Source organism: Neopelma chrysocephalum, unplaced genomic scaffold (genome assembly GCF_003984885.1).
Source record: "Neopelma chrysocephalum unplaced genomic scaffold, ASM398488v2 Primary Assembly neopelma1_24, whole genome shotgun sequence".
Classification (NCBI taxonomy): Eukaryota; Metazoa; Chordata; class Aves; order Passeriformes; family Pipridae; genus Neopelma; species Neopelma chrysocephalum.
The window spans coordinates 16,599,779-16,702,205 of record NW_020897693.1 but is presented as its reverse complement, the minus strand read 5'-3'; the positions used below and the strand labels follow the sequence as shown (position 1 = coordinate 16,702,205).

At 36.7% G+C, this 102,427-nt stretch overlaps 2 protein-coding genes across 2 annotated transcripts; both read right to left on the bottom strand.

The window, feature by feature from the left end:
* Nucleotides 1–213: 213 nt before the first annotated feature.
* On the bottom strand, nt 214–62,435 carry MYBPC3 (myosin binding protein C, cardiac). Its single transcript, XM_027704936.1, has 35 exons — nt 62,286–62,435; nt 53,610–53,876; nt 51,138–51,233; nt 50,819–50,905; nt 50,523–50,671; nt 49,444–49,561; nt 47,997–48,045; nt 46,772–46,816; nt 44,324–44,380; nt 43,906–43,908; nt 39,516–39,539; nt 38,786–38,952; nt 37,821–37,953; nt 37,585–37,587; nt 37,048–37,172; nt 36,340–36,445; nt 32,211–32,377; nt 31,662–31,827; nt 30,623–30,729; nt 30,274–30,303; nt 29,968–30,104; nt 28,361–28,438; nt 26,943–27,102; nt 24,769–24,873; nt 21,455–21,643; nt 19,290–19,424; nt 17,908–18,075; nt 16,549–16,637; nt 11,412–11,607; nt 6,823–6,962; nt 5,899–6,058; nt 5,196–5,332; nt 2,506–2,700; nt 1,534–1,576; nt 214–1,039 (listed from the first exon to the last, which is right to left on the bottom strand). Exons 1-35 carry the CDS (start codon nt 62,308–62,310, stop codon nt 930–932), a joined length of 3,966 nt encoding a protein of 1,321 aa, XP_027560737.1. The 5' UTR covers nt 62,311–62,435; the 3' UTR covers nt 214–929.
* Nucleotides 62,436–70,892: 8,457 nt separating this feature from the next.
* SPI1 (Spi-1 proto-oncogene) lies at nt 70,893–92,946 on the bottom strand. The gene is made up of 5 exons (XM_027704923.1): nt 92,593–92,946; nt 86,335–86,428; nt 78,832–79,019; nt 74,565–74,721; nt 70,893–73,908 (listed from the first exon to the last, which is right to left on the bottom strand). The coding sequence occupies exons 1-5, from the start codon at nt 92,635–92,637 to the stop codon at nt 73,592–73,594; spliced, it is 801 nt and encodes a 266-aa protein (XP_027560724.1). The 5' UTR covers nt 92,638–92,946; the 3' UTR covers nt 70,893–73,591.
* Between the last annotated feature and the right edge of the window lie 9,481 nt (nt 92,947–102,427).

Sequence of the window (102,427 nt, the reverse complement as noted above, 5' to 3'; positions counted from 1 at the left end):
CCAGAAACTATCAACTACCACAGGTCTGAAAAAACCCCCATCCCAAATACTATTCAGACTAGTAGGTGAGAAGCTAGAAATGCTATTGTGTCATTTAATTAGACAGAATCATCTGCAAAAATGCATACATACCACTCATAGACTTTAAAAAACCTTCAGTAAGATTTGATAACAGTAAGTTTATTACTTTCGCCACAAGATTTTGCTTTAAAATTTTTTATTTGTGTGCAGATAATCTTTCTCACTAGAGCTTTCACTGTTTCATCTGATGTGCAAAATTATCTCTATAGATAAGTATGATGTCTGTGATTGGTTGCAAAAACATCTAATAACTGGAATTCTATGCTGGTGTCTTTTTCAAAAGCTAGAAAACAAGTAGTGAGTAATTATCAAAAAAATTATTTTCTATATAAAGCAGAACAATAGCTATAGCCAGAGGTTCCCAAATGGTGTGTTTTTGACACAGTTCTGCAAAGATCTGCTCAAGAGCACAGCAGTGGATGTTTCAAGCACTCACGGACAGTAAAAGCAGTAGGAATGAAAGTTACAATCTATTGTACAGACATGAGTATAATGAAAGGTGATTAAATATTACAATTAGTTTCTTACTGTTTCATTATTCTGAGCTACTTGTTTCTTATGAAGAATATCATAGTTCTTCAAAGAGAAAATGGAGTGAACTGTAGAACTGGGGAATTTACATTTGTTTCAGACATTAGGAAAGGACGGGGGGTATTTTTACACAATTGTAATATAGCAGGCTTTTTTGTATGTCTTACCTATGTAAGGGGAGGAAAGTTTTATCTTGATTTCTCTCAATTACTTCATGTGGAGACAATGGCAATGTAACTTAAACAGATGTATGAAAAAAGGAAATAGGGTCTGAAAATATGCTGGGTAAGCAAAACATTACAAGACACTGCTGCCTCCTAATTCACATATATTAAATGACTTTGAAGATGAACAAGACTCCTAAATGAACTGAAATTATCCTTCATTAATTTCTTCAGTTTTCTTCTTTTCAAATTCCATTCTAATGCTGAGACAGAGAATGGGGAGAAGGATTTATTGACAAATACATTACCTGATTGCTATCATAGCTATTCCATGTTTTTAAAGTCTGAAGTGTACATTACAGTTCTAGATGTATTTTAACTATGCTTTTGTTGTTTAGATTATTGATATTAGTTAGTCTTATTTTAATAAATAACTGTCTCTTAGAGGAAGTGCTTGTGGTCAGTTAAGAAAAAATGTCAACAAAATATTCTGTTATTTTTATATATTTCTACACTGGCACAGCCTATTAAAGGTGGAGACCCACTTTAAAATAAATGAAATAAATTACTTTGCAGGAGTGTGATCTTAGTATGATTATTGAAAAAACAAACAGAAATCGAAAAAAGCATATGTCCTCCCACCAATATTATAAACATTCTATAAAGTCTCTACCATGAATATCTAACTACTGTTTAATCATATATCTAACCAAACAGCCATTGCCCCTTTATCCAGCTGAATTATTTTGACTCTTACCTTGACTTGCAGATGAATTACAATTCAGAGTTTTACTGAGGTGCTGGAGAATGAAAAAAAAATTAAGATATCAGACATTAAAGGATGATAATTTTAAATTGAGACTTGGTGCTGAAACTGAAATATGGAAGCTTTATAGTAGTTGCTTTAATCTGATAATTCTAAGAAGATTTAATGTTCCTAAATCAAGCTTCAGATGATGACAATATTAAGCTTTGAGCCATGTCTAACCTGTAATTTATAGTACTGAACAGAAATACTTGAGAATTTTGGCTCCCAGCACTGCAAGGTGAACTGCATACAGATTCCAGACTTAGTGCTGAGTCAAATATTCAACTCTGTGCTGTGTAGAAACACTTTCAGGCTTGCTGTGCTGAAGATGGATTTCCATCAATCTCTGCTGTGTGGGTCACTTTCATAGCATTTAAACTGGTGCTATATACATTTGTATTGACAAATAGATACATTACTGGTTGCCTTACCAAAAATATTTAGACAATATTTCTTACTGTGTTATAAACATGTGACTTTTGTTCCTGATTCTTTTGACAAACAAAATAAATGTTTAAAAAATGTTTGTGATGTAACATGCACTACCTTTTACGTAAGTTTAATTGCTAATGACTTAATTTAAAACTTTCAATTACAGAGTAGGCACAAAGGATAATAAAACTATCCTCGATAGTTTGTAGGTAGACCTCCATTGCAGTGCTAAGTATCTTCTTTAGAAATATTAAGTCAGAAGTGTAATAATTGCCCATCTTCAGGCTTGTATTACCTAGCAATCAACCTAATTATATCAAAACACTTTAGAATGAAAAAAACAATCTTGCTGGTGCAAGTAATTAACAAACTTTTTTATATACCACCCAAGAAGTCAGGATTAGATAAAGAAAAACTATGATTTTATTTTCTTTTAGCTACCCATTACTCTATCATCATTACAGTGTTAATGTTATCCATAAGATTCGCCTGATTACCTCTGACATCCAGTCTGCACTCTATTTCAGCTTCACCACACTCATTAACAGCTTTACAGGTGTAAATGCCACCATCAAAGGGAGTGGGTTTCCGGATCTCCAGGGTCAACACGCCCTGCTTACTGAACATGCGGTATTTGGCATCCCCAGATAGATCCATTTTGTTTTTGTACCAGGATATCTTTGGCTGAAGAACACAGAAGAAGAATTTTAAAATCGAAGGTAGAAAATGGAATATTTACACCAGATCTTGCAGCTTTAATTTAGCCGTCAAAGGCTAAATAGCATTATGAGGACTATTAACACAACAGTGTTAATAATTTTTCAAGGAACAACTCGTTCAGTACAAACTTGTGAAACCAATAATTCTGAAGTTTAATATTTCCTTTAACTATCAAGTAACATGTAGAAAATGTAGGTCTGTATCCTATTTTATTGCTGTTTAAAAAAAAAACAGCCCTACAAACTGGCTACAAATTCATCCATTCATTCAGGGGTTATTTAATTGTGCTTGTTAAAATATATTTGAATGCTACAAGTATGTTACAGAAGTGTCACGAAGTTCCACATATGTTAAGTGGCCAAATTGAGATGCCAAGGTTTGGCCTGGAAAAGGATTTTCTAAAGCCTTTAGCATATCTTTAGAAACTTCAGGAATTTCAAAATAAAGTTCCTGTTGTCTTCAGCTGAGGAATAAAGTGGTTAGTTCTGTATCAGTTCAAGTCTTTGTGTTTTGTTTCCAGTACCTGAAACTGTGCCTTTAATTTCTATAAATGAAATTTTGAAAATGAAAGTCCAATAGAAAACAAACTGCTTTTGTTTATTTCAAGCCCATCAATACGTACAGTGAAGAAACAGTCTTTAAAGAGTAGAAAACAAGGCTTTGTATTTATCCGTTTTTCTTTCAAAATTAATGTCATCTGTTTCTTCATCCATAAAAACTAAAACTACTGCACTGTTTTATACAGTGCCTTCAAATCTACTGAATCACTTTTGTCTTTGACCTGTGGTATATCAATCCAGTGCATCCCAGTTGCCATACTTACTTTTCTTGAAAGATATCAGCTGGAATTTTTCCTGCCTTAATATTTTTTCCTTCTTTTTCTATAGCCTCTTTATCTTTCCGGGAATATGTCTTTTATTGTACTTCACTACTAGCAGGGCATGAGTATTGTCTCTGCTTGAAGTGGTAACTTTTCCATCCCATACAGATCATACCTGAGGTGTGCTTGAGAATCTATAGTTATTCAGAATTGGAAAGCTCCATCAACATAAGCTACTCTCTATGAAAAAGACCTTTTTCAGAGTACTGTAGTAGGTAGAGAAACATTTTGTTAAGGTTATTTTGGGCAATGCAAGTACAGAAATGTATTTGGAAAAGCTGCTTTAAGACTATTAGGTGTGCTGAAGGTTGAGAACTATTTGGATCCGTCAGGCTAATGTGTAAGGATGAGCTAGCATGCTTGTATTCCAAAGCCTGCAACTACTGTATTTAACAGCTGTAAAATTAAGGAAGGTTTTTAAGAATCTTCTTAAAACTGAAGGAAGTAGATGGAGATGCACAAAAATGTCAGTTAACCAAGTGGGAGTTTCATCAGTAATACTGTAATTTCTAAGCTGAGGCAGCTACTGGAGGATGGATTTTGCCTGCAGTTGCTGGTGTTTCTTCTATAACGTTTGTGTTCTTCTGCAACTATTTACATGGATATGCTTCCTTTTTTATCTGAGTTTTGTCTGGAGCTCCTTCTTCATCAAAAGAACTGCAGAAAATGATTACATAAAGACTTTTTTTTTTTGAGTAAATTTGGACTCTGAGCAATTGTGATACATGTTTTGCTGTGTAGCGATCAGATCCTTGCACAGGCATGAGGAATTGAAAGGAGCTGGGAATAAGCAGGCAGAAGGTGAAGGAAGAAGAGTTTTGCATTTTATGTGATTGTACTAATTTAAATTTCTGACAAGATTATGTCATAATATGGTAAATTCCTTCCCTGCAGACAAAGAAGCCTATTTCCCTTTTTTGAGAAACCTAAATTTAGCTCTTGGATGATACAGTTTTTACAGCTTGTTCCTGACTAACAAAATAGTACATCTTTTTGTATTCTTTGAAGAGGCTGACATTCCTGTGAGTTTAAAAAACCAAACCAACAAAACCCCTTCAAAAAAACTTCACACATGAGAGAAGGCCTTATTCTCGTTAATTTTGCAAAATAACTCAGACTCTGTAAAACTTATGTGAACGTATCAATGTAACAGAAAAACTCCTGTTCCTATATATCATTTAGGTTAATGGAGAAGTATATTACATTAGCTGTTTTCTTGAAAGTCTGAAGAGAACAAAGGATAGATTGTGAGAAGATACATTTTATTGTTGTTTACCTTCTTCAGTAAGTAGGTTTTATGCACACATGGTACATTTTCAATGGCATGGTGTTACCACAAGCAGTGACTGTTCTTCCCTCTGTCTCCTTTACTGTATTGCCCCACTGGGGGCACAAACGCCCAAACACTTGCACCTTGCACTCTGTCTAAGCATCAACTATGACTGAGGTGGGAGATGACTGGGTGATCTATTTTTAATTAATACAGCCATGTTACATTCCAGACACACTGAACTGATGTGGATTCTAAGGCAGCATCTTGGGTTGATGCAACAATAAAAATGACAGCTGTGATCTGTACCTTGGGGATTCCTCTTACAGCACAGCTGAGTGTGGTGTTGTATCCTGCAATCACAGAACGGTTTACTAAAGGGTGAGTGAATTTAGGAGGTTCAGAGAAGTCATGTTCTTTGTAACTAGGTGGCTTATAAGTAGTGCCTGCAATACAAAGAAACAAAATAGTAAGAACTGTGTTTTCAATTCTGCTGACGTTTACAGTCTATCTGTCACTCATTTTACCTGCATGATTTAGAGAAGCTTCAAAGTTTTTGGCATTTGTGATATAACAAATCTTTAAATACACTTCACTCTAAAACATATCTCATGTTTCATGTGTTAGTTAAAGTAAAAGGTCTTGGCAACTGTGGGTTTTCTTATTCTGGTAAAAATACAATAGCCATATGTCTGCAGGGAAAGTCTTCACCACAGATATCTTAAACTTTTAACCCCAGAATACAAATATAATCCCCCAGTTGTATTATTTTCTTAAAATGATATAGTTTAGGAAGACTCTGTGATGAAATATTTTTAACAGATATTTGTATTAGTACAGGAGGTCTGCCTAGATAATGATTCTTCATGCTAAAATTCTTTATAAGTGCTAGTTACTAAGTAATGAAAATATCTTTAGTGGTGCATTTAGCAAGATTGTATTTTTCATTTGCCAAAGTATTACTTCTGGTACTTAGTGGCTTTTGTGATCTTTGTTTTGAAGAATATGTTACCTGTTTTTTGGATATGGGCAGGATTTTTGGTGGTTGCAGCAGTTTCACTCAATCCACACAAATTTTCACTGAAGATTCGAAAAAAATACTCATTTCCCATAATCAGGTCTGACACTATACAGTTTGTGCGACGATAGTGATCAAAAACAGTGTACCATTCCTGTAACAAGACTATACTGTTTAGAAAGATGTTATGAGAGGTCAGACATGGTGCTAGTTTTAGTACGGAGAGATTCTTTTTGCTACAACAAAAAGACAGGTAGACAGGTAATTAACACTAATCTGTGAAATGAATATTATGTTGCTTCTTGTGAAGATTAGCTGATCTATTTTCTTACTTTTATATTCTGGCGGGTATGATAGATGTATGCATACTTGCATTTTCAGAAGGAAAATCCCACAACTCTCTACATTTTAGCCTTACTCATATCTGGGGATTCTGGTGCAAGATGGGTACTCAGAATGTGATTACTTGATGAGGACTTCTGTGGGAAAGATGTTTTCCAGCCTGACTGGCACCCATACCTCTCCCAGTATATACCTACTATACCCAGCATCTGAGTTTGAGTCTAACTCTTCCTCTCCCCACTTCATTTTTTTCCTGTATTTATGATAAATATAATTCCAAATAAAGAGTGTAATTCCACCTTCTAAGCAGAGCTATCTGTGCAGTCATGACCAGAGACGGCACACTCTTGGTCTCTCTTACATTTTCTACTGAGCATTTTATGCAGTTCTATACTTCACATTGGGGAGTTTTTAATTCTGTTTTTCAATGTTAAACTGCTTCTGATATGCCATAGGATACCTTGGACACACAAATGAGAGTCATGAATTCAGTAGTTTCCCTCAAGTCTCTATGTTTCCAGAGCAGGCAGTAGTTTAAATTCCATACAAAGTCATAGGCTGAGAGCAAGTTCTTACCATTGTCTTTTTGTCAGCTTTCTGGACCGTGTAGCCCAAGATCTGTGCATTGCCATCATCTTGGGGAGGTGTCCACTCCAGGGCTGCATTAAATCCCCAAACATCTACAAGCTTTACATTCTGAGGAGGACCAGGCTTATCTGCAGAGGAGACATGAAAAAAACCCTTAGCTTTTAGTTCAGAATCCAAGACTTTTGCCATTTCCTTCCACGCAGGGAAAAAAATAGAACTTGATAGCAATATGTAACGTTCCATAGCAACACACTTTGAAGTTGAAACTGTAAACAAGAAAGTTGGGAAAATTTCAAATACCCTCTTAATGGTCTTCTGAGAGGCCTGAAAGCTACTGAGAAATAGACAACATATTAGAATTAGTAACATAGGAACCAGAAAAACTCTTCTTTAAAATGGAATAAGAAGTTTGTGTTGATGGATGGATGGGATTAACTCTTTAAACTGTAATTTTATTACTTACTTTGTTACCTCAGTGCAATTTCTCAGCCATTTAGCTACATTGATATAACAACCATGGCAATAGGGTACAAATGCCTTCCAGCTGAGGTTAGGGAGTATTTCCCATTTGGGAATATACCTTACTTTTTCCTGTTGGTTCAGTGCTTGTTAGCTTGTTCACTAGTGACATTTTTCTGTAATAACTAGAAAAAGAACAAATTCTCAAAGAGATACAGACCTCTATGTCTGTTTTAAGATACCTGGAAACATATAGAAAAATATATAATATGAAATTATAATTATTTTCTTTTCTCCTTTTTAATGATAATTCATATTTATACTGATATTGTTTAGTCTAATACTGTAACATTTAAATTAGATTGATTAAATAATATTCCTGTCTGTTTTAATTTGAAGGCACTGATTCACCTTTTTGATATGTTGGTTTGTTGCACACAGTTATGGGGCCTGTTGGGGAGGACTGGGTAGTTGATCTTGTGACTGAGTGAAAAATAGTTTAAGATAATTCTAGATAGTTGAATGGAAACTGTCTGCCCTTTCTGTAGCTAAGCTGGAAAAATTAAGGAAATGATGGATGTAGTCTCATCTCTATCATTTGAGATGACCAAAGCACAAGGGAATGTAATTTTAGATTGCTCATAATTTAATTCCTTAAAAAAGGATATGCAAACCAGTAATAAATCAGCCTTTGTTATTAGGGGAACTGTGACTTTCTGTATCAAAGCATAATGTGTTAATTCTCTTTTCACTGTCATACTTTGGAATTGAAGACTGCTTTATAATTAGGTTTGGCTCCTTCTGTCCTGCTTCAAAGTGGCACCAACTAGAACACTGCATGAAGTGTGATAAGGAATATGGAATGCATCGCTCTCATTCTATTTATCATCCTCTTTCTTCCTATTTGACACTAACATTTCAGAGAAAAACCTGCCATCTTCTGTGTCTCAACAGCTACCAAACAGCCTTCTTTCATTTTCGTCCCTGTTTCTGAAGTAGGGAATGGCAATGTGTTGACAAATGAACATTGCTTATGGAGATGTGGAAACGTTGTTACCTTGAATCACAACTTAAGAGAAAAAAATTTAGTTATGTTTCTGGATGTGTGTCTTCATTACACAGAAATCAATCTATTCTGATTTGAAGAGAAGAATTTTTCGTGCTATGTACCTTTGTGCATATTTATGAAGGACAATCTTAAAAAAAATAGAGAGAGATAAATTTGCTAAATGGATTTTTATATTCTTGATCTTTGTGGTTTGAGGGATAATGAAATCTGCAAGAATATTTATTCAAAATTCCTTTGTAGAATATTCCTTTCTAAGTACTAAACAGTTCATCTCTAGCTTGTGAACAAAGGATGGGAAAAGTTAAACCTAGTGATGCTTCTGCACCAAATTATTTTCCTCTATGCGAAAAGTGTTAAAGTGAGGATTTGTGTTCTGAGGAAGTATTCTGTGTTACCCTCAGCACAAATTCAACTGAGGAGTTTTGCAAACTAATAAAATTTATAGAGTGGGAAGAAGACATAAAATGTGAATTATCTTTTGAAAATAAATTATAATTTATATTTTCAAATAATACATAATGAGAAAAACTATTAATTCCATTTTAAAAAAATTGCACTGAAGTTTGCTTTAGTCAATAGAAGACGTAATTCAAGACAAAATTTATTGTTTTGTTTAGAAGGGGAAAAAAGTTGAGGGAATCATATTGGAGATATTTTCATTATCTAAGAGCTTTCTAAAAGTATTTAAAATATACTGTATTCTCATAGTAAAAGTGCATATTTTGTAGGTCTCTAGAGTAAATGGCAGCAACTGTTTTGGCAACAGGGAAAAGTGATGGCAGTGACAGAAGTGTTTCCTCTTCTTTGGAACTGATATGTGACTCATCATAGCAGCAGAGCTGCTTGCCTTATTCCAAGAAAAGATAGAGGCTGAAGCCACAAACATTACTTCTTCATCAAGTAGACATTTGTCAAGGGAAGTTAGCTGATCAAAAGACACCTCAGAAGATCACTGATTGACTTGCTGTATCTCTGAAAGCTGGATTGGCTTTTCAGCATGCCATTCTACAGTACCTAAGGCATCACTTGTAGTAGAGAAAGAGTGCCTGAATCACCCATATTTCTGTCCTGCCAAAACAATATAAAATCTGGAGAGCAAACATTGCAGTTGACAGAATTGAAAAGAGCTAGTTCTGATGACAGAATGACAAAATCAAGAATCAGAGTAGATGCCTTGACTGTAGAAGTATCTGCAAATGTTACAAGCCCTTTCTCTTCTTAGTCATGAATCACATGAAATACACTTATCCCCTTTCAGCTGAGTAAGCTGTTCAAGAATTAAAAAAGTTTCATGCCTGTCCTCCAATTCTGACATGTATTAATCTGTGTGATAAAATTAGTTGCTTTTTTTCGGCTATTCATTTTCTATTTGAAATAGCTCTTTCACAATGGTGCACAGATGTGTTTTTGTGACTCTCTACAGTATCAAACAATGGGTGCAGGATACTTGATACCATGCTCTAAGAGCAGTGGCTAGAATCAAGAATCACTAACCAGTTTTAGAAAGGTATTTTGGTGTATAGAGTGCACTACTCCCCTTTAGCTGAGTCACAGAGTCATAGAATGATTTGGATTGGAAGGGACCTTAAAGATCGTCTAGTTCCAAGCCCCCTTTCATGGACAGGGGCACATTCCAGTAGACCAGGTTGCTCAGAGTTCCATCCAGCCTGGCCTTGAACTCTTCCATGGACGAGGCATCCACAGCTTCTCTGGGCAACCTTGGGATTATTTTGTTTTAGCTGCCATTTACTTATTTTGCTCATGCCAAACTGCAGCCATCCTCTTGAGCAGAAGCAACTGCTGGTATTAAGACATATTTGCTCCAATTCGTTATGCCTTTCTTGTTTGCTGTTGGCACCATTGCATACCCATTCTGCCAACATTAATTTATAGAACTTTAAGCAGAGCACAGTCAGCATCTTTAATTCCAAAATATGAAGGATTATGTTTAAATACTCTTTTTGTGCCAAAATACACATTCTAAAAATGTATTGATACATTGGAGGAAATTTGGGATGACAGTGTGAAAGTGTGGGGAAAGAGAAATAAAAGCAGTTATTAAGAATATTATATGGAGTGGTAATGAGGAGAAATAGAAGAACTCTGGCTGAACACTAATGAAATCTGAGTAGGCAAGATCTCAGAATATATCTCACAAAATCCCAAGGGAAGATATAGAAACTTTGACAATGCATTCCTTTGAAATGACACTAGAAAAGAGACTGGAAATTGTATAATAGAGAATAAGCCTCAGGCTACCTAGACACTTTTAACAGAGTCAGGCATTAAATGTGAATTTTCCCAATTCACAGGACTGTGCCTTGTAATTTCTAATTTCTGGAACAGTAGAGGTATATTATTGCAATGATTTTATCTTTACTGTCCTTATCTAATGAAAAAAACAAATAAGAGTACATGCAGTCCAAGATTTGTATTTCCTTCCTTAAGGACAATATGATATTCCTAAGAACACTAGAAGTCTCAAATTCTTTCTATCCCTCTCAACCTGGTAGAAGGAGGATTGATAAGGATGATCAAAGATATGGAAAGATGTCTTTTTGAAAATAATCAAATAAAGAGTCTAAAACTTGAGAAAGTTAACTGAGGAGTGTGTGACTAAAGGATACAAATGGAAAAGGTGAATGATTATTCATGTTTTTTGTGATTCAAAACTGTATGGACATCAAAACAAATAAGTACATGCACTTAAGCTAAAATCTCTTACCAAAGGATGTTTGGATTCTCAAACTAGACCTGGATTAAAACAGACTGGATAAAATCATGCCAGAAAAGAAATCCATGAAGAGCTATGAACACACAGAAAATCCCTCATCCTCTGAAAGTCTCTAGGACACAGATAATTTCAAGCTGGGAAAATATCGTAGGAAAATAAAGTGACAGAGCCCTGCTCTGAGCTTTGTCCTAGTCATCTGCAATCAACCACTAAGAGAGAACGGATTCTGTGGTAATTGGATCTTTGGCTTGCCTCAGTCTGGCCACTATTTTGTTTTGAATGATCTGCTTAGTTTTGATGTTGTCAGGTTCTTACCTATGATTTGTATTGTTATTGCAACTTTATCAGTCATGTTTTCTATCTGAAGAGTAACTTCATATGCTCCTGAGTGATGAAGCTCTGCCTTTCTGATGAAGAGGATTGTGTCCGTGTTGCTGTTCCGAATTCCCACATCTTTGGAGTCTAGGCTTTGACCATCTTTCAGCCAAGTGATTTTGGGCCTTGGTTTACCCTGAAGAGAAAAAAAATTGGATTTTTTTCGGGGGGGGCTGTAATAAATTTACATTTTTTTGTTAGTGATCTATAAATCTAGAAAGCCTAATGTAATATGCAGAGTTGAGATAGTAAGCTCTCTAAATACTTTACAATTTCTGTTTTCTTGCAGACGAATATTTGCTCTCATCTGTGTGGTTTAGTGGCACCATGCTATGAGGATGCCATTCAGTTAGAGGCTGAAATTATATTGAGAATAAATCCAGAAACAATATACTTGTGCTCGTCTAGTACTCTTTCCCAGGCATCAATAAAGCCAACAGGTGATGTGGCTTGTTCTGATTGGTATTAAGCAGAACTCGTGTAGATCTGAGTTTATTAGCTCTGCCCCCTTTCTCCTCCCTTTCTTAAAACATTTGGTTCTCTGTCCCCAGGCATTTTTAAGATATTTTGAAAAATTATTATCATCTTGAAATCTCGGTATGTGAAACTTACTGTACAATTCTTTCTGCATTGCAAAGTTTTTTTGGTGACTGTCAAACACAGTCAGTGTTGCTACACCCATGGAAGATGGCACTGTGGAATCAGTGAGATATCATTAGCTTACATCACTGTCACTCAGCTGTTTCCAGGAAAAATGGTAGATAATATTTAGTTCTTCTTAGTTGTTGGAGTGCCACTTCCACAGTACAGCTCCAAACCAAGAATCCCAAGAAAACAGGAAATGACCATATCATATTTATTAGGTGTATTAATAATCAATCCAACAAAAAATAACTTAGTGGAGTTTTTTAAGTTTCTGCCAGATTACCATGGTGAAACAGTGCAGCACAGGCCTGGAGCAGTTCAAATGGGTGGGGAGGGAAAGTGAGACCTTCCAAGACAGCAGTGAGCTCTGCTTAGGCTGCCCTGGATCTGAAGTCTAAGGCACTGAAGTTAGGACACTCTGCCTTCAGTAAAGAGCAGAGAAAGCAGCTCCAGAAGGCTCCTCAATCCACTGGGTGTCTGGAACATACTCTGAAAGACTGTATCTCTTTCTTTAGCCTACAAAGGGAGATTAAGATACCTAGATTGGTGCCTAAAGGCAGGATAATAATGAATGTTTGTGCATTGCTATACCTTTATTTCAAGTTTCTATGGTATTTGTTCAGAAAGTGTGTGCTGTATAATTTCTTTTTCAGTGGTACTAAAAAACCCACTCCATCTTTTCTAAGATTCAGGCCAAGATCTGTTCAAAATTATAGCTAAAGGACTTCTAAAACTCCTAGAAATTGCTATTCGTTCATAGATGTTCTTTTCTCTGATATCTAACTCATCAGATATATTGTAGTTTACATCAGGGCTGATAATAAACCTTGAATGAGCAATGCTTTTGGATCTTCTCTTTCACCTATCTGGTAAATAATTTTCTTACAGCTTTCTGCCAAGGAACATAGGAGCACCTCAGGCCTGTAGCTCTGAAATAATAGATACAAAATAATTTTGTCCAATTCCAGTGTACTTTTACCCTGGTCTCATTTCATAGAACCCTTACAAAAGCCTATTACAGCTATTAAAACCTTTTGGAGGAAGAAATGGTTTCCGTTCTTTACCTAGAAGATCTAGTGGAAATTCTTGAACAAGTAAAAGGGTTTGGGTTGTTCTGTGTTTTATTTTCCATATCCATGTCTTATTATTGGTGAAGTTGACAAGAATTGTCTCTATACGTGTATATTTTAAAATTATATGAGGATTCTGCTTGAAAAATTTGGCTAGGGAAATGCTTTCAAAATAAAAATAATCTGCTTAAAATGGTGTATTTATATGGGCATTTTATTTAAATTTCTAATTTGTCAAGACAAATACTTGACAGGTTTTCAAGCTGATTACAAGATTGTTGCTGCTGGTGTTCTAGTGTGGTTGATCAGATATATTCAGTCACAACACCTCCTTTTTTGATATGCTATGAGTGCCAGTGAAAGATTGCAAGCGTTGAAAGTGTTGGTTTTCATATACTCTTATATTTATAGACTGTGAAAAGCACAAACAGATAGAAAGCATGTTCCTAATACATATGTCAGAGGATTGGATTTCTGCAATGTGTAATAGGTAATCTGAGAGAGAACAGTGAGTGACAGAGTGGCTAAATAGCAGACCAGAGAAACTTTAGGGAGTTCACAGCCAGGGAAGAATGAATTTAAATGCCTTAGATGTTGATTCACACATATATGATGAGTAAGAGGGCTGCTCAGTAATACTGTGAACTTTATCCATTAGTAGCACATAATATCCCTTCAATCATGGGCTCATGTAGTTAATTTTGAAGGAAGAGTATGTTGATTCCCTTCCTTTCAGCAGAATGTCCCACCTGCTTACTGCACTCAACAGAAAAATGCTTAGTAACAATGTTGCCCTTTCTTTTCTGTATGTTTTGATCTAAAGATTTGAATAAATTTGCAAGTAGCATTAAGCCCAGGATACCTTGACACATAATTTCACAGTAGTGACCACAGAGGTCACTGGTACGGTTGTGCAGAAACTGTAAATAGTAGAAGACACTGACTTCCAATTTCGTTAGATAATAGATAATTGTATCTAGTTGAAGTCTTTTTCTTTAATAGAAATGGTCAGTGACTTAAAATTTTTTAAAATGTAAAGGGTAAGGGTTTTTTTATTTGCTTTTTTTTGAAAGATCATCAGTTTTACATGTTCTAATTAGCTATAGCCACAATTCTTAGTACTGCAAAAGCTGCAATTCAATACTATGACAAATTGAAATCTCTCAAAAAATACCTCTTGAATTAAAGTCCTCTAGCTTTTTTTTTTCAGAGTAAAATCTGGTGTTGGTGGGTACTTAACATTTTTTGTTAGCCTTATCTTTTAGGAGACTAGAGTTTATACCAGCACATGATTTTTCAGTCAGCTACTCAAATAACTTTTGAACGAGCTTGGTTCAATTCGGCCAAATTTGACAGAGCACTAGAAATCTCTTAGCTTGGTACATTTCTGTGAAAAACTGGCCGGGTGAAATACCAAAACAGCAGTTAGTGTCCCCACTTAGGAAAATTCAGGGAAGGTGTGGTCTTAATATCCATTTTGTTTGGCAACAGTTGAATGATCAGACAGCATTAAAGAACCGCTGGATTAGTTGCTACATGTACTTTCTCTGGCCAGGGAGCTGAGGACATATCAGTTAGGACTACCTAGGGAAGTAGGGCAAAGAACTGGCAAATCTCTGGGAATATTACAGTGAGGCTACTCTAAGCAGAGGAGGTGGCTTAGTGTGCTGGGAAGGTGGTGATATGGGGGTGTCGTTTTTTTAACTCCAGACAGCAACTAAGCACCCCACTTGCTGGCAGAGTCTTGTGGGAAGCAGAAAAGGCCTTGACTCTGTGCATGCACTGCTCTCAGCAATAACTGAAACACCCCTTAATTATCAATGCTGTTTCCATCACAAATTCAAAACGCAACCCCATACTAGTTACTATGAAGAAAATTAACTCTACCTGGGCCAAAACCAGCACAAGGAGACATAAAACACAAATCTCTCAAATGCTAAACTTTATCAGTTCCTCTGCTTATGGGACAGCTTGACAAATTTATGGATTTTTTTCTTCAAGGTGGACATCAAAGCAGCAAACATATCTGTTTATTTAATTTAGGGATTTTTTAAGGATTACATTACTCAGAAGTAGCAGATGTACAAATATTGAATTTTGCATTTGGCTAGACCCTAGTAAGAGAGCCATTTTAGCAATTTTTGGAGATAAATGTGAAAAAAAAAAAGCTTATGATTACACTCTAATAATGCAAGTATGCAATTCAAGACAGTTACTTCATATATGGGTTTGCAATTGTGTACTGATTAGATATATCTGTGTGAAAAAGCAACTTTTCCTGTAACCCAGTAACCACAGGGCAAAATGACATGTACATTTAAGTTTACATTGATTTTTTCCTAATAGATTTTTTTCATGTTGGTACTGCTCAAACAAAAGAATATAGGTGATGTGTGAGTATATGTCTCCCTTACTGAAGAAACGTTTTGTGTATCTCCAGTGTCTTTTATATAAGAATTTCAAAGCTCTTCAACTAAACTATTATATTTTCATAAATGTCAGCCCTAGACAGTAGAGAAATTTTAGTGTCTTGAAATTTTAAATGAGGACTTGATTAAATGATATATTACTGAGGATATCTCTGTCAGAGCCAGAATCTGTAACATACAATTTCTTTTGCTATATTTCACTGAGAAAACCTTTTCTTTACACACACCAATTCTTCCACTGTATTGATTATTAGAATCTTGCATCTGTGGTGTTTTTTGAATAGGCAGGTAGTTGCCAAGACAGGGTAATTGGTTAGGTCAGTCTTTGTGTACATTTCAGCAATTTTGTGCATGCCATAGTGACATGTGTAGTTACATACATGCATCCTGGATAATCCTCATGCTGTATTTTTTACACCTTCAGCTCATGTAAAGTAATGCCCAAGCTGTTCTTTGTATACACACAGACTACATAGGGCCAATTGTGATCTTCTGTTTATGTGCAAACTCCAGTTTTTGTAGTCAACCTTTCAGAAATTAACATACACACTTTTGGCAAAGAAGTTACCTAGTAGCATCATGTACCTTGGTCCCAGAAGAGTAGGTAGTTGAATTCATACATTTTTGTCTACTTCTCTGTAAGATGCATCCTGTGGTCAATAAGCAAGAATGGGCTTGCACTTACCTACACCACTTACTTTTTCTTCTTCCCCAAAAGGAGGGATTAAGGAAGAAACTCTGACTGTAAAAAAATTATGACTGAAAAAAGAGTGATTCCCTACCCCTTCCCAAATGTTTGAGAGGGTTTCCTGAATCATCAGCTCTACTTATGTAATACTACTTAAGCAGTGAAGCAATGGGAACTTGCATAAGGGAAACCACTTTTGGTAAGTAATGATAAATAACCATGATAAAATAGAAGCTGATACATACCTGAAAAGGGATCACAATATTGATTGTCTCACCCACTTTCTTCACCAGAGTCTGTCTGAGATGCCGTGGCAGCCAGAATTTGGGACGCTCTGAAGTTAAGCATTAATACATTAAATACAAAGCTTTTGATAATTTGCAACATTACTTATAGCACAAATAAGGCAAAACGCTGAAGAGACTTGGATAACTGTATGCATAAGAAAATTGTGGAAACACTGTTAATACTTTTAGGGAGTAGCTCCTTCTCAAAGTAGTTTCAAATGTATTTGTCTGGATAAAAATTTAGTATCAAGTCTCAGTTGTGTATTTAAAATTGAACATGTTTCAGTGACAGCTGGATTTGTGAAACTGCATCACATCTGAAATACCAAATTAGGGTGACTTCTGTTGGATGTGAGCCTTCTATGTGGACTTCGTTTCTTTGGAGAACTTTTTCAGTTCAGTAGAAAGGGTGGGACAAAGGGTGTATTGGAGTAAAAGAGTGATTATAAATTGTGATTTATCTATTGCTATATTGATACTGCAGCTCCTTGTAAATTGCCTTTTGGAGATATGTAAACAGAGCAACCAATGGATTTCCTTTATCTTTCTACAGTTGTTCAGTTACAGTTCCTTCTTTAAGATAGTGGAGTCTCATTGTAGCTTACTTTTTTCACTAAGAAAGGAAGTACCTTACTGTATGTTTTTTCATCTAGTCTCTGCTTTCCTCTACCTCACTGGAAAGCTTTCTGCCTTCTCCATGTGATACTTATTTATTTCCCTGTCATTTACAGAAAGAATTTCTTAAGATACAGTTGGAGTGTCTGTCTTCATGACCATTTGGTATTGAGATGCATTACAACTTCATTTCATTTACAGTGGCTCATTTTACTGTTAGTGAGACTCTGACAGACACTTTGTGTGAGCCAAGCTTGGGGAATCCACTATTAGCAGCTCTTGATGTCTTTGGGACTCCAGTCAAATGAATTATAATCTACTGCTGTTGGGTGATACACAGGTGTTAATTAATAATCTAGGATAATGAAGTAAATAGATCGCTTGCATTTTGCAAGTAATTTTGCAGTAATATAACAGCTTTTCAAGCAGAGAGCTAAATATTAAAAAATATGTTTCTTCAGTGGTGACAGTGCCATTGCAAGAGGTGAAATGTGAGTATTTTGAAAGTAAGAAGAAGGATTTTATTTTAAAAGCTATGCTTTAGAAAGATAAGACCTGTGCATTATAGTGATGTTCTCAGAGTCAGAAGATGTTGGGCACCTAGTCAAAGTGAAAGAACTGTTTGTGTATTATTCTTAGATGAAGGCAGAATTTTAACCAGAGGAAATAAATGAATAAGATTTATTCAGTATAGATACTCACGCAGAATCTCTTGAACAGTAACGGGCTCTTTTATTATTGCTGCTCCACTCTCACCAGCCAAGTTTATGGCCTTTATACGGAAATAAAGTTTGTCCCCTGTGACCAGGTCTTTAATCAGTGCAGATGTGCGCTCAGTTAGGCCAGGAAGCGCAGGGATCCATTCTGTAGCTGCAAGTACAGTATTTGCATATTGTAACACTACATTGTTTTTCCATACTGATGCCTTGATTGCAGTTGAAAATAAATTTATGTTAAGGTAAAATGAATTTAAATTGCAACACCACACTTCAAAGGGAATAAAATAAAGTTAGAAAAAGAACTCTGGATCGCATAGATGTGTATACGCATGGAGTTAAGGAATTTCTACACTTTGTTATTCAAAACAGTTAAGAATGAGGGAATCATCTTTTGGTAGTTCCTTTGGCATTCTGTTTTATGAGCATAGAGCTGTGGGGCTTCTTGGCATTTATTTTCATTATAAAGGAGGAGGGAGAATTTTGGAAGTAGTTTTAGCAAGAAAGTGCAGCCTTAATTTAATTTTTTTCTTGGAATAAATATGTCTCCTGTGGCTGTCCAAACAGATTGATGAAAGCCACATATGCTGAAAACAATAATAGAGCACATAACTGTTGGAATTTATTATTTACTTCTCAACTGACACTGTAGAACAGAATTCTTAGTGCTTCCTTAGTTACTCTAATGCACAGAAATATGACTGAAAAATCATTCTTCTATGACAATGACATAGACGTTCTGGTAATTCCATAATGATGTCTCATTGAAGACTATAAATTATTTCTGGATAGTTTATACCCTGTAAACCCCCTAGTTTAGATTATATGGCAATCAAACCTGGTGTCAGGGAAAATTTCATTATGAAAGTGATTATAAATTTGTTGTTTGACTTTTATGACATAAATATTATGTTGTAGCATCACAGTACATTGAGTATTGTACATATGGTGCTGTTACACTATTATCAGCACAAGTATTAAGTGAGGCAAGGTAACAGTTACTTTAAAGTTTGACTGATGTTATCACAGTCATGTCATTGTATTGGTTTTAAGGAATATGCAATTCATGAATGATACAAAAGTGCAATAGTGACTATAGAACAACAAGATATTTTTGTATTACTTATCTGTATTAAAGTTTATGATGATTGTGAAGATGACATTATGGTTGATGTGACTTTCAAGGTTTTACAGTCACACCGTAATAAGTATGGTGATGGTTGTCAAGGATGTTAGACATAGATTTGAGTTCAAATTTAATAATACTGGATTAAATGGTTAGGTTACTGGTATATTGCAGTGAAATTATTGCAATTGCAGTATTTTCAAAATGGTCAGTTGCTGCTGCCTGGTACCTATCTTACTTACATCCATCCTTGCAGTATTCCACAATATAACCATCTAATCCTCCAGCTCCAATCCGCTCAGGAGGTCTCCACTTCAAGGCAACAGTGCTGTCAGAAACATCTTCCACTGTAAAGTGGGTTGGTTCACTTGGAGGAGCTGTAAGGAAATATGTAGAAGTAGATTCTGAGAAATAGCAATATAACTATGAGAATTGAAAGGCTATACATAGAGTGATTATCAGCAGATTTATATACCACTATCTATTTTAATAAAATAAATCTAGCTGAAGCTCAGTTGTAAAGTGTAACACCTAATACTTCATTTAATAGAAGCACATCATGGGATTCCTATAATAGGAAGGGGAACAAGAGGTTAATATAGTAGCTCCTATTCACAGATGCTCCCTTATGAGAAAAGCCACTGAAAAAAGACTTGTAGAAGGGAGTCAAATTGTCATCAGAAGTCTGCAGAAAAGTTTAGAAATAAAATTACATACAATTTGTATTCTGTATTTACACCCTGACTGTAATTGGACAAAATTCACATAGTCAGAGGACCAAATTCATCGGTGTTAAATTTGACTTTACTCATTTTCCTTAACAGTGGAAAAAATGACAAAAAGTTACAATTACATGTTTACAGAAGCACTAGTTTTGATTTGTGCATTTGCAACAGATACACACTTGAGAAAAATATTTTGGGGCTGAAGAATTTTGATTTGATTTAGATATAGCTTTTTCACATCTCTTCAGAATGGATGTATCGTGGCTCTTTATAAAGCCATAGTTCAGAAAGACCACTAGCTAAACTCAGTCGTCTTCAGCATGACTATCGTCTACTAATTGAAAAAACAATCAAGAAAAACCCTAACTTGAAAATCCAAAATGCACGGAAGTGCTACTGTGAAATAATTGATTCCAAAAAGCAAACAGAAAGATAATTTTTTCAAAATAACATTTAGATTGCAGGACTATAAAACTTAGTATACATGGCATAAGAGCAATCATGTTAAAGAAAGGTATATTTGGCATAAACTGAATATCTTTTGAATATGCATAATAGGTTTTACAAAGTAAGTTATATAAAGGTTTATAAATTGTGAAACTGATTGAAACTGATCTTAGTTCCCAAAGTTATCGTAAAAAAAAAAAAAGAAAACCCACCAAAAAACCAATCTCCAAAAATACCACCCAGTTTCATTTCTGTAACTGTGTCAAAAATTATCATATTCACATGGTAGCAAGGACAGCACACAGGAGGCAAATGCAGTTGGGAGCATACACAACCACACAGTACACGATCAAAACCCCAGACCTCTTCTCTGAAGCAGTAAGTGTGAACTTTATCCTTAAGCAAGTAAAACTCTGCCTATCCCATGAAAACTTTGGACCTTTTTTTCCAGTAGCTCCACTTGATGGTTCTTGTTTGACCTCTTTTGTTGCAGACCAGCCGTTGTGTGTCTGAAATCCAGAATTATGAGACCCTTCTTGCAGTTCAGCCTTTCCTTCTGACTCCTTCACTGCATCATCTGCTTTTACATTGTCTCCTTCAGCAGGCTGTCTCCCTTCACTGATATTTGTAGATTTAGCAACTCTAGTCATTTTAATCTCCTGTTGTTTGTGTTTTTGTGGGTCTTCTCCCTAAAGGTCTTAGCAGGCAGGTTTCCTGAGGACTCCTCTAGTTTGCTCCTTGCTCAGGGACTGCAGGAGACACTGCACTGCTGTGTTGGGAAGAATTATTTATAGAAAATCATTCCTCAAATATTTTCTTAATCAGCTATCCTTTTAGCTGTGGAGAGGGCTGGGATTAAGGGAGTACTGGGTGGGATACTGTGATATTTGCATCCATAAGGGAACGAGAGAAGCTGAGAGGGACAGGGAAATTTCTGTCAATTAGTTCTCCTCCTTTCCAGATCCAGCTTGACTGTCACACTTCTAATTATAACAACTAAAAATTCATCAGCAATTTCATGAAACTGGAACCTCTGTGCTCTTCAGGAAGAGGAATGAGAGACAGAGAAGAGGAAGATTACAAAGGAAAAGGTTGATTAAATATAGAATATAGAGGTGGTTGATAGCCTCTTTCCTAACACATTCTTTTTAGCTATAAGAGCAGTTGAAGAGAAGAGGTGAAAATTATCCTGTCTTGGTTTTGTCCTAGAAATAACCTGGAGTTGCAAAACTCACCAATTGGCATGAAGGGTTTTGAGGCAGGGCTTGGCCGGGACATGCCAATAGAATTCACAGCGTAAATCCGCATCTCGTAAACTACTCCTTCAATCATTCGCTTGGCTTCATAGGTTAGCTCTTTTAAAAGGTCAAAGTTCAGTCTCATCCATCGATAGCTCTTCTTCTTCTTTCTTTCTAAAATATAGCCTGGAAAGGATAGATGTTATGGTGTAAAAGAACTGCATATTGTTATCTCATGCAGGAAAAAAGAAAATCCTTTTAAGCGAATGAGAAATTGCCTGGAAAAGTATAAGATGAAGTATAGAGTTAAAAGTTAATTTTTTTTCTTGTATTCTGCTGCAATTCACTAATCTTGACTAACAGCACAAATCCCAAACAAAAGATAAGTTAGAAAAACAGTTTGACAATTCCTTTTTTTTTTTTTATGTTTTTTCAATCAACTGATGCTAGATCTTTGTGTTCATTGCTAGATGGTGGAATTGCAGAGTGCAGAATGCTTCCCAGTCTGTGCAGATCCCAACTTGCTTCAGCCCTACAGTGGAGTGAGACGTGGCCACTCACTATTTTTCTTGCTCTGATTTCCTTGGGAAGGAAAGTGAGCCTGTATGACAGCAGAGAACCAAGAGAGATGGCTGCACTGCAGAACAAAGCTGTAGGACAGCTTGGATGTAGTCCGTATGCCCGGAATCCAGGTCTTAGTACATCTCACTCACACACTCAACATCCTTTCCCACATTACCATGCTGTTTTTCAGAATGACTAAGGCTGGATTAAGAGTTTAAAAGATAAACTTCTCATTTTCCAAAACTGACAATGGAATCTGTGATTCCTGATGCTTAATATGGAGGATGGTTGTATATCACGTTGGAAACAAACGTATAAGATATTTTCCAGTTGACCTGCTACAAAGGACTGATCAACTGTTTCTTTCCATCTAGCTATATTAAATTTCTGCTGCTTCTCTGTGTTGTAGATAATGTGACTGGATGTGACCCATGTAGGCTTCTTTTAAGCAAACTTTGCTTTGAAAGCTCTTCATCTTTTAACTACAGAATGAATAATCAGGGCATACTCTGAATAGTCATTTACACATGCCATTCACACATGTTTATTGTGTATGTCTGTTTCTACCCATAGACTGCAGAGATCTGTATAGATGTCTGTAATTGCAGTCAGCTACCGCAGTATGAGTCTAAAGCAAGGACATGAATTGAGCTGTGTAGGGGAGTGATTCAATCCCTACTCACCGAGGTCATGGCTATCAACCTTGCAAAAGTCCTTTTGGTATACCTGGGAAGTATGATTCACACTTAAGGTGTCTAAAGGGAGGTGGCACATTTGCTGACATGCTCTAGGCACAGACACCGTACATCAGCAGCCTTTTCTGTCTATGTTGAAATACAAGAAGAGCATGGGAGTCTACATAATGTTTTGGGAAATGAGTGGTGAAAGTACCTTTAAGCTGACAGGTTGTATTATCGCTTCTAATGCATAAAGTTACTCCTGGCATGCTTGTTTTCAGTAGCTTTTAAGCAGAGTTAAAAACTGTAAGCAAAGAACTTGTGGTTCCTTTGATATGTTCCTGTTTTTTTCTCTCTTCACCAGGGTCTGTGAGACTGAGAGAAGTTTCATCAACTCAGTCTCTGTTTTTCTACCATTTTAGATAAACAGTTTCCTGTAAGAATGGAGACATTTCTTCACTATGGCATACCAGAACTGCAATTAAAAAAAAAGGCAGAAAGGAGGTAAAATTACAATACTGGTAGTATTGCTGACACTTGGTAAAGCAGATTATTTCCCCAAATGCACAGAATGTGTGAGAGATAAAGATACTGTTTTAGTAATATAAAAATCACACAAAACCCCATGAAAGGTGAAGATGGGGTGTGAATTTCTTTTTTATGTCTGTTCTGCCTACAATGCCATCTGTATCAATATGAAGACAGATAAGAATGCATATGCCTTTTCCCCCCCCCCGCCTTTTTAACTTGCTTTTAAAGCTATGTTTGAATGGATAGTGCTGCATCTTGAGTTTTCCTCTCCCCCCTGCTGCAGGAGTTTTATTGTAGCTCTATTAGTAGTGCAGTCCTGTACTGACTGAAGAAACGCCCTCACGTAGTGCAAAGGGTCATTATTTGAACAATAACAAAATCATTCCTTTGACAGTGGAAACGAAACAAAGAACTTTCTAAAATATGTGCTCTGAAAACTCTACAAAACAAAATTATGGGCTTTGCATAGTCAGTGAGGTGGGGTTGGCTGTGGTGATGGGACAGCTATTGGTATGTATCTTTGCACACAATAGTTTAAATTGCTAACTTCTTGCTTGCTTCTGCTCAGAACAGATGAAACCACAAAGGACTGGACTGGCCGAGCAGTACCTTGTTTATTCCTGCACAGATAAATTCTGTTGAATTAAATGAGACTGATCTTGTGGAAATTAATGAAGTACAAACATCCAAAAGCAAATACAAACTCCTCTCTTCCAGATAATATGCAGGGGATATTTTAGAGCATTTCTAGCCCTGACATCTCCATGGAAGTGCATATAGCTTTCAGTGCATTTTTTTTTAAAGAAACTCAGACATCTTTATTAAACAAATTGCTAGATATGGACTACACCGGAATTTTTTTCCCTAAAATTGTTCAAGACCCTACATTGTTTTATTTTTCTTCTGAGGATCACAGAGTGTTTTATCTAAAACCCTCCATGCTCTGAGCAGAACTTAAAATAGTGTCAGTAATATTCTTTATTGTGCCTGCTCATTTCCTGCATCGCATGATAACTTTGCACTCTAGTTTTTAGTACAGATTTTAAGGTCCTTAAAATGATTGAAAAGTGTTTAATGATGCATTGCTTTGTATGAAATAGAATTATGAAGTAGTTTTCCACTAAAAAACATGTATTGCGTGCTTTGAGATTGCAGATGTCTGGAGTTGATGACTGAGTTGGCCAGAGATCTGTTTGATGTTTGATAGGTAAGTACAAAGGCCTGTATACTGGCCTAAAATTTCGGTCTTGAATGAGAATGTTTAGCTTTAACTATTTTTGATATCACCTTCTTTTTCTGTGGTAACTTATTCGCTGAAATACTTCTCTGATTCAAACAGCACAGGTAGGGGGCACTGTCTCCTCAAAATTGAAGAGCCAGAACCTAAGCTTTGAAGGTTCGACATATCTCAGTAGTTAGTGTCTGAGGGTCAGCCTTCCTAGAGTGAGTAAACATAGAGAATCCTTCTGTGCCACTTTAAAGAAACAGCAAAAAATATAGGCAAAGCTGCAGGGGACTTTATATTTTAGGACTTCTTACCAAGTACTGGTTGCCCACCATCATATTTAGGGGGTTGCCACTGCACAGTACAGTAATCTTCTCCAATGTTGCTGATTGTGGGAGCTTCTGGAGGGTCAGGGACATCTGAAGAAAGTATGAGAATGAATGAGAGTTGTTATTGTTTCGATTTCTTTGTACAAGTAAATTAAATATTTTTCTTTAACACTTATTTTTTCCTGTATGACATTGATCCAGTCACTAATGGTATCCCCCAGGAGTCAGAGTTGGGCCCAGTCCTGTTTAATATCCTTAATGATGATCTGAATGAGGGGATTAAATCTATCATTAGCAAATTTGTGGATGACATCAGGTTGGGAGGGGTGTCGATCTGCTGGAGGGTAGGAAGGCCCTGCAGAGAGGCCAGGACAGACTGGATTGATGGGCTGAGACCGACAGCATGAGGTTCAGCAAGACCAAGTCCCAGCTCCTATATTTTGGCCACCAGAACCCCATGCAGCATTACAGGCTCAGGGGAATAGTGTTTGGAAAGTGGACAAGTGTAAAAGGACCTGTAGGTGCTGATTGACAGCAGCTGAACTTGAGCTAGCGGTGTGCCCAGGTAGCCAAGAAGGCCAATGGCATCCTGGCCTGTATCAGGAATAGTGTGGCCAACAGGACCAGGGAAGTGATTCTGCCCCTGTACTCAGCACTGGTGAGGCTGCACCTTGAATCCTGTGTCCAGTTCTGGGCCCCTCAACTCAGGAAGGATATTGAGGTGCTGGAGTGGGTCCAGAGAAGGGCAACGAAGCTGGAGAAGGGTCTGGAGCCCAAGTCCTATGAGGAACAGCTGAGGGATCTGGGGGTGTTCAGCCTGGAAAAAAGAGGCTCAGGGGAGACCTTATCACTCTCTACAACTACCTGAAAGGAGATTGTAGCCAGATGGGGATCAGTCTCTTCTCCCAGGCAACTAGTGACAGGACAAGAGGATATAGTCTAAGGCTGCTCCAAGGAAGGTTTAGGGTCGACAATCAGAAGAAATTCTTCTCAGAAAGGGTGATTAGATTTTGGAATGGGCTGACCAGGGAGGTGTCGGAGTTACCATTCTCGAAGGTATTTAAGGAAAGACTGGATGTGGTACTTAGTGCCATGATCTAGTTGACAAGGTGGTGTTGGGTCATAGGTTGGACTCGATGATCATAGGTTGGACTCGAGGTCTTTTCCAACCTAATTAATTCTGTGATTCCGCGATACAGCATTGTCAGACAGCAACAGTAGGTACAACTGAGAGTGTATCAACTTAGTCTAAAGCGAATCCTGCTCTTTCATGCTTCTGTGTTCGGTTGGTTTCCTTTAAACACCAGTGATTATTCAGCTCCCTTTTTTTTCCCAGATATAATAAACTTTTTGCAAAAATATAAGGTAATGAGATAATTCTGCTCTGTAAGATGAGGCTTGCTCCAGGGTTTCTTATTTTCTCTAGAATAAACATTATACAATACAATGACTGCATGTCTCACATATTTTGTCACTGTGGAGATATTCTTAGTAAATATCCTGACTTAGTATTAATAAAATAAGGAAGGAGACTTAGTATTCACCAAGCAATTCTAAATTTTAATACTGTAGGTGCAAGTAATTTTCTTTTATCATTTCTAATGGGCTTATAACCCAGCCTTTTGTTATGTGTGCCAGGGTATCAGCAAATTAAATATTATGAAAAATTTTTAGAAATTACTGACTCAAAATCGTATTCCTCCCAGCTCTTCTGTGACTCATTGATGTGTCTGTCAATCTACTTATCTTCTATCAGATACATAATGTTTCTTTATTCAATTAACCATTTGCTGCTTATAGAATGAAGTAATCTTTGCTTAAAAACATAAACCACAACAAAATGACTAGAAGTTTTTCTTATCTCAGACAAGCATGAAGCATGTACTTTAGAACAGAATGTCATCCATAAAATGATAAGATCACCTGAAACAGGAAATACATGGATTACTATTGGGAGTTGCTCTCTTAACTTTTCACACAGAAGGCAACTACCTCTGAAAAAATACTTCTGCCTGATTTATGATCAATAATGTTCCTCTCTTTAAGATCCTTTTCAGTTTTTCTAAACCTAAGGTCAGAACTTGGCTCAGTTTTAGAGAAGGATGTTTCAATGAATTGAATATGCTTTCATGCTCTGTTTGCTTCTTTCCTTCACTTACCAATAACTTTGACTGTGATATCAGCCTTATCTTCTCCCACTGGATTCTTAAGTATAACTCTGTATACTCCCTCATCTTCCTTTTCTGCTCCTTCAATGATGAAGACACAATGGTCTTCATGTATCTCCACACGAACTCTGCCTTCAGATTCAAACAGAAGCTGTGGGCAGTGAAAGTAACAGATACAATCATTTTAAGTTTTTCCTGGGACAGCCTGATGACTCTGTATGTAAGCTGGTGAAAATCTACAAATCATTGAATATTATAAAAATTATTGAAAAGCTATAATGTTTTTCAAGTTCTATTTGCATGTAGAAGAGAGAAAATATAGACTGGTTGGCTCACATAAATAACATTAATAAAATTGGTTCTGAAAGTCTGCAGATTGTTAAGATTCCCACAAACCCTTTCAAAGGGTTATTAAAGGGTTTTCAAAGAAGTTATTAAGTACTTCCACAAATTCCTACTTGGGATAGTTGCTAGCATCACTGTAAAGAGTTTCATGGATAACAATTGGGTACCATGTAAATTAAAGAAATTTAAAAAAAAAATTCAAATGGTTGAGCAAACATTCCTGATCAACAGTATCTATATTTGGCACCAGATAATATAGATTTGACCAATTTCTCTCTAAAAAAAATTATCATGTTTCTTGTAACTATTAATGGCATCAGTGTGATTTCTGTGACTCAGTAATGGCATATGGGGAAACTTTCTACTCCTTGCAAAAGTCTAAACATAATGATCACAACTTTGTTGTAGGTATGTAACATGCTCCTTTCTTCTTAATGTACATGTGTATTTTTAGTCTTAGAACAGGAACCATTAGAAAGAATATGTGTCCAAATAGTGACTAGTACAGCAGAATCCTAACCCTGAGAATGGTTTAATTGCTGTATAATAAATGTAAAATATTTTTGACTCTATCAAAAGAGAAGTTACTCAGCACAACAATGAAAGTTGTTGAAAAGTGAGTCCTCTATCACTGCATTATAGTCCACTCTCTTGACATTGTCATCTTTCCATGTGTCCTGTAAGCTTTTGTCCTAGTTATTTTTCCTCTAGCTATTACTGAAGCTTACAGATTAGTGGGAAGAAAAAAAGATAAACACTCACAAATAAATTTAAAATAGTTTTCAAATTACTGCTTTGATTCCTTGTAACCCAGCCATCATGCGATGATGATTAGAAAGATTTCCTTAATCAGCACCTTACTCTAAAATTACTCACCAAATCCCATGTGTCCAGTCAAGTCTTTAGCAGTTACCATTGTGAGGCAGGATGTTGGGTCTGATATGCTATTTGATTCACCAGTTTTAATATCTACTGACCTTAATTTTGTTTCCTTTTGAATATGGCCTTTTATCTGGAAAATGCTAAACACATTTGTGCATCTGCATAAATAATAAGGAACTTACCTTATTATCAGTATTTAAATCACTGCCGTTTTCTGAGGGAGTCATGGAATCATCATTGATTCGAACTAGATCACTTTTCTAGATAAGGAAAGAAACCACAGAAAGTCAGCTAAGTCTGAGCAGAATGGTAAAGCTGTTTCTGCAGACAGAGAAGAGTCCATAGGTTTGTTAGGGGGATTGAATCTGGAGGTGTGAGAAAAGCGAAGAGCAAAGTGAGGCAGCAAGCAGACCTGTGTAGGAAATCTGCCAATACAAAAGTAAAAAGCAGAAATGGAGAAAGTTGTATCAGAATGCAGTGAATTAAGGAAAGTGTAAGTCATCAAATCCAAATTTACAGCTTTACAAAGAAAGATGCATGACATTCCTTCAGTAGAGTTGTAAATGGTTGTGAATCTACCTGTGTTCTCTGGTACTCATTACTCATCTTGAGTAACTACACAAGTAAGGATTACTCCTCTCTGTAAAATTGGTATAGTAATTTGATGTAAATGTTGTAACACTCATAAGTATAGTCAGGTCTGTAACACACATCAAACCGCATCTTCTGAAGCTGTGCTACTGTTTGTTTAGAATTTCATTAGTAAGTATATGCTACATATCCTTCAATCAAGACTGGCTGCTTTTACTCCTATGTTGAGACCTCGCACTTTAGAAATTACACTGGATAGGGGTTGTCTGATACCCAATCATCATTTTATTACAGAAACTTCTGTATAGAAGAGTCAGTTCCTTGGCTTTTTTTGTTTGTTTCCATACTAATTCTGCATTGCAGAAAAAAAGTCCTAAATGTTATTAAATTTGCTAACCTGAACAAAGAATGTGGTACAATAATGAAGAGATAAGATTGGAAAAATTAACATAATTGGCAATATTATTTTCTTTTATATGTATGCCTATGGAAGTATAATGATGCTATAGAATATTTTATAAAGTATTTCTGGTTTGTGCTAGTTATAGCTCGAGAGCCCATAGATGGTGAGGAGCAGGGGTATTCTGAGATAGCCAGAAAGGATGCTCACTCAATGTTTTGAGTCTAGCTTCTAAATTCTTTCTCTAATGTTTTGTACTTGCTTTGATAAGGTAAATAACAAGTGTCCTCTCTTTTCATTATACCAAATTCAGTTTTATGCCAGTAGTCTGCTAAGACGACATTCTCTTCACAGACTGCAGGATTCTTGAGAAAGATTAAAAAAAGAAGCTGCCATCTCCAGAACATATCTATTCTATCAGGTGAAGGTGATGGGGATGACTCATCATTTATTTATTTTTCTCTGAGGTAAGAAGAGAATAAATGTATGTGGTATCCTACTGTCTGCATGGTACATATGTCTAGTCATATATAATCAGACCCTTTTTTTGGACTAAAAAAACAGGGAACAGTTCAGAAAAAGAACAGTTCAGGATGAATCATAAAACCAGCTAAATCTCAAAAAGCTGCAGTGCAGATATTTAATTTTTTTCTTTAAAAAATTTAAAAAAATAAAATTGGAAGGAAGATGAAAATACTTGTAAATAAGAATTGTAAATCAAAGTAAGATTTGAGAAGGAAAAATGGATTTCCGGTTGAGATTTCCTTGCCTCAGACATTGTGTCAGGTTACACATTACCTTGTTTACTTTCTGCCAGATGACAGTGGGTGTTGGATCTCCTGATACGGGAACATCCAATCTCAATTTGTTCCCAGCCACTACGACAATAGTGTCAGGGGATTGGCCCAGACAGTCAAGGTGGATTTTGGGGGGTTCTGTAGCAAAGGCAGAGAAAATAAGTTTTGAATACAGTTTGAGTATTCTGTATGAAATATTACACCCCAGAATATTAATTATTAATTAATTAATTAATAATAAAAATAGTGCTTATTTTGCTATTGAAGACATTCTTACTTGCATATAATTAATGGCTGCTTTTCTTACCTTCTCTTGGTACAAAATCTATCTTGACCTCTGGGGGAAAGAAAAAGAGGGAAGGAGTGAGGAGAAATAGATCAGAAAACAGAATTTACATAGCATTTGCACCCAGAAAGTAATTTTAAAACTGATTAAAACCTCATAAGGCATATTCATCAGCAGATTTGTGCAATAAACTGGAAAACAGGCTCTGTAAAACAATGTGATAATGATAACACAAAATAACAAGGAAAAGCAATATGCCTATATTGAGGTATCAGGAAAGAGACTTGCATACTCTTTCCTGGTATAATAATAATTGATGTCCTCATTTTATCCCTCCAGAATTCCCATTACATATTGTGAGATAACTTACCCAAAAACTGAAGCTTGGCAGAAAGGTTGTAAGCAAATCCTTGAGGAATAAAAGAATAATCAGCTTCGTCCTCTGGTGTTACATCCTCAATAGTTAGTTTATGGATTCTGGAAACATGAACAAATGTATTCCATTCCCTTACCTTACCTCTCCAGGAGAAACAGGGCTATGTCAAGAGATAAGGTGCAAGCTATAGGATTTTCACAGACATTATTATTTCTTCTTCCTTTGCCCTGACATCAAGTCAACAACCACTAGGGCTGTAGACTGCTCTGTTTTCAGTATTAAATCAAATCCATGTCAGCATGTTGTATATAAATGGATTTTTCTTGCCAAGGTAGATGCATAGATGAGTCTGAAGAGAGGAAGCGGTTTCCCTGCTTTAGTCCAGTCCTTTAATATTACAAGGGCAGTTGTAGCACTGCTGACTGGTTTCATTTGATCAGATCATGACAACAATAAACTCTGAATAAACAAACTAAAAAGTGATGCTCCATCCCTGTATTATTTTAATTTCAAAATAGAATACAGAAAAGAGTACCAAGGAAGATTTCACCTAGCATTTAATGCTTGTGTATCTTCTGAATCCTCTTGGTCTCCATTTCCAGTAGTAGTTAGACTGGTAGGAAACTTGAGCACAGAATTGCACAACTGTATATGCTAATATAAACACTAGTTTTTCTGTAGGGCTTACACACATGTACTGTCTTAATCTGCCTGCTAAACGCTACTGCTAGTTTTAAAATTATTAACCATTTGTTTTCTGGATTGTTTGAATACCAAAAACCATGAAAACCTAATGCAAACTAAGATTTACTTCTGCTGATATGCCACTGATGCCACACACCAACTCAGAAAGGCTACAGCACACATGCCAAAGCAAGTCTGTCACTAAATGTTGGTTGCATATGAAACTTTTTTCCTTTTAGCTGGAGCCAGGACAAAGTCTCATTTTATATTCCTACCCCCTGAGATAATAGCTCCTATGGATTGCAATGCAATACCTAAGCCTGTACCTGATTTCTGAAACGAGACTAACCTGCCAATATGGGAGATCTTTATCCTTTCATCTGGGACCACCTCCTTTCCATTTTTCAACCAGATTCCTTTCACGTTTTCATCAGAAACTTCACACTTGAAGACTGCCTGGTCACGCGCCTTCACTGTCAGGTCCGCAATGCTCTGATAAACTTCCAGCTTTTTCTCTGATATTGTGAGAATAATCGATACACACATAAAAAGTCAGAATAGCACAAAAGTAGATAGTGTGGATTTACTAAGTAGAAAAGGCAAGGGCTGAGCAAACTGTTTGTGGAAGAGGGAAATATGAAGGGAAATAAGCAGCATGCAAGGCTTTAACAGGACAGATAGCTTAGCACCTGTTATTATCAGAGTGTCTGTTACATCCGGCACACAAGTCTGAGTTCTCCTTGAGACTTTTATGCCTCAAACCCTACGCCCCTTATTACGTCTTCTTTTTCCCTGGCAGGAGGATTATGCTATCTCTATGCACTATCCTGGAGAAGGTTACCTTTTACCCATTTTAGATTTTCAGCTTCTCTGGTTCCATGATATTCCCTGTGCCTACCTTGCACAATTAGTTCAGCGACTGATACCCCACCATTGGTCTTCACGGTGTAGTGTCCACTATCCTCCTTGGTTGACTCATTAATAATTAGATACTGTTTTTTTCCATCTTTCTTGAATCGGTATTTGAATGTTTCTTCTCGTGTCAGTTCAACTCCATCCTTTTCCCTGCAATGCCAAATAGTGCTGAGTCATTTTTTCTATGGTTTAAAGAGGAGAGTAAGGGTCAGCTCAATGTTACTAGAGATTGGAAGACATAAGGTAAAACCAATCTTTGTAGCATTTCAAGTTAGCAAAAAAAGAGTCTAATGGAACCAGAATGACAGTAGCTTGACCATCAATTTTCACTAGGTATTTGACTTCTGGTTCGAGAGTTCGCCACAACGTATTACTTGATTGTTACCATTTATATCCTATAGATAAACATGAAAGTATGTTAAATGCTTTAGAAGATACAGGGATGAAGACACACTTCACCAGCAGGGACTTTACTATCTTAAAAGCTGCTATAAGCTAAATGGGTGTTGCTGGGGAAATTACCTAAAAGTCTTAATTTTCCTGAAGTGAATTATAATTTTTATAAATTCATGGTTTGTGGGCATCAGTAAAAGTAGAAAATTTTAAGATGGATTTAAATGAATGCATATTTTGAATTTTGTTGTTCTTTCCATTCAAAGATGCCACAGTATATTTAAGACTTTACTAAATTAAGCTTTGCCATCCAGCCCAGGAGGAAATTTAATTATTGTAATTTCCAATCCTCATGAAGGGAAGTGCACAGGGAATATTCATGCTGTTTAGTCAAGGTCATACAAAAATACATAAGATGTTTTAAGGGTTTCCTGTTCCTAATCCTAAATAACATAAACAGGTTACAAGAAAATAACTTGTAATTTCTTCAGCTTACTAATTTCATAGAATTTTATAATTTTCATTATTATCTGAATTTATTTCTATGATGTTGCTTGAATATTGCTGCAGTTTGTAAATGAAAAAGGTTTTCTCTTTGATACTTAGTCACATGGAAAAATAAATAGAAAAGATGTATTTTTTTAATAAAGTAAGAATGTTCCTTCTATATTGTGACATTTCCCTTATTCTTTACCAGTGACTATTCAGCCCAACAAATGAGCTTACAGTATAGGAAATTGAAATGCTACTCAGGGACTCATTAAAACACTATAGCTCTAATTTTTAGATAGATGTATGCAAGAAAATCTACCTCTGTTAGTCTGCTAAAGTAGATCACATGATCAAAACTTTAAGCAGAGACAAGAATACTACAACTTGTGACTTGGATGTACCTGCTGCAACTGCATTTCCAAATACCTACAGGTTGCTCTCTCCATGCTGTTCATTATAACTCAGCTTATTGGAACTTATGGTTGCTTTAGGAAAAGACTGGTCTCCCTTCCAGGTCACAGAACAGCACTAGGAAGGGAGGAAACAGAGGATGCCTTTAACAACCACTTGAAATGCAGAATAATCTTTTCTCTTTGTTCCTCTTCGCACAAGAGTCTGAGGCCACATTTGACATGCTCTCTTAAGGCTCATATCGTGATTCATGCAGAATACTTCTGAAACAAGTGCAACAATGCAATGTATAAACCTTTGCTGAACTGCTGAGAATGGACTGTGATCTCAAAGTTCAGAATGCTGCTGTGGCAAAACCAGGCACGTGCACTGTGGCTAGTGTTCCAGAGCTGAACTTTTAAATTTATTTCTTGGGGGTCTATTTTGATATGTGGGTCATAAAAGACATCTGAATGTTCTATTCAGCCTTTAGTAAGAAAGAGTTCTATTGAAATATTCTCTAAATAATGAAAATAGACTGTTTGTAATGATTAGTGTCTTAAATACCTGGGAAGGGAATAGTATACTTACCTTCTGTTTGTTTTACTAATGACCAGGACATTGCTGATGCTGTATATGAGTAGAATGTTTGCAGAGGTGTGTAGTGACCAATAGAGGAGTGATAAAACTGTAAAATCTCAAAAAAGAACTCCCAGATATCACTTGGCTTAAAATAAATACACTGCTGCAGTGAAAAGTGGATATTACCTTAAGCGTAATATTATCTCTTTAAGGTAATACTACAGGCCTTCCTTTGGCAACTGGAGCAATGAAGCATAAGAATCTGTTTATATTTAATTGTAAATGGAGGATTATATAGAATCATAGAAGTGTTGGTTTAAAGACCACCATAGGCAATCCGGTCCAGCCTCACATTTGAAGCAGAACAAGTGCAATAATAGGTAGATCAGGCATGGTTTAATCTATCCAAGTCCTAAACATCTGCAAGATCAGATATCTGTTCTCAACTTTACAACTCAATGCCTCTTTGTCTGGAAATGCTTTCCTATTTCCTCTTTGGATTCTAAGGATTAATGGGTTAATGTCTTCTGAGGTATCACTGATGTGGGTACTATGTGATAATTGGGACACTCAGATTTATTGTTATAAATATACATCACTAAGGTTTGTAGCTGAGAAGATGATAAGATGATATATATCCAGCATTCAGAGATAGAAAAATCAGGTCAAAACTATGTATTTTATTACATCTTTTTCTTCAGGAATTACATAATTTCCAAGACCATCTGAAGTTCAGAAAAAACTGTTCCATAGTACCTCATAAGAGATGTAATAATATGAAACCTTTCTGGGTGATCAAGAGAGCATTCTTTCCTGATTACTATGAAGAGATCCACATAAGAAATTCTCCAAGCCTTAGTCTGATGGCCGTGCCCGGCCCTTATTTCTGTCTTGTGCAAGTCACATAATTGCCTTTGTTCATGTGCTTGCGATTTCATATTCCAGGTTTAAAGGGTGCAAGAGCTCTAACAGGTGCTCTGAGTTAGTGCCTGTACTTGGCTTAAGCTATTGAGCATTTCCCTAAGGTGCCATAAAATTGGAACTCTTACCTCCACACTGTCTTGTTTTCCCTGGATACTTCGCTGTATAAAATACTCCCTTTTGTTGCCAAAAAGCATTGACTGAGTCTCACATAACAAAACCAGTAAAATACAGTGTAAATATCTGACTTCTCAGTTTTCTGTTGACATGATTTGATGAGTTTTTCTGACCACTTGCTGTATTTCAGGCTGAGACAGCTGGTGTTTTGCCCATGTCACACCAAATACCTATCCCACAGATATCAGCTCTGCAAGATGTATGGGAGTTGTTCAAAGGCACAAGATCAAAGTGTGGCAGCTGCACTGTGCTCTGAGAGGAACTGATCTGGCTGTCCCCATCTCTTGTGACCAGGCATGTGCAAGCAGTTCCTGAACAATAGCATGTGGGTGCCTGTGCATGAGGCTTTAATAGTGCAATGCATATGCTGTACTAGCTCTTGGGATCTATTTAAATTCTCAGTTCCTTCCTTTTGGAGAGCAGATTACTAGTTGACACTTTCCAGGAATGTAATGGGCATTGTGGGAATGCTTGATAACCATGTGCCTGAAGCTGTTAACAAGCACAAGAGAATTTCATCTGGTAGAGAAATGAAGTGAGAACAGTGTGCATAAGACATGGCATGTGAGCCCTGCTTGCCATGCCTGCCCAAGCAGCTTGAACCTTCCAGCTTCTGCTCAGTTGGAATGCCCAAGAAAAAATGCAGTCCGTGGTCTAAATGCTTGTCATCTTAATCCATCTCACTGCATATGCATAATGACTGGTTTTGCAGGATTGCCACAACAGATACGTTCCCTCTCTGTCTCAAGAGACACTAACTTTTTATCTAAGAAAAAATACTTAAAAAACCCAAACACCTCAATGCAGTGGAGAAGACCAGAAGATTCCATAAAGCACAGCAAACTCAACACAACACAGATCTGCTTAGTCTAGGCAATAGTTAGACATTACTGAAGTGTAAACACTGAACAAGAAATTATAGAGACACTATAAAATACCTATGCTTAATTTGGTTTTTGTGTCATATTTTTGCCTCAGTTCCTTCTCAATGTTTGACATACAAGAGGAGGACCAATCTTGTCCTTTTTTCCTTAAAATAATTGTGTAGGATCCCTTTTTGTTCCACAAGTCTAGTCCACAAACACTGATCTTGGAATGTCCCATGGAGGGATAAGGTTTCATGTTGTTTTGGTTTTTTTTTTCTTCTACTCCCTTACCATTTCACAGTAGCTCCTTCCTCAGACACTTCACACTCAAACTCCACTCTCTCTCCAACCATCACCATCTGGTCCTCCAGTGGGTGAGTGATCAAGATTGGAGGTTCTGGAAATAAAGACAATTTTATTAAAACAGTATTCTGAAAGGCTGGAGACCAGAGGTAGATTTCACCACTCTGTACTCCACAGAAAGAGCCCCTAGCCAAATACATGGTGATGCTCTCTGTGTTGGAACTTAAAAATTTACTATGCCAGATCACATTATCAGAATTTTCAAATGACCTTCTGGTTTTTGCTTCATGAGTCAGAATAAAAACATAGGATTAATCAGTTTTTGTATATATTCCAAAATTATAAACCGGAGGTATTATTTTCTGTACTATTTGATCGACTTATAGAACTTGAGGTGCCTGCTTATCTTGAGCAGAACCAAATATTTGAAATAAGTTTCTAGCACTATTGTTGAGAAGATGTAAATCACTTTCCAAATGAGAATTAATGGTAATTGTCACTGTGCCTTTCCAGGGAAAATTTTCCTTCATTTAACTGTGAGAAAAATATCTCCTTCAGTAAATCTCAGAATTTGTTGATTTTTTTAATGTTTGAAAATTTCCTTTCCTACGAGATTAATCTGAGACTAGAGAAGGTGACAGTAGTTCAATGCTAAATGTTAGGGGAGATCTCTTTTCTTTTACTTCCATTGCTCACCTTTTACAAATAGTTCTGTGAAACTCTTCTCATCCCCTACCACACATTCATATGCTGCATCATCGGCCAGAGAACAATGGTTTATGGTCAGTATTCTCTTATTTCCGACAGCCTCAAAAATATATCTGAAAAGAGAATATAAATGTAATTATCAGAAAAAAACCCTCTTGAACTCAGTCAATGTCTTCTCCTGCCTGGCAAAGAAAAAGATTCCTACTATTTTTCTGACATCAGTGGCAAGGTGCCTTAGGACTTGAGCCCTTATATCCCTGTCCTGGTGCAGTGGACAGCAGTAGTGTTTGACAAACTAGCATAGGAAATTTTGGAGAATACAAGTGTGAGAAATACAAATTCCTTTGAATGATGCTGAATGGTCTTCTAAGACCTAGCCTGCCTGCCATTAAAAATAGCTTCAGCAAAAATAATTGAAAATTGGTTTTGCAAACAAGTTACACTGAAGTATATCCTGTATCACGAGAAAGTACTTTTGAACTCTGGATATACACAGAAAAATCAGAATATAATCTCAGTACTTACTTGCTAAGTACGTAGATGTAAGCATCCGGTTCCACGTGCAGATAAATAGAGCAGAGGGAAGAAAAAGAAAAAGTCATGAGAACAGCAAACTGCCTCTGAGCCATAGCACCATACAGATTCTTTCTCAGCTCCTATTTCTCCCTATTTTATTCCTTTCTTTCTAAGAAAAACTAGTTTTTCCACTTTGTCCAAGATGTAGCTCATTCCTTTTTGGATTTCTCGTATTTCTAATTTACCTGCCGCTCACTTGGATTTCCTGTCCATTCTTCAACCATTTCACATCAGCATCTGGATTGGCAACTTCCACCATTAATTTAATCTTTTGCCCTTTGTCTACTTGGTAAGCTGGATCCAGTTTCTTGAGGAATGCTATGATGAAGAATGATTAAAAAAAGCATCTTAATAATTTTTATACTTAAATTTTTTTCTCATTCTGTGTCACGAAATAAATCTTTATTCCTTTTCCTGTTGTTTACCATCATCTTAAACCTTCCTCACTTTCTGCATCACTGTTTGAATTTTTACCATTTCTGTCTGTTCTTCATCCTGTACTGTTTTCTGTTTTTTCCCTTAACACAGGATGAAGAGCATGTGTTATAAACTAAAATAAGCAAAGTAGAATATTCTAAATGAGATGTGAATATGTACTTCAACACATCCTAAATAGAGTTGCAGCTACGTCTGCCCACGTAGGAAAATGATACTTAATCTCAGTACTGACAAATGGCAGTTTACCTTCTCTGTTTCAGACTTTTAAAACTAATTAATTACAAAAAGACAATTAATACTTCACAGGACTAGAAAAGGCTCAAGAATTCCAGATATATCATACCAATAAAAATTAAATTCTTTGTATTTATCACTGATACCTGACATACTGACCAGTTTTGGTGGGTGGAGGCAAGTAGTGGATGTTGTTGTTTTATGTTCAGGGAAATATAAGGGGCCAAGCTGAAGAAACTAGTGAAATGATCACATACAGTATATCCAGAGTTTCAGAGCAAGGTACCTCAGAACTTTGGGTTTAGCTTCAATCTTTGGTAATCAGCATTTCATATAAAGACTGTGTGACAACTGGAACAGGAAACTCCTATTTCTCATGCTCTTGTATCTGGCTGCTGTCCAGCTGATGTTAACATTTGGAAAACTCCCAAAAAGGAAGACATGAACTCTATATTTAGAATAAATACATCTCACCAACCTGTGCTTTTTTTCTCTTCCTTCTTTATGCGTTTGAGGCGCTTCAGCATCCCACGCAAATCTGTGATACCATACTGAAAAGCAATTTTCTCATATTCAGTAGGAGGAGCTTTCCTCAGGATGTCCCAGACATCAACGTCAGACTGTGATTCAGATTTTGCTTCACCTCTGCAGAAAAGGATTAGTGTCTCTGAGTGCCACTATTAAGAGTATTTAAAAACAGCTCTAGGCTCAGCAGCTACGTTTTGGCTTGATGAAGCCATTTCTTCTTAAAAAAAAATTAGCAATCTAACTTTTTACTATATTATTACCTGAAATAATGAAATAAAATTAGTGACTAGTTTTACTTACGTTTATATATACAGTGATTAAAATTCAATTGCTGTCCTGAAGTGTTTATTTCTAACAACCAAAACTAATAAATTTTAACTTCCCTTTAAACCCACTAGAAAGAATCACAGATTATTAAAACATTTATCACTTGTTGTAAAGACAGTTGTTGGGTATAGTAAACTATAAAAAGACTGGTAAGTAGTGGCAACAGTATTTACAATGGACTTCTTATTTTATAGTTTAATCAAAGAACTAGTGATTCTGGAAGAATTAAAGTTTGGTTTAGTAAAACCAAGGAAAAATTTGGTTATCTGGCTTTGGGAAAGGCATTCTTTTTCTGCTATTGTATTTTTTATTTAAAAGATTGTAAATAGAAAAAGAAATTGGCATAACCTTACCGATTTACGGAGCGCAAGAAGCTGCTGTACTCCAGAATGATGCAGAGAACCATTCGGAAAAACACGCAGCATCCCCGTGGGCAAGAAAGAGGGCATCATATGTTAATATAAAAGAGCCATGAATGTCATCTTCACCCTTAGCAGAACATGCCTGTCCTTCGGTAGCAGGGCGATGAAGGAGTTCATGCAAATGCTATGAAATAGGCCTAAGGAAAATGCTGATCCGTATTGACACCAAACTCACTCCCACACTTTGTATGGTTCCACTGTAAGATTTAAATTGTAAGTGCAATAGGCACTTCTGTTTTTTCCTAATTATGACTGATTGCCTTCCAGGGAAACATATCCAATCATCATAGAGTTTTTGCCTGTCATAGTTTGCTTTTTGGTAAATGGAGAAATGATGGAAAAAATAACAGTTTGTTAAAAATTTCTTGAGGAAAAGGAACTTCCCATGGCTGTATTTTCTGATATAACTAGGATCAAACAGATTCCAGTCCAGCAGAACACAGCCTTATAATGAAGCCATATTCAGTGGTAAACTTCACCAAGGAGACAAATTATGCAACAGGTAATGCAGAGAAAAGTGGAATGTTATTGGATGTATTTCCATTTTTTTCAGGAAAAGAACAGTCCAATTAGTCTATGAGAAATATTGCTTCTTAACAGTACTACTATGGTCAGTCCAGACAGCAGGTATAACCAAACATTTCTGGTACTCCTTTTACTTCCTGAAAAAGGTTGGCTTGTAATGAGAGCGCTATGTTTATTAAAATACTACAGTCCAGGCTTGGGATTTCCAGCACCCTTGTTGCTCTTGAACAGAAAGGAAGCAAGAGAAGTGGATTTCAGCTCAGTGAGTTTGAGCTGAAATATGGTATGCAATATCTTATATCTTTGAAGTGGTTTAGCACTCACTAAGCATTAAATCCTCTCTATCACTCATTGAATTGATAGGAGTAGCTGAAGTTTGGAGTGCTTGCGATAAGCGTGCTGGGTATTTGCTTTGCCATAACAGTGCATCTGTATCACCCACAAATTTAATCAGGATTCCTTTTCTCCATACACTTATCATTTAGTTTGAGGCAGCTACAAATGATTTGTAGTTTTGCCTAGCAGAAGGTAGGTAAATTGAACTGATTTGCCACATAGACCAAGATTTTTTTCAACATAGACAGTTCTTGGGTTAATTGCCCTGGTCATACCAATGAGTAACTTTAAAATATTTCTAAATACATGTAAGTTAAAATAGATATATAAGTACATAAAACTAAGGGCATAAAATATTTCAAATATGTGTTTAACTATTTCTACTAGTAAAATTAAAATTCTGTGGAGAAACTGTATCTTGAAGTATAAAATCATAGAAAATAATAAACACTTAACAGATTCAAATGTTATCTTCCCTAAGATATTATATAAATATTGGTGGTCTCTCAGTCCATCTGCATACTTATAGGCTTGTCTGTACATATCCCCTATTTATCTGAAAATTTACAGATAGGAGTATTCATGGAGTTTTCAAAATTTTTTTGTGTGAGTTATTTTTAAGTACATAGTGAGAAAAATCTTCCAATTTGGAAGAAATTCCATAGTCTAATATCTCTCACTATTGAGAAGACTTGCTTAACTTTTCCTTTAACTTTAGCTTTTGCATCACTCTGTTGCATCCCATTGTTTTTTCTGGCAATAATATTTTGGCGTATACAGTACAAGAAATTTGAACATAAGAAAGAATATCGTCTCTTTCTTGGAAATACTAATATTTTCTGATTTCAGTAAAAAGCTTGTGAGTTGTATGTAAAATGATACTAAAAGCTAAAGGTTGCTATTTCTACACTGTTTAACTGAATTCTGAAAAAGAAAAAAAAAAGTCTTTGAGCAAAGTTTTCCCCATCCCAGTACTCCTTTTCACTATTTTGCATTCTCTTTGATCCCATAAAGACACAGAGTTTGCACAGGGACGCTGTACTCTTCCACTACCTACAGGAACTAAGCAGTGTACGAAAACTAACAGAGCGCTTGGACTCCTGAAGTTTCTCCCACACTTATGTTACTGTCCCTGATGTTGGTGGTCCTTATTCAGAGTGATCACCTCATAGGTTAACTATGGACTTGGGGGCATTATGATGCAGCTTAGTGAACCTGCTGTAAATGGAATATGCAGCTGATATGTTTCAAACATATGTGGAGGGGTTAAAAATAGTTTTGTACATCCCAGAAATGGTTCCTTCCTATCCTGTTACTGTCAACTGATTGGACCCTGTCAGCTGTCACCTCCTTCAAGGTCTCTGCTCGCTATCCCATTTAATAGCTCCGTGACAGCTGTTCCGTTCTTCTTCCCAATGACCTCTCCTTGGCCCATGACATCTGTATGTCAACACCAGTTAATTAAATTACAGTGATAGGAGATATAGTATTAAATGAAGCTCTTTATTGTAGTGGGAATGATCATTACCTCTGGATTGAGGGACACTTGTAAATTAGGTGCGACAAAGCAGAAGTGGTAAATGAATAATCCTCATTCTATTTGAATCTACATAGCTCTTGAGAGATCCTCAGCATGAGGTACCTTTTCCCATGCTCTTTTAATGAAAAATTCTTCCGTTCTGTGATGAGGTTTTATACCTATTTATCATCATTAATATAAGAGTGGTCTTCAACTTGAGGTGTGCAAAGCCTGAAGGATCCACAAATTACTTCTGAAGTGGTTGTGAAAACAACTAGAAACAGTGAATTTATATGCTTAAATTCACTAAGCAGAGATTTATAAGTCAAGAAATGTCAAAAACACTGATAAAATGCAGTGAAATTGATGAGATTCTTTTAATTAATTGTATTTCTAGTCTAACAAATAATGAATACTTAAATCCACAAATTGAATATTTCTGTAAGTACTGGAGATTTTTACTCCCTTTTAGAGTTTGATCACTGCTCAAAACCAATTATGAGAGCAAAAGGGAAAGGTGCTAGGAGGCGGATTCATAGTATTCAGCATCTCATTTCAGATGGAGACTCTGTATGAAATTATGCAAATATTTTCATGTTGGCGTCCCTTTATTTAAATTTTTTTTTAAAAGACTAGCAATTCTTTTTTGGTTTACATTTTCTATAGAAATTAGAGTGTGTGTACAACAATTTGGGTCATGCTGAAACAAGGAACTTTGATATAAATGTCAGTTATAGGAAGTTTGATAAGTGTCCTTCCTGTCTTGTTTATCTGGCCCCCTCAAGTGTTCTGGTTGCGGTGTTACTGCAAAGCCAGAATTCGCCTATAGTTGGGTGCATTGCATATTGCATAGCACAGGGCTTTGTATACCTCTGTGACCTTGCTTGTCCCACTGAAATTTGGGTGAGTTAACCTGGGTGAAATAGTGAGACTATTGTGTATTTATTGCCTCTGTAACCAAGCTCCTTCATATTTCTACATGATCCTGTGCTGTTTGTGAGGATAAAACACTTTTTATAAATAGTGATACCAATACCTGAGCAGAAACTGAACACAGATTCACGACAACAACCAAGGAGCTGATTGCAATCAGCTTAAACTTAAACTAAATTGAGATTTGCAAAACATGAATCTAGTAACAAGTGTTTATAGTCACTTCAGGTGCTGAAAAGATAGAGTGAATGGCTAGGGTCAGTGAACAGAAAGAAGCAAACAAAACTTAATCGGCTGTTTGACAGGCACCAGCAATAATATTATGGAAATGAGTTTTCTGATTCTAATTACTATGACAACAGGAATTTAAAGCAGTGGGTTATTGAGAAAATCTGGAAAGTCAGGGAAAATTCAAAACTGCTTGTGAAAAAAAGAGATGGTGAAAACCAAAGGACATTCAGAGAAATACATTGATTGTATTGAATGGCCCACCCTTAACTTCTACTAATTGTTTAAAAACGTTTCTGTCTCAAAAATTAACAGTTGATAATTTTCTTTCATACTGTGCAATTTTTGTCATGCTTTGTATGTAAAGAAGACGAAGATGCATGCATTATTTCAAACTAAATGGTTCTTATATTCAGTCTGACCCATGCATTTATAATAAAATGAAATAGAAATCTTACTCTCTGTTGGCAACAGTGGAATCCAAAACACCCAGATTAAGAGTTTGGTAAAAAGAGAAAAACATAAGTAGATAGGTTATGAAAACAGATATGTCAAGGAAGGATGAGAATTGGAGAAAAAATTCAAAAAATAAAGTAAAAGCAAGAAATAAGAATTAAGAGTATTAAGAGAGAATGGAAGAGTGAAAAATATTTATATAATATTTATGCAACATAGGATATATTTCATATATACAATAAACAGCCATGTAAGATTTAATATATAGTTTTACAGTGTAATAGTAACATTTAGATATCTAATAAAAAGGCTTGTCCTCCCAACTCTCTGATGCAAAGAATTGTGAAAAGGTAGGACAGAAAATTCTGTAAAAGGCAGCATTATAGATAGATATTGTACGTTGTTGTGTTTGGTTTTCTTTTGTTTTGTTTTTAATGAAAGGCCTTCTGGAAACATGTAATTACCTGAGTCCAGGCCTTTTCTGTCTTGGGAAAGACAATTTTTTCTCTTTTTTTTTTTTTTTCTCCAGTATAAACCTAGCAGAAATGCATCAAATGTTGTGTATTTTGGGAAGTTGCCATAACTACCTGTCATTCTTTTTCCATTTAGAGCTGCTTTAGGAAAATGACAGGGATTCTGAATTTATGAAACTTTGACTTATTCCAGTTTTATTGTTTTCAGAGTAGTTCAACAGAATCCAGTTACTTTATAGATATGGGTTACTCTATGGATTTTTACTCACCTTTTTTTCAGTAGGGAACTAAAATCAAACTCCGCCCCTTCATCGTGTCCCTCAGCACTGTATAGTAATAGAAAATCATAAGTAGTTTCAGAAGGAGATGGGAATAGCTTGTGAGACTATAATATTATGTAGATGACATTTTTTTCCAGGTGGGTAGTAGATGTGTTTATATGACTTAGAATGTGCCTTGACATGGAAGGTGACTTAATTAGGCTCTATGTCCATATTCGTCTTCATATAGGTATAAGAAATATATGTAATGAACTTGTATTTTTCTACACTCATTGTGCATAAAGTTGTACAGGGTATTAATTTGATGGTGGTATTGATCTGGAATGTATTTGTTACCATAAAGGTATTGCAGAAGCTTTCCTCTTTCCTCTAGTTTCCAGGAGTGTAGATTTTTTTTATGATGTAGGGCAGCATTAATCAAGCTTTTTGTGGAACTTCTTGCAACCTAAAATCACTTTTCCCCCCCCTAGTATTATCCCAACTGTAATTGTTTCTTAAGGATCTTTGTGATTCTAGAATTCATTACACTGAAAAAAGTGTCACATCATTGGTGCTTGGGAGAGTTGAAGGAGGAGTTCTGTGATCCTGAGATGAGGTTCAATATGCTGTTGTTCAACAAGCATCATGACAAGCAACGTTGTGATGAATTGACTTGTGAGAACAAGAAGCATCAAGCAGAAGTTTTTTGATGTGTAGTTCTGCCCGTTACATATGATGAACTGGGATGGAATGCACAATGTTATATTTGGTGTTCTGAATCAAATGTGTTTTAGCTGTGCTTCTGAACATTTGAAGCACTGGCCTACTCTGAAATCTTAGTATAAAGTCACTACAATCACTTTTTGGATTCAATTCCTAAAATATCACTTCAGGGATTTGATATGAAAAGTATTGGGAGTTACAGTGGATTCCATGACTATTGATTATTCCACTTAGGAAAAAAAAAAGTCTTTTTTGCATTTTTCTTTGCATTCAAACAGGTTTTAGAAAGTCAAAATGTATTTTTTTCATCTCAACTATTAATGTTCATCTGCCTCTTAACATCTCTGTTTTCTTGAGTACAAGAATCTGATGATGCCATCTCACAGCATTCATATTCTTCCTGCAGCAACACTTTATATCTAATTACTGTTTCATAAGCAGAATTTTTTTTTCAGTTGTACTGGTGGCAGTTGTAGCTCATAATGCTGCCTTTATTGATACACAGTACTAGTTGCTTCAATAAAAATCAGTCTGTCTGTAGAAGTATAAATCGGAATGTCAGGAAAAAACAATACTGCAGGAAAAAATAAAAGTAAGAAATCAGTCTCAGCAGATAAATGATGGGCATTTTAACAGTACTGTTAAAAAAATAGAACAGAAACAAGTGCCAAACTTCTTGTGCTGCTTGAGAATGTAAGGTTAAATAACAATTTTAAATCTGTGTAATTTTGAATATGTTGTAAGAAGACATCTTTTCATTAAGAAAGTATTGCTTTTACTTCTGTGATTACTTGCAGGATAGTATAGCACTGGAAAAGGTAATTTCCTGGGTATAAGGCTCAAAGAGAAAAAGTGTATTTTTGGCCACTTTGTTCCCTACTTTCAGGAAATTTTCCATGTTTGCAGGCAAAATGTATATAAAATGTATATAGAAATCATTAGTATAATCCTAAATTTGAAAAGGTTTTCTTGTGATCAAATATTCAGGAAATCAAAATCTACAGCTGGGAGAATAACTAATCATGTTATTGTTCACAAGTGGTAATTAAATCAAATTTTCAGGAAGGCCCAGCAATCAAGGTTTAGCTTTTCTGAAGAATAAGACCCTAATAATTGCTTTAACATGCATAGAGTTAAATTTAATCTCAGAGTTCCTGTTTGTGATATAGCAGAAGACATTAGGACCAAAAGGCATAAAGTGAAAATTTTAATGATACTATATGATAAGGAGTGTGCCAGGAAACAACAGATTTTCATATACATGTGTGTTGGTACATTTCTGTGAGCAGCGGCAATTTTAGTCAGAATGTGCTCAGTAGAGAGGAGAACATGTACAACAGAGGGGGCAGACATGCATATAATTTGAAGTTACTTTTTTTCTTGTAACAGTGGTAAGGAGATGCCACTTGCCAAACACATGCATTTTCTGTAGATGAATCTGCCTCTCACTGAACTATCACACTTGTCTTTCTTTTATTTATCTTTTTATTTATCTTTTTATGTTTTAATCTTTTTGTATTTTTATATTTTATCTTTTTTATTTATCCTTATTTATCTTACATTACTACTTACTCATGTGTCTTAATCTCATAAAAATACTACATATTATAAACAATGATTTATTTGGAATTCAAGTTGCGTCTTAGTTTTGTGGATTTTTTTTTCTTTTCCTAAGCAGAGAGAGACAGTTCATTGTTAGACTTAAGTTTTTCAGCTAACACAGACAGTGACTACCTGAGAAAGGCTGAAGTCATCCGTCTCCCCCCTCCTGCTAGGCTCCTGAGTGAGGGTATCAAAGACAAAGCTTCAGATTTAAACAGATAAGTTCAAAATTTGGCTCCATTCTTAAAGAAGAAATTGACAATCTGAACAGCCTGAAGCTGCTCACACTGCACTCACTTTGAACTTATTCTAAATTATTTTAATTGTACAAGCCTGCTTTCACTGCAGTGACATAACATAATGCAGCTGTGCACTGAGCATCCTCTATTTAGCAGCCATCACAGCAAGGCTGGTTAGCTACCCTTAGATAGATCTCTGGAGATGAATTCTGCAAGCCCTTTTTAGTTCTTTGGGATAAATGTTAAAAAAAAAATCTTATATAAAAGTAGCAGAGCGTAGCCACAGATGATTTGTGCCCTATAATGGAGAAATAGATGTCTGTGGGAAGATTCTTGGTCTAGTAATTTTGCAAAAATATGTAAAAACTAAAATGGAAACTGAATTGCACGAAGGGAGAAGAAATTCACAACAGTGAAAAATAATGTCATCTAAAATAGAAATACCTAACCAATTTTTTGAATCATACTAATAGGAGGGAACATTATTCCATTAAGCTATACATCAATTTAGAGGATATTAAAGATGGGGGGAGAATGTCCTTTTCAATAGCAGGTTTTAATATCTAAGACCACATACAAAGGAGTTTTCACATGGACACTTGCAATGCCACTGTCTTCATTCAATTAATATAGGTATAGAACAAGAAAACAAATACAGTCAAAATGCTTACATGAATATTTTCAGAGATCTGCTCCTTATAGAGCTCATTTCAAACTCCACTTCCTTGTTTAGCAAATGTTTATACTAAGGTACATGCCAGATCAAATCAAGACTAGATAGCACAGAGAATCTTTTCCATCTCTATTGGTCTATGTCTGGAGGGCACTTTACAGATCTGGAAAAAAAGTGCTGAAGTTCTTGTTAGAATTATACACATTATCAATTGCCCAATTGAAGACAAGCGTGATTATTATGCTAGTACAAAGTCCGAAATCTCTTAGGTGATTTCTAGGATTTCTATAATATTTTAATTGTAGAAATATTTCTTAGTAGACATTCATATATTTGTACTTGTTTGTACAACAGCTTGGCCTTTAGTTAGCTTTATCTAGGAAAGTATGGAATTCTGCATGGATGTATGATCTGATCTACGTAGGTTTCTGCTGTGCATACTCACGCGCGTCGGAAGGCAGCTCGAATATCCAAGTCTCCGGTTACAGGTGCTTCTGATGTGACAAAAAGTGATGAAGAACAGTGGGAGAGCAAATCAAAATAATGCAAAAATGCAGTGCTATTTCTACAGCTTTTCACCTGCAGAAATTCTTTTTCTAAATTCTTATACTGTAGAGTGTGATTAATTGCATATTGAGAGCTTGAAACATCATCTTTTAACATGTAGCCTTCACTAACAAGCTTTCAAAATCCAATGTTTTGTGTATAACTTATTTCTGTTTCATGTTGCATCATAATCTGGACCTTGATGAACTGTCTTATCTCTTGTTTGCCAATTCTCATGCTGCTAAATTTTAGTTTCAATGGTGTCTTCACAGGGTATTTAAGTCCTAATAAGAATACAACGGGATATTGGCTGAATACTATTATTAATAATAAATTATAACCTATCCTCTGAAAGAAAGATAAATTCTTGGAAATACGTAGAGATGTACGGGAACTTCACTGAGGATGTTGCACAGACAGAACTTTATTACTCTATCGGTATGAATTGGTGTACTACTACTACTGGGAGAAGAACTGTTCTCAGTTGCTGCTCCTAAGTCTTATGAGTCCGACAGCCAGCTAGTGAAACTTCAAAAATTAACATTGTTGAATGAGTAACTTCAATAAACTTTTGTATTTGCAGTAGGTTCACTGGTAGCTGGACACAAGTTAATACTGAAGTCCCTTCAACAGAATCCCTGAAACAGAAAATGGTCCAAACACTCAACTCTTTCAGGCCATCCATCCATGCTTATCCTGTTTGACCTAAATTCTTCCACACTAGGGGCAAACTGATGTTAATATGTATTTCCTTTTCAATTTTTATAAGCTTTTTAGTATAGCAGTTGTGAGGGTGGCACCCATATAGTATGTAAAATGAGACATCCAATCTTAAAGCAATTTTATCTCACAAGGTGCTTCTGCATCACTTGAATTTATGAGGAAGAGAAGAAAAAGGAATTGACAATAGTGTCACATCTAAATCTTTTTTTCTCCCCCTCCCCCCCTTTTTTTCTTCAAGTATCCATTTTCAGTACTGAACTTTTGCCAAAGTAAGAATGACCATATCTTCTATTCTAGTCAAATTAAATATAATGAAAGAATGGATCTGAAATCAGAATAAAGCCAGAGAAAAGGTGGGATGATTCTGCATGCCTTCTTTAAGAGCATCACAGTTCTGATTTGAGTGACAACTAAGTGGTATTTCCAAAGATCTGTATCTCTGCCAACCCATCCAATCCTCATCTGTGAGCCTCTCTAGGTGTACCTTTAGCTCTTCAGATCTATACTTCAGATCTGTGCTTGTCTGACAGCCACTATCTACCAGAAGGAATTGTTGGTGGGCAGGAAGAAAAACAAAATAGGGGGCAGGAAGAAAAAAAATAGGTGTCAGGAGTTCACCTTACCATTGACTGTCAGGTTGAAACTAGAGCTATCAAACTTGTCCTTGGTAGACACCTCACATCTGTACCCTCCTGCAAAAGTCATGTTTGCTTCTATGATTTCCAGTTCAAAGGTGTACACCTAGAACAGACACCAATGATAGAATTCATAAAGTAGAAAATGAAATGATGAAACAGAGGGAAAGGGAATACATGGAGAGAAATAGACAAGGGATGAACTATGCATTTGTGTCCTTTTAAAATTAAGAATGTCCTGATTGTTCAACTCATTACTGTAATAAAAAATTACCTATAGCTCCCAATTCAGGAACAGCTAAAGAGTACTATCAGTACAGGTATGCCTGAGGATAGCAAACTATGCTGGTGTACTGGTGTGTGCAGTCACCACATACACTAATTGCACGTACATTGGAAACAGGAGTAAAGCTTTCATTAAACACTTACAACTTCTACCCAGAATGTATACAGTACATGTCAAAATTCAGCAAAAGGAGTGGCTAATGTGAGCAAGGCTGTTTAATTCCATCCAGGAGAGGGTAGTAGTGTTTCATATACTACACAGGATGAGAAGTCAGTACAAGGTTACAGACTCTTGTATTCTTGTTTGTGTATCTTTGAACACATTTGTGGTAAAAAATGGATCTTACTCAACTATTTAAAATAGTTTAGACAATACAAGAATAAAATGAATTCCAACACTAATGACGGAATGCTTGATCTACTAAGATCAAGATAGACCATACTTAAATATCTGTCTGACTTATTGTTTTCTCTAAAAAATATCAGGTATCTATTACTTGAGAGGAAGACGGAGGGAATCCTGCAGTAGATAGTGCAAAACTGTCTTCCTAGTTGTCCAGACATTTTCTCATTTCACTGTAGATAAAAGTACGCAAGAGTCTGCATGTAGAGCTTGTCTCTTGTCTGTGTAGTCAAAACATAGACTTACTTCTGCATGTTAGTATATCATTGTGTGTCACTTTAGATACCTTAATATCAAAACATTCCTATATTAGCTTCTATTTTCCCCAAATTAAAGGTTATCACCCAGAAGACTGAGAACCCTAATCTGCCAGTTGTACCTTGGTATTTCGATCATAATTGTCATGTAGCTGGAGATGTTTCCCCACTTTGCTTCCCAGGTCCATCCACTTTCCTTTGAACCATTTCACTGATGGCTTCTTCAGTAGGCTCTCACCTGCTACTTTGGCAGTGAATGTGATGTTTCCACCTCGTAAGGGAAGTAGGTTAAAATAAGATTATGAATAGTGTTTAATTTATCTGTTATATCTCTGCTGTCACCCTGTATGTGGAGAGCTAAATAGTCAAGCAACAGGTGCAGTTTACAAATATCACTTGACTGACATTTTGTACTTACCAACAGTAACTTCTGCATCCTGTGGTCGTGTCACAAAGAGCCCAATGGGGTCCAAAGGTTCTTCTGCTTGAGTGTCAGCAGATGCAACTGAAATAAGCATCATAATTACCAGTTAGAACTTTTTGCATCAGCCTATATAGTGCATTAGTTAATTAATTTTAAAATATCTCAGTAGATTTCTTTTGTCTCTGAGATACCATATTCTTTATGGTCTGCCTTCATCTACTGTCTCTACCTCACTTACTCTAAGGAGTCCCTCTGCATCTTCTTTCCTTCTGCTAATAAACCAGACTTGATGACAGCATTAGTTCTCTATTACCTTCTGTGTTTTGGCTGCTCTCTACTGGTGGAGCAGGTGATTCTGAGGCAGTTGGGGCTGGTGCATCTCCAGCAGGAGGGACTGTCTCACTCTTTTCTGGAAATGAATGTCAGCCAAGATTAGAGAAAGTCATGTTTCTACTTCCTTTCTGAAAAAAATTTTGCAAAAGAACAGATTTTGATTTATGTTAGAAAATGCAGAGAAGTTAGGTGTGGTTTCCTAGAACCTAAAGCATGTGCTGGAAGCAGAAGGGGCCTACTGAAGCTGTATGATGAGGCTCGCTCTTTGGCTGAGCTTGGAAAAAACTGATGCCTGGATTTTTAAATTCCATAGTCTTGATGTGTAGAAACTTGACAGCTGATGAATAATGCTATTATTGGATGCTAACATTAATGGTCTAAACAGAAAAGGTAATGCAAAATGATGTAATTATCATTTTTGTAAATAGTTTGCCTATTCATGAGGTTTTGTTTACAACACTGTTGGAATACGTTACAAATGCTATTGCTGTGTGCTGCTTGGCAAAAGCTGCAGACACTGCTAGTAATCAGCATGGATAAAGTATTTTAAAAATCTATCTGTCATTTCTTCTGGCTTACAGAAGTTTGTGTCCTGACAATTAAACCATGACCTCACAGAAAAATTAAGGCAAATGAATTTTGCACAATAGAGAAGACAGAATTGTATGAAAATGGAGTAGGAGTGAGCAACTGGAACAGATGGCAGGAGGTAGAATTTCTTGAAACAGATCAGTTGCAGCAAGATATTTTTTCCCCTAGGTAGTGGAGGCTCTTCCAAATAATAATGGGTAATTCAGTGACTCTATAACAATGTCATCTTAGTAAGATCTGAAAAACAAGACAGTATCTGTGAACATATCAATGTGCGTCAACTCTGCTCTCATAAAATGTATGTCTTTTATTCTTTATGCCTTTACTGTCTTTATTTGTGTCTTGAAAGAAAACAGTGTGATTTTATTTTTATTATTTTAATAGTTAAGTATCAAATACCAAGACTTTTATTGTTAGAAGATATCCCTTTAGACCTTGTCCAAATAAATTTTAATTAAATTTTTACTGGAAAGAATTAAATGTTATTCTAACTGATGTAGTGTAGATGCTTCCAGAACTTGGATCATCTAATACAGTGTAAATAGTGTAGCTATTTAAAAAAAGCTTATTTGGAGGCATTAATATATAATGTACACAGGAAGATTATCTCTCATTTGGCACCCTGATATCTCCATCACCAGTGGGTGCTTGTCAGAGGTGTATTGCTTTTAGGTAATGACTGCACTCCCAAATTCAGTAACTCCATTATTTGCAGGTTATCTGCCCATAGCAGGCTCCACCTGGAACTAACCTGAAAGACAATGATGAAGATATAACTAGTTCAATATGGACCTGTTTGCTTTTGGTATGAGATAGTCAGCAGGATTACACTTCTATATGCTCTGACAGCTGTCAAATTGTCCTAATCCATACTAGGATTTCCCCTTATTCATAACCCATCATGCACTGTCTTTTAATCTGGAACAGGATATCTTGAATCCTGTTAAACACTCGCAAGTGTCTTTTCAGCTCACCAGAAGATCTCACAAGGAGTCCTCACGTTGCTAAACTGAACAGTGATAGCAAAGGAGAGGAGGTGGTATAAACAACCTAAGTTTAAGGCTTTTCACCAAAATAAAAAGCAAAAATTAAAATAACAGAATTGGTAAATGGGAACCATATCAAGGGGAAAAGGGGAACAGGAAGGTAAAAATATTTCAAAATTCATTTAATCTATTTTAAGTGTTTTCAGACATTTTTCATGAGAAAATTCCAGGGAATTCATCTCTCTGTATTTTTTCCCAGGAAAAACCTGGTCAAGTTCTTTCAATTTCCCCTCTAACTGGTCCTTTAATGCATACAGAGGTAGTAATGATAGGTGATATACAAATAATATAAAGGTTATTCTTCACATTTAAGTCCACCTTGAAATATGTATTTTTGTTAGCAGGTGATTTTGAAACAGTTTTGGGTAACATATGAGCTCCTAGAAACATTACAGCATAACTTGTAAATCTTTTGTCAGTTGTTACAATTTCATATTTAAATTAAATAATTAAAAGAAAATACTAGGTCTAAGATGCAGGCATCTTAGTTTAGGTCCTATTAGGTTATATTGGCTTTGCTTTGCTTCTCAATAGTTAAGTGTAAAAGCTTGACAGAGAATTCTAAAGATGAATGTTGAGATTTCTTTTGTGATCTCCACTTTGTGGACTTCTGACATCTGGAAATGGGTGTCTTAGCCACAGCAAATGTATTCCTCAGTTTAATATTAATTAATAGCTTCAAATAATTGGGCATACTGCTGGTAGAGAAATCTTATAGTGTTAAGATAGGCTAACTTCCATGGACCTCATTCATGAAAGTTGTAGGTGGGACTGGAAATACTGATGAAATCGGAATTGCTTAGGAAATGCAGTACCTGGTTCCTTGACCTTGAGTTCAAATTTGACTTTGGAACTTCCAGCTATTACAGCATATGTCACATCATCTTCTTTTCCTACATTATTGATTGTCAGTGAATGCTTGTTTCCTTCTGTCTTGATGACGTATTTCTCACTCTCAGTAATTTCTGTGCCAGCTCGCTGCCATTTCACCTTGATGCCAGATTTTTCTGTCTCTGCTTCAAACACAGCTGTGCTTCCGGCTGTCACCTCTGTTGTCTTTGGCTTCTTGGTAAATGCAGAAACTAAAAAAAGAGAGATGGCTCACTAAAATCTGTTTTGCAATTGTGGCATATCTGGTGTAGTCAGCTGTTGTGGCTGCAGCAGCTGTCTCCTTTCTCTTCCATCTGCCCATGCAAGATATAAATTACAACACTTTCCACAGAGAAGTTGTGGAATTGTCTTTGAGTTTACCGAGTTTGGTCTCTGACTGAGATGCCATGTCTTCTCCACATTGTCATGAAATAAAGTGGAATGGATAGCAAACTCACCTCATTGTCTGTCTTTATCTTTCCCCCCATAATGAGCTCTGATTTTTCATAAGTGAATGTTTTGATCTGTGACAAGAGGGCATGGTATGTAGTCTCATATATATCGAGCTCTCTACATTAATTTGCCATGCAGTTTTATTTAGAAATAATAATTTTGTCCTAATGCACACTTAGTACCACTTTTAAAGAGGATAAGGATCTGTTCCTCAACAACACTGTAGTTTGTGCATGAACCTGTGTCCTACTATACCACAATAAATTAATGGTTCATCTTTAGTCCTTCTGTTTTGACTGATCAAGGCTTTAGTGGAAAGGGATTCACATTCCTATGATGACCCCTGTAATTTAATCCCAACTAAAGTAATATCAATTGTTGTTTGCATTCAAAAGTTCACTTCAGCATTAAAAGTTGAAGTACTTGCCTATGTGGCACTCTACAACAACTAGTTTTCTAATTTATTTACAAGATGGATTAAAATAGTTACTCAGTGCATCAAGAAACACTTATGATAAGAATTAATGAAGTTATTAATATATGGGGTGAACAAGCATAAACCAAATGATGTTTTAGTTTTGATATAATCAAAGTAGCAGAGCAGACAGAAAAATGTAAAGGAAACAATGCATTATGATTTTGATCCATGAGCACTCCAATCCTTCTCAAGATTAGAATTTTAGTAAGGTAACTTATTATACTAATTTCTTTACCTTTATTTATTTATTTATTTAGTTATATTTCTCAATCTTTATTTTTAATCAGTTTTGCGTTTTTTGCTCAAGTCTTTTTGCTCATTACCGTAAGCTATGTTCATGTGTAAAAAATGCCAGTAATTAATATTCTGATTCATAGAGTATTTTTTGTGCATCACTGTCATCTTTTTATTCACTCACCCCTATATAACAGTGCTTTTATAAAATATTAATAATTTCATCACATATAATTTTATCTGTAGCCACTGTGCAAATCGTCTATAGCTCTCCTACTCTGGCAGCAACAAGAATCCTTCCAAAGGCCACAACAATGGTTATAATTAGCTTTGGACTTTTGATTCTGCTTTATAAAAATGAAAGGAACATGACATGAAAATATTTTAAATGACAAAGTTTATGTTCATGTTCAAACAGGTGCTTTAGTTCATAAAATGGTATATTACTGATAATACCATCTATTCATTGCACAAAATCTCTATTCCTCTAGCATGTCCTCAGACTGCATAAATTAGTTGATCTTAGCAGAGTTACATCTGCAGAGTTTTCATCTAATGTCTTTTGGTCTTTAGTCATAATACAGTTCATGTTTCTTGACTTAAACATCAGCTAAAGCGTCAATTACAAACACTTTCATAAAGTAGTATATTTTAAATTTTGCTTTTCTTTGCTATATAAAAAACCTAAATTACATTTTTCTATTTCTTTTTTTCCTTTCCCCCCACGCCATTTTATATATTTGATGCGAAAAAAAGTAGTTTGCACTGAGCCTATAAAAACCTTAACTGAGCTCCTGTTGTATCCTTTGGCATGCTTTCCTTCCACATTAAGTTATAAGTGTGTAAAATTTCCCCTGGGAGTGCAATGTTCCTCCAATGAGGAACTCCAATGAGGAACTCCAATGAGTTTTTTTCTAACCTGTGCAATAGTTCTTAAACAAAATTGTACTTTGTAGAGTATAGGACTACATGCTATAGTGTGCTATAGTGTACTATAGTGTCCTGCCTATTATCAGTTTCACACCTTTTGATATAGTATTGCACTTCAGTAAATAACACAGTAGGGTATACATTGATGCAGTGTATAGTGAATAATTGCAGGAGAGTTACTGCAGACAGCAGGTTTGACATGTAGAATTCAAGAGACATATAAAGGTGGCCAGGCCACTGCACAGTGGAGAGATAGGTCAGTTCTGGAACCCACCCCTGAAACACTGACTATCTGGCTTCTTTCTCTGTGATTCTACAGACAAAGAAGCAAAAAGGCATGGTGTTTCACAGGTAAAGAAGACTCAGTTTTTCATTGAGTCTTTTTCCTGCCCTTAAGATTCAGGGACAGTGGGGGGCAGTGTCCAAAGAAGCGTCTCTCTATCCAGGTGTATTCTTTTTCATCTTCTACTGTTCATATTTGCAAAGGAAAACTAGAGATGTAGGGCTGGAGATTCAACAGGAAAATACTTTGTTGCAGAAGAGAGATTGCTGAACAAGTACATGAAGAGAATACCAAAATTTTTCCTTCTGGGGGAAAAAACAGACTGCTTAACAAAATAAAGAGATCAGTTACTCCCACCCCTTCATTGGAGCTGCTACTTCAACTAAGTTCGTCAGAAGTTTTCTTTTCCTCATGCAGTTATACCAGTCTAATTCAGCTATCTCCTCATTAGGAATGTTCCTAACCATCACTATTCAAAACTGGTTTGTCCTGAGAACTGCACTTCTGCCTGCTTTTACCAGAAACACATTGCCCATTTGGCACTCTCGCTTCAATGTGTGGCTTCTACCCAGAGTAGATATATGTCTCTGAGTTCCATATATCTATTCCATACTCTAAACACTCTTCTATATGACCACCACTATCAGGCTGTGAAAAACTCAAGGACTGTGACACCTCTTGTGTGATGTTGTGGAATGACTTGCAGCTCTTGTGCCTGTCAGGCACTGACAGATCTCAGGCACTGTGACATGTTTATCCAGACTCCAGTTCAACATGCACTTAGGAGCCATAGGGCTGGGACACCTGATGACCAAGTAGCCTGTGTCCTCTGCCACCCATTTTGTTAGGTCTCTGGTTCCTGATTTAGTCTAACCCAGCCTGCACAAAGGAGAAAAAAATTACATTAGTACTAACATATTACAGCAATTCTAGAGAGAGAGCAGAGATGCACATGAGTTAACAGTAGAAGACAGGATTTATTGAAGGGAAGGAGAGTGATAGATGCTCTGTGTGTGTGTGTGTTTAGTGGGGAAGGAATTGGAATTACTGTGTGGAGTTAACGCGGGGAGAGAAGAGGAACATGAAGCTAATAAAAGAAAATGAGGTTAGGGCCACTTTGTTCTGAACTATTTTTCAACACTTCGCTTATATCTCAGGCCTTCCTAATAACTTCTAGCTTCCATAATGCAAACATCCTCACATAACTTCTGAGTAATGTAAACCAGCAAATTTTTACCCCAGGAGGAAGAGGAAGCAGATTGCATGTGGTCTGCAGTTATCTTACCAAAACATTTCAAGGGCTAATACTACATCTACCAGAACTCGCATCCTCTAAAAGTCTTGTAACACCTGAAGACATACACATCAGCCATACAACTATGTATGTTATGTGAGTTACAGTTTCACTGGATAGTAATAAAAACCTCTATTTGAATGTCTATGCTCAGATTATATTTTCAAATTCTATTAATACGTCTTTCAATCAGGAGGATGAAAAAATGAAAAATATATTTGCTTTTGGCCAAATTAAACTAGAAATAATTTAAGTTCCAAACCTAATTTTCTTTAATTTACACCTAAATGCCTTTATGCTGCTGCCATTTATTAAATCTTCATACTAACAGGTTCGTGCTTTCTCCCTTACTTTTTGACCAGCTTTGAAGCAATCTCCTTCTAACATCCACTGTCAAACTAGTTTACTATTCTGCTTCAAATCTTTTTCATGCTCTCCTATGCAAAAACCTAGAAATGGCTAAGCTACTATCCAGTTTGCTGTCTATTGTACTAATAATTATTTCCTTTACACTCTTGTTGAACTATCTATCTATTTACTTGGCTTTGTCTTGCAAGTGTTTTGAGACAGAGAATGTTTTCTGTTGTCTTTGTACTGCATCAAATCATTAGTAAGTAGCTACTAAGTACTGTTTTGTTTCTAATTAATTTTAGAAGCTAGAAGAACAATTATTTCATTATTGTCAGAAAAAGCGGAGATAAGTTGTATATTAAAATAATATTTAAATAACTGGAATTATTTAATTTCCTAGCCACATCATCTAAATAATTTGTCTTGTTGAGGATCACAAGCATTAGCTGAAAATTTTTTCCTAAAATAATGGAATTTCAAAGTATGTGTGAAGTATCTGAAATGAAAGCGAGGAAGAAGTGTGGATTCCACATAAGTGTTTTTAACTAGACAGAGTGATAGAGGATAGTCATTCTTCTGTGGGTTTTGTTGTTGTAGTTTTTAGTTTGTTTGGTTTTTTTTAATATCGTCCTCGTTTTCAGAATTGTGGCTCTGACTTCAGTTCTTCATCAATCATTATTTGTGATACTTACATGGAGGAAAGGGAAATAAAAACTTCAGTAGAATGTGTGTTAGATAAGATTTTCAAATGATATTTCTGCCTTTCTGAAATAAAAACTGTCAATGGCATAAGTGCTTGAGGAGAATCTAAGGTATCTGGTTGAATGCAGATCCTACGAACTCCAGCAGAAATTTGTGATGAATGAAATTAGACAAAATAGTCACAGGTTTCTCCCAAAAGCTGAGTTATCTTACTGCACGTTCTGTGTATTTGGTGGTAAAATATGTATTGATCAATATATCTAATTAATATTAAGTAATATTAGCTTTAATATTAGCTTTAATTTGTTAAGGCTTCAGGTTGGAAATTGGTCTTTGCTTACACTTGGAATCTAGTTTTCCTTCTATACCATTTGCTCTTCCATTGAGTTAAAAGCCAAACTGAGCATAAGCAGACTTCAGTAATGGAGCTTGTAAATTCCTTTCTGAGTAACTATATAAAGATGCTGCTCATTCCTCACTCAGAACCTAAGTGGCTTCTTGCAATTACAAGCTTAATCATCCTGTGATCCAAAAGCTATTGAACAACTCAATCTTATCATTCCTTGCCTACTTCAACAGCTGAGATTGCAAATTCCTGCAACATGAGCAACAGGCAAGGAATAGTTTCACTAATCAGTCACCTCTCTCTCTATGCATACATCATACTTTCTGCAAAATGGGGATAATAATGTTCAGCTTGGTTTGAATCTTAACTTACAAAAGAGGAAAATAGGTCTATATGAATTTAGGTTTTTTTCTACATTCCTATGGTGCATAGAAGTTCATTATAATGGAGCAGTACTTTGCTGTGCTAGGTGCTTGCAAATGTAAAAGAATGATCTTGTATTCAAAGTAAATTTCTACAGTTTGCTTTTCATTATGCAACACTGATTATTATGAAAACCTCTGTGTACTTACAAGCCAGGGTATTTATAAATACTTTATGAAATTTCCTAATCTGAACTGCAAAATCTAGACTCCTCATTCTATAAAATATGTGAATAAAAGTTGCCTGATTTTCAAAGAAGGTGAGTAATACAGACTTCTTCTTTTCCAGATATAGTAACACACACATTTCCCATTAAGTCCCATTTATCTACTAAATTTGGTACTTAAAAAGTCAGCTGTTTCCTCTTAATGTCATAAATTATTGTTAGGGAAATGGTTGGGGCTTTTTTTAACCTTTCTGAATTTTCACTACAAAAAAAAAGAACAAAATTTTCCAAAAAGTGAGCCTTATAACAAAAATTAACCATGAAATCTTTAAATCAAAGGAGAAGAACATAAAATTTCAGCAACAGAATTCTGCAAAAAGTGAAGTTTTTCAAAGTTTGATTGACTGGTCTGACATTAAGCTGTTACAGGTCTTCTAAATCCTGTTGCTCTTGGGGATTGTATAGATTTTCTGGAATGCTAGGACAGTTCTTTTGTCATTCTGTAAATAAATAGGGCAGTGCCTTATCCTGAAGTATTTTAGTTGGACAGTTTAAAGTGAAAGAAGGCCTGTTGGAAAATCTATTCCACCATTTTAAGTTTAATAGTTTAATGATTTATTCATTGTTGGTTTTGTTTTTTTTTAATGTTAAAAGTTCTGCCAAAAAACAGATATAGGTAGAACATCTCTGATCATTCTGTGATGTGCAGAATTTTCCTTTGCCTGTACACCAGTGCCCAAATTTTGGTAATACAGACTAGGGACTTCTTTGGGCTCTTCAGTGTTCTAACTGCACAATGTGCGAAAGGCAAGAATCATGGTTTCTCCAAGTATGAAATGCCCAATGGTTATTCGGCCCTCCTGAGATACTGCTCAACATTATCTCATCTTGAAATGGCTTGAACTATATAAAAAACATGAAATAGAAAAACAGAGGGATTAGTGTCGCCTGGGAGACTGAGAAGATCCTCTGTAGAAGTTACAGGGCATGTTACTGGTTCTGTCTCAGTCAGAGTGGGTAACAAGAGCTTTTCCTCCCCCTGCTGTGATAATCCCAGTGTTTGGTCTGGTTTGTTCCTAAGAACTGTGTAGGACTAGTGATGTTAGACACCTGTTAGATTTCTATGGAGAAATAAGTTGGAATAGAATTTCTCTTCACCGTTAGCCAGCAAAGGTGGGCATCCTCACGACAGAGACATTGCTCCTCATGCACAGAGAATGAAAATGTTAATTTAATGGCAGTTAAACAACTAGAAATCAGAAGTCACAGTGCCTAGGTGATCACCTAGTCAAATTTTGCCTACTCTTTGCCTGCATTCACAATCATTAAACTAATTTCAATAAATATTAAAAATCATATGACTTTCAAATCAGAACATAATATGAATGTCTAATTTTTGGGGTAATTACCTAACCTTTACAGCTTATATTTTCAAGGTTTTGTCTACAATTTCAAAATCTAGTACATATTTCTTTTTTTATATATACAAATCTACTTCCATCTGATTTTAGAAATTGCAGCCTTATGAATATGAAATGGTGTTATAGTTGTACTGAAATTGGTGACACCACTGTTGCTTCAGGATTATCATATAAAGGGAACATAGAAAATCTGGTTGGAGTTAATCATGCTTTAGTGCTTTGTAGTCTGTAATGGCAGAGATGGGCTGTCTCTGGCAGTGGCTGATAACAAACACTTTGGTCAAATGAAGGTTTTCCTTAAGTTCTTCTTTCATTGTGGTGACCAGAGAGGATTTTCTCACTGACCAACCTAAGAGGAGACTGATGCCTTCTCAGGCCTTTGCAAAGCACAAAGGTCTTTATTAGTAAGTCTCTACAGCTGATATTGGCTAACTCTGGAAACTGCACATTATTAAAAACATTTGCATCTTGTACTGTACATTCAGGTAGTGGTGATTCTGGGTATGCGCTGGCATCAGTGAAGTGAGAGCTCTAAAGTGAAGAATCCCAGATTTGTACAGTTTTCTCCAGCTCTCTATGTTGAATATGTGCACACTTTACAATCAATCATAACTTCAGCTTTTGACAACTTTTTTCCCCAACTTACTTGTGGACACAAAGTGTTCCTGAGGCATCTTCCTCTGCAGGTGTCCTGAAGCTAAAATCTCCCTACCTTTGCTTCCCAGGCTCTCTTTGTTCTTCTCAAAAAACCAGATTCATTGCACCTTACATCCTATCTTAGCCTTCCCTATGTGGGCAGCATCTGAGTGATTCCTTATTTGTAGATTTTAAATTAGAACATTCATAAATTTGAAATATTGTTTTGATATTTTTCTCTGTGGCTCTATGACCTTGGCTTTCTGAGAAGGGCTAGCTGTCTTCTGGCTCAAGGGGAAAGGATGGAGTAGGGTGAGGGAAAAGAAATTGCATATATTCTTCACAGTACAATGTTGTCTTTTTTCCTAGAGCTCTATTGTCACTGGCTGGAAGAACTAGAAAGAATAAGGTCTCAACCAGGTACTGTTTGCTTTCATTTTCACAGAGATTTCACTAACAATAAATAACACCAATTTTTTTGATAACGCTTCTACAAAGTATCAGAGGGAAAAAACCCAATCCCAAAATAAAAGCAGGAGAGGCTTATACTGTTTAACTGTCCAAGAGAGAGACTACAAGCTTTTTTTTTTTCTGGAATCCTAAAGGTGATTAGGAAAGGAAATGAGAAATTAAAAGAATCTGAGAATTAAACACATTTCACCTCTAATTTTTCCTCATCCAAAGTCTCTCAAGAAAATTTTGTGGCTGAGGGTTGACAAACCAGTCTTTGATTTCTCTGCAAGATCGCTCAATATCTCTTATATTTATAATTTTAAAAAATGCAATTTTTTTTCATCTTTATTTTTTTTCCACTGTGGCATCTCATTTCTCTAGAATGCATAATCTACTCACACTTTTTCTGTCAAGCTATTCTTAGGTTTTGTCTGTCAGTTATGATCCTTACCTGTTTTCTTTACAGGCTCTGGCATCTTCACTTTGTTTCTGATGAAGCTCCCAGTTGTATCTAGAAAGCAGGGTCTGAGTTAAACAGGAATGTGACTGCAGGGCTTTTGAAACTCCCTAAAGAAACAGTTGATGGAAGCCCCCATCCTGCTCCTCCCCCTTGATTCCCCACTGTTGTCAACTACAGCACCTTATCAACAGCAGAACACACTTGACAGGCTACATCAGCTGGGATAAATATAGCCAAGTTCCAGGAGCCAGAGAGCTCAAGCCACCCAAGACTGGCCACCACTGATCTGTTGGTATAAACCAGAGCACAATATGATGTTGCACATGCATACAGTACACTTTCTAGCTTCAGGCATGTATTGCATTAGGAATTCCTACACTGCTGTGTTTATAGCACATTCAGCAAACTAGATCTGATAGTTAAATCTTCTGTATGCTAGTTCTTACTTTAAGTGTGTATCTTCTTGCATTCTTGCTACCTATTTAAGTCTTTGTTATTGTTATAATTATGTCAGAACTGAACAGTCCCTCAGAGAGTGTTTTTCTTGTTTCTTTTTCTCCTCTTCTACCAAAGACCATATTTGTAGAACTAAATGTGAACCTGCAGGAAAGAATTTTCTTTTGCAGAGACACTTATGCATTACTGACATTTGCGGTCACAAGTAGAAAGCCTGACACTACTTAAATAGTTTCAGTCCTCCCTCCCCATCCACCCACTAGATCCACAGCATACATTTCTCGATAACTAGCAAGTTTTTTATTTCTTCTTTTAAGTATAATTTTAAAAATAGTTCCAGGGTTCTCTTTCACACATCTAGAAGTTTTAATTTTTGCTTAATTATATAGAAAAGGTCTGGGGGAAAAACCTCACTAGAAAATTATTCTAGTATGGCCATTTCATGCTCCAGTCATTGCTTTTTATTTATTCATACACTTAAAGTATGTCAAAATAACTGTGGACAATCATTCTTTTATTGAGTTGATGGTATATCCATTTTGAGTTTTAAGCTTTACCAGAGAAACTCTGTAGGCCAAATATTTAGCATATTTTAGCCAGCACAAGTATTGAAAAAAATAATTTCTAAGAAAGGTTGTGGTATTCATTTTTTCCAGTTTTACTATCCTGTAGAAACCTCAATCTAAAGGATTTCTTCTTTTGACAGGGAGCTCACAATGGACCAGTGTGCATGCAGCTCACCAGTCACCGTGCTTTATGTCTGTCATTCACGTCTGACTCTCTGGGTAGGCTGATAGGACAAATGTGAACATGCGAGAATGACTGCTGACACCTCTCCTGATTCTGGGCCAAATAGTTCCTCCCCTTCACTTAGAGGAATTTTTTATGGATGAATGAGGAAGATGGGCAGGATGTCACCTATGTATATTTTCCATTGCCTCTGTTTCTAGTGGAGTACAAGTTACCATGTTACATTTTTGACTTACTGTGCCTGAGGCATTTTACTGGGAGTCAGAAAATTTCAGCTATTTGTTTTGACTTGAAGCCGTTTAAAGAGCTTGGGTCTCACAGTGTGAAAAAATCTGTCACTTGACTAGTGAAGATCGCTATTCGTTTCTTAATTGTTTCTCTGTATTATAGGTATGCCATTAACTCCCTCTTCCCTTCAAACTTGGTCCCCAACACACCACTGTGCTGGAACTGCATACAGATCTCTTCTAGGAAGAAAGCTGTCTGCATGCGGCCTTAGAAAATAGAGGTCACGGGAGGCAGATCTATCATGGAGAAATAAATAAATACCTGTTTAGATTATTCAGAGGTGGACTGTGATCAGAACCACACTTTTTTCTCAGCTCAGTTGTCCTTGACATAACGTTTACAAAGCAATAATGTTTACAAAGAAATAATGTTTCAAAACAAATAATGTTTAAAAAGAAAATTAGTGACTAGAAGTCACTTGTGCAGTATTTAAAACGTGAGCCTCTTGTAATTGAGATCAGTAACTTTCCTCAGGAATCATTTTGCCTAGAAAATTTAATTGCGCTACTTCATCCTTTCTCCCTCTCCTATTAGCAAATAATTATTTTACTGAAAGCTTACATTCTGAGGTTCTTGATTTGATAAAGTACACAGTATGCCAAGAAGTTATGTTACATTTGTATTCAAAACAGTGTTCAGTTCTGAAGTTTTTTTACGGTTAGCACCATAGGCCTTTATTACTGTTAACTAAAGTGGTGTAAGTGGAAATAAACCCATTTTAAGTGTTTAAATGTATATTTATATACAAACTCTTTAAAATGCAGACCTGTAGTATTTATCATACATGCCAAGCCTGTATTTGTTCTCTGCGAGTGTCCAACAGGAGGTGCTTCAAAGCACAAACTGGGAACCTTGGAATAATTAAATATGGAGTAATGCATATCTAACAGAGAACTCATTCTTAATGCCAATAGATATTGGCTTAAGTACATCTTAAGTATTTCTTCATATTTCTTGGAATGCTCAATGTTATTGATTCACCTAAATACTCATTTCTCTCTATAATGACATTAACTCCTTGGAATCAATAGTGTAATTCCAATAGTGGTGATTCCACTGTCGAAATGCAGATATTAAAAATAGGAATTCTACTGTTGATTCTGAATTTTTCATCTTCTAATTTTACTATTCTCTTGTTCTGGAAGAAGTGCTGAGGCCTGGATCTCCAGATGAACCTTCAAACCTAATGTTATATTTAGCCAAAATTCTGTATAATCCTTAGTAAAATATGTAATACTACACCTGTGTAAAAATGTATGTTTGTTAGTAAGATATGTGGGTATTCGCTTATTAATGAAGATTTGTATCTGTTCATTAATGAGATATGAATGTGTCTGTCTTTCTGCATTTAGAGATTGTTCAAGGCCGTGGAAGTAGGTGGCTGGCCTTGTTTGACAGTAGATAGTCCAAACTGACTCCCTTGATTTTCCTCTGAGCCCTGGTCAGGCTCTGGGTGAAATCCAAGGAGAGAAGATAGCCAAATATTTTCTTCACTAAATAGTGATGTAAGTTTATTTGTTTACCAGCATAAAAGCTGGGCCCTTTTCACAGCAAAGGTGGAAGCCTCACCTACGAGTGGAAGCACTGCGCAGGATTTCCCAGTTAGCGGGAGTGGTTCTCAGGCCCTTGGTGGTGACCAGGGACTCCCCAACTGGTGTGCGGGTCTGGATGATGATCATGGTAAGGTATTAAAGGGGTAACTAGTGATATATCTTTCTTAATCACTATAGACACTCTTTGTAGTAATTAATAGGTGCATTACTAAGCTTATCCTTCTATAATTCTTTGCTTCTTTTGAAATTCTTTACTGTTTTGCCCTAAAGTAAATTTATACGCTTATTCTTTTAAGTTGGTGCCTGTGCTCCTTGTGCTGATCTTCGTCTCCCGGCAAAACAGAGAACAAAATCTGCCATTCAGTGTTTGAATGCTGGTTTTTTTCTATACTTTTGTCACAATTCCTCCAATTTTTTTTGACAAAAAATACAGTTGTGTATTTTGCAGTCATACATTAAAACACTTTTAAATCTGACATTACATACAGAAGCAATTTCCTTCATTTTCTTCTTTCTAACTGACAGGTTTTTGTCTTTAAATTTGCCAGCATGTGTCTGACAATGGCACGTCTGAAAGAGGTCACTACCATCACTATGCTGGTGATGGAAGGGTCCTGCTTCCTCCAGGACAAATAAGGAGTTCATCCTCCCATCACATGGCTTGCAGAATAACTGTGTTCTTATACTTCTCTGGAAATCTATGGGATAATCTAAATTGTGTTGTTATTCAAAGGAGATACACTCAGTCATTAGATTGTATTTTAAGGATGTGTTTTTTAAGGGTGGTATCCCAGTAACTATCTATGAGCCTTTATTTCCTGGGGAATTTGAAAGAAGTTTATGCTAATCAAAAAAGATCTAATATGCTAGGCTAAATATATATAATAAGATGATGAAGCATTTGAATTTTGTATTAGAAAGCAAAGCCCAACAATACACTCTGCACTTCTTTATTAGCATAAGGAGTACACTGGGCGGGAGTTCGTCCCATTGATTCTTGCTGGGATCATGTAAATAAGTTTATTCTCTTTTGCACTCTCTGTTGCTTATTTATTACAGATACTTAGAAACTATTTTAGACTTTAAAAGTTATGGACTCTCATAAGTGCTTGGGAACCTTTTCTCAATGCATTTAATGTTTCCCAAACTTTATATGTGTTTTTATTCTGTTTAAATAAATATTCTTTATTTAATGTGGTTGTAACATCTTTCTTTTAACTAATGGATTTTTCATCTATGACAGCAACACCTGACATCTTATTTTCTTTGTGTCTCTTTTCTCAGAATTTCATTTTATCTAGGCCATATCTTTCTCACTGTAGATTTGATTCTTTCTGTAAATATTAAGTGGTATAGTTTTCATTTACTGAGCTACTGGGGTACTTGAATAACTTTAAATGTGAACTTAGTTCTGACAACTTGTGTGCTCAAAATCAGGCTTACTTAATTCAAGCACTGCGGTGAGTCAGTCCCTTAGCTGGTTATTCTCCATAGATACCTTCCAAGATTCAGAATCAAGTTTAATCTGGGGAAGGTATGAATTACTTCTTCCCCACAAAGAAACAGAGCCATGAGAATGATTTACTCTGATGCAGGGAAATGATCCTGTTTAGTAATAACTTTGCAGCTTTTGTGATTTTAAATGTTATTTAAAGTAACATTTTAAATATATCTCCATGTTCAAGGTAGAGCAAAATGAATGTTTTCTCTGTTATTACACTTCAGGTTACCAGGTGGCAGCATTGTTGTAATGGTAAACTTTTTCTGGCATTTTCTATATTTATTTATGTCGCAACTTTTAATAACTAAACTGCTATGCAAATTAAATACATAATTGCAATGGCTACACTGTACCAAAATAGATGTGTAGTAGATTTTGATAACTATTTACGAATGCACTGCAACACAAGATAATTTTTTAGAAAGTGTGTTAAGTTCCATCCTCTATTCAAATGAAACTGATGTCCATGAACAGTGAAGCAACATGTGATAAATGTCTCTGGACCTGTGTGAAAATAATGAGTGAGAGGGAAAAGGATGTCCTTACTTGTTAGAAGAATTATCTTACAAGTCTGAAATTATTCTTCTGTGCTTTAGACAGTGGCTTTCATCACGTAATTCAAAGTCAAGCTAAAAATTGACAGTAATAGGTGGCTAGCAGTGACAGGCTGTGTGATTTTGGATAGTTGCAGCATGGCTTATGCAAAGAAACCCAAGGATTATTTATAACCAAAGTTAACATCATCTCCTTCTAATAAGATTATCCAACTTCCTATTAAAAGGTTATGTATTTAGGTCATTGCAAATTTGTTCAAATGTAGCTATCCAGGAACAAAATCTATATATTGCTTTTCTACTTTGGGCTGGTAGTTTCTGTCATGCCATTTAATTTCTTGTTTCTATCTCTGTTCATTTGTCTCTCTGCCTCTTTGTTTTGTTATGTTTTGTGAAAATACCATCTCCTCCATGATTCAACAGTTTCTGAGGACAAGGCAGCATAATTAACTCTCAGTTCTAGCAACTGCAGATCTGCTGGTGTTAATGGTGGGACACCTGAGGTGGCTCAGTGCGGAGCACAGGCCCAGCAGGACTCATTCACTCAACTGCTCATAGAATCATGAAATAATAGAATATCCTGAGCTAGAAGGGATCCACAAGGAATATTAAGTTCAACTCCTGGCCCTGCACAGGACAATCCCAGGAGTCACGCTATGTGCCTAAGAACGTTGTTCAAACCTTTCTTGAACTCTGGTAGGCTTAGTGCTGTGACCACTTCCCTGGGGAGCCTGTTCCGGTGACCAACCCATCTCTGAACAAAATGCTCAGAATGGATAGCTTGGACTGGCTGATGAGGGAAAGAACAGTATTGGTGAGTCAGAAAAAAGTGGAAGAGGGAATGTCTAAAGAAGACATCTAGAATTATGTTTCTGAAAGCAGACACTCAAAACTCATAAAATTAGTTAGTTAAATCTAAAAAACCCCAAACTGATTTGTATACACAAATGCCCAGCTCAGCACCCAAACATTCTTCACTTTGCATAAGGCAGAGGAATCAAAGCATTCTGCACAAAGGCGCTAGTCGTCAAAGGGCTTCTCATACCAAGAGCACTGCTGCTTACTGCTGGGAAGTTAAAACAGAAGCTCAGAGGGAGCCCTTAAAGCACAGAAACTGCATTCCTTCCTACCACAAAGCCGCTTCCCCAATCCTTTGCATAACCTTGGTCTCCCCAACACCTCCTCCCACCCTTCTTTCTCCTCCACCACCTCCTGCTAAACCTTATCTGCTCTACCACATCCTCATTCTCCTCCTGTCCATAGACTGCTCTGCTCATTCTCACGTACTGCTTTGGCTCCCCAATAGTAAAAGGTAACACTGTGGGGAACTAAAGCCATGAAGAAGGAGGATGTGGCTGTATGAGTGGAGAGAATGGAAAGAAACACAGAATGTAGAGAAAGTTGCCCTGAGAAACCTGATCTAATTGGGCTGCTTTGGGTAGGGGGTTGGATGATGTGACCTTCAAAGGTCCCTTCCAACCTAGGTTGCTCTGTGATCCTGTGTCTGATGAGAGGCGTTGGGCTAAGGCAGACACGGATGAGTTATGTGAGAAAATGAGAAAGAATATCTGCAGCCTAGTGATGTTTTCATGTTCTTTGGAAGAAGTTCACATTCCCCAGCTCTTGGAATAGGACTCTGATCATTTCGGTTATATACAGACCTCCTTAATACCACAGGCTCAACTGAGCCAACTGAATTGCAGTGTGCAAATTTGTTAAAGAAGAAAGGTGAAGCTTTGTGAAGTTTTAGTTACTGTTACAGTTGCTTTAAAGAGCAAAGCTCTTTGTCTACTTGCCTGTAGTATATCAGTAGATTCATTACAGTAGCTTTTTTATTACAAGTGTACATTTTCAGTGTTTTAGGTATGTGGGTATGCAAAATTATGTAAATCTGATTTGAGTATTGCTTAGAACAAGGAAATGTGGTGAGATAGCAAGTTCCACAAAAATAAATTAGAAATAAATGCAAATTTAGGAATTGGTACCCACAGTCTGCGCCATCATAGTTTTTCTATCAGCAATCCATAAATTTTAAATACACTAGAGTGGGATTTCCATTGAGAAAATACTCTTCTGGACATTCTCAAAGAAAAAAATGCTTATTTTATATTCATCAGTAATAAAGTCTCTGCTATGAATTTACAATGTGCACTTAGAGTACAAGCAAAATTTAGAGAAATGGTATAAATAGACTGAATTGAACTGTGATGTATGTACTAGTTATGAAGTTGGCACTGTAGTTTGAATTAAGCTCAATGATTATGAAGTGAATTTTTTTCACTTCATAATGGAAGAAAGATGAAGAAATCAAGTGATACAAACAGAAAAAAAATACTGAGGCAGGTTTGCTGAGGAAAAGAAACCTGCAAAATACAGACTGTAAGCCCTGTTGTAATAACAAGTGAAGACAAATACAGATATAAGACTCTGTCAGTGTATGCATTTTGAAATGAGGTTATAGAGATACAGTTTCATGAAGTAGGAGACAAAAAAACCCCAGTAGATATATTAGAGATGTATATATGTATTTTTCAGGAAGTTTGAAGGATTTGATAAATGTGGGCTTCAGACAAAAACAAATAATAGCACCTTTCACTGCATTTCTCTCTGATGTAGGTGTGTGTAATTGCTCAGATCTAGAAATGTCTAAAACTCTCTTTGACTGAGTAGAATTAAAAAATATATGCTATCACTGTAAATTATTACAAGCAGATTATCCCTCAGTATAGTAAGTGCAATTTTTCTACCACCTACACCTCTGATGTATGGCTGGAAGGACTCTAAAATATTTTACAATCAGCATTTTGGATTTAGGTCAGCAATAGTTCTCTGACTAATCTTTCCACAAAAATTGATTAGGAACCGCTCAGCAGCTAATAAAGGTGGTTTTTAAAGCAGGCTGCAAAGGTCATATATAAGTTGAATGTCCAGCTGTAGTATGAATACTTTCTTTGAAAGAGGATTGATGATCTCCAACAGCAGTGGGCTGCAAAATGTTCCAATGAACTTACGCTAATCATGGGTGATCTCTCCAGATAATGACCTGATTGACTTTTTTCCAGCATGTCTGCCAGTCTGGTACGGCACCACCTTCAGAGAAAATGGAATGCTTGCTCCTCTGTAATTTTGCAGAACCTGTGATTTTGTCATATTAATTACAGTATTTTGCTTAAAACAGCCAAAGAACTTCTGCTTGCATGTGCAACTGAATGGCGATAATTCAGCTTGATTAGACAGCCTACTATCTGGAATGGTTGGATTGTATGGGATACAAATAGTACTTTGGCAGAAATGCATCATCATTTGGTCTCTTTCACAGCTGCAACACATGATTATTCACTCTTTATGCCACAGATGAAAAACCTAACCAGAAACAGATGGGGAGTAAATATTTTTAGAAACAGTATTTCAAAGCATTAACAAGAGGAAGAGAAAAAGTTTCCAACTTTGGAAATAATGAAAATTTTAAACCTGCTTGTTAAAGTATATTCAATAGTATTTTTAAAAAGTTTTAATTATAAATAATACTGCCCCCTGAAATATTTTTCTCAGATTCTTCCATTTATACATTACTTGTGGTCAAAAGCAGTATGAAATGCAAATTCTTTAATTCAAATACAAGTAGATGCTCTAAATTAACATTTTATATTAATACACAGTGCTCAAATAGTTCATTTAAAAGTTCTTGTTGTTTCTGTCTGAATGTTTATTTTAATTTTGTATTATTTATCCAGTATCTAATTGGTTTTTATGCAAGACTTACTAAGAAAATGGAAAAGTAGTTCTCATTGATCTTAGAAAGCTTTTGATAAGCCTGAAATTGCTTTTGTGATATCCTAAGCATCTCCACAATTAACTAACTATTTGACTCTTTCCATTTATCATAGTTTTCCTGCAAGAGGAAACGATCCTTCTCCTCCAAATTATAGCGTCAGAGAAGGATCAGTTCTGCTTTTCAAGCTGTGTTTGTGATAAAGATATTTTTATGAAGAGAGGAATTATTACTCTAGTTTTCTTGAATATCAAGTCTGCAAGTCAGATGAGTGCAAATGTCTTTTATTTCTTTCTCATTCCAAGTCAGTGGTGGAGAATCATCATCAATACCAAGCAGAAAAGTCCTGAGTTTCCAGTTCAGCATTGAAGAAACCCATATTATGTCAGTGCTGAGTGTTGTTCTAGTCTTCTGAGAGCTGCCTCCAGTGTCTTCAACCTCCATCCTAAAATTGCAACATGGATGCAGATGGAGTTTATAGGAGGTAAATTTTTTCAGTGGAATTTTAGAAACAAAATACCTTCTTAATTTGTTTCATAGATTTGACTTATCTTAACCCTAAATGAATGAAAAATATTTGACTAGGAGAGTATACATGATCCTCCAGTAATTAGAAGTTGGATTGCAAGATTTTTTATAAGCATGAAAGGTAATTTCTATTTGTCGTTCTTATCTTGAATAGAGAAAGTTCTGAAGCTCTTACTTGCTTTTAACTCTCAGTTAATTTTTGTTGTTGACTGACATATTTATCATGTTCATGAACTGCGAAGTAGCACATTGTGATGTTTTTTAAGGAAATAAAGGAACTTTTTAAGGAACTTCTTCCTATTTGGCTCCAAGGAGACACTGTAGCCCAGTGATGTCACCAGACTTTTCACTTCCACAGTGAGATTGTTAGTGTAGATAACACTGATTATGTTTAGATACAGTTTTGAGAACTCGAGTCTCTAAAAAGCTCATCACTGCCAACGATTTTTGGTTTCAGTGAGGAGCAAGCTCTGAAAAATTTCAAGTTAATTAGTTAGGTTACTTATGACTTCCAAATTGTCTTATTTGGCATGATGTGCTGCATTTCAATACTGTTAAACAAAACCCTTCTCTTCATTCTAGATCTGTCTCATTTCACCTCATATATTTTGGAAGATTCATGATGTTTTCTGGATTTCTGTGTGCTTGAAAACAGTTGAGATATGTTAAATAATGTTAAAATTTAAAATGATAATTTTCTTAGTTTTGGTTGACCTTGGTTTTCATTTCCATGTTTAGATGTACTGGGTAAATTTACCATGGTATCTCAGGTATTGAGTTATCTTTTATTTTGCATTTTGAGTGTAATCTATACAATGAAGTTGTTATTAATTACTATTTGTTGTTTTACTGGAGGGACTAACATCCACAGTTAAAATCTTGAAACCCTTTTGTATTAAAATTCTGCAAAGACATGATTAAATGCAACTTAATTCTAAGAAAGTTTCATAAGCTAAAATCAAGATATCACCATGGAGGAAAGCCAGAAGGAGCAACAGGAGCAGGAAAACCACAGGAGAATATGGCTAATTGTTATGTTAGACCAGACGGAGCTATAAATGCTATTTTTGGTATACATTAATAGAAATTATTCAACTGGCAGGGTTTTCTTTGCACCGAAAAAAATAGTGACAAATATATATATCTATATATCTATGTATTTTTAAACTTACTTCAATACTGTGGTCTCTTTCACAGTAATGTATCTCACCTATTGTATTTTTTACTGAGTTTGACAGCACTGACGGTGTTTCTAGGTAAATTTAAAAGTAGCAACAGATGGAAAAGGCCCTATAACCCTGCATGCCTTTTATTCAGACATCACAGAGGAGCTATACCTGCATAACTGAATGAGCAAGATTTGTTTGTGAAGTAATCATTTATTAGGCAAATACCAGAACTTCATTATATCTAATTTTATTAAATATGTACATGTTATTACTATTTAAAAGAACGAGTATCATTCCAAGATCTGCAAACTTCTCTCTAGCCTTGAGAGCTGCGGCAGAGCCTGTATTAATGCTAGTTTGAAAGCTGAAAGCTATCGCAGTGTCACTGTGGGTGACACAGCACCACCTTTGGAGGCAAAACTTCATCGTCTGTATTTTTTAGTTACAATACAATCAAAAAAAGAAATCTTTCCTGACAATAATATATTTGTACATTGTTTAAATTTCCCAACTCTGTCCAACTTGGAGGATGGAAGCAAAGAATTCTGTCATGGTTAGGATTCTCAGATGCTGAAGAAGGGAATTCGTACCAGAAACATCTGATGGTAAAGGCTGTTTAAAGGTAGAGAAGGGGGCACAGGAAGCAAAGAGAAAGATGCGTCCATCTCCTCTGCTGGTATCCAGCCAGGAGGTCTTAATATTTTTCTTGCTTAGAGTCCCATGGCCTCAGTGAGGATAATGCTTCCTATCAGTGACCCCCCTTCCCATCACCTCTCCACTAAACTGGTAGGTCAACTTCTTCTTAACTTTCTTGACCTCCCCCGTCTTGCCATAGTTTCTCAAAGCCCGTGCCATCTTCTGGTAGGTCATTTTCTTGCGGTTGCCTTTCTGGATGCCCCAGCGATGTGCCAATGCTTCTTTGTGTTTGGAGGAGAACTGGAAAGTACCTTTTTCCTTGTCCACCCACCAGATGCTGTCCTTCATGTCCCCACTGCGAAGAAGATCCAGAAGGAACTGATACAGACGTATCTTTTTCTTGCTGCCTGTGTGAGAGTCAAAGAAACCCAGTGGAGCATTAAGATTTGTGTATAGTTCCAGGTGAAACAGCAGAATGTATATAACTGTTTCAGCTAGCTTGTAACTTCTTCAGTTTGCAGCATTTATAACAACAGACAGTGTAACACTGTGAGGACATAGTGTGGATTGATGTACCAAGAAGAAAAAGCAAGGATAAGTAATTCCAAAGACCAAACCCTTGTTCTGAAATTAATTTTCTAATTGGAAGCTAATTGAAAAATATTGCTATTTTGACACTAATCTAAATCTATTTTTGGTCGGTTATACAGAATGTGACTCTCAGATACTGAGCAAAGAGAGATAAATATTTTTTTAAATCAGTTCTTGCTTCACCTTCTTGCCTTGGTTTCCCCAACTCTTAATGGAATTTGGAGTAGAAATTTCCATTCAGGAAGCCTGAATAAGCAAAGCAGAAAGAGGCAGTGGGAGTACATGAAGAAATGAGATATAAACACAGTTATGGCTGTAAAAGATTAGGAAGACAGAAGGGTGCAAGGACTCAGGGAAATGAAACCTATGGCAGTAGGATAGAAGACCAGCACAGCAGTTCTACAATTATCATCAAGGTAATAAAACAGCTCCTTACCACATGGCTTGACAAAGTCCCTCTGTTTTCACTGACCTGTTTCTCCATGCATAATTCCGGGCCCAGGGTCCGCACCATCATTCTCCCCATCTGATACCTCCAATGGGGGACTCTGCCTCTCCATGTCCTCCTCATCAGAACTGGGCTGAGGTGGAGAGGAGTACTGTAGGCACATCCGGGGCAAATAGGACACCTTTTGGAGAACAGAGTTGTAGAGGGAGGAGGAAGTGACAGAGAGTTGAGCATCAGAATTAAATGTAATGAGGAGAATTACAGAGAAAAGGGGGGAGAGAATAAGAGGTATGTGAGTGTTTAGTGTAATGATGAGTGACTTGGTTGTTGACATATATAATAAATACCATCCAATTAAGAAACACTTTCAGATAACAGTCAACACTTACACATGTACAACGAAGCACCTTTAAAAGAAGGAAGGAGGAATAAGGTTGTTAAAGTCAGAACTTTCCCATATGTTATATCCTATGCAAGTAATATTGCCCCTCTTCCCCTACATGTCCCCACAGCTTGCGTTCTTCCTCATGCCTTTCTGATCCCTGTTGCTTATCCCCACAGTAAAACTGCTTTTGGGAACAACTTTTTTCTAACACAGTCCTTCTAGAGCTATTCTTTTAAATTTGAAAGAGCTGAAAAGTTCTGCCTTAGTATGGCTGGCTTTGGCTCTGTTGTCCGCTTCCTTTCTCAGGCACAGCACCTTCTGACAGCACTGAATCCCTACAGGACTGCATCCAAATCTGGAGATGGAGTTGCACAGGTCTGTCAGCTTTCTGTCTTGAATTTCCCCCATGAGGAGGGGAATAGCCTTAACACTAAGATAAAGGATGGGACCCCTGGTGGCCTAGTGGTTAGCATGCAGGACTCTCACTGCTGCGACCCAGGTTCGATTCCTCGGTCCCCCGGGCAGATGGAGCTCGTTAGCCCTGTGAGGCCATCCATCTATGAGAAGGTCACTCTAAACAAACCTACGTCCTGAGGACCTCACTGCCATTGTCCAGGCTTGCTTGGCCCCGGCAGATGAACCTTAGGATTAAAGGGTGGGCTCAGTTCAGCGCAGGCTGTGTCTCACCTAAAAAATCCATTGCGCAGGCTGGAAAGGTAAAAGACCTTTCCCAAAATCTTTGTTCGCGAAGACTGGCCATTACCAAGATAAAGGATACACCATCTTGGCTTATATTCTGTTTTCCTGAGTGGCTATCTGAAAATTCCCCATTAATGGGGATTTCTCATCTGAAAATCTAGCAAGCAAGTTTTTTTGTGTTAAATTCTCTTGCCCTTATATAGAGGTGTTGTTAGGAGTAGCGTGGAATATACCTCAGCTCTGAAAATTCTCAGTTGCAATCTGGTTTGCTAGGGATCACAACTAGTCACGAATTGTGGCAGCTTCTTATTTAATAATGAAAAACAGATTAGTCTGAGGGGCAGGCAGTAAGAACCCAATTCCTTCATTACAAAAAACCAACCAACATCCCCCAAACTCAGCAGCATACAGAATGTAGTTTTCATGAAATGGGACAGATAATAGTCCTTGAAGGCGAGCTTCTTTTGAACTACTTTTCTTTTCATTCACCAAGAAAGGATGTCTTGAACCTGGCACCCTTCCCCTCGGACTTAAGGCACTGAAGTGGGGAGTGGGTGTTCATGAGTCACACGACCCACCCCGTGTTGGACTTTGCTGAGTGGTACTTTTCAGATGAGTTTTGCACCAGCTTAAAATGTCCCAATAAGGCGTGTGCAAAGGGCTGGTTTTGGGGTGCAGCAGCTGGCGGTTAATGAGTTGGCGGATTGGCTGGAGCGGATTGGGCAGGAAGGGCAGGATTGAGCAAGAGTGTGTGTAAGCTTCCTGCCAGATCCCCAAGAGCAAAACTTCAGCCCTCACCACAGAGTCACCTTTAGCTTTTTACAGTTAAAAAAGCTGCAGTTTCAGGGGTAGGAAGGAACGGAGAGAGTGCCATGGGGGAAGGGGAATGAGAAGGTGGGACAGTGTCTTACAGGGGAGGAGAACAGGCATTGGTGCCCCTGAAGATAAAAAGGTTGTGGAAACCTGGAATGCTCTGGGAGGTGGTGTGGTAGTAAGGAAACTGCCCTTCTGGGAATGGAGTGGGATGGTGGGAGAGTGCAGTGGAGGAGGGAGGGGCACAGTGTCTCACAGGCAAAGGTAGTTGCAGAGGCCTGCCTGGGGAGTTAAGTAAGCTTTTCTCATGCTGTCCCCACTTTTCTCAACTGTTGTATTTCTGCTTGCACTTACTTTTCACCTGAAACTCAACATAGGCCGGTACAGTTATGTTACACAGAGCCACAAAGGACATGCCGTGTGTTAAAAAGAGCCAGGTTACTAATACAATTCTGGAAAGAGAAAACTTAAGAAACTATTAGCTACTTTCCATATTCTGTTGTTGTCTCAGGGGCTGTGGCACCCATGTGAGGTTTTCCTCTTTCTAAAGTTCTTCTCACATTTTTTCAACCTTTTCTCTCATTCTGCCTCCAGAATTAATATTCTTTTCTTATATTATTATTTGTAAGACCCCTGTTTTCAGGCTAACAAAACTTCTTAAAGAAATCTTGTTCAAGAGCAGCTTAAGCCTCAAATTTGATTTCACAAAACAATGTGATATCAACAGAAAATTGAAGAAATATCTTTAAATGTTATTCCTTTATTTGCAAACTCTAACTCTGATATTGCATGACAAGCTTGGGTGTAGTTAATAACTGGCAAATTCAGTGGAGAATTAAATTTGCTTCCTGCTTCTGTTTCTTTGCCTGGGACTGTGACTGAGACACACTGGAGGGTGCAACTCAGAGCATGCAAGTACCATTTGCATGAGCTACTGTAGGAAGAAATGTAAAGTAAAAAGCCAAAGGCCCCCAGCTGGTAAGGAAAAGGAGGGTAATGATGAATTCTACCTACTAACGTCTGCAGCTTTGTGTGGGGTGGGGCAGAGAGAGACCACACTTGTAACAAGATTAGTTCCCTGCCTTTCATCCTGAAATGAAAGATGATAGCTGAGTAGAATGAAGCGGGATAAGTAGAAGCGCCCCCTCTTGTTTTTCTGTTGTGCTTCCAAAAACATTCATAAAGGGACTGATTTTCATCCTTTGCCCTTGGGCCAGAGATAGTGGCTGGTCATTAGGTATTAGCAGTTGCAGCGAGCAACTGAAATGACTCAAAACTTTCCACAGACTGCTGTTCCATGAAGCATTTTTTATATTTGTAATTTTCTGTTCCTAATTCTTTGTTTGATCTACATCTTATATTCTATTCCTGATTTTTTCAAGGCTTGCAGTCAGTTTCCTGTGGACAGTGTTAACTTACTCACCTGTTTTTCTCTTCTTTCTTTTTGGTTAATACAGTATTTATACACCATTTCAGTTTGTTTTGAACAAAGAAACCCCAAATGACAACTCCATGAATGCGGTTTGTCTCATGAAGTTTCAGCAACAGTACCTTTATATGCAGAACTGTAATCAGCAAATGCTTTTTTCTCTGACTTCAGTTCTACTCTGTCTTGTATTTAGGACATTGTGGAAACTCCTTAGCACAAGATCACTCAGCTTTCTACTGCTCCCAGAAATGACTTTGGGCACATTCTTGTAGGATCAAGAGTTAAATGTGATCTCAACAACCACAATGCTTAGTATCTTTGCAGCATGATGGAACCCCTTATAATTTCAGCATTAGAGAGAATTCACTGGTGCTTTAGTAATTATCTTTACTGCATAATGACATATCTTTTTCATATAGGGAAAAGACTGGCTTCAAGTAAAATCTGAGCAAAGACAGGACAGTGCGTTTTGGCTTGTGACTTATTTACTCCCATGTAGAAGTACAAGTAGGTCCTTCTCAGCCTGCAAGAAGTCATGTAATACTGTCAGGATTCCTTGGAAATATTTAAAACTTTTCTACTGCTTCAAGGCTCACAATACTTCTCAGAAGTCATAGCTACCCTTGCTAGGATGTTGCAAAGCTTCTCAGATCCAGTTCGTCTGCAGAATTACAAACCAGTTGATTTTCATTCCAATTTAAACAAAAATTTGAAATTCCAAACACCTCCACAAAATGCAATTATCTTTTTAGACAGTTTGAGGAACATGACTTCTCATTATCTAGGTAAAAAGAATACTTAAACCACATTTGTCCCAAGAATGAAGAGTCTTACATCAAGTGCAGGAAGAATTTGTGCAATTAATTTCAGCAATCTCTTTCATATAGGAGCATGCATCCCATATGCATTATTTTCCTTAGCATTAGTTGTCATCCGAAATTCTGAGTAAGTGCTGGTAACCATACCTGATGGTTGAGTCCAATGTGTGTGGTTGGGATTGCAGAATCCAAGACATGCATTTGTTCAATCTCCATGTGCCTGTACAGCTGCTGCAGCTGAGGAGGCTGCACGCTCTGCAGTTCTGTGAAGTGGTTGTCTCCAAAGGTCTCAAACTCACTGTGCATGTGGTGTGGATGGTATTCCCAGTAATGATCTAAAGAAAGTAAAAATAGATTGTCATTACAAGATTAAGAAATTTGGCATTTACCTGGATTTCATTGATTCTTTCTCCTGTTGCTGTCCTTTCTGCTCTCTCCATACCATCCCTGTTGACCTGTCTCCAGTGACAATCTGTATAGATCCCTGTAAAGTTTCTTTTCCTAGTCTCATCAGTTCCTGTGGCCGGAAAGTAATACTTAAGCCACTTCGATTAGGACAATACTCTTAGATGGTAAGATGGATTTCAACAATAATCTAGCACAAGATGCAAAAGACAATAATGGTGGCACCTTTCTCAAGAAAAGACCATAACAAGTTTCAAGACATTTTCATTCTTGAGGCAACAAATTCTACTGATTTATATACTGTCATATTCTTATTATACTCTTCCTCGTGGCATGAAAATGAGGAGGTGGAAAAAATTTAAAGGTTGTTCTGCAGTTATCTTCGGTCTTTATTTTCCTCTGCTAACAAAATTTCAGGAATGCTGCAGAAAAGGCACTTTTTTAGATATTTTCTGTTATCGCATGTTGTTATATCACACATTTTTAAGTAGCAATACTAGAAAATAAAAGGATAAACTGTTGTGGCAGTCTGGTGGATGTTGTTTACAGTGTGGCTAAATTCTGATGCAGACTTTTTCTCGACCATTTTTATCTCTTCAGAATGTTTGAAATGCCTGTGACAATTTGGATTTTTTTTTCAAAACCATAAAGAAGTACTTAACCACCATCCTGTTTCCTGATTCAATTACCTTTGAAACTAAATTCCATATAATTTTCAGTTTTAGATTCTGGGGTTTTTTCACTTCAACATAAGCCTTTAAATTTTTTAGAATTTCATATTTGCTGCTCAAAATTTAAAATCTTTTAGAAGAAATGTGGAGCACTGTAAATTCTATTTCTCTCTTACAGGCAGTAGCTGCATACTTAGTTGTGCACACATATATGTGCAACCTGTTTTTAAAATCAACGTCAGCATCACGTCCTCTGCTTTGACTGAGACAGAAACTAATCTTCCATACTTTAACTTTCCTTGCATCATTTGTGCCTGGCTGAAATCTTTATTGTATTCAGTATAGCAGTCCTAATTTATTCCTTACTATACCAAGTTTTCTTCTCTTGTATTATTATAAATAATTTCTGTCCTACCCTTCACATGTTTTCAGGTTACTGTCATGTACCCTTGCAATCTCCTTCTAATTATCACTTAACCCAGTTGCATGTATTTAGGTCTCAGTCTTTCAATATAAATCACTATATTCACTACTCTAATCTTACTTGTGCACTTCTTCAAGCTCCCTCCCAGCTGCTAACATCCTTCTGATAACATGATGGACAGAACTAAACATATTGCTCTAAGTGTTGTTGTACCGAATTTATAGAGGAACAATTGTTTCATTCTGGAATATGATGTTATTGTGTATGACATTGTCTGGACACTAATGTGCTATGAATATTTTTCTGAAATACCAGTTTCATTCTTTCTTTCAGCTTCTATCTCCTCATCCTTCCCCACTTACGCTTCAAACAGTTAAGTCTAATCTCATGGAGGATTTGAAATGCAGGAGAGTAACTAGAATTTGGCTTGCTTTAGAGGGAACTCAGTGATATGCTTATATCAAAAATAGTTGTACCTAAAGAGTTGTATGCTCTTTTAGCTGCCTTTATGCTCAGACCAGAAGAAATTTACTTGAAGGCTCTATCAGACAATTTATGACACTAGGGCTTATTTTTTTTCCTTCCTACTTTTCTGATTCATGGATAAATCACCTCACTGCATAAGAAAGGGGTAGAAAGGTGCTTATAAAAGCATTCAGGGAGCTGCTGCATTACTTTGTAATTTCTTTGTTTTTTTGTGTGGCGCTTTCTGTGGGCTGTGTATGGATTTTATAGCATTAAGGTAATTAGAATACACGGCAGCACTTCTTCATGTTGTAGTGCTAGAGAAAAATTTTGGTTTCTCTGGTAAAAAATTGGGGTTTATGAGTGCAAAGAACCCAGATATTTTTACATCCACATCTGCACCAACCCAGGAAATGTCAGTGTGTGAGTTTGAATCCATAGACTGTCTAAGGCTGTGTCTTGATAGGAAGCTTTGGGCACTTTCAGTGTGAAATTTTTCCATTTAGTCAGAAGATTGAGGCACACTAACCTGTGTTTTTTCTGTGTTAAATTACCACAGATTTCTCTAAGTAGAGCCAACCACTGAGGCCCCATATACCGTGGGCAGCCCTGCACACTAAAGTGTTGAGAATACATTGCAGGAGTAATCTAAACTCTTCTTCCTTAAAATGATCTGGCTCAGCTCACTGTGCGGAAAGTGCTCTGTCAGATGGCAATGTATATTCCCAAAGACCCCTTGTCACTGATAATCTATAACAGAAAATGAGATCAATGCATAATTGTTAGGATGACAAAGCTCAGGGAAAGGTCTCAGGCTGTCAATGGTAGGTCTTCAGCTGTGGAATTTCTTACTAGCAGCAACTATAGTGGTCAAGAGAGAACACAGACCATTTCCAACATGCATAGCCACGAGTATTTGTGCCTGCTCCGAGTGGTCTACTTTGAATTCTTCTAAAATGTTCTTTTATCGTCAGTCATATTTCTATACTGTAAGATACCCTTTAGTTTTTTAAAGCCTATGACAAGGTTACCGCTGCTCCAGAACTTTTTAAACTTTTCCCTTGGCAAATAAATTAACCTATGGAACACTATTTATGCATACTAAGATTAATCACTATTTACTATTTACCCTATTCATTACTAAATTTCTTTGTGATGGATTTAGGTGCTGCTGTAAAAATCAGTAATAGAACAGTACTATTAACACAGCATTTAGGACTTAAAGTGATCACATAATAATATTACATTACAAAATAAATCTGTCAGAAATTAATTCAACATAATTTTGTCCAAATATTCAAGTTGTGACAGGAGGAAAGGTCCTTACTTCTTTCTAAATTATTTATAATTTTCCAGTGATGGTTAGGAAAAATAATATTGGTTTAGTAACATTAAAAGAGAAATTCTGGATCTGTCTCCACAAGCCCCTCTGTGGTGAAGTTATTGCACATGAAAATACAAAAAAAAAAAATCATCCAAATGTCTGTGTCTGCTGATATTCGAGTTATCAGCAACTATTTACTTCTTTGTTCTTTGTTAGTATCACAGCAGTAACACATAGCAATTCTGTTGTTTTCTCTAAAACATGAAGGTAGAAGGAAGAAAAAAACCAGGAGAGAAAAATTATAGAAATGGAGAGTGTCTTTTCTTTGGGTAAAGGAAAATGTCATTAAAAACCAAGCTATAGCTACACAATGGAGTCATTATGAGACATTTCGTGTGAAGTGAAAGAGGATGTGAAAAAAATTCTCTTTTTTAGAGACATGGAGATCATGTTTGTTTTGGTCTTGCATGTAGTGAAAGGTTAGAGGAAGGACAGTCACGGATTCTGAGCTCCCTCCCATGACAGAGAGGATGTTAGCCTGTTGGGAAGCATTAGTGGACCTAAAGGCATTGTGTTAGTATTTGCTATGGAGGTAGATTCTCACTTCATGAGTGAGAAAACGTGACTGAACTTTCTCCATTATCTTCTAATCACTGTAAATTGCTTTGCTCTTGTAATAGCTGAATAATGTTAGAACCAGCAGTTAGAATTTGAAATAAGCTTAAGGAAGGTATTTATAATAAAAGTGGAGCAACAGGCTAAATTGGCATTACACAGTGCAAAATCATGCAGAAATTCATGAGCCAGCTATTGAACCGGAAATGTAACAGCTCTGTCAGCACAGCACTCTGCCCTGTCTGACGAGACGACTGCTGGCATGGCTGTACTTGTGAGGGCTGGGCTAGTGTTTCTGGGTGGTTCTGCCCTGGGTGGTACAGATTTTCCAACACATGATGAACTGGGAGAGGGTTTCTTACACAGTCCCATATTGCATAGCTTACATGTTCCGACATCTGAAAAAACAAGTTAAGGAAAAACCCCATGGAGGAAATGAGAAAAATATTGAAAGACACTGGAAAATTAATGTCTTGATTAATGTCTTGAACAGAATCATTCTTGGGAGAAATGCTGTGCTTCTAGGCAGGGCACCAGTCTTATCTATAACATTAGGATCTCATTAGCTCCCACTTTACAAACTTCATTATTTTAATAATTCCAAATGTTTAAATACCTATGAGTCAGACCCCAACAAATCATGAGAATGGCTTTGAGGGAAGGGGATTTTTTAATGAAGTTTGGAATTCTTTCTCTCTTTCATACAGCATTTAAGACTAATATTCACATGTTTGGACTTTCCTCCACTTCTGCGTAAGCCAGGATCCTAACAAAATGAAAGCTTGGATTCTTAAATGACCAGATTACTCCAGGAGGTGGGACAAAAATAAAACCCCCGATCACGGAATCTAGTAATTTCCATGAGGCTAGCAACAAAGCGAACGAGGGTCAGCATTCAGCTTCACACAAAAAGTGATTTTTCCTAAACCAATAATGTTTAGTAATAACTTGGAGACAAAGCTGCAGTGGAATTTTGTAATTACTAAGATTGCATTAGTGTTACAAAGTATGCTGTGTTACATTTACGGACTTACAAGCCCAGGCTTGGGTGTTGGACTAATACATGATCACTTGAAGTAGCTTCTGTCCTGCATGACTGTGTCTCTATGTTTATTACAGTATTTAAAAAATAGCTGAACTGCAGTATACAAAATAATTGCACACAATATCTGTGGTGATGAACATATTATGGTGCATTTTTGAATCTACTGTTCACTTAATGGCAAAGATTTCCTACATATTATATTAGTGGCACACTGTTTTGTGTGCTTTTTATGCCTCTTCATGTAAATATGGAGTAAGGGTTGCCTTCAGCATTGTGTTTGAGAAAAGTGACAGTAACGCAAGCAGCACAGACCTACAGATTAAGATGTTGCCATCTCCCTTTCACAAAATTAATTTGCTAGCAGTGAGAGAGAAGTAGTCTGATGCTTGAGGAAAACTTTTTATTTCTTTAGCAGTCCATCGTCGGCATAATCAGAAGTATTATTCTGTCTAGTATAATCTATTTACATTAACTGGTAGTTTTACATTGAGGTCCATAGTGCTACTGAGTGACCTGCAAAATTATTTTCTGTGCATTGCCAGTGATCTCACTGTCCCCCAAATTGAATTCCTCTCTCACAACTGTTCTTTTTTCTACTTTCCCCCCCCCATCTGATCAGGTTCTGTCTCTTTCACTGCTGTCACTGCAGCACTTTATTTATTCCGTTTCCCCTCCATTTTTCAATCACCGTGCTTTTATCCTCATTGCTCTGAACACTTAGTACGTATTTCTGAAAGTATTTTGTGGCGTCCCTTTCCTACTCTTCTGCACGGCTCTTCTCAAGATCCACTACTTCTGTCATGTAAACAAAAAGAAAGCCAAAGTTCAGTTTTTCAGTGTTTATAAGAAAGAAGAAAAATGCGTTAGTTAATTTGTGGTTTTCAGTCTTCATCTGTATTCTTTGGTTGTTCATTGCTTTTTTGGACTGTGAGAAATGCAGGACAGCATAGGGCACATTAGATATTTAGACACAACCTACTACAACATGGTTACTTTCATAAATAAAAATTTGATTGAAATGTTCAGGCTGGGCTCAAGTTGCCTCTTCCATAACCACTTACTGTAGGAGTTTAAAACATTAAACAGGGGGTTTTTGGGTCTCTTGGACAAATGCAGCACAACTTTGGGAACAGACAAATTTCTGTTCAAAGTAGGTGTTTAGGTACTGCTTAGACTATAACCCGTATTGGTGACTACTCAGTTCTTGTTGTGTTCATTAGGATGAGTAAAAACATGTTAATGATCTGAGAAATGTACCTTAGGAACAGCCTTCCAACAGGAAAATTGGGAAGTAAACTAGATGGGATAATAAAATTATGAAAAATAAAGAGATGTTTCTGCTTGAGGTAGCCTAGATGTAATGACAGAAAAGTTATTTCCCAGTGCTTTGTCCTACTAGGCATCTTTTATATTTATTGTTTAATTGTCACAATTGCCTTTTGAGATAATCAATGTTATCCTCATTTTATGAGTGTGTAAACAGCTACAGGGTATAATGTAAAAACCCTGAATTTCCATGCGGAATTTGCTGGGTTTGATTAGTGTGACTAATAGATGCCATGAGATAACTTATAAAAACTGAATTAATTCTTTGTCTCCAGGTGTTAAGAATGCCATTGGCATTTCTTGAATGCAATGTAGAGAACAAATTTAGGTAGGTATCTTTTTCAGCTAAATGCTCAGAACGATCCTCTTCTGTAACTCACTGTTCCTTAAAATAGCTTCTGCTGCCACAGACAAAACAGTGCTATGCTGTGAGTAGTTAATGTGTTAAATTAAACAGAAATGGGTCTAGTTGCTCTATCAGTGGGAATCTTTCAGGGAAACTCCAGGATTTGCAGGGACTGTGACAAGTAATACAGTAGAACGGTGATTTTCCTTCCTGAGTCAATATTGACTCAGGTATTTCCAGGGTGGTGTTGCTGGACCATTGTATTTCACAGGAGACAAAATTCACAAAACAAGACTTCACCTCTGCATTGATTTAGAGTCCAGTGCAGTGCCCAGAAAACATCAAAATATAGACACCAAAGCTTTGAAATCATGTACACAAATTGAAGTAATAAACAATTATACAGCATTTTTATACTGAGCTGTGTTTACATACAAACAGCTACAAGGAAGTTTTACATAGATTTAGAGAGAGGAAGTACTTGGGTGTACTGGAGGAAGAGTGAAAGTTAAAGCTAGGTGTGGCAGCATGCAAAAGACATAAAAAGAAAGAAAGAAATACATGGAGTTAAAAAAGGCCAAATATCAAAGAAATCTAATTAAAATAAAGGCAAAAATAGTTTATCTAGGTCCTAAGTCAGATAGGAATTGGAAATGGGAAAACAAGAAGAGAAATACAGTATTGCAAATCCATGTTCTCAAAGAGTTGTGAAACAAGATGTGTGCTTTTGATCTGCAGAGGAAAGTAAAAATACAGCAAAGATAATGAAGGATAGAGATCATGAGATCCTACCTTCCTGGAAGCTCTTTGCAACATACAGTGCTTTCTAAAATTCTCTTTCAGAGAAACCCTGTTGCAGTTGCTGGGTTGGAACAGTACCATTAAGCGGAATAAAATAATGTTGGTTTCTGATTTGAAAATATATGTCTATACATTATAGATCACTGCAACAAATTTGTTCTTTCCTTAGATGTCCTAAATCTGTGTTCCATGAGATTTTATGCTCCAAGGAGATATTTTTTGACTTACCACCATGGCTCTCTCCGTCACTGTTGAGATACTGGTAATAGTCATGGGGCTGTCGGTAGAGGTCTGACTCATAGGGTACCATATCTTCAGAGGGCTGTAAAAAGAAGAGGAATTTTTAGAACCATAAGTTTACACAAATCCCTTCCAAATTATTCACATAGTTAGTGAAGGGGTGATGCCAACACATTTTATACTGCCTAGGGAAAGAAAGGGGAGACTTCAAGTTATTTTTGAATCAGCAGGAATAAAATGCATGGTTTGAAAACAAACACTGGTTTGAAAACAAAAAAAAAGGAAAAAGAGTAATCCCAGTAGAAAAGACACCCAGTCTGTGTAGCAGAACTTGTTCTGTGGTAATACACAAGTCCTTAGTATCCCAAACTTAGGCCTTCTGAGGATACTGCTTAGAGCCCTTGTGGACATCAGGCACAGCATGGCAGGGAAATATTTTCTTTGGTAGTAGCAAATACTGAGTTGTGACCTACTGGATGCTTAGCTGTAGAGTTAAAGTTCTCTCTATCTTAGAACAGGTGATATGGGGTTACTTTCCCACTTCTCTTTCTCCCCAGGCCTAGTATTTCAGTATGAATATTGATTAGGATTTTATGTTGTTGAAATTAAGGTCATCTGCTTATTATTAGTTTTGCACAGTTTCATTGCTCCACTTAATGTTCCTTCTTGTTATTCTCCAGAGTGAGGAGTTAGAGAAGGACAATGTACTTCATGGGGTTTCGTTAAACTTTAGTCCAGTTAAGTTTGTTACAATATTTTCTTCCAATCTGAACAAATTCTTGTGGTGTCAACAGCAAAGGATAACTCAAACACCTTCTTGCTTTTTCTTTTGAAAGGAAATTATTTCTAGTAACGTTTTAATTCTATTAATGACTTCAGCATAACTAACTTTAAAGGGCAAATATATAAAACAACATGATAACTTACATGATGGACATATTTTTTGTGTTCCTATGTTTATATGTTCATATACCTATCTGTGTATCTCAAATCCTTTCTCTCCCTCCCTGAATCTGTCTCATTTTGGAACATCTGCATTTTGTAGGCTTATGCTATTGTTACACCATGACAGAAATGCAGGCAAGCTTCTCTTTTTCTTCCTTCTCTAGACTACTTGAGAACACAAAACCTAAGGTAGCAGCTGCCATTAAAATCCAGATGGAGGTAGTAGATAAGCTGCTAGAGAAAGGAAAAGACTTTTTTCTTTAATTCTTCTGGTTAACTCCTTCAGTGCTTTCTATTGGAATTTGGGAATTTAAAGATTGTCCTTTTCTGAGGATTAAGATATTAGAACACATACAAAACCCCCCAAAAAAACCCAAAACCAAAACAAGAAAACCAAAACCAAACCAAAACAGCAACAAACAAAAAACCAAACTTTCAGAAATTACTTTTGACCTTGGTTAATCCTTAGTAGCAGTCATGTGCTGTATTAATGTATAATTAAAAGGCACTGGTAAGATTGCCTGAAAGTTCATGGCTTCCAGAAAATACACACTAACTGGGAATCAGATCCATGGAATATTCAAAGACTCAGGAGAAAATCCATTGCCTAGCTGGCAGCTCCAAATATAGTTGTTGGTGGAGGATAATTGCTTTGGGGCAATCTTGAGAAGATGACAACCCACAATAAAGACAATCTAAAAGAAAGACTAAAGAAAAGGGGCAAACTGTCATTTAATTGCTTCCACAGCAGGAATATCAGTGAAGAGACTCTTTTCATTTCTAGTCTCCAGAGGACGTAGACGCAGTCTCCATTTCCAAATCTGTGTGATTCTGATAGAATTGCCCTTCATCTACACAGAGATTCAATGCTAAGTATAAGCTATTTTCCAGATTTCAGAGGGGTAGTCAAAGAAGACAGTACAATGTGCGTTCTCTCTGATGCCTCTGGCTTTTCTCTATGTATTTTCTTGGTGTTCTCTCTATGGTTATATGTATTTACTCATCTCCATTCCTTTGACCTTTGGTGTACTCCGATCTCTGACAAGAAAAAGTAATGAGACTGTAGTTTGCTCTCTTTAGGATAAAGTTCTGAATGGAATTTCTACTTTTCATTATCGTTGCAAATTAGCTCACCCACTCCCCTATTTCCTTTCTATAAATATATGCTTCCTGTTAAGTAACACCAACCTGAAAAACATATAAACTTGTGCCTTCATATTCATTATGGTAAATTTGTTATAACTCAAAGGAAAGCATTCATATTGTATGAAAGGGGAGACCTCAACATCCAAATGGATAATGCGTATGATATTAGTTGGGAAAAATGGAGGTTAAAAAAGCCGTATAAATGTATATAGTTTGAAAGAAAAATCTTTGTTTCTTTTCAACTAAAATACTAGAAACTGACAGAAATTATATATATAAAAAAAATCATACTTAAATGCATCCAAGCTTGTAACTCTGGTAATTATTTAGCCAAAAGTAAACGAATTTCCTAAAGGATCAGTTTCCTGTCAATCTAGGCTTAATTTGTTAAAATTTCCGCAGCTACATCAAAGTATCTGTCACTCACATCTTTACAGAAGTATAGCTTGGCGGCAAGGCCAAGCATCAGTCCAAAAGTAGATAACAAATACACATTTTAGACACAGGAAAGAATATTTGACTTTTCCTAATTATATTTTTCCTTTGTTGTCTCTTCTCAAGGATTTTCCAACTCCCCCATTTCAGACCAATATACATTAACAGGCAATAGTGTCTCACAGTCTGAGCTGAGAATGAAGTATTTTACCGTTCAAAAGCTCCTTTTACAAGTTCAGATGTGTATTCAATGATTAGAGCTAAAGGAAGGTGTGCTAAATAGACTCTTAAAACAGTGATTCACTTAATATTTACAGATCCAGCTGACTGCAGAGGGAGTTGCAGATACTCAACATCTAAGAAAGGGCATTTATATAGGGCATTGGGGTACTATAAGCTCTGTTTTAAAAATTTGGGGCTTAAAATGTCTTTAGTATGGATTCTTGGAATTTTTGTCCTTGAATTAGTTTTCTGTGCAGTGATCCATTTGATGAAATATGTATGTGTATATCCTTGTTAAGTCATGCAACCTGGACCAATCCGTCCCCACAAATGACTTGTAATGGCACTGTTTTCCATCTTAGTGTCTGATCTTCAAAAGTACAATAACTAACAGGGGAAGATGTATATTAAATATTTAAAAGTTTGTTTATCACAAACTTCATCAGATAGTGGTAAAAGGAGATAGTATAGCATGTATTCTCTCTGATTATCCTGTGGGAAGGTGGGATTTTTTTCTCCTATTCATTAGAGAAGCTATTTCCAATAACCTGTTTTTAATTGTTTCTGGTTTTTTTAAGGGGGGGTTGTAGTTCTTTTTTTTTTTTTAAAGTTTCATTAAAACCTCTTTCTCTAGTTAGAGAGAAGAGGCTTCTCCATGTATTGCTGTTGCCTCTTTTACCAATCTTTACCCACTTGCCCTGTCTTTCTCTGGAAGTCCCCACCCACGCTCATTTCATCATCTTACTGATAGCACTTCCATGACACTGAACTGTTTTGTTTCCCATGACAAAAAGCAAAGAATGGCTTATGTTACAATGTAATATATAACTGATGACAAGCTATCAATTGTTTTCATGTAAAAGAGTGACAGAAAGCTTTGTTAGGAACTCATAATTGTCACAGACTTTGACAAATGAAGAGTGGCCTTCATCTTTCATCTTTGCCTGAAACTCTAGGGAAAAGCCACAAAACTACTCAGAGAAAGCATGGTTGGCATTGGTTAAGAGAGATATATTGAACTTAATAGCAGTCTGAAAATTCTTGTTATTCACCAAGACTTTGTCAGATGATTCCAGGCAATTGTAAATTCACTAAATGATGATCTTTTTTTTGTTACCTTGATATAACTATTCACTGGCACGTGATTCAGAAATACTTCACACAATTTCCAGTGATGTGCTGCCAAGTTTTAAGGCCAAGATTAACTGTATTTCCTTGGAAACAAATTACAGTATAACTATTTTAGAAAGATGAGTAAAAATATTAGCATGATTACTCATTGGGCCAGCCTCACTGGACCGTGTTGGCAATGCAGTTATGTGGAACAGAGTACTTCTGTGGGGCATTTTTGCTCTCACGCAAAAATACTTAATTCAAAGCTGTGACTACAGCTAAGTAGCCAAAGGTGGCTACTTAGAGATTCATATATAACTGGGACCCTCTTTAAGTCAATGTGTTTGAATTAATAATTTTTTAACTCATAGCACAACTTAATTCTTCATGCATTGGAAGACATGGACCCAGTTTGCAGAACTTCCTATACAAAATTCCTAATTTTGAGATGAAGAAAGAATACTCCTAAGTCACTTAAATAATGAACCTAAACCATTTTCCAAGTGAAGGGTAAGAGTTTTCTAGCATAGTCAAGAGGAAGGCAGTTACAGACCCACCCTCAACTGAACGGGGAGGGGTGGAGGAGGGAAGTATTGCAGCAGAAACCCTTGCCTAGAAACAGGCTTATGTCTCCCCTTTGAAAAAGCCCCAGGAGACACAGACATGTCGGTCTCTAGCTGGCAGTGCCCAAAGTGCACTTAAAGCAATTTTGAAAGTGCAAACCACAAAATTATTAATTTTTGGACATTTTATTCACAAAAATAAAACTCAAATTGCCCTATCAAGTGCTTCTGTAAGGTGTAATTGTATTTTCAGTGCCTGTTGTATTTTTCATCTGAAAGGAGTTCAGACAGAATATTAACTGCAACACAGGTTAGAATAAGGGTGAAACTGTGTTAGATTTTCAATCCATTTATTTAATATATGCCCTGGAACTAAATACTGAAAAAAAAGAGTCCAGAAAAATTGTCTATGAGTGAATGAACAGACAGAAAATCACTTTTTTTTTTTTTTATGGAGATGTTTGTTTCTGGGGTGGTTGAAGACAAGATTCATGTTGCTTTTTTTTTTTTTAAGCCCAACAAGTAACACATTGAGAAATCTCTGTGTACTTTTTCGTTTTCTCAGTTTCTTTTCAGATTTTTATTCTGGTGCACTTGCAGTAGTTCCATTGGGCAACTCCATGTACTTAAGAGAAATCATTTTTAGAGTCTTCTTGCCCTTTGGGTAGATAGGGGATTTCAGGGACACTGATGATAAATTAAGAGAATATCAGGGACACTGATGGTAAACTGAGAGAATAAAGAGTCTCCCCCAAAAAGAAGACAAATATTTTCAGTCAGCATAAATACCGAATATGACAGGAATTCAAAGAACCGTTGTTCTGGATGGAAGATAAGGAAATATGACTTTAGCCTTCATTAAATGGGACAAGACAAATGGAAAACTCGATACAGGTTTTTGTTAAAAAAACTGCATTGTCTCTTTCTGTGCTCTGACACATGTATAGCAATTGCTGTAAGTCATCTACCACATAAAAAGCCAAGTAAACCACCTGATCTGGCACCTCTTCAGCTTCTACAAACCTAATGAAATGTAGTTAGGGCCTCTTTTATCCATTCTACTTAGAGATTTCCCATTAAGGTTTGTTTCTGAACAACAGGTTAGTGACATTATGTTCTTCATAAATAATAATTTTTGAACTCACCATAAGATAAACTAAAGCAGTTCAAAAGTGCTTCAGAGTTAAGAAAAGGATAAAACAGCCTCATAAGCACACAGAAAAATTTATACCTTAGAGAAAATATTGAAACTCCCAAATAAGGACTGTGTGGTTTTTTCCTCTCCTTCACAAATTACTTTTTCATGATAAGTGAATTCAAGAGAATTCAGTTCAAGACAAGATGGAAGTTAGAAACTAAAATGCCATCATTTCAAAGAGCACAGAGTTCTAAAAACTGCAATACACAAAATAAGCATTCAACAACTCTTCTCTCACAGATTAGTAGACAGTTAAATACATAAACTATGTCAGAGACTCCAGATAACAACTACAATCTGAAGAGAGCTGGCTTTATATCACATAGGCAACACTGAAGAAAAGAGATTTACTGACTTGCTATATTGGTACTGTACAAAAATACCATACATTTAATCTGTGAAAACAAATGGAGATCAAAATCAGATACAAGTTTGGGGAGGAAATGTTAATTTCCCTTTCACTGCCATGTTGTCACTAGTTTTATAGACTGACCTAAGCCAAGCTTCCTGACACTACAAATACAGACCAAAACACAGATATTCTCAAGTAATAATACTTGGTTTACTTTGCCTTTTTCTACTGAGCCCAATGATCCGTATTAGGAATAAACCCAATATACTCACAGGGGGAATAAGGGGAAATCCTTCCATTTTGCAAGCTTGCAACATTCAGCCAACTTCTGAGTGAATTTTTCTTAATTCAGTTTTCAAACATCCAGCATAACTGACTTGAAAAAAATCACATTAAAAAAATAGAAAAGAAAAAAGAAAAAAAGAAAAAAGTGAGATCTGCTGAGATCCTCGGACTCTGTGAAGTCCCTTTGCAGTGGTGGATCTCAGGAGAGAGGGACCCTAACAAGTTTTCATAGTTTGCCCTAATAGGTTCTGAGGTGAACTTCTTCCCAAGTTGTATGTGAAGTTCCTGATTTTATCAAATGTCTGTAGAAGGAAGATAGTCCCTGGGTCTATCAGAGCGCTGTGACATCACACTTTAGCCAGTTTGCATAAATCTCTCTCATTTATGGAGCTGCGGCGCTGCAGCAGGAAGTCTGTGCTCGGCCAGATCTGCCATGGGCAGGTGCTACTGTATAATCAGATACCCAGAGCTCGGGCCTGCTACCAATAAACAAGTATATGGGTGCAGCACTCTGTGGAAGACTATGTGCTTCCAACTGTAGATGAACCATAATAATGGTGCTGTTCTCTGGTTTAATGGTATATCGTAAAGACACAGTCCTGACAACTTCTGTGAGGTGAGTGCAGTGGCATAGACTTGCTTTAATAATAGTCCTGTGTTGAAATTACGTGGCAATACTTAGCAGGTAGGAAAAAAAGAGTATGCAGTTTCGAATATACAGTCTTGGGTTTATACAAAACACTGAAGTTATGCCCATGAGACTTTTGTCATAAACTTTGCAAGAGAGTAATTGGTTCAGTGAAAGACACTTTGTCTTATTTGTTTCTTGTGGATTCTTTTCTTTTGTAACTCCTGCAAGAGGAAAGTGAGTAGGGAAAAGGAGAAAGTATTACATGTCCCATGCAATGACCCGACTTCTCTCAGGTCCTGAGTGCCTTCAACAGCAAGTAGAGAATGAAATTTATAGACTTCTGTCTAAAGAGTCAGGTACAGAAATTTCTTGTCGAGATTTTGTGTTAGCTCTTCTCACATGATGTTCTCCACACTCTTCATCCCACCGTTCTACTTGCATTTCGCTGCAGTGAAAAAATGACCTTCGTACAGAGGTGCTGGCAGTGGCAAGGGTGAGTGGGCCAGGGGGCAGGGTGTAGGGAATGGGCCTTGTCTACAAGGGGAGAACACTCTCATTCTGTAATATGCCTTCTTGCTTCGCAGTCAGCTACTAATGTCTTGGAAAAGCGAAGTTTCGTTGTCTGGGTTGTTCCCCTTCAATCTATGCCCATGTGCCACAGGTTCTGCTCTTGAAAGCAGCCTGTTCACCACTCACCTGGGTCTATGTGTGAGGGGGAATTTCAGCCACTACAGACTTCCTCCCCTCTACACTGGTAAAACCAGAGACCGCTCACAAGTTCCTCTCATTCCCCAGCCTCAGGAACTCAACAAGCAAACCATATTAGCGATGGGATAACATCAAGAACATGATGGGAGATTAACTCTTTAAGCCCCAAACTGAATTTTGTCAGCATGAGGTGATACATAAGCATTTCATTCTTATTTTATTCATATCATGAATTCTTGATTATAACCTAGGAATAAGCAAGCTGCTTAACAGTCCGGTTCTGTCTCTGAGATGATTCTCAAGTCTCCCCCTGGATACCAGCCTGGAAGTGAGCAAATGTTCTGGGGGGAAGAGAGAGAAGTAAATTATAGCTCAGATGATAAAACTCAGTGCAAACAGAGGAGACAGGAGTGAACAATAGCACACACAAATCTTACAGTGGGTAATTGAATAATAGGTGATAAAAGCAACTGTGGAAATTGTGTGTCTATTAAAAAGGCTATTCAGAACAAAGAAGATATGCTATCTGATTCATGGCACTCTGAAAGATATCTTAAGCAGCTTCTGAAAGATTTAAAAACAGTGTTTTACACAGAGAGGCTTCTATTAAAGTGGAATGCAACTATATTTCGTAGGCTGGAGGATATTTCTGCACTGTCTTTTAGCACAGGAAATTACCTAATAAGGATATATATTTTGCACCAGCCTCACTGCACTCGGGGAATGCTAGATTGTAACATTATCAACCAGGTTTAAACATACGGTAATCATAAGTGCACCAAGATTATCAACATCAACATAAATAATGAAATTGATTCTCTGTATGGTGAATTAGAACTAAATAATATGCCATAAAGTTTCAGGACCAGCAGAAAGTCTAGCAGTTGAACAGGCTTCTTAGGAAGGAGAGTATCTCCATAAATGGAAATGCTAAAAGTGAAATAAAATGCTTGTTTAATCTATCATATTTGTATGGGAATATCACTAATAATGATCTTGCTAAAATTCAACACAGATTAGTTTCTCACATCTGCCTATAACTGGTGTCTTATTCTTGTTCATAATCACAGAATCTTCTCACCCCTAAAGTAAGGCCTACTAGAGACAATACTGTTACCCCAGATTCTTGCAGTTACATTATTAGATGACTTACATGCAGAAAACAGATGAAGTTACAAAAAAGTTGTGTAGTAGAGAACTGATTTCCAGAGGCATGTGGTGTGAACTACTACTCACAGAACATATTTTGATATTCAAAAAGGCTTTTGAAGTAGGGTAGGGATCCTTCTGCATGATGGAAATTTGGAGAGCTAGAGAAAAACATGCTGAGTTGAAAGATTAAGTTTCTGAAAGATTATTTCTGAAAACATTTAACATTCATATTAAAATTTTCCCTCTAAGCATCACCTCACTGTGTGCAGCTTTTTGAAACATTTCTTCCCCTACTTCTAGCCATTTATTCTTCACACTATTTCTAACCACAAACTACCAAAGTAAAAGGGTTTCAACTAGCAGCCACATCACAGAGAGGTCCCGTTACCTCAAACCTTGTTTGGTGCTTAGAAGGTAATTTTTCTCCCTACTAAAACCACAGATGTCACTCATTCTGAAGTCTTTTAATCAGAAACAGGTGTTTACACAGATTCTGCTACTAAGTTTTCTTGTAACAGTAAGACAAGACCTGTAAGCAAGGGATTCCCTTGTATGTTCTGTGTTCTTCTCAGAGCTATGTTTTCCATCGAACTTGTTTTTATCTGGACATAATATGGCTTGAGGGTCTTGTATACCATCCTTTAACATTGAATATCCATTCAGACGACATGGATCTCTGACTGTGGAACCTCTGGGGTCTGGAGCTCTAGAGGAAAGCCCTCTGTATATAACTGTTTGTTACATATACTGCTACTATGTTGAAGATATGAGTTGAAATATCTTTGTTGCATATATCAATAATGAGAGAGCAGGAGCCAGAAAATGGCTGCTGCAAATTACTGGCTGAAAAGAATTTGTTGCCACTTTTTCTCATGGGGACCTGCACCTCAGCATCCTTAACAATCTGAATATAGACTCCACTGAAATATATGATCCCATTTCCACTGTGCTAGATTTTCACTCACTGATGTTCCCTTGTGATACGCACAGGTTTATTGCCATGGCTGTATTTGAAAAAAGACTTTTCCTCACTATGTGGATATCCCTTCCCAGAGTTGATGCAATTCCTACTTGCAAAAAAGTGCCTTTGACAGTTCAGCTTTCATAATTTTCTGTATGTATGGCATCTGTACAAGGACTTTTGCTGGCGGGAAATGTCATAAAATGTCATTAAAATGTCAGTCTTAACTAACTTCTCTATATCGACAAAGGTTTTCAAGCATAGACTAGACTAAATCCATATCAGAATGAAGATAATGATTTTCACTGGGAGAAAGAGAAACAGTTTGAATCAGTATTAATCCAGAAAGCATGGATATTCTAAGAATGTATGATATGCAATCACTTACAGAAATGAAAAGCACTTATTTTTCCATTTGATTAGTACCTTTTAAACTCTCTATAAAACAGAATTCAGAAAAGAAGAAAATCTCCCTTTGGCAATTTATGCAGCTTTAAGATCTGTCTCCATCTCAGCTGCATTTTGTTGTTCACTGTATTTGGGAAAACTTGTTTGGGTTTTAAAGCATTTTCAAATAACTGGAAGATTTTATGTCAGTTTTTGATGATGTTCTGCATTCTGCGGGCAACAGATTTTCAATATGCATATTCCTGCTCTTTCATTGTCATCCAATCTCTCAAAACAAAACCTTTGTAACATTTCAAGCAATTAACATGGAAGAGTGCTTTAATAGCATCTACTCTTGAAGTCTACGTCTAGTGTACATACTACCCACAGTCAGTAGCACCAGTAAGAGGCAGGCATTATTGTCTAACATCCCTTCAAAGAGAACCTACAGTCCAATAGAGGTTCTGTCTTCCTCCCCCCCACCCTCCAATCAGATATTTTAATAGCAAATTAGGCTATGAGGGTAAGATGCATCCGTGATATGGCTCAATAAGAGCATATTTGTAGAGAAAAATACTTGTTGCTTATGGAGGAAATACACCCTGTATTTTCTCTGACAGGGTAACACTTCAGACTGATCCTAGTCTGATGCCATGGACTGAATTCCCATTTGCAGCTGCGGACCTGAGTCGTATCTTCAGTTTCATCTGAAAAGCATTCTAATACGGCTGTGTGATGTAAAATGTAGTAAGTGAGGAGGATCAGGAGATTAATTTTAGAAGTGGTCTTGTGATCTGAACTAAATTGCTGTTCTACATCCACCATTAGAGAGGATTCTTTTCCGGAGTCTGTAGTGACCTTTGTCAACCTGTGCCAGAAATATCTTTGCTGTATGGAGTTTGGAGATCTTTCTTGAGAGTTCAGCTGCATCTAGGAAGGACTCTTCCTCTCCTAATGTAAATAGTACTTTCCAGACTTGCATCTTATTAGGATTATTTCTCTTAGTAATCTCTCAGAATTCTAAAGAGAAAAACACTAATCACAAATAAACGTGTTTAGGTAGCCGGTGGGCCACATAAACTGTGCTTCTTGATCTCCACCACTGCTTTCACAAGGGCTTTGTTCCTGGAATGGAATGCATAGACAAAGTAACTAAACTGCTAGAAGCCAGTGCTCTTCATACATCCTCACATAGACATTTGGCTGCATAAGAGGTGAAGCATGTATGCAAGCCTTAGGTCACAGCTTTTTGTTTATGGCTGGGACAGGTGTGTGTGACACACTCAGTAGTATAGTATCTATAGAAACTTTTTCTTACAGAAGTAATTACTAATTAGAAAAATTGTGTTTGAATTACATTTCAGCCTTTTGTAACTTCAGACCATTTTCTCACAGTCACATGCAGTTAGATTATTCAGTTTTCGTTTTTGCTTTCTTGTCTGTGGGTTTTTTTCAGGTACCTTGAAATCTGCAGGGTTTGGTAAAAATCTAAAATCCTTCACTAATCTTGTGAGAGAAAAAATTAACGCTCTAGAGACAACTAGCTTGGCCTTAAGCTATACCCTTCTAGAAGCAAAGTTTGCTTACTACTTTGACAAACACCACATCAACCAGGTAAAGACTGCAAGCCCATTGAAGGTGTTTGATTGCAGTTGTTTTTCTCTATATTTTTGGTATTGTGTTTTTTGCAAAGTTATTCTGCTAACAACCAATGGGCTGATATTTTGTTTCCTCCGTTCTGTTGTTCTCATGACTGTGGCAATTGGTCTTCTAGTTTTGCAATCTTTTTTTTCTAGTGCAAGCAATTTTCTGTACCTACAGTTCAGTAGGTATTGCACTGAACTCTATTTAACTCTTTGTTGTTGTTGTTGTTGTGCTAGAAGTATTACATCAAACATTAAACAATTACATGACATCATTATATTAGACGTATAAGAAACAAAGATTAGTGAGGAACAGTTGTGTGAAGGGACTTAAAAGGATTTCAAAAGTTGGTTTTGATGTGGTAATTGAGAGGAATATAGTGGAGAAATACACAAGAGAGCATTTGAACAGCAATTTGATCCCACTTAAAATGAAGAAAGGAGAGAAAGAGAAAAGAGAGTTTGAAGCCAGGAACACCAGGGAGAAGGAGACTGTCATTGTTCAGGTCATGGGTAGGCAAGAGTTTAAGCAATGAAAAGAAAGCGAAAAATTTTGTTCTTACAGGTGTCCTGCAAGAGGAAGCTGCACATCCTTAATAAATTCTGCTTGAGTAGATTGGTATAGTGTCAGAGACAACACCCAAGTGACAGTGAGAATAAGAAGTATAACTTTGCTAAAAGAAGGAGGTAGAAGAGAAGGAAAACTGAGAGGTTTAGTTTTGACCATATTGAATTATTGGTAGCATTTTAAAGAATGTCACAGAAGAATAAGCTAAGAGGTATATACGTATCTCAGAAAATGAGAAAAATGAAATTATTTTCCTGTTTTCGGAAAAGAGACTCACAAATCTGAACAAATTAACCATGTGGAGAGCTAAGGTCTCATGACTAAGATTTCACTGCAGTGACAGTGGGATGCAGAGAAGAATGATTAGAATGCCAAGTGCTTGTGTAGGGTTGAAAGGGAAAAAGGGAAAGAGGAACTTGGGATACCTTCATTTGTAGGGTTGGATCAATTCACAATAATTACCAGAAGGAGTTAAACATTTTCTGCGTTTAAAGTGAATCAGAATCTGTACACCATGTGCTGGAAATTCCCGAAATGATTTCAGTGGTCATTAAGAAAAGGGAAATGGTTCTTTTCTGAGTAGGAGATGGTAGGAGACAGAGGAGTAGACACCAAAACATAGCCATGACTGAGTATTTATAACTCAGCTGACTGTCCCCAGATTGCAGGATTCCTGCCAGCTGAGAAGGGGACAGACTTTCCTGATGGCTTTTTCTGTTGCGGGGAGTCTTGTTAGTAACCACTGTGATCCTCTGTGGCTGATAAACACAAGGGGCTGAGATACTTACAGTTATACTAGGAATACTACATGTAGTTATGTACAGCATGGACAAATACAGGTAAAGGTGCTGACAAAATGTGCTCTATTGATAAACAGAGCTTCAGCTCTTCTGCAGTCACCTTATTTCCACTCCTATGCCCCTGGGCTTACTCAGGTTTTTTGTCTCTTCAGTCACAGACCTCACCTATATACAAATCCTTTAAAATTTAAGGTGCTGGTATTGTGTATTTTCAACAGTGACTAAATTTAACATAGTTTACAGTTGCAACATGCTTTTACTAATGTTGTTGTTTTCATTTAATTTGGTAATACAGAATTTAAATTTAGTTTAACCAGTGAAGGTATTGAGTTTAAACTTACATTTTCCAGTCAGGATTTAGCGACTTTTCAACTCATGGTCTGTAGGCCTCTGCAAGTCCATGGAGCATTTCTGAGGGATCTGAGAAAAATAACAAAAAAGTAACCCTCTTATCAGGGGCTTAAGCTCATCATGTAAAATGCATACATGTTTGCAGCTCCATAGAAGAATTTTAGAGATCTGAGATTAAAATAATTTTTAGCTCTATGACCTAGAGAAACTCTTTGATTTTATCTTCTTTCTATACTTTTTCTTCTGAGCACCATTTGTTGCCATCCAAGATCTTGTCATCATCCCTCAGTCCCTAATGGACTGTAAGATTTCTGCCGTGGTTAGAAAAAATGTAACATGCCTGTCCCAACCTAGCTTCTTCACTAAATCAATGGCCAAGTTTGCCTTTGGAGGAGCAGGCAGAGTACAAAGACTTCAGGAATGCTGGTGCTGTTTATCTCACTACCCCAACAGTGTTTCCTCAATCCTGCTCCTTCCCCTGCTCCTCCCCATGGTTGCTTCTCCCTGCTTTCCTAGTAATATCTCCTTGATGCTACATCTAAATGAAGTTTTTTCACTGTTTAATTCCGAATCATTCATGTAATCAAAACCTTTCTGAACAGAACTCTACTCACTCATCCACCCTGTCTCTGGTGGAGACTGAGGTGTCTGGTGTCTGAGGAATTGTAGAAGATTCCTCTACATATCAAGATCTCAATATTGCTTTTTCACAGCTATTGTTCTGGTCATGACATCACTTTGCATGCTCAGTGCAGATTATTGTCAACCTAGAATGACCCAGCACTACTGACCATTCTGCCACAGTGTGACCTTCCAGAGGCCATCACTCCCATATATGCATCATGCAGAAGTTCTTTACTACTTATTAAGGGGATTACATTTCTACTTTTAGTTTATGCTATATAACTGCACACGTTTAGTGGAAAATTATGGTGGTGGGTACAGAATTTAAAGCAGATCCTGCCAGCAATTAAACATAAACCCACAGCAGTAGCTGCTGGACTGAGCTCAACATATAGTTTCCAAACAAGCTGACAGCAGTAGGAATCGTGGTTTATAAAAAGCTGCCAGCAGTGCTGAGCTGGTGAAGAGAAAGAGGAAGCTACAACGGGAAAGAGAAAAACAGCACAACCAAAGGCAACTTCACTTCTCTGGCTTTACTGTTTTTAAATAGATTTGGCTCTATTTTGCTGTTGAGGGTGCTGTGAAGAATAGCAATAATCTTACAAACTGATACCCACAATCTTCATCTGTTTCTGAATATCACCTGCAAATCACATCCAAATTCTAGGGGACTTCTCTATGGTTTTGTGCGTGTGTGTGAGAATTTTTATATGTATGTTAGTATGAATATACATCATGTTATTGAAACTATTGCTCAATAGCATGCCAGTAAATAGAAGTTTACCAGAACAGCTTTTGCCATTTTACTCCCTCTTTGCACGATATGCTGAGCTGTTCTGAGATTGTTTCCTGATATTTCCATCCACTTCAGGCTATGGATTTAACTTAATTATTCTTCTCATCCTATGAAAAGAGAAAAATTGTTTCTCATCCTCAAACCACTAGTATCAGAAAATCATCTAAGGCACTACTGGCTGCACTATCTTATACTGGGTGCTAAGACTATGAGGAGAGGGTCTTGAAGAGCTCAGCTGGGGAGTGGGGCACAGACTGACTACTTTCACTTTGGGAAGGAAGTCTAGCTCATCAGAAGTTCTCTAGCCAGAAGGCAAACCTCCAGTGAGGTTATACCTCGGGTCTAACTAAAAGTGCTAAGCTAGGTGATGGAAGATATGCAGCATCAAAGTGGGAGCGTAAAAGGTAAACTCAGAAAGCTGAGGAATAATGTGAGAAAGGCAGATGATTAAAATTAGTTGCATTAGAGACGCCTTTATTTTGTGTCATTCTGGGATCACATCTTTGATTCAGTGTATTTAGTGGAGATGGGATTGACTTTTTGTAGAGCTAATCAAAAGACTTCAGGAAGAAGAAGACATTGCAGAGGCATTTTGTGTTACACTGTATAGTTAGCTCTTGAAAGAAGGACCTGGCAGAGTCTCTGCATATTCACTGCTCTGAATCTGAACACAAAGAATCAAAATGAAAGCCATACAAAGATGTCATAATCCATTTCAGTAGCTGTGCTAGTCCTAGGAAAAGGGCTGCCTCTGGCATGCCCTAGAAGAATTGAGCATGATCCTTGAGGATGAACTGAGGAAACAGTCAATCTGCAATCAACCTGTCAGTATGGGTCACAACACTAGACAACTCTTCTAAGTGGGAGGGAAAAGGCAGTAACAGAACATGTGACTCCCATGACTTCTAAGCAGCTAAAATGCTGAGGATAGTTGCAAGGGTTGTTTAAGCATACGAACTTTATAATAATTATTTCTTTCCCTTTATCACTGATTTTTTTGGCACCAAATGTACGAGTACTAAATGTACGAGCACATTTGCTTATGGTGCCTGAGATATCAGTATATACCAAGGTTTTCTCAGCTCTGGTGCCAGAGCCCTTTATATTTAACAAGAAGCTATGAGTTGGTACTGGGATCTGCAGTGCTCCATCTATTTATTTATTTATTTATTTATTTATTTATTTATTTATTTATTTATTT

Coding starts and splice junctions, on each gene's coding strand:
- MYBPC3 (XM_027704936.1), bottom strand. CDS start 62,310: ATGCCAGAGCCTGTAAAGAAAACAG. Junction 30,304..30,622: donor TGCCAAGCTTCAGTTTTTGG/GTAAGTTATCTC, acceptor TCTTTCCCCCAG/AGGTCAAGATAGATTTTGTA. Junction 6,059..6,822: donor AAGCTGACAAAAAGACAATG/GTAAGAACTTGC, acceptor GTCTTGTTACAG/GAATGGTACACTGTTTTTGA.
- SPI1 (XM_027704923.1), bottom strand. CDS start 92,637: ATGTTGCAAGCTTGCAAAATGGAAGGATTTCCCCTTATTCCCCCT. Junction 86,429..92,592: donor GATTTCCCCTTATTCCCCCT/GTGAGTATATTG, acceptor TTCTTTTTACAG/CCCTCTGAAGATATGGTACC. Junction 74,722..78,831: donor ACATTGGACTCAACCATCAG/GTATGGTTACCA, acceptor GTTCTCCAAAAG/GTGTCCTATTTGCCCCGGAT.